At 38.7% G+C, this 135,655-nt stretch overlaps 7 protein-coding genes across 8 annotated transcripts; 4 read left to right on the top strand and 3 right to left on the bottom strand.

The window, feature by feature from the left end:
- Positions 1-620: 620 nt before the first annotated feature.
- On the bottom strand, positions 621-15,702 carry mtmr8 (myotubularin related protein 8). Its single transcript, XM_055198839.2, has 14 exons — positions 15,523-15,702; positions 13,770-13,892; positions 12,081-12,243; positions 9,306-9,463; positions 8,961-9,089; positions 8,637-8,771; positions 8,061-8,193; positions 7,640-7,749; positions 7,437-7,562; positions 5,606-5,655; positions 4,391-4,591; positions 2,953-3,081; positions 2,520-2,646; positions 621-2,439 (listed from the first exon to the last, which is right to left on the bottom strand). Exons 1-14 carry the CDS (start codon positions 15,544-15,546, stop codon positions 2,146-2,148), a joined length of 1,902 nt encoding a protein of 633 aa, XP_055054814.2. The 5' UTR covers positions 15,547-15,702; the 3' UTR covers positions 621-2,145.
- A 4,462-nt stretch (positions 15,703-20,164) lies between these two features.
- Positions 20,165-22,550, top strand: shisa2a (shisa family member 2a). The gene is made up of 2 exons (XM_055197962.2): positions 20,165-21,040; positions 21,785-22,550. Exons 1-2 carry the CDS (start codon positions 20,752-20,754, stop codon positions 22,261-22,263), a joined length of 768 nt encoding a protein of 255 aa, XP_055053937.2. The 5' UTR covers positions 20,165-20,751; the 3' UTR covers positions 22,264-22,550.
- A 3,328-nt stretch (positions 22,551-25,878) lies between these two features.
- Positions 25,879-29,776, bottom strand: zc4h2 (zinc finger, C4H2 domain containing). Its single transcript, XM_055198842.2, has 5 exons — positions 29,644-29,776; positions 28,922-29,093; positions 28,589-28,761; positions 28,212-28,374; positions 25,879-27,071 (listed from the first exon to the last, which is right to left on the bottom strand). Exons 1-5 carry the CDS (start codon positions 29,694-29,696, stop codon positions 26,958-26,960), a joined length of 675 nt encoding a protein of 224 aa, XP_055054817.1. The 5' UTR covers positions 29,697-29,776; the 3' UTR covers positions 25,879-26,957.
- Positions 29,777-30,450: 674 nt separating this feature from the next.
- Positions 30,451-46,042, top strand: zc3h12b (zinc finger CCCH-type containing 12B). Of its 2 annotated transcripts, none has more exons than XM_055198841.2 (6): positions 30,451-30,642; positions 37,268-38,169; positions 38,675-38,814; positions 39,727-39,961; positions 40,283-40,389; positions 40,615-46,042. In XM_055198841.2, exons 1-6 carry the CDS (start codon positions 30,451-30,453, stop codon positions 42,081-42,083), a joined length of 3,045 nt encoding a protein of 1,014 aa, XP_055054816.1. In that variant the 3' UTR covers positions 42,084-46,042. The 2 variants fall into 2 exon arrangements, with proteins under 2 accessions (XP_055054816.1, XP_055054815.1); XM_055198840.2 differs by having other exon boundaries at positions 40,283-40,404.
- A 1,904-nt stretch (positions 46,043-47,946) lies between these two features.
- las1l (LAS1 like ribosome biogenesis factor) lies at positions 47,947-57,424 on the bottom strand. Its single transcript, XM_073860953.1, has 12 exons — positions 57,084-57,424; positions 56,569-56,694; positions 56,393-56,462; positions 56,238-56,319; positions 54,368-54,535; positions 54,097-54,143; positions 52,168-52,277; positions 51,987-52,072; positions 51,607-51,810; positions 50,808-51,257; positions 50,152-50,302; positions 47,947-48,464 (listed from the first exon to the last, which is right to left on the bottom strand). The coding sequence occupies exons 1-12, from the start codon at positions 57,227-57,229 to the stop codon at positions 48,368-48,370; spliced, it is 1,737 nt and encodes a 578-aa protein (XP_073717054.1). The 5' UTR covers positions 57,230-57,424; the 3' UTR covers positions 47,947-48,367.
- Positions 57,425-58,053: 629 nt separating this feature from the next.
- Positions 58,054-87,419, top strand: msna (moesin a). Its single transcript, XM_073860952.1, has 14 exons — positions 58,054-58,438; positions 70,237-70,320; positions 73,911-74,006; positions 74,684-74,809; positions 76,949-77,097; positions 77,181-77,264; positions 77,394-77,540; positions 80,540-80,636; positions 81,325-81,488; positions 82,583-82,713; positions 82,794-82,954; positions 83,218-83,310; positions 85,593-85,823; positions 85,908-87,419. Exons 1-14 carry the CDS (start codon positions 58,427-58,429, stop codon positions 86,070-86,072), a joined length of 1,740 nt encoding a protein of 579 aa, XP_073717053.1. The 5' UTR covers positions 58,054-58,426; the 3' UTR covers positions 86,073-87,419.
- Positions 87,420-110,553: 23,134 nt separating this feature from the next.
- fdx1b (ferredoxin 1b) lies at positions 110,554-123,207 on the top strand. The gene is made up of 4 exons (XM_055198845.2): positions 110,554-110,824; positions 120,061-120,188; positions 121,846-121,975; positions 122,972-123,207. The coding sequence occupies exons 1-4, from the start codon at positions 110,691-110,693 to the stop codon at positions 123,084-123,086; spliced, it is 507 nt and encodes a 168-aa protein (XP_055054820.1). The 5' UTR covers positions 110,554-110,690; the 3' UTR covers positions 123,087-123,207.
- The last annotated feature ends 12,448 nt before the right edge of the window (positions 123,208-135,655 follow it).

The following is a 135,655-nucleotide window of genomic DNA, read 5'->3' as shown; positions in this document are numbered from 1 at the left end:
TATTTTTTTCAGATAACAGAATTATAATAAACTCGTCCAAACTATGGCATGCAACTGTGGGAATTATGTTGGTGACTAAAAGCATCCAAAATAAATCAAAACTCTGTTATATTTTATTATCTGAAGTGCAGTCACCCTTTGACTAGAAATTGCTAAACCGTATGAGTGTCATTTTTTCAAGAAGCTTCTTAAATGTTCTATTAAGGGTGAATTTTAAGAAGTATAGGAGTTTATAATTAATCAGGGCTCTTATTGGCTGCTTTTCTTCAATATTCAGTGTAAGAAATTTATTTCAAAAATATTATTTTAAAATAAAATTTAAGTTTTCTTATACCAAAATTAATCTTGTGTAATCTTTTGTCTACAAAAGTAATTTGAAGCATTTAACCATACACCTTCAGCTTAAATGATTTTTAAGATCATAGGTAACATTTTAGTCAAGTGTGTCCAAACTTTTGGCCTGTACTGTATATATATTAAATTTACACAGGTTTGTAACAATAAGAGTAATTAAATGATCATTTTTGGGTGAACTATCCCTTTAAGTTGTGTAATGACTGGGTTCAGTGTATTACACAAACAAATCAATAAAGCAAAAATGGAACCAACAATGCACAATGTTATAGAAAAGGTATATTTATTTATTTAAAGAAAACATCCATTTAAATTCAATGGTGAACGAATGAAAAAATATAAAACAGTGCAATAATCAAAACAAGCTTTTCCAAAATGATTTGACATTAAATCTTTTTAAACAGAGCAAAAGTCTTTGTTTGGTTAAACTTTAGAAAGGATAAATGTTTTGACAGCCTATCACAGAGTTTCTGTATCAGTGGTAACACATTTCACTTGGCTTATTTTTTTTATAAATTCCCTTTTAACTATTGCTGCCCTGTACTATACTATAGTACAGTCTCTGCTATTGCTTTCAACTTAATCGGTACAAAATAATGTAAACAAATTACAAGATTTGATAAACAAGTTCTCAATAAAGGAAGCATTTTCAAATATATTGAACACAACTTCAATTCTAGATCCTGGACTTACTCCATAGCAGCCAGAGATCTACAAATAAAGCTTTCAATCTTTTCCACATACAGAAGGCATACTTAAAAAAACACTTAAAAAATATATTGTTTTACAAAAGTATATGCATTGTATTCAAAAGGTTTGGTCAAACTGACATTCTGAATCTAAGTCTGCAAATTTCTGTACATCAGATCATTTATTTGGCAGTAAATCTAGGCTTAAACAATGCAAAAGCTTATTGCATTCAACCTCAAGCACTCAGTAAACACACAATTTCCCTTTTCCTCAAACTCTTAAAAGTTTCAGTTTGTGTCTTTTAGGCAAAAAGGCTGTAGAATGCCTCAGAAAACAAATACGTTTGTGCAAAACTGATAATTTAATAAAAAGTTTTATAGTGTGTTCCCTTTATCTACCTGAATCTTACAACAGCTGCTCGAATATCTGAATCAATCAGTATTATGGTTTAAACCTCACATTTGTACAAGTAAATAGTTTGTATGGCTTGATGATCTGACAGTCATTTTTATATCAAGCGTGAAATTAAAACAAAGACATTAAAACGTCTATCACATGATATATCAGATTTGATCATAATGGCAAATTTGATGAGTCCACTTGTCCTGACAAACTTGTTTATATTTAAAGTGTAACGCTCAGGATCTGTCTTAAAAGAATAGTTCACCCAAAAATTAAAATTCTGTCATAATTTACTCGCCATCATGTTGCCCTGTATTAGTTTCTTTATTCTGTTGAACACACACAAAAATATATATTTTTTTTGGATCATAGATGGGAAGCACACAGTTGATGGTACCCACTGACTTCCATAGTATTTGTTTTCCTACTATGGAAGTAAATGGGCACCATGAACGGTGTTCATACCATCATTTATCTAAATTACTTTGTTTGTGTTTATCAGAATAAAACACATACAGATTTAAAACAATTTTCATTTTTGGGTGAACCACCCCTTTAAAGACTCATAAACAGCTGTGTGAATGTGTTGTTGTATTAGCACAACATGTAGAGATTTCTGTGGCACTATACATATCTTACACACTTGACATTTGTTCTTTGGGGTTTCAGTCGAAATGTCTCTCCTGTTACTATGGAGACTCAAGAGGATTCTTGAACCTCCTCATTGGAATGCTCTGTTTCCACAGAAACAGGGTTTTCCTTTAAGGAGGTCAGAGCGTGTTGGGTGGCAGCTGGCTCCGCCCCTTCTTCCCCATTGCACTGTTTAGAGTCCGGCCTGGCCTCCTCCGCAGCACCGTTAATCAAAGGGCTGTGGCTACCGTTCGATTGGTTGACAGTAGCAGTAGGCGTCTTCTCGCTTTGACTGTCCCGTTTTACAGGTGTGCTGATTGGTCCAGATGGGTCAGGGAGAACTCCGTCTGCAACAGCCAGCTGCTGTATATGGAAGAGAGGGAGACAGCGTAACATTATTTAAACACCTCCTCAAGCTTACAAAAACTGCAACACCCACTTACCCTCTGTAGGTCAGTCATGGTTTTCTCTCCATCTACCTGCTTCTGCAAAAGAGACAGCAGCTGGCCTAGAACAGACTGTTTTGGGTGCATGCCTTTGTCATAGTGGTTATACATCCCACACCAGAACCTAGGAAAAACAGGCACATGTGCAGAAAAATTCACTTTGTTGACACTTTGTTGTGTATCACCTGTTGTTTTCTTTCTAGCTCTTGGTACAATTATTGAGCAAGACTTTAAAGAAAGTCAATCTAAGATTAATTATTAAATCTCAGTTCAATTATATGTAAAGTATATCATTAAGTATTTATGAAACTAATCTTTAAATTACAATTCCTCATGCAATATCTGGTTTGTGGTGAGCACAATTAAGTGTAAATTTAGCAAATCTGGTGCATGTAGTTATGTTTGTGTGTGTATGGGATCTTATTCGTACTTGAAGTGAAGGGGTAAAGTGCTGGGTCTGAGCACAGTGTTCTTTAATGAACGTCGATACAAGGGGTTCCGATACTGTTCGTAGTTTTTCAGAAGATGAGGCCACAGAGAAAACGTCTTCTCTTTCAACCTAAAATCACAGCCTTATAAATAAACATATAGGGGCGATTTCCCAGACAGGGTTTAGATTAATCCAGGACTAGGCCTTAGTTATATTAGGACATTAAAGTAATTTTACAAACATACTTTATAAAAAACATAACTGGTGTGCATCTTGAGACAAAACAATGGCACTGATAAAGTTTAAGTTAAGTCAGTGCAACCTTTTTTTAGTTTTAGACGATTCAAACATGCATCTTGGTATTGTACAAGACTTAAACCCTGTCTGGGGAAACCACCCTATATTTTTTATTGGGCACATACAATTAATGCTGACTTCAGCAGGTGGCTTATATTTGAAGAGTTTGGTTCAAAAATTGGAAATGGAAAAAAACTTGTTTTTTGATTGTGCATTCGAATTAATCTCAATCAAAGTGCAGTTGGTTTGTTTTTATTTAAAGGAACAGTATGTAAGAAATTTATATCAATTAATAATAAAATGGCCCTGATATATGTCACTAGACATTAAGAAATAATTTTCATTTTAAATACTTATATCACTCACAATAGTGGTCCGGCCAGGATATTGTCATTTAAAAAGTGGAGTTGCAGCCCTCAACTGATGTTTATGTTGTCATTTTGTGTATTGGCCACCAGTTGTGTGATTGCAGTACCGGTTTTAGCCACAAGTTTTGTGATTGCAATACCCGTTTTGGCCACAATCCTACATACTGTTCCTTTAAGCCTTCATACCTTAAAGAGCACCTATTTCATTGCTAAAAACAATGCTTTTTTGTGTATTTGGTAAGATTTGAAAAGCTCTGTGTCCCTGATTGGCCAGCTAATCTGTACATTGTGATTGGTCTGAATACCCCTGACGTCAGCCAAAAATGTGACGCTCCTTACCATGTTTTGAAAGATTCGCTCACAATGCAATGCTAACAGGAGTTTACTTACAGGCTGTGAGTCCAAGCGGGAGGAATAATGAATAATGTCGCTCTTGACTACATCACCAATCCCAGAAGGTAAACTGTTGCCTACAATCCGTGTGTTTGTTGTAGTCCAAGAAAAAAATTTATGTTGGAGACGGTATCTCGCGTTATCATTTACTTTGGGGTTTGTACCTTTTGCATATCGTTAGCATGTACTAATACACACCTACACACCAAATGAAATGTAAAATCGTGAATCGGACAATAGGTGCTCTTTAAAAAAAAATGGTAAAAAAGTAGCACAATAAAAACATGATAACATAATAATACACGTTTTGACAAAAAAAAATGGAGTTATCTCGTTTTGGAACCAAACTCTTATTGCAAATATGCAATTCGTTATTTCACCTCATTTCCTGTCGCTCTCTCTGACAGTTGCCGATGAAGTTTCCATACTGGCAGGCATAGACCTGGTTGTGGATTTCTATGAGATAGGATTCATTGAACTCAAACGCACAGGGAAACTGCTCTGACAGCTGCCATACGCACTCTAGGAACTGGGTCAACACAGGAGACACTTCCTTCGGGTCGCTATCCAAATGGCCACACCTACAGCAACAAATGAACACGCTGTCACAAAAAGCTCCAACAAAAGTAAAAATCTGCTTACGGCATTGGTGATACTGGCTATAGTGATTTTTATTTGTCTACCATTTTTAAGCATTTACTGTCTCATGACAAAAATGTGACCCTGCTTGTGAAAACACAGCTAAGGTCATTTTTTTTGTGATTTAGCATTTTCTACATAAAATCATCCTAAAATTATGCAAAGAACATTTTGTAAAAATATAACCTTGATATCTTTCATATTGACCGAGTAAGGTCATTGAGAGTTTGATGCTCCTAATCTCATAATTAGATTAGGAGACTTTAGCCTGGATTTCACAGTCAGGGTCACAAATGAGCATTTGATAACAGTTTGGCATTATTTGTCAATTTAAGACAAACATTTATGAGTTTAATCTTTTGGTTAGTTTAAAGTCCCTGTAAAGTCAGATATTAAATGTGTTCCGAGTTTGTCAAAACACATAAAAATGTGTTATTAACCAGCCAACCAAATTTGAATGACAGAAAAACAGCAAGTAAATAAAATAAGTTATCAAAATCTTGGAAAAATAGGCAGCATGTGGGGGAGTGTCAGCTGTTGGCACTGAAATCATACCCACTCGCGGGAAAGCTGCCGTCTCAACCTTCAAGAACTGTTACAACCTGAATGGATGCTTGTGATAGTGTGTTAGGGGTGGGGCCATTGAGTGGTGGCTCAAGTGTAGCATTTTTAGGCCCGCCTAAAAATCCTGAACTCAGAATTTAACAAACTGCAATTCAGTACTACATAGTTTATAGTTTTTGTGCCATGTTTTGTCAGCAATACATTTCTAACATTAATAATATGTTTAAACAATTTTAAAAAATTGACTTTACATGGACTTATCATAAAGGTAATCAATTGTTTAAATACCAAAGGTTATGTTACTAAAAGCTATGACATCAATATATACACATTATTAAAAGAGTATATTTGGTTGTTTTGTCACTTTATCAAATGACAGTGATGATTTTTACCTGTGATTGAATTTATGACCAAAAGAGATCCACTCTTTTTCTATCAGAACCTGTAAATAAAAAGCAATTTTAAGAAATATGGCTTCTATTATATTAAAGGTAACTCCATTCCAGGATTTTTCTCTATGAGTGGACTTTAGAGGACCTCATCAGTTTGCAGTTTCAGTGCAGTTTCAAAAAGGCTCTTAACAATCCCAACCTAGGCATAAGGGTCTTATCTAGCTATCTACCTAAACGACGTAATTTTCGCAAAAATAAAGGACTTTTAAACTTTTTGTCTTGCACTAGCCTTGTGATTTTACATAAACATGGCGAAAGGTCATGCATGATGTATGCAAAACTACCGCCGCAATGTTTACAAGTATGGAGAAAGAGTACCGTTCTGACACTGTTGTATGTGAAATGATACTAATTAATCTCTTCGTGTCAGTTTATTGTTTAAAACAGTGGTTTTCAAACTGGGGGCCGCGAGATGGTGCTGGGGGGCCCCAGTTTTATGACATTTTATAAAATACATTAATTTATCATGAATTCTGTGTAATTAAACCTAAAAAAAAATAAGGCTACTAACCAAAAGCACTACTTTTTTGTATAATTTAATGTTTTTTTTTTTTATTAAAATGTTGAGTTTTGGAACAGTTTTTTGTCACAAATTTTCTTTGGGGGGCCGCGAAGGAATGCGCCGTACACAAGGGGGGCCACACGCTGAAAAAGTTTGGGAACCACTGGTTTAAAATGATCCGTAAGTGTGTGTTTTACATATGTAACGCGTGACCTTTCGACATGATTATGTAATACGTAAGATCACGCTGGCACGTCACTTGGCTAGTGCAAGACGAGAAGTTGTGGTTTAAAAGTACATAGTTTTATTTCTTTCTTTTTTTTGCGAAAATGATGATTGTTTTACTAGATAAGACCCTTATGCTTCGGCTGGGTTTGTTTAGAGCCCTTTGAAGCTGAATTGAAATTGCAATTTTAAAGGGACACTCCACTACCGTTTTGAAATCCATTCAGCTGATCTACAGGTCTGGCGGTACCACTTTTAGCATAGCTTAGCATTATCCACTGAAACCGATTACACCATTAGCATCGCACTAAAAAATAACCAAGGAGTTTCTATATTTTTCTTATTTGAAGCTTGGCTCTTCTGTGGTTGCATCGTGTACTAAGAGCAACTCTCATTCTGGCGTAATAATCAAGGACTTTGCTGCTGTAACATGGCTGTTCCAGAATAGCAGGGGACTATTCTCAGGTGCTCCGTAATATCATTGCGCCTGGTGCAGCCATAATATATAAAAAATATATAACTCTTTGGTTATTTTTTAGCCCAATGCTAATGGTCTAATCGTATTCAATGGATTATGCTAAGCTATGCTAAAAGTGATACAGCCAGACCCGGAGATCAGCTGAATGGATTCCAAAACATTAAAAATCTAATTTTTAACACTAGGGGAGCTGGAAAATGAGCATATTTTCAAAAAAAGTGGAGTGTCCCTTTAAACTGCATTGAAACCGTTGAGGTCCACCAAAGTCCACCATACGGAGAAAAATCCTGGAACGCCTTCATAAAAAAAAAAGTATTTCTTCTCGACCGAACAAAGAAAGACACCAACATCCTAGATGACATGGGGCTGAGTAAACCATCAAGATTTTTTATGAAAATGAAGTAATCTTTTAACGCATTCATAGACAAATAAAGGAAAATCCCTTCATTTTTATAGCTAAAAGTCACGGTTATGAATATCTGGTAATGGCATGACCTCTTTGATGTAAAAGTTTGCATGCACTGTGAGTTATGTTAAGTGTAAGGGCTATGTTACCGGGTCATTACCATGAGCCCTTTTAGGGTTCTGTAGTATGGGTCCAGCAGTATGCAAGCCAAAGAGCAAACCTGGGCCGTTCTATCCCAACCATCTGAGCAATGTACTAACACACTTGCTTTCTCGTCACAGACAGCCTATAACACAAAAACAAAATGCTGAGTAAATCTGTACATGTGTTATCTAGTCTCTCTCTCTCGACCGAGGTCAATACCTTGGCGAGGAACACTCCGGCATCCATAACAGATTTGATGTGCCTCAGCCAGCCGGAGTTCTCCAGTCCTGTCAGATAGTCACTCATGGATGGGGACTTCATAGAGCACACTGTAAATACAAAGGAAAAAGGAAACATTACCTCACATACTCTGTTTTTATATTCGAATTTCAGTCTGTTCCTTGTAATATAGTGTATATATTAATTGTAATGTGTCTGTTATATACAGTTATTTGTTATTTTGATATATCATGTTTCAGTTTTTTGTGCGTAAATGTTTAAATATGCTTCTATATAAATAAAATTGAATTTAAATATTTTTAGTACAAACTACACTTACTTAACCACAAAAGTACAATGAATAATCATCTTACACAGGGCTCATATTGCACATCACTATTGCAACAGCGTGTTATCTTACCCTCCAGCAGTTTTTGCAAGCTGTTTCTCATGACATGGATGTTTTCAATCCCTTGGAAGTGGAATCTGATATTGGAATAGTTGTCCTCATTCTCGTAGCCTTTTCCTGCCGCGCGGTTTGCCATTGCGTTCAACTAACAAACACAAAAGACTTTTGTAAGTGTGCGCACACATATGGTTGCTGGATCTGCAGAAGGTCAGCTCAAGTCAAGGTTTATAGTCATTGTTTTTCAACAGAAATATAGTTTCTCCAGTTACATTGAAACAATAACTAGGACAGTACACACTCTTAATTAATTAAATATGAAACAGATATGAAATATAGCATACAATACACAGTGCATTATGTTGCATCAACTAAACAGACACAATAGTTTTGTGTTTACTACACAAATAGCATGACATTTGGGGTCAGCGGTCACAGAGTAAAAGATTTAGACATCACACCACTCCTACGTGCCTGCTGCATATATGACAGAGCAGTTGAGTTTAAAAGTTTAAAGATAAACATTTTCATGTCCCATCCTGGACTTGTGCACGCTTATGTATATAGAAAGGTTAAGGTTAAAGGTCGCACCTTAGGCCTTGTGTCAACTACGTATATAAAAGGGCAGTTGGGGTTTGCCTGGCAGATGGCCTGAAGCATCTGCTCGTCTTCCATGCAGCGAGAGTTCAGACCAGACAAAGGCTGACTGCAGCGACAGATCGCAGCCTGCAGCAGGAAATGCAAAAATAAAACATTAGCATGGTCATGCAATGTTTATACTTTGCTGTATTAAAAGATAGAAGTTGGTAACCTCACAACATAACTACAATACAAAAAGCGTACATATGAGGCCTTAAAATACTTTCGAGACAAAGCTATTGTGTGCATTTCTGCAGTCTGTGTGCATATGTATACCTTTGTATCTTTGTAATAGTAAGACAGAGCAGGCAGTCGGCCACGGCTCCTAAACTTGGCGCTGCCAGTTACTGTGGGAACACTGACATTTTTGGGTAGTCCTAGGACAGGCGGATAAGTGCTACAGATCTGTATAAGAGGAAAAAAAATACCCATGAGAGATCCATGGAAATTCCAGCAGCATACAAAACAACAATAATCCTATTTATAAGGAATGTGTCTCATAGATCAAGACAACTATGTTTAAGTTTTGAGTCTGTCAGGACAAACAGTTACTGGGTGTGGTGAAATTATCATAAACAGGAAGTATGTTTATAAGATTGTTGAGTCACAGGAAGATGCTACCTCAAAGGTCTCGTTAAGAAGGCTGATTTCCCAGTGATCATTGGGGAGGCTCATCCTCCTGAAGTCGTTTGAAACATCAATAAGTTCCCAACCCTGCTTTCTGTCGTCCTCATTTTGGCTCGGGTTATAGAGAAATGCATACAGCTCCTCCTCTTTGACTACAATAGCACAAAAGCACAAAATCACAGTAAGTTTAATCTGATTTAGGTGTTCAGTGGCATCTATATTCAAGACACAACCATTGCATGTTTTTAGTATAAAAATATATAGAAGCTAACTAGAGTGGACATATTAGAGGTCAACAATAATGATGGCCTAATGAATCTTGGGTAGAATTTTGGGACAGTAAAAGGAAGTGTTGTCGATCATGTACCTGTGTTTTTAGGCTAGCCTAAATTGTGAATTAATCAATACTGTTATATCTCAATTCTACTGATTTGATATAGATCATTTTACTTGAGATGGGCATACACAGATCTTGAAAGAACACTTCACTTTTTTTTGAAAATATGCTCATTTTCCAGCTCTCCTAGAGTTAAACGTGATTTTTACCGTATTGGAATCCATTCAGCTGATCTCCGGGTCTGGCAGTACCGCTTTTAGCATAGCTTAGCATAATCCATTTAATCTGATTAGACCATTAGCATCGCGCTCAAAAATAACCAAAGAGTTTCGATATTGTTCCTATTTAAAACTTGACTCTTCCGTAGTGATTTTACGTACTGCCCGAAAATAGTCTCCTTAGTTACTTTCAATAGCAGAGGACTATTTTCAGGCGCTGCGTAATCTCATTGCGCCTGCTACAGCCATGTTACGGCAGCAAAGTCCTTACGACAGAATGAAAGTATAGTTCCTTGCCATATCTGCCTAGAAAATCACAACTTTTAATTTTCCGTCGATCTTAGTACACGATGTAACTACAGAAGAGTCAAGTTTTAAATAGGAAAAATATTGAAACTCTTAGGTTATTTTTTGCGCGATGCTAATGGTCTAATCAGATTCAATGAATTATGATAAGCTATGCTAAAAATGGTACCGCCAGACCCGGAGATCAGCTGAATGGATTCCAAAACAGTAAAAATCAAGTGTTTAACTCTAGGGGAACTCTAAAATCCTCAGTAGCAATTGGTTGAAAAAGATAAACTAATCATATGTCTTTTACATTATACCATTTCTCAGCAAAAGTCTATTTATTTATGAATTTATAGCTGTCAAGGAGTTATACGCTGTATATTTAACATATACCAAAGTCCCTTTAGAGAAGTCACGCATTTGGGCAGCCATGTTTGCAAAGCATCCGGGCAGTTATTTAAGTAATGAAAGACTAAAGGACAAATGACACAGAATGCATTTATGGCAATGGTTTGCCACTTTTTTGAATGGCTTTCTATGGGCAGTGAGCATTAAGCGCCTCCCGCGCCACGCATTTTGCAGGAGCCTTCTGAGCAAAAAAGCACTTTTTTCATTGTCCAATCGCATTAGGGGTAAGTCGAGCAAGCGCCCTCTTTTCTGTTAATATGACAATTAACAGCAAAAGTGTGCTCATGCTTTAATATTTGATTGACAGGACAGCTGCCTCGGTGGTTGCCAAGAAATATAAAAAAAAAAACGCAGCGACCTGCTCTTTTCTGAAGTCACTTAAATAAAGGCAGTGTGTTTGGTGTGATCGGCCGTTAACGCTACGTCCGAAATACTACGTCTACTTCCATACTATATAGTAGGCGAAATGTCTGAAAAAAAAACAAGAGTCAAAATGTACCTGGATGACCTACTACTTCCGGCAAGATCCCGAAGTGTTCATTCGACAGACACTTCACTATCCTGTGAGCCCCCGGGAGAGAATTTATCCAACGAAAAAAAGGAGGAGAGGTGTTTTTTATTTAAAAATGTCCGAAAGCGGTAACATGGCTCTATTCAAATGCAATATATTAATATATTAAACAGTTGTCCCTTGTGGTTAAATTGTGGTTAACGACTGACTTGTTATGACGACCTATGTCACGTGATGTATCAACCGTATGGAATGTAGTAGGTCCAAAATAATTTATACTATCCATATTCATACTATATAGTACCTACTGTTTTAACGGTCAATGAGTAGAGTAGGTACTTCATATAACTCAGTACCTACTTTCACAGTATGCGATTTTAGACCCAAGGTAATATACTATCTACTTAAATAGGATAATACAGATATCTCTAAAATCGTGTGCTAAAATCCTATTTAAAACATATTTTTGACCAACACTTAAACCTAACATCAACTGTACCATAACTTTTGTTTCTTAAGCTTAAATTACACCTAAAACCATTGTTTAAGGTCGTTTTAGCTACTTGAGCATGCACACAGGTTGGCAAGCGCCCCACATGACTCTGACAAAGCCCCTCCCCCAAAGAATCATCAGTCTTTATCTATTAATGATTGGTTCTTCTTGACCTCCGTTGCCAGAGCGGCCATATTAAGCGCTGCATTGTTCCCAATTCATAGTTATAGAAGTGTTGAATCTTGTTATATGCAATATCTTTATTGTTATATGCATATACTACTGCATATTAAAGAGTTTGATTAAAGAGCTAGCACTCTTGAACCACTGGCCCAAGCATGCATACATTACAATATTTCACTTTGAAGCTCTTTCAATTTTAGTGCTAAAAGGCATAAGGCTTTTGCACAGGACAAATATCCATTCAATAAACATCATCTATCATAAAACTTTAATGATTCTCTTGAACATTATAATCTTGCCAGCACAGTAAAGCATTTTGTTTGCATACCTGGTTGAGACAGGCGCAGTAGTGACTGGTAGACGTCCTGACAATCTTTCTCTCTTTGGAAAACCAGGTGGAGCAGCTGAAAGGTTTTGCAGTGGATCAGGAGCGGACAGCCAGACGCACTTAATGGCAACTTCTCCACAGACGCGATGTGATGATGTAGCACCTACAAACACACACAAACACAAAGTTTAATACAGCCACTTCCGTCAGACTTATCTACATGCACTTCTTTAAAATTTAAGGTGCCAAATTTGTCAAATTCCGTCAGACTTATCTACATGCAGATGATGTTCTTTAAAATTAAAGGTGCCAAATTTGTCAAATTGTTGTCTATTATCTACATAGAAGGTATTGCAGAATTAAATGGTCTATTATTACCTTATTTGAAAGTAGTGTTGGGCGATAATTCGATAAAGATAATTCTTGTGATATAATTCAGGAACAATAAATGATTCAAGGATTGGAAATGAATGTTTCAGAGTGGTAAGTTTGTGTTTTTTTTTTAGTATGGACCTGCAAAAAGTAATAGTAGAACTTGGCAGCCTAAATGCTAGCATATAGCATAAACGCATTCCAACAGGTTTTATCGTAGTTTTTGTCCAACTCTATTGACTTGTATTAGATGTGCTGTGAGGTACGGTATTACTCCGCGCCGGAAACTTTGTTTGTATTCTTGCAATTGGCAAAGGCGGATTATCGCCACCAACTGGGCTGGAGTGTCTATTATTCAAGCTCTCAACGGAAGAATGTACGGCTATGAGCCGTTTGGAAAAATAGGTCCACCAGTTTACAACGAATGGTAAAACACCTGTTGGAAAGCATCTTTTGCAGCGATTTTTGTGTAAGCATATCAGTGAACACTCCTGACCACTCGGTGAGTTTCACGTCTTTGTGGATGAGGGTTTGGTGCATTTTGGGAAGGATTGTTCCAGTGCACCGGTGCAGCCATTGTGGAGGTGGGAGGTGGTGGAACGGTCACCCGAGAATTCTCGGGACAGCATCATATGTCCAGATTTCGGTCGGGATCTTTCTATTTCATCATAAACAATCTGAAAACAGGGATTTAAGTGTAAAATACTGAACTTGTCCTTTAATGTTGGGGCATACTTCTTGACTATAACATCACAGTCGGTGTTATGTTGAGATTGGCCTGTTTTTCAGCAGTCTCTTGCATGCACATGGTTTACATAATAGTGTTTGAGGCTTACGATATGTTATTACCATGCACAGAACTGTTATTATTCATCAATGCCTAGGTAAATACAGTTTTACATTCTACAACGTCTTTAAAACCTGTCTGGACTGAGACAAGTGGCATGTTTTGTTTAAGCGCTACAGAGCTAATCCAGACATTTTATTTAACTGGTGCATCTGAAATAATTTTACTTACAAATAGCCTATCATGTGTAATTATTATCTGCTATGGATACTTTATTAACTGTTATTTTTTTTATAAAACTTCTAACACTTGAAGTGTTTAGACAGATTCAAGTTGCTATGATGTGCAATAGTAACAGAGCAACAGACCCAACAGTTGATCTCTCTCTTTTGATGCCCAAAAAAAAAAAAAAACTCAGCAAATTACACGTAATGCATAACATCAGTAAAACATTAAAATTCTCTATGTGACTGCTTATTTATCTTTGCAGGTGCACGATCAAGTCACATATGTCCACTTGTCTACCTTACCCATGTTTCTTTACGCGTGTTGTTGGTTTGCTCCACGTAGATAAAGTGAGTAGGGGTCAGGTACAGAGTTCCCTGAGTGGACTTCTTGTCTGTGTACCTGTCCAGTAGTTTCACATTTTCCACCTGCATAAAAGCCAAAGAGAAATGTAATAAAAAGTCATTTTTGTGTGATGTACTGTTATCTATATAAAACCATCCTACATAATGTAAAGAACGTTCTGTATAAATATAACCTTGATATATTTAATATTGACTGAGCGAGGCCATATCAAAAAGTGAAAATAAAGTAAAAAAAATAGTGAAATCAAAATTTAATGCTCATAATCTCATAACTTGATTTTACAGGCAGGGTCACAAGTAACGTTGCAAAGTTCAGGAATTTTGGAAATATTCCAAGTTGGGAACTTAAAGGCAGGTTGCATGATTTTTGAAAAACACTTTGGAAAACGGAGTCGGGCCGAGTATCAAAACACACTTGTAGCCAATTAGCAGTAAGGGGCGTGTCTACTAACTGACATCATGGCCTGGGTTGCGTATGTGTGGGGCGGGTCTATCAAAAGAATGAGTCCAGATTCTATTGGGGTAGGGGCGTGTTTGTTTAGGTGATTTCAAATATCCACATTGGCTTTCAGAGATCATGCCCCCGACTTTAAGGAATTAAATTCAATTATTTCTGTAATTTTTACAAGCGGCGCATCACATACAAACATTAGCTTCCCATATATTCCAACTATACTAGAAAATGACTGTAGGGTTTAACCTGACACCATCAAACCTATGGATTTGAATGTGCAGAACCCAGTCTATGTTTAACACCATAGAGCAGAAATGCCAGAAAAACGTTGACTAACTTAACATACTGTCATCATGTCATTTTCTTCTGGTTACAGTGCAACCCATGTCCCAGGTTATTAAATAACAGGCAATGAAACATCATTATAGTAAAAGATGCCTCTTCAGCACTAGCGTCAAAGTCTGATTTGCTTGTTTATCAGTTTGAGATTTCTTTATTCCCACTCTTTGAAATTGAATTACAGATAACATAAGAAAACAGGTTATTCTGTCACTTGTGACTCGTGAGATGTGGTAAATCAGCACCTTGATCACCATAAATGGCAATGAAGGGTCTCTTCATAAAAAGGTTTGATACAGCATGATAGCCAGACCAAGCTCAACCAATAAAATATTTACAAAGATTTATTTTAGCTTGTGGTTGACTCTGGTCAAGGATCAAAAATATAACCCCCTGTGTGTTTTAGTGGGCATAAGATGGTGCAAACTGCTGATCAAGTTCCTGCAGAACTGCTGATTTAACATCCTGACTACTTTGAACTAACGCAAGGACTCACCTAAAATGAAAAGGCAACAGCATATACCAATTTATTTTGTCATATGATTTTATAATGTTATGTAACGGAGTAAGCTCAGTATTAATGTATTTCATATATTTTTAACAAACTGTCATGCATTGCCTACAGTTTCACTTCAAACCTTCAAACCTGCAACAACTTGATTTCGAGAGGTCTTTGCATTTCTCAAACTTGGAAACTCCTCTCTGTCCATTCACACTCACGTTTATTTACCAAACCAACACTAAACACTTTTGTAACAAGAGTCATTTAAAGTGAAACAGATTCGCTTTATCCGCTTAATCCAAAATCGCATCTAGAGAGAGTTTGAAATTGATATCAGAGCTTTCTATGAGAGTCTGTTATAAAAGCACGAGCTCGACCACCTGTTGGTTCTGTCATACCTTTGGCGTTATGATGTGCTCCATTTTTTTCTTTAGGTTATCATCGAACTGTCCACCAAGTAACACTTTCGCTGTTTGTGTGTTGTTTAGCAGGTATCATATTTTTCAGGAAATCGTACTCTGTCGCTGCGTTCCTCCCTGACACGAGAACTACAGTCATGTCAGCTGACAGAAATATCGCGAGAAGAAGAGCGACGAGACGTGACTTCGTCTTGTTCGTCTTTTTGTTTGGTAGTCTAGCTTCACTATGGCGAAAAATTAATTATTTTCTTTCCAGCCAACTAATTTGTTTTTTACATAAATGTTTAACCCTCCTGTTGTTCAAATTTTAGCAAAACTTCTAATGTTTGGGCTAAACTTGACCCGTTACTAAATAGTTTAATATATGCTTTATTTTTTTTAACATAAATTGTATTTAATAGATTCATTTCTATGAAAACTAATATTTTGTAGAACATAAATTGTGTGTATATTTAGTAAAAAATAAAAGTAGTAATGCAAATAATATATTTATTTGAGAACAGTTTTACAAGTTTTTCACATATTAATAGTAAAAAACACTCATTAGATCAGTTTTACATAAACACTGTGTGTACTGTATGTGCATTTATATACTTGTCAGACTCTTTTATCCAAAGTGACTAAAATTAACTTCAAGTCAACAAGTATAAAAAAAGTCAAAAGGTAGGTTTTAAGGTTTAAAAATACAATTAGCATATTTTTCAGTGATGTCAAAGTAGCATTGGTGTCAATTTACATAATAGTAGGGTTAACTAAAACTGTTTAGGTGAGTTCTTGTCATATCAAATAGTTTGTAGACAGTTCATCATGGAATAAAATACGTCTATGGTTTCTATGTAGCTACTAATCTTCTGCATTTAAGTTAGATTAATTTAGTGCAGGTCTTCAACTTTTTTGTGAGAAAGGGCTACCACAATGGATAAAAAATCTGGAGGGCTACTTTTTGATATAGTCTACTTAAAACATTTGTGTTTTACTTGTTGATTTTATTTCATTTTACTTGTTGATATGTTTAAGTATTGTTTAAAATGTTAACGTATGTAAACCAAGCCAAGCTAATATAAAAAATATGTACAATATGTACAATTGAGGCTATTAATATAATGTGCTTTTGGCACCACGTTGGAGACCCCTGATTTAGTAGATGCTGTTACCCAAAGCAATTTACAACTGATAAAATGAAACAAAGAGCAATAGAACTAAAATAAATATATATATTTTTGTCAATAAATTGCAGATATCCTTTGTAACGTTATAATAGTTGAAATGGGCATAACGTTTATCTCATGTCCTCTGAGACAAATATCCTGCAAAAAAAGGTGCTAAAGGTACATCATAGCGATGCTTTAGGAACCTTTATTTTCAAAAGTGTGTATAGATGGTTTCATTGGACGCACGTGCGCTGATGCGATACACGTCTGGATCCGAACTTTACTTCCGGTTTCTATTGTTTAAATGGTCTGACTTATTGCTAAACTGATCTCTTGAACAAATGCCTTGTTAAAAATAACAAATGTTTTGGTTAGGTAATCTATGTGTTGTTTTTTTGCGTGTTATGTAAATAAACTATGTTTAAAGAACTTTGTTGTTATTTATTCTTAGCGGAGTTTACCGGAAGTTACGTGCGGACCACAGCAGCCGCTTTTTTATGTTGTTACTGCTGAAACCGTCTATACAACAAAGATACACATACACCTCACACATTATTTGCATTTATGCATTTTGCAGATACTTTATTTCAATGTGACTTACACTGCATTTAAAGCGATAGTTCACCCAAAAATGAAAATTCTGTCATCATTTACTGACCCGTAAAAATCTCTTTGTTCTGATGAACACGAAGGAAGCTATTGAGATATTGAGGAATGTTTGTAACCAAACTGTTTGTCAGCCTTATTCACTTCCATAGTAGGAAAAAGAATACTATGAAAGTGAATTGGGCTCATGAACGGTTTAGATACCTACATACAGTCCTCAATCTATCTTTGTGTTAATCAGAACAAAGAAATGTATACATGTTTGTAACAACATGAGAGTGAGTAAATGATGACAGATTTTTCATTTTTGGGTCCCTTTAAGATGGGATTGAACCAATGCTAGCACAATGATCTACCAATAGAAATTATGAGTGCAGTGTAATGCCAGACAAAAAATGTACTATTTTTCTGTGACTTTAGATGTGCTTAAACAAATTTGGATATTTCATTAATCCCCATATGCATCCAGACACACACACGGGGCTTATTCCAGCAGGGTGGCCCAAATAGATTTACCTAATTGCTGGGGAGGACCCCCATCGCTCGACTCATTGTCACTGTAACGACCCCCGATCCTTAAGACTCAGTTATCTGATAACAGACATACTAATGAAACACATTAACATACAGCTCATTAAGCTTTAAACAAATTCCCTCTCAAATACCTGCCAATGTCCTGCACACACAAAAGCACAAAATACACATTTCACTGTAGAACCTGAATAATGGCAACAAATGAACTCAATTACATAACACATAACAATAACAACAGCGAAAATGACCTATTGCTACATTTATGCGATAGTCAGGCCTTCAGGTGCTAAATAAGCAAACAGGAATCTCTACCTGAAGCAGAGAATCAGATAAAGAAAACAGACCCTTCAAGATAATGACAGAATCTAAAGATGGATCTTGTAAACAGTATCTAAATGCTTAACTCAGCTATTTGACTAGTATCATGTCACATATCTCATACCTGCACTCGGTCAGTGTGAGCTCTGCCAGGTTTGGGCATGTCAAGAAAGTTGTACAAAATGACATAGACGTTTGCCTGATTCTACAGATACTTTATGCATTAGCTTGGATGGTTAAGGAAAGTGGTAATAGTGTGCATAAAAGTAAGTTTAATGCATGTGTACATTTTTAAATGGGTTTCAAAGTGTGAAATCATTTAAATATTTTGCATGATCATACCTGCAATATTACGTGAAAATTAGGTGTGAATGACGATGTTTCAGATGAAACCTGAAACTGGAACCCATTCCCTCTCGCTCTTACCTTTCCTCTCTTTCACTTTCAATCTCTATTTCCTTCTCTTTCATTAGTCTCTTTTTTTATTTCCATAATTCTACCACGAATTCCACCAAATGGTGTTACATACCAGTTATTTTGTTTTCAGATAATACATTTACCATCTGGAGCACATGCACACACACACACACAACGTTCCTCATGGTCACAGTCTCCGAGATGCATGTAATCCTAAAGTAGCTAGTTAAAGTTAATGACTCAGTCATATTCAATAAGCCCGCCATGTCACACCCTCAATGAGACAGGCTTTGTTGACCTCATGCTAATGTGTTAGTTCTCAGACAATAGCAATTTACTGTCTTTTGTATTAAGACTAATCTTTGTTAATAGCCTGACACAATCAGGTCTGCCCAGCTGCATCGGTTGAACAAGATTTCTGTGAACGACCGTGTGTGTTGTTTTTGGGGATAAAGCTAGAGAGAGGTAAAATCTGAATGGGGGTGAAATGTGTTTCAATAGAAGGAGCAAGGTAAAGGCCACAGACTGATGAGGAGAAGAACACACACTACAGACAAAGCTATTGTTATATACATAGCTCTTGTATAATCATACAAGAATTTAGGTGGAATACAGACATAATATAAATAGCTTTAAGGTTTAGCGAATAGTCAATAAGAATCACATTAATGTCACTAAAGACAATAAAATAAATGGTGGTGATGCATAAGGCAGAGCATCAGATATGTGCATTAAATGATTTGTTCCTAACAGCATGTGTCATAAAAATAGATCTTTTGGTTATTAACTCTTAACAGAAAAAAAACTTTTTTATACAAACTCTGGGTTTGACGTCAACAGGCTATGCAGTCCAATCCAGCAAGATAAACAACAAGGTAAAATACACAGGCTCCATTAAATTCAAGTCATACAGTGTTGCATGTTAACCATAATTTGTTTTGTGCTGACAAGAGCATAAAGTTTGTGATACATATACCAATATGCATGCAAATGATGCATGCAATTTTTTGTGCCTGGCCACAGTTCCTGATAATAACACACTTTAATTTTTTGGATGCAAACAAATAGTAATAGTAAATGAATGCAATAAAGAAAGTGTTTCATGAGTTGTAGTTGGTAACTAATGACCGTGTGTGCTTAGATGTCTTGATAATGAATTGACCTCCCCGTCACAGATAAAGTAAACAGAGACGGACAAGCAAAGTCTGTAACCTTTAACCTTTCTCTCTCACACACACTCACATGCACGGCTCCATCCGTCTCCAGACGTGAATAGGTGTGCTATTTGTATATCTTCAGCAATGTAGCCTACAAACTGTGTGTGGATGTATATTTTTATTAAAAATGTGGCATGCAATACCAACATAAAGACATGTGTCCAAAACCGCATACTGTAACAGTACATACAGTACATACTGCATTAAAAGAAGTATTTCCTTCTTGACCATTAAATGTACGAGTGTAGTATGCATGCATGTTAAACTATCTACAGTATGGAGCACCAATGACTAATCATGAAGGTGTTGTGAATCAAGTACCTTTTAACCATTTAGGAATACTTTTTTTGGTACACTTAAAAGGGTTTTTTTTCAGTATTTTTAATCTCTTAATTTACTTTGGCAGCTCTTCAGCTCCTCACTTTGTAGGATAGAAAGTGTCCATCTGATGCATCTGAGTATTTCTTGCATACTGAGGGTTTGGTGATACTTATTTTGCATACTAATTTGATTCCCAAATAAACACTTAATAAAATGTATTGCACTGTAAATCCCTTCATGTAAATCCAAAGATGTAGTGTAAATGTACTTTTCTTTATACAGTAAGTAAAGTTTTTTAGTTAATGTATCCACTTACTCTCACTTTAAAAACTGACAGAGTTTTTGATCTAATTAAAGTTTCACTGACTGACTTCATCACTGCTTGTCATATATCTTTTATAAAGTAATTAGCAGCGCAAACACACAAATAAACAACCCTGCCCATCACCAAACTCCTCTCCAACTTTACATACAGATAACAGTGCGTCGATAAGAGGAGGAGTCGTGAAGGGGGCCGGGGGGAGGGACAGGGGCCACACAGATAAATCGCGACTCCAAACAATAACCTCAGATCATATGCCTTCGAGTTGCACTACTCACCTCTAGGATCAATTTCTTACCAAAGGATTTAAACCAACGCAATTATGTATTCATTCGTGTTCCGCGCGCTCTTGCTGTGGGTCTCTGTTGTTTTTCCCTTCTCTTTTGCGCTATCGGGAGAATATTGTCACGGCTGGACGGATTCCTTCAACACTTGGCACCGGGGATTTCAGTGTCCAGAGCGCTTTGACGGCCAGGACGCGCGCTACTGCTGCGGTACCTGCGCGCTCAGGTATTGCTGCACCTATGCGGAGGCGCGCCTCGATCAGAGCACGTGCGAGACGGACTCCGAGTCTGAAAACACGAACGATATAAGGATGATGACAGAAAGTGGTGAGTATTTTTTTTTAAATATATCCATTTAATCAGTTTTATGCGAATTACTTTGAATACGGCATAATCCCATTGCATCCCTGCTGAAAAATCTTTTAAAGGGATAGTTCACCCAAAAATTCTGTCATAATTTTCTCACTCTCATGTTGTTACAAAATTGTATGATTTTCTTTTTTTCTGATTAACACGAATGAAGATATTTGGAGGAATGTTTGTGACCAAACCAATTATGAGCCCCATGCATTATAGGCTACTATGGAAATAAATGGGTCCCATGAACGCTTTGGTTACAAACATTCCTCAGAATATCTTCCTTTGTGTTCATGAAAATAAGATACAAATATACAGGTTTGTAACAACATGATGGTGAGTAAATAATAATACATTTCGTATTTGGGTGAACTATCCATTAATGGTTTCCAGTGCAAATAACGTTATTAACCATCAGCTGTTTACCATTTAATACAAAATTACTTTATATGTAGTTGTGTTTTGTTGGGGTAGCCTACTGGTTCCCATCTACCAGATTACATTTATCCAACAGAACCCAACACATTACCAGTACAGAGACCACAATAATAACCATTAAAACATCACATATTTCTGTATGTTTCTATTGTTATAGGAAATTATTGATGGATGTACTAAAACTTACAAAGACAAGTGAATATAAACTCTTGTAGTGTTATCTTAAATTGTATAGTTCTGTCTAATTTTAAATCTCTCATTTATCTTCCTTTCCAGTTCCAACCTATCTCCCTTTTGTGATTGTGGTGAGCGCGTTTCTGTCATTCGTACTGGTCGGGTCAGTCGTGTCTATCTGCTGCTGTCAGTGTGTTAAACCCAAAGCGAGTGATCGGCCGACCGGACCGTCTGCTGTTCAGACCAGCCTGTTGGAGTCGGGTGGACCTTCTGTGGACAGCTCGACCCCGTCCCGCACCTCCACTTCAGGCTCTTCCACTGCAAACGCTCGCCCTCCACCATCTGAGCTCAGCGTGAACGTCTATGGAAAGTCATTTCCCACTTCTCAGTCACAGCAGTATGGTCCTCCACTCCCCCAGGGGGCGCCACAGTTCTACCAGCCCTACATGAACTATGGTTTTCCTCCTGAACGCAGCATGTTGGTGGCCCCCGCGTTCCTGGACAGCCGTCAGGTTTTCGGGCAGCCTTTTCCTCAGGCCCCTATGCACACAGAACCCATATATCCAACAGTCACCATCTGATGATGCATATAACTTTTTACGAAATCAAATGGGATAATAGGGTGGTCGGGGGATGTCTCAGGGATATGTTGTTTGCTACCTTGGGTGGCTTTTACAGACAGTATGAATGTGCATTTAAAATGGAGAGTGCATAAAGAACTTTATATGATTTATATGTACTCGTGTACACGATTGACATCATGCGTTTTACTCATGGTGTATTACTGCTTCTCATAGGAGTGTATTTGCATGAACAGATTGTGATGTTATTTATAACAGATCAGAGAATAAATTTATTTTCTTAGGCACCTGTTGGTCTCACTTCTCATTCTTACAAAAATAATACGAGCTTTGTATGCCATATTACACATTCAGTTGAATAAAATAAGCAAAATACTTCCTCTTTATAGGTCTAACAAAAAACTCACTTAACACTGGTTTTAAGTTTTTTGAGTTTAAGGATGTCCTGACTCTTGAACAGTAAGTGCTGATCTGAATCTGAGAGCTTCTTTGTCCTGCAAAGCGCTTTGGGTTTTTCTTTACAGTACATTGTGATTGTAAAGCTCTCCAGCCGTTACAGCTGTTTGTGTGTGTGGCTGAGCAGGTTTTGTGCGTATGTGAATGGTTTTGTGATTGTGTGTGTGGAAGCAGCAGGAGGCGAGGGGACAATAGATGCAGATCTCCTCACGCCCCTGAGAGTGGGATTAGAGCAGGTAAAGAGGGGTGTGTGCAGAGATCAAACTTTGGATGGCCCAGCTGGAGTTTAAGCAGATGCATATGAGGTCATAAATGAGCTTCAGATGAACCAACTTTGTTTCGGCCCAAATCCTGTTATGATGTAAAAATGTCATTTGAAACACCAAAAGCCAATGTCTGTTTAAATTTCCTCAGGTACCTTGTTTTAAATACAATCGTTTTAAAGGGATAGTTCACTAAAAATGAAAATTAGCCCTTTTTTTTTACCTTAAAGCCGTAGATATATATGACTTTTTCTTTCGGCCAAACAGAGAGTTATATGAATTAATATCCTGCACTGTAAAAAAAACCTCTTTGCTGCCTTAAATATTTTTGTTTAATCAACTCAGATATACAAGTCATTTCAACTTACTATTATTTATCTTGACTTGAAATATGTCAACTTCATTTTATAAGTTGTAGAAACTCATCTCTTGTCAAGATAACTAATTAAACAAAAAATATTACAGTGTGGTTATTTTCAGCTTTATAATGGCATTGGATAGTGCCCCATTTTTAAAGCTCCAAAAAGTGCATCCATTCCAAAAAGTTTTTAAATGTTTCCTAAGGTGAAGCAATAGGTTTTTGTTATGTTGGGTCAGAGGTCACCAACTCTCTGGGGAACACGCATACTGGCGTAGTTAAAAAAGTTTGAAACATAAATGAAGAACTCAGATGCAAAACCCTCTAAGTGCATCTGACATGTTGTCTTGTAAATTAGTATTTTTTTATCAGACTCTTATGTTTAGGTTCAGTAATTTCACTTAAATACTATTACTGAATAATTCTGAATAAATGTAAAAGGCTTAAAAATTCAGTCAATATCCTAATATTTTCGGTAAACCTCTTTTAGGCAGATAAAAAACTTGCACATTAACACTCACTGTCGTACATCCAATTCTTCACTGAAAAAAACAAACTTTTTGGTTTAGTTAAATACTAGATATTTAGATAATAAATTTAATATTAGATTAAAGCAACACCAAAGATTTTTTTACCTTAAATTAACGTTTCCAAAAAAGTTTCAGTCGTTCATCCACTCGAAACAGGGTGAACGGCACTTTCACATTCGCTTTGCAGCCCTCTATCGGCCAAAACCGCACTAAAGAAGTTTCCAACCGTCGGGTCGCGGTTCTGTAGTTTGAGTGAAAACTACAAAAACTCGCTTTACGGCAAGTTACAATCCAATCAGAGCCAGCTTTGCTGCAGTAGGCTAAATTATTTACTACAGTGGTAATGGACAATTCCGCTTCCAACCTGTAGGGGGAGCAAAGAGCAAAAACTCTTTAGTGTTGCTTTAACCCTCATAATTTTTACATAGTTATATTAACATTTATTGAGAACTATAATAATTCAATTTTAATCAAAAACTTTAGCACGTTCAAGTCAAAAATCTAAGTTCAATCTTAAGCGTATAAAATGCATTAACCTAAAAAACATTCAAGTAAAATGAACTTAAATTTATTTGCACATGTTATAAGGAATATCCACAATCCTTTGCGCCTGCCTGGATATTTTGATTTAAGCTATTAAGAACTGATAAAAACTTTAACTTAAATATTTGTTAATAAAGGTTTAAGCTCTTATTATTGATTTTGTTTTGTTGTAAATGATAATTTTGACATTTTATTGCATTTCTCTCCACAGTGCTGACAATGGATGTCAAATACACAGTTGTGTGCATTTCTGTGTAGAATCAAGTTAATTCAATGACTGACTTATAGTCAGTCATGAATTTTGTTTTATAATGCCATTTATAACACTAAGAGTATAGGCATACTATGTTAATAGTTCAATGTCAAAATTCAAAAAGTAATAGACTTTTTCTAAACGATTAAAATAATTAAGTGACATTTACTTAATTATTTAACAAATCTCTTTCATGCAAAAAAGCAGTAAATTTTAATAAAAAAAATGTTGTGCAAATTGTTACGAAAAGTTAGTTTTTCTGTGTTTTTCAATGCATTTATTGCACTACACATTTCACTAGAAAGAAAAATTGTTGTGGTTATTAGCGGATTCTGTCCTGCGGCCAGGATTAAGCATATTTGAAGCGAAAGTATTTGAGGAATATGTACCGAGAGCATTTCATCCTCAAATGTTTGCTTTCAAGACATAATTGTATGAGAAAACTTATGGCTTAAGGGTAAGATATGTGGAAATTTTATTTATTATTATTTTGGGGTGAACTATACCTTTAACTTTCATAAAGACAGATAAAAGATCTGAAAGTAGTATTTTTTCTCAAATGTGCAATGTTTTATCTTAACATTTTTGTTTGTAGTTTTTTTTAATAATAAACGAGACAGAGACACTATTAAAAACTACATTATATGACCAAGTAATGTTTTACCAGAATCCTAATCATTATAGGCCTTAAAAAAGATATAATGTGCATAAACCGACTGTTTTGGGTTAAAAACAACTATACAGATATACAAATAAACTATACATACTGCACTGGAGATTTATTGATTACCATAAAAAATAATACATTTAACCTAAATTGTAAATGAAATGACTTCCAATTAAAGTCAAAGCTATCCCAGTCATTTTTATTTGGTGAATTTCTGCCAACATGCCCATTTTGAAAACTGAAGCAACTGAAAAAAAATACTCTTTGTGTTAAACAACACTGTAAACAGAGCACATTTAATCTAGATTACTTGAGGGTTTCTCTTGGAGTGTATATCGCCCCCTTTCAGTATGCAAAGCAAAACAATGTAAAACCACATACTGGTAAAGAGATTAGCAAAACCAGAATGATAATTGCATTGTTAGGGGTCATGGGTGAAAGGTCAGATAACACGTACATTTCAACCACTGACAACTAGTGACAGAAAATAATCAATCAGATCACATGACCAACTGAAAGACACTATTGTAAGAATGAATCATGACAAGAGTTCCACAGTTTATTAGTTTCACAGGTTTTAATTATATAAAAAAACTGAATCTCAGAAAAGATGAGACATAAACACAATGATTCAATACCAAAGAATCTAACATTAATGTTCCTTCACTCATATCTCAGGACTTTCAGCTTTGCCAAAATAACAGCTTACACAACTGAATGATGCTTTAACAAAAACTCTCAATCAACTTTTTGTACATCTAAAGGGCAGTTCACACAGAACATATTCTTGCGTTATTATTTTGTTTGCGAGTGCTATTTTCATAGTAAGGTAATGTAGTAGACACATGTTTTGGTCATGCATCGTTTCATCTTGCACCATTTGCAACATGCTTTTAAGACAAGCAAGTTAAAAACCCAAGCATCATTTTCCATTCCATTGCGAACGCAAGAAAACGTTACGCGTGAATGGTCCTTAAGACGATACAGAACACTGAGGTGGTCAGGAACAGGCCATGGTTACACAACACAAGAAAAACTATTTGCACTTTGATCATGAGAAACAACACTGAATAGCATTAAATCGTGAAAATCATACCATTATTAATAAAAAAATATTAAAGATCAGTTTAAGCATTAACTGAATACCGTACAAACTGCTCTATCGACTAAAGCCATCAGACAATTTAGTTCAAACTAATGCACTATAATTAAACCCCACAGAGAATGGTACGCTTCGATATTTCTAAACCAGCATCCATTTCAACTACGTACTAAATACAGACACAGTACAAACACAATACCAAAGTTTCACTTATATAAAAATGAAATGAAAAATTGAGATCCACTGAAGCAGGAAGACTAACTACAGGATGAGTATCACTATGAAAGGTCAAGTTATTAGACTGCAGATTGGTCTATTTGATCAGAACGTGTGTGTTTATTTGTTAATTTGCAGATACTGGCATCCAGTATTTTGGTGACTGGCCTCCTTTGAGCTTGTGTTTAGTAAAGTTCAAACGTGAATGTGTGTGTTTATGCAGATAAATATGCGAGTAAACTGCTCTCTGTTGGGGTCGCATGTATGTTATTCCTACATTGGGTTTTGGAGCTGCGCGTGTGTTTGTTACTCGTCTGGTTTTCTCTTGGGTTTTTTGGGATTGCGCGAGCGACTTTTGGCTTTGCACAGAGGACAGATCGGTGCATTCCGATGGATTTGTTGATGGCAGGACAGACAAGCCTGAAACATAGACAACCAATTACATCAATATACTGCCTCTTTAACATTATGCTGTATTTGTTCATTTGATTCAAAACACAACTACATAATTGTGCAGGAAACACTAGTACTGATGGAGGAAATGTGAAAAGCCCAGCTGAAGAAATTTATTTATGATTTACTATTTTCAACATAACACCATATATAACTTTGTATCTTTAAAGGGACACTCCACTTTTTTTAAAAATATGCTATTTTCCAGATCCCCTAAAGTTAAACATTTCATTTTTACCATTTTTGAATCCATTCAGCTGATCTCTGGGTCTGGCGGTACCCCTTTTAGCATAGCTTAGCATAATTCATTGAATCTAATTAGACTATAAGCATCTCGCTAAAAAATAACCAAAGAGTTTCCATATTTTTCCCATTCAAAACCCGACTCCTCTGTAGTTACACCGTGCACTAAGACAGACATAAATCCAAAAGCTGCAATTTTCTAGGCCGATATGGCCAGGACTGATATGGCTAGGACTATACTCTCATTCTGGCGCAACAATCAAGGACTTTGCTGCTGCAACATGGCTACAGCAGGCGCAGTGATACTCTGCACTGCCCGAAAATAGTCCCCTTGGTAACTTTCAATAGCAGGGGACTATTTTCAGGCGCTGCGTAATATCATTGCGCCTGCTGCAGCCATGTTACGGCAGCAAAGTCCTTGATTATTACACCAGAATAAGAGTATAGTTCCTAGCCATATCGGACTAGAAAATCACAACTTTTAATTTTCTGTCGGCCTTAGTACACGATGTAACCACAGAAGAGTCAAGTTTTAAATAGGAAAAATATCTAAACTCTTTGGTCATTTTTGAGCGCGATGCGAATGGTCTAATCAGAATCAATGAATTATGTTAAGCTATGCTAAAAGTGGTAACACCAGACCCGTAAATCAGCTGAATGGATTCCAAAACGGTAAAAATCAAATGTTAACTCTATGGGAGCTGGAAAATGAGCATATTTTCTAAAAAGGTGGAATGTCCCTTTAATATTGACTGAGTAAGATCATATTAAAGAGGTCTGAATTTGTACATGTGTGTAGAAGTGGAGTGAATCCAAATACAGACACACACAGATGAGTAATGTAAAAGTGTTAGTGTAAAGCACCTTCATAGGTGGAGGCTGCTGACGGAAGGTCGCTGTCTGCCTGGCGTCCTGTTTCCGTGCAGCCTGAAGCTGCTGGGCTGCAGCCGCCGCAGCTGCAAGGGATTCTGGGATGGGAGGCTCCTGGGGTTCCGTCTGCCACTCTGCCTTTTGCTTTTCAAAGTAGCTAAATAAGTAAAATAGAGTACACAGACAAACACGGTAAGCAATGAAACACCCACCAATGCACCGATACACAAACAAAAACACAATCTCGGTCTCTCTCACAACTCTCTGACTCAGCATTAAGAATTATTCGGCTGCAATCGCGCACTCCTACATTGCAATGACTCATTTTGAGGAGTTCCCCAAATTGAACACACAGTAACATTGTTACTAACTCCAAAGACAGCTTCTCTTCTTCCTGGCTGAGGTCAGGGAGTCTCTGTAAGCCGAGGGTCATCCTCAGGGCATCCACGTGTTCTTTTAGGGGTTTGTATTCATCGTGGAGACGTCTGGTTGACTCCAGCAGTTTGTTCAAGTCACTCTCAGACTGTTTGATTGTGTTTTCCATCTGGAGGAAGAAATAAAGAGTCTCCATAAATCACATTGGTGGTAACCTACTAGTTAAGGATCTGACCCAGTAACACTGCAGAATTCCTGTACTCTCTTATACGAATACTCAGATGGATTAATAGATGGACGGTGTTATGTTTGGTGGTTTATCTACATACCACGTTAATATCAGCATGTATGAGTCGCAGCTCCTCCACGTGAGCCATTTTCTCCTGCAGCAAAAGATCCATCTCCTGCTTGTACTCTCTGAGATGTTTCTCCTCCGATTCCAGAGCTTCAAACTCACTCCTGAGTCGAGATTTGATCTTCTCCATCTGAACAGTTTTATTTCTACACAAGCACACAATACATTTAGTCAGTGCATGAAAGATATGACAGCGTAATGCTTATGATCTGGTGCACGTGTTGCCAATGAATAACATATAGCGTGTGTGAACGTAAACGATTAAAACTATACAATGTTTTATGTTTGAGGGCTGTTTAAACGCTTTGTCACAGTGTTAACTGTTATGTGGGAAATGAAACGTTTGCTCTGCATCACAATAGGATGCTTTTGCACACTTTTCCGCAATAAAATGACGATGTGATCGTAGATTTGTCATAAGAACTGAAGTTAATGCAGATTTAGGTTGCCGTTTCGGTGGATATCTGCGCGGGTTTTTATTTTTATTAAATTATCCTTTTAAATTAGCAACACCACGGACACGATGTCAAACAATAATGTTTCCGCGCATCATTTTCAGATAAAATATATGTGGTAATCCTGGATGTTTAATGAAACGAATGATTAAAGTTACATCTACCGGTTTCCATTGTAAAAAATAACCAGATGTTTAGCACAGGCTAGCATCGCTTTCATATCAAGTACAGTTTTTCTTACCGTATTTCTTTGATGTTTTCCAGCTTGCACATTATTTCTTGCTCCTCCGACATGGTGGATTGTGAACCTGTAGGACTTTTGTGGGAAAAATAAGGAGAGTCGCGGATATCACTCTCATAAAAAAGACAATGGAAATGCTAAGCAGCTGTAGACAACAGCAACGCGCCGTAGACTACATTTCCCAAAAGCCACCGCGATCCTTAAAGGGCCAGTGACTGTAATAACGCGCGCGTCTGTTATATTCAGAGTTAACAGGTTGTTATAAATGATGTACAATATGATAACTACTCAGCACACAGACGTTATAACAGTGTAGTTATAATAGTCGGTTATTTTGTCCAGCGCGTTCATCTCTTCCCGTTAACGCCGATATATTTTTCACCCCCGGTTGCTGCATTACCGGAGTCCCGTCCACCCACGTGCTTCTGAAGCCCAACACAGCAAAAGCTGAGAGACCGAGGCGGTAAACACACGCACTTTCTGCGGATCGGATCGCAGCGACAGGGGGCGTCCGACGTGTTGCCGTAGCGCAGGCGGTGGGTGCAGTCGGGGCCGCTGTAGGGAGGGAGGAAGAAAAGGAAGGGAGGGAGGGCGAGAGGAGAGAGAGGGAGGGAGGGATGGAGATGGATGATAGATGCTTATGTAGCGCGTCCCGTACGTTTGCCGTTATGCTCGGCCGCGGACAAACTTTCATCCTCTCGTGACTTGCTTTCTTTTCCCGCCGCTCCATCCATGAAGCGGGACGCGGGGCGAATGCGTGCCAGTGTTCCGGAGCGCGTCGTGATCGCTTCTTTATTTGTCTGATAAATGGTTTTGGAGCTCGCCGCGCCCGCCGGTGCAGGCCCTGCGCTCCAGCGCTGCATCCCGCACATCCAGCGGGTTTTCCGAGTCAAAGTGAGCTGCAGCACCGCCGAGTCCAGCTGCGACAACCCCGACGCCAGCTCCAGTATTATTGTAAACATCGAGGACGGCAAGGAAGAAGATTGCACTAAAGCTAAAGTGAGTATGTGTGTGTGTCGCAGAGCAAACACGACTCACGGTGGCGTGATGCAAGCTGTTTATTTAACGGGACGTTTTCTCGCTATGGCGCGAAATAATTCCTTTCTTTATTATCAGCGTAACGATTTAAAAAACGCGGCGTGGAATTGTTTGCCCGCGGGGCGAATTGATCCCTAAATCACGGGGACAACAGATGCTCACGACTCACGTTTTACTCAGATATGCGAGTGGAGTTTGAACAAACAACATTTTTAAAGTTAGAGTATTTAAGGTTAGCGTTTAACTTGAAACTTTTGTCTGCTCTTTGTCCACTTGTTTCGCGAGCATCAGGTGGCTTTGCACGTGTAGAATTCTATGAGCACAAGTGGCCTTACTAGGGGACCAATCTATACAAAGAGTCAAGACGGTTGCATTGTTCAAACTCGCACACTTGTTTGCCATTCTCTTTTGAACGCTGGCATATCCAGTTACCGTACTGATGTTGGAGCATCTCACAGCGTTTAAGCTATTTTGCACTTTTGGGAATTAAAAATGTTTAAAAGTGTGTATCCCCAAAAACTTTGTTATAAGAAGCCTCCCTTTGTGTTTGCATCCCTTCACCTCCTGCTGGCTGTTTTTGTCATATCTGCACTACAAGATGCTGCCACCCACTGGGTCTCTGGTCTGAGGGCCTGAGCTCGGAGCTGCACCGTGGGCCTCAAATTGGCTTCATGAGCTCCATCGAAGAGACTAGCTCCACTTGTTGCTATGAGACAAACCAGCATAAACCTGCGTACGTGTGTGTGCTCGAGTGCATGGTGGCCTTGCTGATTGTAAGCCTGTGTTGTGGAGGAGGTGAGGAGAAGAGAAAGCAAAAAGAGAAGGAAAACAAGGCAGAAACGAAAGGGGAAGAGCGGCGAAAGAAAAGGAGAAGGAGGGAGATTCTTTAAAAGGAGGACAGATCATGTTGTTTGCGGTGTGTCATTTGAGCGTACTTCAGCTGTTTTGCTGCCGGCCGTTTGAGTCACAGTGTATTGTGCGATTCCTAGTACATTAGGTCTGAAACGCTGAGGTCCGGTTGTGTTCGGCTCCTGAAAGCTGCCCCCATATGACTGGCCTCTTGTTTGTCCATGAGGTGGGCATTATTGCTAGCTATGCAGCAGTTGTCTCTCCCTGCAGTGAGAAATGTGTTTGGCATGGACCCTCACGGTGTTTGTTCATTGACTTCTTTATGATTTATAGGGTTTATTTTCGCAAAGAAAAACCTCTGGTCTTTTTCAGAGGGGTGGACTCAAACCTTTCACCCAAAGAAGAACATTTTGGCTCTCTCCTTTATTGTTTTCATGTTCACCAGACCTTTCCCACCCACTCAGCAGCAGTTCCCAGATCTGTTCTAGATATGCCCAAGTAATTTACATAGAAAGCGTAAATTTACGTCAGATGTAATGAATATGGGTGTATTAATAAGCCGAGTTGAGATATTTCCTTATAATTTAAGACTTGGCGGAAGTCTTCATTGTTTTATCTTTTGTTTTTTAGATCAGTCCTTACATCATCTCATTGCCATTTGTATAATTATGTTTACTCTTTGTTTCAACTAAAAATATAAACCATTATCTACTCGCCCTTATCTTATGGGTTTGGAATGACATAGACATAAAATGAGTTTTTGATTTTGGGTGAACTATTCCTTTAACCCGAGGTTGTAAACATTTCATTTCTTAGCTTTATTGCTGGTCATTTCTGGATCTCGGTGTATCTTATCTCAAAACAGTTTCTCAATCTGCAGTGGTGGTGGACTCCTGACACTGTGATGCATCTGATCTGTTGTTAAAGATGTGATCCCAGGCCCGTGGCTTGCAAGTGCAGACGATGCGGTTCAGTGCCCAGGGGAACATGCTGCTGGAGTCAGCGTCACGACTCATAGCGGCAGCTATGTCACGTTGGGGAGGAAACTCTTCAATACGGCACATCTGCAGAGAGAGAGAGGGGAAGATTGTATACTTTGTCATTATAAAGTGATGTTATTTGACTTTAATGTCTTTAATGCAAACAAACACCAATAACAATCCGTCTGTTTGCTTCATCGCTATCTTTGTAGCATGTTTGAGGAAAGCTGTAGAGCTGCGTGTGTAGGTGTTTGCTAGTTAAGCATGCATGGTTGTTGGTACATGCATTGCAGCTTTGGAGATAAAGCACGGTATGGTTTCGAGCAGTTTGAATGTAATATGTGTGCTGTGCGTATGCATGCGTGTGCATGTTTTAGGCTTTCCCAGAGAACACTGCGTTGTGTTAGTCGTGACTGCTAAAAAGCAGTTAGCCGATGACAGGGCTGCGTTGCTAGGCAACCGGTGTCATGAGCGCAGAGGAGCCTCTCGTAGCTGGATGGTGCTATCGGTTTTCGCTCTACACACGCATACATGCGTACATACATACACAAACTCAACCTACACATGCACATCCCTCTTACCCTACATAAAACAAATTATATGTACATGCATGCATATTTACATAGTCTTTACTAAAGACTTACATACACATACTATATATGTACATACAATACTTAATTAGTTTACACAAACAAGTTTTATTGAAAAAAATAACAATATTATAGAAGATGTGTATTTATTCTCTTATAAAATGTTCTCAAATTTGATAGGCTAGATGTTAAAAAGCTAATAACGATCAGTTTTTCATACACGCTGGTACGAAAATGTTTGCGTAGGTGTTATCATAATTGAGTAAACTATTACAGTTAAACGTTTATTGGCACGGCTATTAGCGGTGATGTGAAATTCCAGGGTTATAAATGTCATTAGTGCGTGTTTGTGTTTGCTTCAAAACAAGTTCATTAGCCACAGTATCATTTCCCCTTGGGGATGTCCAGCCGTGGTCCCACCCAAAAGTAGGTTCTCTTTTTTGTCGTAATTACATTGTTACCATTACTGAAACTCATTGTTACCATTACTGAAACTTCTCTCTCGATTATTATATTCTAAATGCGATGGAATTGTGTGTGTGTCTTCTCTTTCAAATGTTACGTGTATACACCTTATACTTGGCATGACTCATAACGTGCGACAGTTTGGTGCATAAGGGCACTTGTGTCATGGCAATGATCAACTAAGAATATTCTCACCTCTGACGTTAGAATAGTGAAATACAAACATGAAAAAACTTGAATAGAGGTATCACAGATGAGCAGGTCCCTTTTAAAGCATTGGCATGTCTGGTATTGATGATATAAACATACTATTTTTAGAACTGTAATGTAACTATATTTACTATTACTATTCATGTAAACAATGCATTAAAAGTGTGGTAGTGCTGCACTATATACATTTGACACTTTTTATTAGAAAATAAGCAGTATTGGATCGTTAAACCATCTTTCTTGCATTCGACATAAGTCATTCATTCCATATGGAGAGTCGCACAAGGGTCATTTTGAGACCTGAGCTTTGGATGCATTAAAAATTTTTACTTTTGAGAACACTGTATGCGACCTGCTGACAGCAACTAATCACTTTATCAGTAACTTTATCAGTAACACCTGAATCCTTTAAAAATGATTGGTTACTGATATGTAACAAATTATTTATTTAAAATGTATATGTTATTTTTAATTTTGTTTCCATATGTTATCCCCAAAAACATTGGCTGTTTATCGTTGCGTTCATTTGCATTCAATTCATTGCACTATTGTGAATATTCTGAGAATGAAGGATCTTGCGCTGCTTTACTTGAAGGAGCTTCCCCCCATGTTATCGTGGATTTATGTTTAAACTAGGGCTGTCAAAAGATTAATCGCGATTAATCGCATCCAAAATAAAAGTTTGTGTTTACATAACATATGTGTGTGTAGTGTGTATAATTATTATTTATATATAAAAACACACACAGTCATGTATATATTTAAGAAAAATTGGTTATACTTATATATAAAATATTTATATTTCTATATAATATAAATTATTTAAATGTATATACAGTATATAAATGCAAATATTCATTAAATGTATACAGGAATGTGTGTGTATTTGTATATACATGATGTTTGCGCACAGTACACACACATATGTTATGTAAACACAAACTTTTATTTTGGATGTGATTAATCGCGATTAATCTTTTGACAGCCCTAGTTTAAACAAAGTTAATTACGAATGCCTCTAGTGGGCAAACTCTGCCAGTCATGTTCGCGTGAAGTAGAAAGGAGGCTTTAAGCCCGGAGTATAGTTTTATGTGTATGCAATTGTATGCGCACAGTCAAACGCACAACTTTGCAAAGCATCGTTTATGTAACTCGTACGTCTACGCAGACATTCAACGCTTTGCGCTTTGCGACAAAATGCAATGCATCTCCTGAGTTACATACTACATAACCCTTTACATGCATATTTGACCCACGCATGCAAAATATGTGCAGTAACAAAAATCCGTCAGTGTGCATACTATTCTGATGATGAAATTTGAGTTGCATGCAAAAACTAGGGATGCTCCAATAAGGATTTTTGCCACGATAACAAGTATCGATTTGTTGTCTTCGTGATCGGCCGATACCAGCTGATATGCAAGCTCTTAGATGACTGTAAGTGTTAAGGGACAAGTTTGGTATTTTGCACTTGAAGTCCTGTTTTCGGATTGTTTATGATGAAATAGAATGGTTTTGACTGAAATTTGGACATATGATGCTGACCCGAGAATTTCCGGGTGTTTGTTGTTTCACCTCCCACCTCTACAATGGTTGTATAGGTGCATTGGAACAATCCTTCCTAAAATGCATTAAACTTTTGTTTACAAAGACGTGAAACTCACCGAGTGGTTAGGGGTGTTCACTTATATGCTCACACAAAAATCGCTGCAAAAGATGCTTTGCTTTCCAACAGGTGTTTTACCATTCATTGTAAACTTGTGGACCTATTTTTCCAAACGCTTCACACCGATAATCCGCCTTTGCCAATTGCAAGAATACAAACAAAGTTCCCAGCGCGGAGTAATACCGTACCTCACAGCACATCTAATACAAGTCAATGGAGTTGGACAAAAACTAAGATAAAACCTGTTGGAAGGCGTCTTTTGAGGCGATTTTTGTGTGAGCATATCAGTGAACACCCCTGACCACTCAGTAAGTTTCACGTCTTTGTAAACGAAAGTTTAATGCATTTTAGGAAGGATTGTTCTAGTGAACCTATACATCCATTGTAGAGGTGAGGGCTGATACAAAAAACACCCGCAAATTCTCGGGACAGCATCATATGTCCAAATTTCAGTCAAAACCATTCTATTTCATCATAAACAATCTGAAAAAAGGCTTTAAGTGTAAAATACCGAACTTGTCCTTTCATTTTTTCTAGATAAATTAATACCACAGATGTTGCCTTTATTATATTACTTGCAGTAATTAGGTATATTTTAATAGAGAAACAAATAAATAAGCAAAACAAATATTTCTTCTGCAAAGAGTAATTTAATATGCATCCAAAAAGGCTTATGTCTGTTAAAAGTAATGAAAATAAAACACTTTACATTCTTTACTGTATGAATTGAATAAACACGCATTCGTATGAAGTACAACAGTTCTTCAGTGAAGAGCAGAGAGTGATTTAATTGAGAGATGAATTCGGTTACTGTAGCTTTAAGACGTGAGAGAGATCGCTCTGTTCACGTGCACTGATGACAGGCTGCTGTGTGTGCGCACGTCGGGTGTACGCCGACAAGAGCAGCTGTAAGGAAAATGAAAGTTTAAAATGTTAAAACTTTAAAAAGCATGCAAATAATTAGGGCTGGGTATCGATTCAGATGTTCCAAATCGTTTCGATTTCGATTCTCGATTCGATTTTCAATTCCGGTTCTCGGGTCGGTTTTTATACTGGATTCAAGCATCAACGTCGATGAAGCACCTGAAACTGACATTTTAAGCACTGAATGAATGAATGACAGTCTTGCCTCTCGCTTCTTGGTAACATCGCGCAAGGCAAAAAAGAGGGTGATATCTAGTGAAGAAGACTAACGAAGATTAACGTTAATCTTATGTTTAATGTTTGCAGAAATAAATATGAAAGAAAAAAAATCTATTCTGCTCTTTGAGAATCGATTTTGAATTGACCACATTTAAAAAACGATTAATCGAATTTTTGCCCAGCCCTACAAATAATACACTTTCGGCATGATGATGCAATTGTCCGCAATAGATATGTGTTGTATATGCTGTTTTATGGGGATGTGAAGACGCGTCACGCTGTTAGGACAGGAGAAATCCAAATCTGCATGTCGCACATGAGCAACGGGTTATAAAAATGCTTGCACTGCGTAAAAATGGTCTCTAATTGCAGTCGCAGTCTGGAGCCCTATGATGACAAAGGTAAACAGAAAGATCGGTTCATGAGATTGGCAAATTTAGCAAGTACCGATCAAGTCATGCCCTTATCGGATGATACATAGGAGCATCCCTAGCAAAAACTATACTTTTAGCTTTAGTGTGGTTTTGCTACTCTATTTGTCACCACCAATCAGGTCCAAGTTAATAGGCCAGACTGTTTTATTCAGCCAGTTACATTGTGAGGACAGTGAGGTAACCCAGTATCCATTGGATCAAGAATGATCTGAGATCATTATCTGACACTATTTTTTCTCTTTCTCTCAGGACTACATTGTGTCCCTGATCAGTCCTGTACATAAGCACAGAGAGCGTTTGACGCTTTGGCTTCAGCGGCGTCTACATTCCCTACGTGCAGCTATTGAGTATGAAAGTTGCGCCGTGGTGCAGGTGAGGGACCATGCACTGGAGCTTCAGGGAGGTCATGCGCAGGTAACGGCTGCATGCGCTATGCTGCAGCGCCTCAAGATGGAGCACCGCGGCTGCCGCGACCCCCAGCCCTCGCCTGCCGTTGCCGGTCACGACACTCCAGAAGAAGAGGAAGAGGAGGACGAAGAAGCTGGAGAAGAGGGAAGCAGTTCGGAGAGTGAAGGAGAAGCAAGGCAACAGAGTGGGGATTCGAGCGGAGGGTTCGGCACAGCAGGGTCAGGAGAAGGAGGAACAGGAAGGAGACGAGATCCGCTCATCGCAACCAAACCTCACCGACAGCTATGTCGCTCACCCTGTTTGGACCGCCCTAGCTTCAGCCAGAGCAGCACCTTCCAGGAGTTACGCTCGGATGACACGCGCAGCGAACCCTCGCAGAAGGCGCCCTCACTCGCACCATTTACATCTGCAGCCCCGCCATCTTCACGACAAACCAGCGATCGAGACTACCAAACCAAAATGGACTTTGCTCTGAAACTGGGCTACTCTGGAGATCAGGTAGAGTCTGTGCTGGGTAAACTGGGGTCCAGTGCATTAATCAATGATGTGTTGGCCGAACTGGTGCGGCTGGGGAATAAAGGAGAACCAGAGAGCCAGGGAGGAGCGGGCACTGCCAGTTTAGTACCGCGGTCAACGGGAGCCAAAGAAGCGGTGAGCCCTGAGGCATCGCTGGAGGAGGACACACCCGACACGTATGACAACCTCAGACCAATTGTGATTGATGGATCCAATGTTGCCATGAGGTAAGAGCTAATGAGAATTAAACTCGTATTACATCTAATGTTTGCTTACATACAATTTCTGTACCTGCTAACAATGCTTGTGTATATCTGTACAGTTTATCTAGACATGCTTACATCTCACTTTTGCAAGTTAAACAGGACATTTAACACAGAAAATGCATTTGTGACAGAAAAAGAATATGGCTTTAGAGCCGAAGCAACTTAAATCGCAAGATTACCGATTATGAAGACAATTTTTTTTGCAGTAACGCAATGATGAATTGTGCACTGTAAACACCAAGAATGTGCATTAAGAAAGTAAACAGGGTCAAATTGTTTTTATGTTGACTTTGAGACTCTGGACAGTTACAGGCAGTTTCAGTGATGTAAATGCTGAATTTCAATTGTCGCAAGAAGTCTTTTGTGAAATGGGTAAAGTTCCTCTTTTAAAATGCTCTCAGTGTGCTCTCAATATCCAATCAGTGTGTGTGTGTGTGTGTGTGCAAATTGATAATATATTTTGTAGCCATGGAAACAAAGAGGTGTTCTCATGCCTGGGCATCCAACTGGCTGTTGATTGGTTCCTGGAGAAGGGCCACAAAGACATCACAGTCTTCGTCCCAGCATGGCGGAAAGAACAGTCAAGACCTGACGCACCTATCAAAGGTACCGTGTGAAATAAACTGTAGAAAATGACGCACATGCGACATGTTTCTCTTTCCCAAATGTAAGATGGTGTGTGTTTGCTTATACATTGGGACATTAGAGCCTGAGACCACTAGTTAAAATGATTATATTTTACTTTCTTTAGTAGTAGTATTATTTCATTAATTCAACTGGAACAATTTACAAAAATTTGGGTAACACTTTACAATCAGGTTGTATTTGTTATCAGTTAATCCATAAGTTAACATTAATTATCAATAAACAATACATCAACAGCATTTATTAATTTTAGTTCATGTTATTTTTGATTAACATTAGCTAATGCACCGTGAACTAACATGTATGGGCATTAACAAACATGAATAAAGATGAATAAATTGGTTATTGTTACTTCATGTTGGCTAATGTTAAAAATACAAACCTAAATTTCTAAAACTTGCGCATTTAAGCAAAAATTTGGTAGTCCTTTCACTTTAATGCATAGTCTCCATGAAAATCTGATTATTTATTTTATCTCTGCATAATGTGATAACGTTTCAAAAAGCATTTTTATTAAATTAACTAATGACTTCGAAATAGCTTTCACATTCATAAAAATAAAGATTATGATATAAACTGATTAGGACCAAACAGATTTTCTAGATTTCCAAGATTTTGTAAGGGCCTCATTATGGATCTTGATATGTCAGATTCTGTTAAATAAGGCGCACGGCTTCGAAACCTATTCACTCTCTTACAGATAACAAAGCATGTGTTACCATAAAGAGCTGTTTTTATTTGCCAGTATGAACTGTTGTGAGGAGCCGCCATGTGTCCAGTGAGATCGTCCGTCTGTGCTGCGATGTTTATACAAGTTTGCGTATGTCTGTGCGTGAGGTCACAGGAAGTGATGATGTGTGATGTCACCCTCAGATCAGGAGATCCTACGGAAGTTAGAGAAGGAAAAGATCCTGGTATTCACTCCGTCTCGCAGAGTCCAGGGCCGACGAGTGGTTTGCTACGACGACCGCTTCATTGTTAAGCTAGCCTGCGATTCGGATGGCATCATTGTGTCCAATGATAACTACAGAGACCTGCAGAATGAAAAGCCGGAGTGGAAGAAATTTATAGAGGAGCGACTTCTTATGTACAGCTTCGTCAACGACAAGTATGCTTGCTCACAGTTACCGTGGTGACAGGGTTTTCTCTCTTCACTCATTCGTGTCTTCTGCTCTCCACCCTCGCACCCTTATGGCATTGCTCTCTCTCTTTTTCACTCCTTCTTGCTGTCTCATATGTGTCAACTCTTAAGTCACTGGTTGTATTTTGTAAATAAGCCTTAATTTATTTCTTGTTTTGTTTGTGTATGTTTGGTTTCTGGTGATAAAGAATGAGAACCCTATAATATAGTTTTGAAACTGGATTTTTAACCTCTGCTTATCAAATGAACTCAGTTATCCTTGTATTAACTGTTGGCATTGTTTTACAGGTTCATGCCTCCTGACGATCCTTTAGGCAGACACGGACCCAGTCTGGAAAATTTCCTTCGCAAGCGACCAGTCGTTCCAGAACATAAGAAGCAGCCGTGTCCTTATGGTCAGTACAGCAAAAGTAGGATACTATTTATGTTTTTCAGAACCACACAGCATATTACAATAATCCAATATTACTGCAACTAATATTGTAATATAAACATTGTATAACCTCATTGACTTTTTGAATTTTGAAGTGAATTATAATAAACAATTCACCTACTAAATTTTTTTAAAGTACTAAGGGGAACACTTTTATCTCAACCGACCATTATTGTTTTCCTCACAGGTAAAAAGTGCACATATGGTCACAAGTGTAAGTACTACCATCCTGAGAGAGCCAATCAACCACAACGGGCAGTCGCAGACGAGCTTCGAGCCTTCGCCAAACTCTCTGCTGTAAAGACAATGAGCGAAGGAGCGCTTGTGAAATGTGGCACCTTGGGTGCAGCTTCCAAGGGTGACACTAGTTCGGAAGCGAAGCGAGTGGCACCCAAACGCCAGTCTGACCCCAGTATTCGGTCCGTCGCATGTGAACAGGAAGAGAGACTCTGCCCTGCGCGGAAGGCCGAGGCAAACTCGGTTCCGTCTTTGGTGTCAGCGCTTAGCGTTCCGACCATGCAACCGACAAAAAGTCATGCGGCGGGAGCTCTGAACACACGTTCGGCAAGCAGCCCTGTTCCAGGGTCTCTGCACTTTACCCACAGCTCACTGGAGCATGCGGGCAGTGTCCAGTACCCCCCCATCCTGGTCACCAATAGCCAGGGTGCCTCAGTTGCATACGGTGAGCCTTTCCCCAAGTATGATTCTGTGGTAAGTGACCACGGCTACTATTCCATGCTCAGTGACTTTTCCACCATCAGCCTCCAAGACAGTTTCTGCAGTCTGGAGCAGCCAGAACCCGTAGGGGTCAGCGGGGGCTATCCCGGCAGAGCCCCCAGCATGTGCCCGGAACCCAGCCGAAGCCATTCGTCAGATTCCTTCTCGTCTTACAGCGGAGAGATGTACCTCAACTCAATGGAGGGGAGCCTGGATGACAGCATGAAAGGGCCACAGACGCAACCTTCTGCGCAAACGCGCCTTCAAGCCTTTGCTCACGGTTTCCATCACGAGGGCTTGACGCGTGTGCAGAGCTACGGTACGGATGAACCCAAACCAGGACCTCGCAAACAGACGTCGGCTCACCTGGCACCCCACTCCCAGCATCCAGTTGTCGGAGCCCGATCTAGCTGCCCTGGAGACTACCCTCCGCTTTCTCAGAACGTGTTGCCTTCAGCCAGCCCTGCACAACCGGGACGCTCTTTAGGCATGACGCGCATGGACAGCATCTCGGACTCACGACTCTACGAGAGCAACCCGCTGCGGCAACGCAGACCACCTCTTTGCAGAGAGCAGCATGCTAGCTGGGACCCTCTGCCATACAGTAACGAACCGTACGGTTACGGAGGTTACGGTTTAACAGGAGGCCTTATGCCTTGCTGCGAGAGGGTGATGGTCCGCAGCATGCCAGAGAAGATGGAACAGATATGGAGGTCCCCATGGGATAGCTTGCCACCTTTTACGTCCGCCTCTCGTGGGCTAATGGGGGACCCCCAAGAGCGGCACCCTATTCCAGAACACCAGTTTCAAACGTACCGAAATCTCTGTAACATCTTCCCTGCATATGTGGTCCATTCAGTCATGGAGAAGAACCCTCACATGACCGATCCCCAGCAGCTGGCTGCCGTCATAGTCACTAAACTACGTTCGTGCCACTAAGCACATCACGAAAGGCTGCTAACGAAAACACAGAATATACTTATAGATAGGTGAATGAGAAATGCTTTGAATGCCTTGGGTCGTATGGTTTAGGTCTGAACAACCAGCTATCTCCAATACTTAAAGGAGTAGTTCACCAAAATAATTTATTCGTAATACTGTCATCACTTTGAAAATGTAAAGAACGTGTTGACCTCAAGTACTGAGGGTTTTAACTTTCCAAACAGGTAATTTGGTACTAAATTGTGTTCTTTTTGAAGCTTAAGTACCTCAATCCATATGCATTCTAATTGCATAAAAAATATGTTCAGGACAAATCATTTATTTGGTTTTCCCACTGGAGACAGACAGTCTTATAGGACATGAGTAAACTAATTTAAATGTTCAAATTTAGGTAATTTATTAACTATTTTAACTTTTGGGTTAGACTTGGAACCGCTGCTTGTACCCCGATTCTGAGCATTAGCAAGTTGACCAGCATGATAGCATTGATGCTACATTGGCTGTAATCTTATTTGTTAAGCCATATAAGAGCCGGAATCTTGTATGAAAAACAGAATTTGGGAGAGGAGAGATGAGATGAGCCAGAATGGCGAAAACATTGTTTATGTCAGGCCAATGAAATCCTTGTGCATAAATCTACCAAAAAAAATTTAGATTTTTTTGGGGGTGATGATAACATTTATCTTTGGAAAAGGAGTTCCATTAGAGTAATGTTTTTGGTTAAACTATCCTGCACAATATGAACAGTATTGTGTCTGTATATGTGTATTCACTTTCGTGTAAATACGACGTGACGCTGTTAAGCGTGTTTTATTTTATGTGTGTGTGATGAAAGGATCGAATGGTTGCGACCTCAAAGCATGAACTTTGAACTTTAATGGCCTTACATCGGAGTGACCTCACCTCTTATATTATAGTTATATTATAATGTGAATAGTGCTTAATAGTGGAGGTCACTGTTTTGCATTTATTTTATAAGATAACAGAACTGGGACTGGAAGGTTTAGGTTCGCCAGAGCAACGGTTTAACTTAAAACTGAGATGAATCAAGCCTGCTCGTTGTAACGTGACGTCTGCTCGCTTTCAAAGTATTTTACGTAAAAGGTGGAGCCATTTTAAAAGAATCGACAATGAGCCAAAAAGATAATGTAGGTTATTTTCTATTTAGAAAGCACTAGGTTGTACCTAGTTGGAGATTTGAATGTATTTCTTAGATGTAGATGTTGTTGTGTAGAATAAAGATTTTAAGAGAGATTTTTCAAGAGCTTAGTAAGCATGGGCTTTGGTATATCCAAGACAGCATGTTAGCACTATGCTCGACAGAGAGCAACACTTAACGTTTGGCTCATTAGTCAGTCACTTCGGTATTTACAAACTGGGGAGAAGAATGCGTCTCTACAGCAAAATGCTCACACGCGGCATCTATTTCCTGATTGATGCTGAGAGACCACACCCCGTTTCATCTGCTCCGCCCTGTAAATTAGCATCTATCTCGAGGAGAGTGTGAATGTTTCTAGTCCAGAGATGCTCTGGGTGTTTTCAAAAAAAATTGCTCCTCCATTTTTTTCACGAGCACAGGTGTGGCCCTGTAGGGCCTCTGTTACTGCTCGTGGGAAGGTGTGACACACTGCCTATCTGTCTCTTCCTGTGCGACACACATGGAACACCAGGCTGTCGTTGGGTTGTTTCTGACATTTGGTTGACAGTTCGCTTGCTGCCTTTCCACCCCTCGACCACCACCCAAACCGAACCTCTTCGCTCTCTAATACAAACATCACAGTTCACATTTCCCTTACAACAGGCCAGCATTGATTTAACTTTTATAGTATGACCGTCTTGTTTATAGCACATAAATTAATATTTTTTTAACTGTGTTAGGAAGAAAACGTAGTCTATGCAAGTATGCAAATTCACATGCGAATGAGCAAAGCTTGTGGGTCCGTGAGGCAATGCTGTAAATGGAATTCATACTTGTATTCGGGCTGTGCTCCCTATGCTAGGTTCAGACTCCCTTACAAGCAGTTGAGCAGCAAGCAACCACACATCAAATGTCCAGAAACGACCTTTTGCTTGTTGATACAAATTGTATCTATTTCTTGATTGTAAAATATATTTCTGAGCTGTACAGTATCACTTATGAGTATAATATATATATCTATATATATTTAAAAAAAGCTTAGTTTTGTTTAAAAAAGGATAAAGAAATATAATGCCATAATGTCAGTGATACCGTGTGTCACTTGAGTAGCCCATAGAGATGGCTTATTTCCTGCCGGGCAGACCACTACAGACAGGGATCTCTCTTTCGTTTCTTTATATTTTCTCATATATGCTCTACTTTCCCACACTATATGACCTGTAATGTGCATCACTACAAATGCAGATTACAAGCATCCGTAGATTATTTTGTAGATTATCTATAATGTTCATCTCAGTGGAAGATTTTAGGGTGTGCTAAATATATCATAATTTACTCTCTTTTAGCATCTCTGTTAAAGGTATAGATTCAGGGGAGATGCACTTATCAGTGCGCTCCTAATATTTTTCCTCTTTGTAAATATTGAAAATTAATGTCAAACCTCTTATATTTGCACAGTGTAAGTGCATTTCACATACATACAGACCAGCTTATCTGAGCAGGAGCTCTTTTACACACACACACACAAACACACATGCGCTCACTTTGACTCGGTGGGTTGCATTGACAACCACAGTCATCTTAAGTGATCACATGCTATCGTTATTGATATAACTAATGTAATAATGTTGACTATCGTGTGTGCACTAGTGTGAATTTACAGTAATTCACAAATGTTTCACCTGTAACATAGTTTACCTGCTACAGTAAAGCTACAGTCATGGAAATTGGAAACTTTCGTTTGATGAAATTTGCACAATGATGTTAAAAAATTATTTCGCAAATAGGCAAGTTTGATCAACTGGATTTGACTGATCTCACACACGCACACATATCTCACGAGTAATATGTTAGCTTTTTCAGACTTGTACTGAAAGATGTCTACAAAACCACACCCAGCATACCCGTGTCGTACATGCCTTACAATTGTACTACTTTTTGATTGTGAGAGTCAAGCATATTTTTCAGACTGTACAGGACTGAGAACCGCTTTTCTTTTCTATCAGAATGCTAAAAGGTGTTAATCGAAAAAAAGAGATGATTTTGTTTTTGCTGTCCAGCAAAATAACATGAAAGTGTTTTGCTGTCCAGCACAATTGGTGTTGTTTTAAAACCAGTAAAATGAACACTGAACCTGATTTTGAAATTGATACACTTGCACGGGCTGCCTGGTTTTGAAATGAAAGTGCGCAAAGGACAATAAACAATTTCGACTGGAAACGACTAGATCCCTGTGCATGGTCTGAGAAGAGATGGTTTTTCACATCACTGCTTACAGAGCTGATGTAATCTGTACATTTAAATGTGCGTTTTCAATATTAAATACACCAGCTATAACTCACACAAACACACTTTCACAGATTGATTCTCAGGAATTAACAGATGTATTATTATTTCCTTTATGAAAGACAGTATCCTTGATGTTTGCTCTTATAAAATGCTAATTGCGGCGATTTGTGAAGTAGTGTGGATGATCTTGAAAATGTGTTTATAAATTCAAGTTTTGCTGTTCAGTTAACATTTTACCCCCTCGTATTGTGGGTCTTTGGCGCCTTTGCGGGTCGACCGAGTGGTCACTTTTGAGTCTCGTGCTGTGATGACGACATACATTAGTATGTTTTACTCTACTGAATGAAACATGTTGCTTATAAACTTGTTTTAAATATGACAAAAACATGAACCAAAAAAGAAAGAAAAAGCAAGTGAAAAGGGTGGTAATACTTTATAATGCTTTGGGTCTCTGGACTCAAACAAAATGTAAGTGTAAATGACAATAGGTGTTTGTTTCTCTTAATAAAGCCAGACTCTATTTGGTTAACTGTTATGATGCCTGTGTTTCTGTTGGATGTTTGCATGTGTGTCTGCTTCTTTTAAGTAAAATATGGGTTATGAAACTTTTTGGCATGTTTGTGAGGGAGAAGGGACTGTTTAATCTCTTCTGATGAAACATGTTTTGTGATAAGTAGATTACAGTGTAGATATGATCAATGAATTATAAAGCCAGCCATAATTCGAGTCATAAAAATTGTCATATTATTTGTTATATTAATTGTCATATTTTTGTGGAAATTTACAACTTTTCTAAAATCAGAGTCAAACGGGAAAGAATGACTAAGCGTTTTGTGGTGTTGGTAACCAACCCAGCTGTGGGGTTAAATAAACCCAGAAAATTTTTATATTTGACCCAACAATTGGTTAAAACATCCCAGCAATGGGTTGGGTTTGTTCCTTTTTGACCCAACGCTGGGTTGAAAATAACCCCAGTGAAAATGTTTAATTACAACTTTATTAAAATTAACAGTAAATTTGCAGTAAAACCAGAGTAACGACAAACTTACTATTACCTCACTACAGAAACCATACCTTAATATTTGTAATAAAACTATAGTGATAATCAATAAGCAAAAATCCGTCAACTATTTACAATAAATCATGGTTAATTTTCAAAAAGGATGCACAAATTATTGTTAATTTATTGTAGCCTACACTAAATTAACAAACTGGATTATCGAGAAATTAGGTAAACCAGAGCAAAAGTGACTTATTTACAAGCAACTCACTTATTTTTGGTCATCATCTTCACCGTTATTTAAATTCATATCTTTTTCAACGGTTGAACAGTTTTTATCGTTACTGTACTGATTCTGAACTGTTGCTTTTTCTTGAGTTTTATGAAGAAACATCGTTATATTTTGTTATTGAAAGAGATTCCTTATTTTTAATGTACTTACCTAATGTATTGTTTGTGTGAAAACCACCTGAGCCTGTTGAGCCATTCCCGCGAACCAATAGTAGAGGAAGGTGGGTGCGTTCAAAATGGTATATTTTCCCTAGTCTCCGGAGGACACTACGGAGTGAAAACAATCATGGTCGCGAAATTGAAGGGTCGTTCTCAAAATTGGCAACTTCAAAGGGCCCTTTGGAATGACGAAGAGTACAATTCATAGTAGGGTTGTCGACTGTGGCTCTGCAAAAACCGACAGGTGGATGACATCAAAATACCGCGAGAGCGATTCGAGAAATCATACGAAGAGTCTGCTGTCGAGTCGCTCTCGCGGTACTGTGATGTTATCCGCAAGGATTTTGTAAAAGCTCAACTAAAGTCTTTATTTTGTGATTTACTTTTTTTCAACGTATCATCCTCCTATATATATATATAAAAAAAACATTGTATGTAAACATAACATTTATATCCTAAATATTGACTAAGGCCATGTTAAAGATTCAAATTGAAGACAGTCAGAGAAATCAAACTTTTATGCTTCAAATCTCATAATCAGATTGAAATTTTAGCCTGGATTTTACAGGCTGGGTCACTTAAGACATGCCCCCCCACACACTTTGGTGTTTATCAATTCATTATATTAAAAATGTAGTATAAACATTATACTTAAAACACCAGCACACTGTAATTTCATGAATAATGAAGCAAAATGTGGAGGAAAGCTGTGGTTGCTTAGTGTTTTCACCTAGCTGAAGTTTGCCTTTTCATACAAAACACCTTAAAAAGTACTTTTTGGAAGATCTGTGGTCATGTCAGTTCAATTTTAAGTTTGTGTGGAATGTAAGCATTTGTTTACTGAAACTGCAGGCTTTCCAAAGAAGAGGCTCTCAAGTTGTTTAGAGTTTCAGGGCTTAGGGTAAAAACCTCAACCACATGAAAATCTGCATCAACAAAACTAGAACTTGTCACAGACATTTTTACAATCAAAAACTGGAAACCACAATATAAAATTAACTTTATTTTGGCATGTTTTAAAGTTCAAAAACATTTTTTGAAGATTTATGCTAGTTGTTTAACATGCTCAAACAGCACCAACTTTAGAAACACCAGTACTTGCAAATATTAAATGTTATGAATGCAAGCAAGAGATTCAGTTTTTGCTTTTGAGAGGCAGCGTGGATTGAAGGGGGGACAGACAGCTGATATTCTTCTCAGTAACAAATGGACATGAATTATAAAACGAGCATGTTTTAAACTGAAGCACACAACAGCATCATATCCAAGAAAAGAGACGGGAGAAAGAGGGATGTGTGTATATTTAGAAGAGCATCAGTCCAGCTTAGCCCCCGGAGGTTTTTAGGATATGGTTCATGGTAGGCCGTAATTTCAGACATCCACACATCTGAGCTAAATCAAGTGTTAGAATAGTTGGAGTCCTGCTTTAAGTTTGCCGAGGTCACTGTGAGTCCAAAGCAGTCCCTCTGATCCAGTCGAACCTCTGCTCTGAAGTGAAACACTGTGGATAAAGATGCAATTTTATGACACCTTTGTGAAAACACTTATTACAGTTTAAAAAAAAATATTTATGGGACATGATGCAACTAACTGTAATACACCAGCACAAATAACAATTTTACTAAATTATTAAAAATACCAGCTTCACATTACTGCTTTTAAAGACCCCATGAAATTAATAAGGGCGTCACTATTTTGATTTTAAATCAAAATCGATCTAAATTAAATCACAACCTCAAACTTCGAATTAAAAAAATGAAATCGTCGATGCTGCCACACACCCATGTCACGTCTGGCTTGCCAAGCGGGAAAAAACGCGTGTTTTGAATGCTGCAAGTCAACCTCCTCAAACTTAGCTAGCTACAGCCAATCAAAAGATAACATGGCAGGTGCAGGATACACCACACAAGCTGCTCTTTACATAGTAAACAAAAAAACAGCAATCGCCTCCTGCCTTTAGCTGAAGTTGATCAGAACAGAGCAGAACGGCGTCTGTGCCAGGACCGGTCGTTTCTCTGAACTGAGATCTGTTTAAGTTTAACAACAACTTATTTCAGTTGCTTAAGAGTTATTAAAACAGCATTTAAACATGACTTATTTGGGTATAGTCTCACGGTCTCGTCTGACGGTAATAAAAGTGCATTTTTAAGGTGCATAGTACTGACAGGAATGTTCATCTGACAGGAAGTTTCATTTTACCAGGTATGTGCGTGTACCATATTTTTCTAACATGGCAGGGCATCTCCGGGTTCAAGGTCAGATATTATATTTCATAAAAGTCTAGTCTAAAAATGGTATAGCATCTTTTTGTGCTTTAAAAAAACGAGAATTGAATCAAACCGTGACCTTAGAATCGAAAATGTAAACCGAATCGAGGATTTGGAGAATCGGTATAAATATGCTAGGCTTAAAGCAACACTATGCAGTTTCCATGTAAAAATGACTTACAGTTCCCCCATGTGGTTGAAAAGCGCAACAGTGCCTGGTATCAGACACTCTTCTGCAGGCAGGGGGAGGGGCGGGGCTGTGTGCTCTACCCTCCACCGCCACTTTCAGAGTGTGCTTGTAGCAGCTAGGAGGCTGCTCAAATTGCAGCAACAGTACAATTTGGCCAGTTAAAAGTTGTTCTATCACTGAAATAATTTTAGAGACATTATTTAAAGGTAAAAAAACTACATAGTGTTGCTTTAAGAATAAATATAAACGGGTATGGTCCAAAACACAGACACATTTTTTATGGAAAATATGTAAGCATTAAAAACGTACAGTTTGCACATGCACTAAAAAACGTCTAAAATTTTCACCTAACACTTCTACTTCATCTCCAATCAAATGCTCTTCAGATGCTGATGCGTCCCACCCCTACATCTTTGCTGCACAGTGCCATAAATAGATGCTATTGGTTGTTTTAAAATAGGGGGAGGGTCTTCTCAATAGTTTCATTGTTACAGTTAAACAAACATCACCACATCAAATAATGCTGCCCATTCCAAGGCTACATTGCTAGGTTTACATTCTAAGTCAGTGCCGCCTGTGAGCTTTTAACTGCTGTACAGATGTTATTTTGAACAAACTGAGGGATACGCCTGTACACTTTTCAGTGTTTAACGAAAGCAGACCACGGCTAAAATGGCATTTAACCAGAAGTGTTACTTTAACTACTGTACATGAAGGCATACACCTCTCACCTCCTGTTGCCATGGTGCTGGGAAAGTTGATCTAGCTCCACCTGCTGGTCGAACACATTTAATGTCGAATAGGACTCCACCATGAAATAGGATGTATCCTCTGATTGTCCTGGAACCTTCCCTAAAGGATACTGTTTCCAGGGGACCTTATCTGGTTGGAAACAAAAACGTAAGTCACCACCATGTCAAGTAATGAAAATGTCACACAATAAAAAAAGGGATTCTGGTCAAATGCTAAAACACAACACACAATATTCTAGTACTATATGGCTCCGTATAACTTTTTTACTGTATGCATTTTCTATTAATTTAACATAATTTAAAAGTGATGCATGTAATTTGTTTAAATGTTAAAAGTTATAACAAATAATCAGAGCCATTCATAGGATGACTTAAACATTATATCCATGTGGTGCATTGAACATCTTTCTGTTTGTTTTAAAGGGTCGAACACAGCAACATTTTTGTTTGGACCACCCGCCTAAACAATTGCAGACGAAGGGAGTTTTGTGGGAAGCTTTTTGGACACTAGCATCATTTCTGCAGTTCAATTCAATAGTGGTTCAAAATGTCATGCTGCACCTTTAAGAAGACCTGAGACACCGAACACTATCATTATGCACGTTTTTCCCATTCTGTGCGTTTTTGTGTGTTACCTGTGCACACGCTCCATGCTGATCCTCGCAATGCAGAGTTTCTCTCCTGTACATCATCTGCGCTCAATTTTTCCTGGAGCTCTTCCGTGGGCGGAGCTTGCATGGATCCAGGGGTGTGGTTAGACGAGTGCGTGTCCCTGTTTTGTGATGCGTTGAGTCTTTCCTGAAGGCTCTGTAGGGTGTATACTGGCTGAGCATGGTCTGAGGGTTCGGGAGAGGAGTTTCCATGGTAACCCTGCGTGTAGATGCTGCAGAGCTGAAGCAGGTTTTCCTGCGTGTCTGGTGGGAGGGGCTTATCCATGTCACTGAAAATCTGTTTAAGTAAGAACGGTGTAGCAGGACATGGTGCATCTACACAAGCAGAGATGAGAGTCTGCCACGGAAATTGTAATCTCTTCACGAAGATCCTGTCCTTTGATGTTTTTAGACGCTTGTGGGCTTTCACTTCACCTGACATACAAAATTTTACGCTTTCAAACTCACAGAAAGTATGTAATTTGCTTCTTTAAAATGCATTAAAGTTATTATTTTTTTATTTAGCACACGTTTTAAGCATTTCAGAAACTAATGTCAGGTTCAAAGTGATAAAACAATAGATTAACTATTAAAACAAAACTATTTAGACACTTTCTGATTTGTTCTTCTGTGAACAGGAGGAGAACTGACATGGAGACATCTGCATCATTAAATTGCTTTTTGTAATGTACTGCTGTTATTTGCACATTCGTAGGTACTAAATACTTAATATAACCACTATATATATGCAACTATAGACATAAAGGACATTATAGGTTCTTACTTGTTCTGTTGCAGAGTAATATCTCTGATATCCAGGAGGCAATGTAGTACATTCTGTTACTGGACGGCTCATTCGAGAGCTCTGTGAACAGTTTGTCCAGAATGAGAATAATAAAGTCGAACGAATTCAGGACCTTCAACAAAGGCAACCAGAACTGGAAAAACACTCGAGGAAGGCACGGTGCAGAGATATCAACAGAGTCCTCTGTAGAGAGACAAGAGTTTCAATTTGTGTGACCAATTCCTTTGGAATTTGCTGCTTTTTGTGTGAAAGTAAAATTATAGACAATATATCCATATCCATCTCGATTGTGTGTCTACATTTAAATGCATATAAAAAACTTTAGCCCATCATAGTATAGCTTATGCAAACGTGCGTACCTGAAGCATCAATATCTAGAGACTCTAGTTGTTCTGCAGTGGGAATAAGGAATCCATCCTGCACTAAAACATCAACGAGGATCTCACTAAACCAAATATAAACACAGCAGATGTTCATAACAGTTTGACATGTGCTTTAACATACTGATAATAAATACCTGCTTCAGAAAAAGACACCCACCTGGAGTCTGCTGCAAAGTGTTTGATTTGTGTCAGCATCCAGCTTAGATCAGCGCTAGCATCCGGCCACACCCCACGCTGCTCTCCTTGCTTTGCCAGCTCTTCATAAGTCTAACATTATTACATCAAAACAATAAGCGCAATGTTAACCATATCTCATGTTGCCTATTTAAACAGAAAATGTCTTCCTTTGCATTTTAAAACATTTCACATACACACGACAGTGGTGTCAAAAAGATATGCATTTACACAGATTCGTGAAAACCACTTATATACTGTATTACGTGTCCCAGGGTGGTATGATGGGAATGAAACTTCATAAAGAATTTGCACGCATTCGTCTACGGATGATGAGGTTGGTTTATTACAACACGTTTTTTTTCCAACTTAAAAAGTAAGTGTTCGTTCTGCCAAATTTTTTTGTTAAATCAACTTAAAAAAATTAAACTTACTTTTTAGGTTGAAACAACATATAATTTTTTTAATCCAGTATACACTGGATTATAAAGCACAAAAATGTTGTAACCCTTGTTGATGAACTCAGCAGCACAAACACAGTTCCACAGGCCACCATTGTTGTTTTTGTTATACCCTATCGACTGCATTAAAGGAAAACACCATTGTTTTTCAATATTTTACTATGTTCGTATCTTAACATAGACGAATGAAAACATACCCATCTTTTTTCAATGCGTGCACTTAATCTTTGTACAGCACGTTGTGAATGTGTTAGCATTTAGCCTTGCTCCATTAATTACTTAGGATCCAAACGAATGAATTTAGAAGCCACCAAACACTTCCATGTTTTCCCTTTTTAAAGACTGTTACCTGAGTAGTTACATGAGTAAGTATGGTGGCACAAAATAAAACATGGCGATTTTTAAGTGGATGAAAAATGAGAACTATATTGTATGGCAGAAGAGCACTTAGTTTGCAGCACTTCGATTAAATAGGGAAAACATGGAAGTGTTTGGTGGCCTCCAAACTCATCCCTGTTTGGACCCTAAGGGGGCGTGCACACCAACGCTTTTACGCCCGGTACATGTTTTCATTTGATTCCAATGGAAACTCAGCATTTTTCAAATAAGCCAGCAGCTAGCGTTTTTTTTTTCGCGCTGAAAACCGGCGCTCTGCGTTTTTCGTGCGCTCGGCACTGAGCGTCAAGAGTTGAAAGAGATTCAACTTTGAGTGAAAAGCTCCGCTTGTCAATGTCAGTTCTCACACGGCCATCATATCACAATGGAGGAGGGGCGGGACATTACCACAGCAACCAACCGGCTCACAGCTCAAGTATCAGAGCTACCAAAGCGCTCGGCTGAAAAACAGCTTGCTTTCGGTGTCCTCAAGGCGTTTTCAGCCGCGTTTAAAAGTTTTGCTGTGTCCAGCCCCTTAGGAATGAATGGGGCTAGGCTAAATGCTAATATATTCACGACGCGCTGTACAAAGATTAAGTGCACGCATTAAATAAAGATAGGTATGTATTAATTTGTCCAAGTTGAGGTAAGAACATAGTAAAATATTGAAAAACGGTGGTGTTTTCCTTTAACACATGCACATGATGTCACAGTTATCACAGATTCACGTTTATGTAGTTCACCTGGAGATAATGAGTTGTTATCAAAAACCGGCACTATGTAACCCATATTCAAAAGTTTGCGCATTCAGGAGCCCACGATGTTGTTGTTGTGTAAATGAACAGAAAAACCGCATAAAACGTATCCCAGTTTTGGTTAAAGCATTATCATGTAAACATCCCTTCAATCACAAATCATCCAATTTCTGAGATCTAAATCATGGAAGAGTGTAACAGCTTGCGTCTCACAAAAACAGGCTTATAGTGATCTCTGGTGGTCAGAGTTGGGAAAGTACACATAACTTTAAAGTGCACAGGAATGCAAGAAGATTTCATCAGTGCTTATGGAAAACTTACCTGAAACTGTTCTCTTTCATAAGAGATGAGCAGTTCTCTGACTTTCTCTGAAAAAAATTGACATGAAATATATAACTAGTCTACTACTGCTGCTTACAACATCATGAAATACAATTTAAACTAAGAACAAAGCTAATGCAGTTTTAAGTAATATGAAATACATTTTATACGTTTTAAATGTTATGTCTTAAACATATGACCCCACTGCATTTTAATATTTGTATACAATTGTGCCATCATGTTTTTCTGGCTTGATCTCACTCGTACTCACTGTGTCCCTCGATCTCTCTCTGTCTGTTGATCAGGATTTCCTCATGTCTTTTAGCACACGCCTCTTCATCCTCCTCTTCTGATGAAGATTTCCAGTCCTCTGCCAGCTGACTGCCCAGCTGTTGAGACCAATACTTCTGATGCAACCATTCAAGCACAAACGCACAACCTGAGGAAAACAAATATACACAAAGTGACCTACCAGGTTGCTGCTGGTAGTGGTGTTAGTGAGACCAGCAGGGGGTGCTCACCCTGTGGTCTGTGTGGGTCCTAACACCCCAGTATAGTGATGGGGACACTATACTGTCAAAAAAGCACCGTCCTTCGGATGAGACGTTAAACCGAGGTCCTGACTCTCTGTGGTCATTAAAAATCCCAGGATGTCCTTCGAAAAGAGTAGGGGTGTGCCCCGGCATCCTGGCCAAACTTGCCCATTGGCCTACTAATCATCCCTCATACCAATTGGCTATATCACTCAGTCTCCTCTCCACTAATAAGCTGGTGTGTGGTAAGCGGTCTGGTGCAATATGGCTGCCGTCGCATCATCCAGGTGGATGCTGCACATTGGTGGTGGTTGAGGAGATTCCCCCGTTCATATGTAAAGCGCTTTGAGTACTGAGAAAAGCGCTATATAAATGTAAGGTATTATTATTATTATTACGTACAAACAGATTTAAATACAGACAGCTGAGTTTTAACCACCTGCAGCTTATGAAACTTAACACATGCACGTCTGATGATCTAAACTTACACATATTCATGTTAATTTTGTCTAGTTGCAGACAGGCCGCCCACAATCCATTGACTTATCATATGAACGATATTGATAAAATTTGAAAGCTGTAATCTGACTATCATACTTAATGCACTTAAAGGGGACATTCGACTTTTTTTTTTATTGCCACTTTGTAGGTGTGAGCAAAAATGTGTCCTTTTTTGGATGTGTTCTTTTAAAATGCAAATGAGCTGATGAAATGCAAACACTGATCGCCATGATAATGGTTTGATGGAATTGAAACTCAATTGTGGTCAATTATTTTTTCTCTCCCTTTCTCGGTCTTTGCACTAAATGGCAGTGCCGTGGTTGGATATTGCATATTAAAGAGATAGTTCACCCCAAAATAAAAATTCTGTCATCACTTATTTCATCCTCATATTGTTCTAAACCTGTAAGAATTTATTTTTTTCTGATGAACACAAAGAAGATATTTTGATAAATGATGGTAAACACACAGCTGATCGTAACCATTGACTTCCATAGTATGAAAATAAATAATATGAAGTATTGTGATAAATGATGAAGAAGATATTTTGATAAATAAACGGTAAGCACACAGTTGATGGTTCCCATTGAATTCCATCCTATTTGTTTTTCTGTACGCTGTGTGCTTACCATAATTTATCAAAATGTATTTTGTGTTCATCAGAAAAAAGAAATTCATACAGGTTTAGAACAACATGAGGATGAGAAAATTGTGACAAAGTTTTCATTTTTGGGAGAACTATCCCTTCAAGGGGCGGTATTATAATAAGATCCCCTTTTGATAGCACAATGTTTTTTTCACATGCTTGCAGAGAATGGTTTACCAAAACTAAGTTACTGGGTTGTTCTTTTTCACATTTTCTAGGTTGACAGCACTTAAACATGAAAAAAGTCAGATTTTCATGATATGTCCCCTTCAAAAAGAGTAAGGGTGGACACCGATTTTAAAGAACTTGGGGGTGGAGTAACAGGTGACAAATATTTCATTTCTGGGTGAAATGTAGAGCAAACCGTCTGGTCATAAATCAGGCTACACAAAACATATAATTTAATCAGATTAGACATGATTTTGTGTGATGTAAGAGTTGTCTACAGGTTTGTCTCTCACCTTTTCTGCACCACTTTAAAGAAGGGAGTCTATGGTGTGTAAACTCATGTCTAAGGTTTACCACCCACTCTGGGATATTTAACTGCCAGAAAAAAAATACTGTAGTCAGAACAGTTAATCGGACATCAATATCTGTGAATTGATCTGTAACTTACATTTCTGGCTAAGAATCGCAGAGGTCTGGCGATTTTGGTCTGTTTTCGTTCTGTGATAAGATTTACAAACCTGAAACACACAATCACACTTATTTAAAGATGTGACCTTCAGTAAAGTCAAATGCATTGATTTTAAAATAAAGTGCACTTGAGAAAATTGGGGATGGGAAACATACCGGACCAGTGCCATGCCATAGAGCAGCACCAGATCACTGGCCTCCAGCTGACCTGTGCTATCCAATACCTGACACCGGACGAGATCTGCTGTGGCCTCCACGGCCACTGGAGTGTTTTGTCCAAACCTATGCAGTAGACAGAGAGCTAATTTAATTCAATTATATTTGCAATTACTTTTAACCAACTGGTCTCAAGTGGACATGACTCAGACACAGGTGACCTAGAAGAGTAAACTATCTTTTTTTTATGAAATTTGACAAAATTTAAATACTTTTGTAGTCATGTTAACAATATTTTGTATTCATTTATTAAACACAACAAACATTTGGTTGTAAAACGTTTTTAAAAGCTGCACTTTTTACATGTCACATACTGTTATTGGCAGTGACATTACAGCTTAAGTGTATATACTTTATGTATAAGTTAACTTTATATCCACCACGCTTTCGCAGCATCAACAAAGTTTTACTCAAGAAATCAACGTCACAGTAAATCAACCCAGGACCCCGTATACCTGCCCTTCCACGCAGAGATCCTATGCAGTGCGTGTTTCTGCAGCACAGGGTCTCTGGAGTACAGATGCTCCAACACATGATCGTACTCCGCTTTGTTCAACCAGGCCACGACGTGACGCGACTTTCCCGCCGATCTCCTCCTCATCTTCTGACACTAGCCTGTCTGTTTACTACTAACGAGTATTTAGACAGCGTTACTGTTAAATAATACTATTCAATCGATTCGGAAAAATAATAAAATATACGTTTCACATGCATATATTTTCTCTAAACACGCCCCGCCGGCGGTGTTGCAACCTAAACTGTCCCCCTTGAACTTTGCATTATTGCAGTGGTTCCGGATGGGACGTTTTATCCGTTTTCTTTATTTCAAAAGATGAAATAATTATTAATATACTTGGACCAAGTTTTCATGGTCACATTATAGGTTTTAGGGTGCCATGAGTTTATTCATACATTAAAATAACCAAAGTAAAATCACAAAAGCGGCACGCCAACGCAAAACATAACTAAGTAACGTTATATTTTCCTATTCTTATCGAAATCCAATTCCTTTGCCTAATTATATTTGCACATATTATTACATTTATTATATTAATAATTACATGTTATCAATAATTAGTATTAATATCTACAATTGTTTAGATTTTGACTATAAAATGGATATTTATTGTTGAGGAGTTTTTAATTTTAAGTATTTCTTCTTTAACCATTTTTTTTATTTTTAAATATTAATAACTACAAACCTTTAATGTTGATGATAGTGCTATCTTATCACGTTTACCTATTTTTTCCAAAAAATATCCTCGGGACATCCCTCGAGTAAAACGTTTCCCGTATCCAACGTAAGCCAATCGCTCTGGGAAGTCAAGAAAAGCTTGGAATTTCTGCTAGTGGTACTGGGGAAAATTACGTCACTGCTGGAATTGTGTGGGATACCCCCTCCTCACATTCTCAGAGCGCGCGCAGTGGAGCTGCGTGTGTGTGGGACACAAAGCAGCACATAACGGGGCCTGTGCAGTTCGGGCGGAGTTTAGCAAAACGCGCTTTGCTGTGCCTCCATCGGCAGGGCTGGGTGTGGTTTTCAAAACTCAGTTCCGTTAGCAGGAAATCGACTCAAGGACCGCTAGTACTTCTGTGAGTGACAAAGACACACAGAAAAGTGAAATTTGTTCGGAATCTAGGAGAAATCCGAGGAGAAGCTTTTTCCAGAAGGCCTGTGACGGTGGTTCGCTCTCTAGCGTGGACATCAGCCGATGGGAAAAAGTTTGTCTGTCTGTTAACTTCATTGTATCAGCTCAGTTTGTGACATCCGCGAGAGAAGAGAACAAATACAGTCAAAATGCCGAAAACGGTGAGTACCCGTAGGTTACCTAAACAATCGACTTGAGTTTATGGTATAGCAAGCAAAACCAGCAAATTACACGATACTTTTAAACGCTGCGCATTTGGGGTGAAATAGGAGACGATAGCGACGCGTCGGCGCTCAGAAGGGGCGAGGATGGTCTTTCACTTGCTGGAAACCAATTGGCATGTTTGCCAACCAATTCCCGCGGGTGTACGGTAGGCCGTACGCTATGCGCTATTTAGGGCAATAATTCTTTAAATTAACAGTAACGTTAACGAACTTTCATCTGAACTCACTAAAGAATAACTTGTTGCTTGCCAAATATAAGAGACAGTTACTTAAATATTATCGCTGTATGTTGCATTTTGTACGTAACTGTATAGCATTACAAATATGCTAAATGTTTTTGTATTGTTTGATCAAAAAAGACAAGCAGTTATTTATTGCCCGTTAGCCAGTTTTGTTTGGCAATGTCGTTTTGTGTTGTATATGGGTTGAACCGTTACTCGGTGACAACATGTTAACCCCCCACCATCGCCACATCTGATTGGCCTCCCGTCAAGCTGCAGTGAATAATCTGCGTCCAGTTCATTTTAGCGCCTCTGTGCTGCCGGTAATGGCGCGGTTTCGATCGGCCTGATAACGGATTCGGGACTGGAAAGTATGAGACTCGTCGGAGGCGTTGGGTCCAGTTTGCCGTCACTATGGGAGGACCCGGACGAGCTCATGGCGCAATCTTACAATTTTCCATACCGAGGCGTGGTGTCCACTTAAATAGCTACACAACTGCTAATTTTTTTGGTGCACGAGAATTTTCTTTTTTCGGTTACGCCTCGCAATTAATGAATCATTTTAAGTAGATTATATTTAAAACCACAGACAAACAGGATGGACCGACACGTCTTTTCTGATCACGTGGGGCACATGTAGCACGTCACGTTCTTAACTTTATCAGTGACGTGCCAGTGTTTAAACAAAACCATTTAAATTCGCTTTTGATGTTTTATCTCAAGGTTGTCATACTTTCAAAATCTGTAGTTTGTGTCAGACACACTAGTGTTATAGAAGTCATGTATTAACATTTTTCAAGCAACAACTACTACATTGAGTACCAAGAGGTACCATGGCATACTTTAAACTAAATCATGTTGTAAATAATAAAACTTTGTTTGTTTTTTGTAAGGGACTTGCATAAGTTCAACACTTTTGTTCTTGCACATCCCTTAAAGGGACAGTTCACCCAAAAATGAAAATTCTGTCATCATTTTCTCACTCTCATGTTGTTACAAACCTCCATACATTTCTTTGTTTTGATGTACACAAAGAAAGATATTTTGAGGAATGTTTGCAGCCAAACAAAACTGATCATGAGCCCCATTCATTTCCGTAGTAGAAAAATATACTATTAAAGTGAATGAGTTTATGAACGTTTGGTTACAAGCATTCCTCAAAATATCTTCCTTTGTGTATATCAGAACAAATACATTTATAAAGGTTTGTAACTACATGAGAGTGAGAAAATGATGACAGAATTTTCATTTTTGGGTGAACTGTCCCTTTAAGATTATTATTTAGAGTATCCTAAATACATTCATACTTAATCAATGTATGTGGTGTGTTAAGCATCATTAAGTAAGAGACACATAGATATGAAATGTAACACAACTGTCTTATGATACACATGACAGGCTGATTCTACATAGTAGCAATTTTAGGAATTAAGTGCTGATAACAAGGTTCAAGTGTAATTTTAATGTAACATAACTTGTTAACTGTTTTTCTCTCAAAATAGCTTAAACTCACGCATACATACGCAATAGCTTACACATGGCATTTAGTTTTTGTATGGTAGACTCAAATGCTACAGTAAGACCTTTACTAGACCACACATGTTGCAGAGTAAAGACAAGTTTAGCTCAAGGCCAGACTTAGAATGGATATAAATTTGTTTGCTTACTATGATGTCAGAGGTGCAAAATCACACTTGGCACATTATGCTATACAATGAAGAGTGCCAGTGAAAGTTGTGTGGTTGACTTCCAGGTGGCATCTGCACACTAGATAGTGTAGACTTTTTAGATGGAACGGATGAAACGCATATTGCTCTTTGCATGTGTCTTAGGGATGTAATGCTTTTGGAGGTTCCTTGAATCGTATTGGACTGCAAACTTTTTGTCTCAATGAAGACTTGCAAGTCTCTTTCCGATAATTACTCACGGTTTCTGTGCTTCGACTGTGCTTACATCACTTCCTGTTTGAACGTTTCCTGTTCGGGGCCAGCTAGGCTTGACGCTGCCACTCAGTACCATATTTGGAGTTTCACAGAAGTGCAGCGTGCACACGTACACATACAGCTTTGTGTAGTGAGCTCGGGCCCCTCTTCCGGCTGCAGATTTCGGTTGCTCAGAATGCAGCTGTTTATCAGAGCTAATGTACTAAAATGGCCTCTTTTAGTCTCAACACACTCCTTTCTCGCTCTCTCTCAAACTCGCCCTTTTCTCACACACGTTCATTTATCTCTAGTCATCAGTTCCTCTCAGTGTAACAAGTGGGAGTTACGTGACCTCTGTAGGTTGAGGTCAGTAGAAATGAGCAGGCGAGAAAGTGAGCGACTTATAAAGGTCGCATTGACACTGTAATTTTTGTGATAATTTTATCTTTTTTTTAATTTAGAGTTTATTTATATTATTTAGTCTTTGTCATATATCTCTAACAACACTGTACAGTTCAGTACATGGCTCTCTGCTGGACATCCCAAATGTGCAATGGTGTAGGTCTTGGAGTCTAGGCTTTATTTGTATATTAGTATGTATATTTGACATATTTATTTGACATAAACACGATAATGCTACGTACATCAGTGCTGTAGTGTTATACATCAAACCATTGTGAGAGATTGGAGATCTTTGGTATGTGTGAGGTAGATGGATTAACTATGAACACACATACACCCAGGGAAAGATTAAGATCTTTAATAAGGTAAAACTCCAGGGGGTTTGAAGGAAAGTTCTTGAGTTGGTTCAACACTTCAGATCTTGATGGAGGAAAACAGCAGAATTGAACTACATCTCGCCTCAAAACTCGTGAGTCCAGTTTGTGCATAAAGTGATGAGAATAGATTTAAAAAGGGTGTTTTTCTTGAACTGGTGTGTTCTTTTTTCATTTTACTGAAGAATTAGTTATAGAATTGGCTATAGCTGTTTAATGGCAGAAGCCTTTGGTTTAACTTTGATATTGTTGATTATTTAACCAACTGAAGGCATCTTCTATTCAAATGTGTTTTTGTAAGCGCAGCTCATGCAAACAGAAACCCAGTTCTGCATTTGCATTTGAAGTTCACATTTGATTGCGTTGTTGTGGCTCATGGTATATTTTGACAAAACTTATAGGATTTTAAGTTCTCCAAGACATTTGTGTGAATGTATAGCATTGTGTCTGTAAATAGGATTTCAAGGAGGGAGATTTGGCCCTGAAGGAATGCATTGGTCAAGTAATTCATGCAAATCCTTTTGTTTTCTACAAGATGGATTTTCTGAACAATTCTTGTCGAAATGAAAGCTTGTACTGACCATAAATATTGCTTTATAGTTTATTTACTCTCTAAATAATAATATATGCTTATATACACTGGAATTTATATTTAATGTACTGTGTATATAGAGTTAAATATTTGTATAATAGTCTCTTGGGAGACAACATTGTTTTCTCATTACAATGTAGGGGAGAAATGACAATAATCCCATTTTGATTATGCAATAGTAATGTTTCAATGAACTTGCATGTCATGCATACTTTGCATGTCTATGTTTCTGTTGCACACATAAAAACATGTTTTTTTAACAGCAATGAAAGAAATGCAATACAGAATGTTGCTGATATCTTGGTTAATCATTTTTCTGAAGATCGCTATTGTTAGAGGATTAGCCACAAATGCAGTCAGATTCTGCTGTTACAGTCATTTTTTCAAGGGGAAGTATAGTGTCAATGTTCTAAGTAAGTTAACCAAAGGATGAATAGAGAAATAGATTGTGGTTGAGGTTAACTGATGTTACCAGTAAAATAAACGTAAATATACAGTTGCTAGCTGTAGCTTTATGCACTCTAAAAATGTTGGGTTACAGTTGGGTTATAAAAAACTATGCTGGGTTGTTTCAACCCATGATTGGGCTACAACAACCCAACATAGGTTAATATACTGTAAAACCCAACAGTTAGGTTTGTCCATCTTTGACCCAGCCATGGGTTAAAACAACCCAACATTTGTTAAAGTGTATCTTCCGTAGTTTAACTCTGACCAATAGGAATTGGTTGCCATTCTGTGTGACAATGAGGTTTAAAATAACCCTGAATTTCGAGGTTAGTTTGTAGTCTCTACATTGTTTTGAGTCTTAGAATAAGAGAGTTTTGCCATATAAGCTCTTATTAGTTTGTTTCTAATTAGTTTTCATGGAATGGTCTGGTTTCAAGTGCGAAAGTTTTGTGGGTGAGAGTAGGAGGTGTGTAGGCTTGGTAATTGGTTTTTGTGCGTTTTGCTTACAGAATGAATAAGGTATTAGTTGAAAGCATGCTTGCCGAATCGTAGTCTCATGTAACTAGTGCTGCCACTAACGACTAATTTTCTAACGACTAATCTTTCGACTAATTTTTCGAATAGTCGACTATTCTAAACGACTAATTAAAAAAAACTCAAGTGTTTTGTTATTTCATTGTGTCCATTTTATTTTGAACCCACCGGTGTCATAAACAATATGAATAACTTAAATGTTACCAAATAAAAAATTACAATGTAAACAATAATAAATAATAAACTTCCAGTGCAAAGTAGATGCTTAACAGAAATATGAAATGTTTCACTTCTACTCTTTGATCTTATATTGCATTTTAACACAACTGAATGCTATTTTACATATTATCTGTTCTGTTGTAGCCTATAAAATAGTGACTAAACATGACCCATCACCTCGTTTTTATCCAACCAGCTGTTCCTTTAACTGCTGCTAAAATCCTGATTTAGATATGCAAAAATCACCATACATTTACATTGTAGCTTTACTGCTGTTGCTCTTCTCATAATTGTTGTTGTGTTTTTGAGCCATTTCTTGATTTTAAATGCGAGTGATATAGCGCAGGACAATTCGGTGCAAATTCAGAAATATAAGAGAATACACTGTTGTTGTTACATAGACTACAGAACACGGCATACAGCATCATAGGGGAGAAAGAAAGCTCGCACACAGACTCACACTACTGCTAATCTTTCTTTAAGTCATGTTAACTCGATCAGTCGTCTTTGTCAGAGACATCTGTGAATGTTGACGTTTACGCAAAAAAGAAAGTACATTAAAAACACTGCCACCTTTTCACTGTCACGTAAATTAGAGAGAGAGAGAGGCGCGCGCGGTCGAGGCGCTGCAAGCAACATGAGTGATAGAGAGAGAGAGAGAGAGAGAGAGAGAGAGAGAGAGAGAGAGAGAGAGAGAGACGCGCTGAACACTCGCAACAATGAATTGAGCCGTTTAAAATAGTAAAATAAAAATGTAAATGGGAATCATGAAAAATCTATTTGTTGCGTCCAGTGTTGATTCCGTGGCGGAATCATGAGCAAACACTGATAGCCTTTAACATCCAAAGACAGAGTTGTACTTCTCAAAAGAGTTAATAAAACAGTACTGACTAGCTCGCCGTTTCATTAATAATCATATAACAGTTACTTACGTTGTCCTATTCTCTGTGGGTGTATCGTCAATAACTCCCGAGTGTTTTCGTTTGAGATGCTCGTGCATTGTCGTTGTGCTCCCGTGATAAGCCTGCGACGTTTGGCACGGTGTAACAGACCACTCTTTTATCACAACTTGGCTTAAAATACTTTCATACTTCGGAAGCTTTCCGACTTATAATTCCATAGACTCACCTGCCACCGCCAATTTTTCAAAATTAAAGCAGTGAAGGCAGGGGGAGAGGGAAGAAAGATGATAGCGTAGCAGATTTAACCAGCAGGGCGCGCACAGCGCACAGACTGGTGTGGAGGTGAATTACATTGAGTCATTTGAGACATGAGACAGAATTACAGTGGGCCGTTTGAGACGGAAAAAAATAAATATGCGACTCCTCGACTAAAAAAATTGCCGTCGACAAATTTTCATCGTCGATTACGTCGACTACGTCGACTATTCGCGGCAGCACTACATGTAATCCAGACCTTTAGACTGACGGCAAAATGTTTGGACTCAATAGCAGCTTTCATTGGCCAATGACTGCAAAAGAACCCCGTTCTGACTGACACGTAAAGCAGTTCTTTTTGGTCAGTGGCATGTTTGAGAGGTGAAAATGTAAAGTTGATGTCCCATGACCAATCAGATTCCAGTTTGCTTATTTGAATATACTTATTTTTGGCCCTTGTTGATGGCAAAATTTGGAATGCTCTCTTATTTAAAGTCGCATTGGATATAAGCTTAAAGGGATTTATGTAAATGCCAACTATGACTTCCAGGGTTTCCCGCAGAAAATTTGGTAGTTAAGGTGGTAGGGTTGTGCAGGTGGGCGGGCCGGGGGCGTGGCAATCAAAGGGGCGTACGCGTCATGATGAAAATATTTTTATTTAAAACACTCAAATTAAACTCAATTTGGAAGAAACTATGACAGAAAAATGAACACATACTAGATTATTAATGAATTAAATGTTTTATCAACAGGCTAGTTATCCTCCAGACAGTGACGGACCATGTCTTTTCTCTCATTTCGGCCATGTGCACGTGCCCACTCGCGGTGTGAATCTCTCCGAGATGCACTTGACGGCCTTTTGTGCAGCGAATTTTTCTTTTTTGGACGACCTAGTTAAGGTGGTAGGGTTTCCCAGCTAAGGTGGGCCGCCCGAACTGAAAAGTGCTGCGGGAAACCCTGAGTTCTTCATATACAAGTAGAGTTGATAACAACTAATCGCAACTAATCGTTTCAGAATAAAAGTTTTTGTTTACATCATATATGTGTGTGTATTGTGTATAATAATTATGTATATATAAATACACACACATATGCATGTATATATTTAAAAAATATTTACATGTGTCGGTATATATTTATGTATATAATTACAATAATGGAACATATTTGTTTCTTAAAATATTTTTATTATTCTTAAAAAAAAATCTACATGTGTATGTATTTATATATACATAATTATTATACAAAATACACAAACATATGATATAAACAAAAACTTTTATTCTCCAAACGATTAGTTGCGATTAGTTGTTATGCAGCCCTACATTCAAGTTTAATTACTTGGTTAGTTTTTGTGGGAACATGGATAACAACAAATGGATTTTTCTTAATATTATTTAGCGAAATCTTTAAAGTTCATCCTAGCTACAATAAAAGCCAAACAGAAACGAGAAGCTAAATATTATTGTTCATTGTATGAACTGCGGCCATTCTGCCTTTTTTTACATTGCGTCACAACGATTGATCAAGTGGTCGAAGTTTGTTTTTACATGATGTCACAAAGATCGAGTGGCTGAAGTTTGACTTGTTATAATTATGAGTTTTAAGAGTTGTTACTAGTAGGAATCACATAATTACGGTAATTCTGACTCATACCGTTAAATCCAGCATTCATCCTCGAGTTATTGATTTATGTAGAAATAACCGTTTTTACACAATATGTATACATTATAAGGACAGCATTTAATAGAAAAAAGTATAAATACTATCTTTAGCCTATTCTTTACTGGTTGTATGTGTCATTGTGTAAGTGTCATTGTTCTGGGTGTGTGTGTGAACATGTAAGTGCGTCTGAGTAAAGCCAGGGCGATTGTTCTAAGAATAGCGGCAGAGAAACTCTAGAATGGCGGGTCCACTGCGAAGACCACACCCATATCACACACACCCTGACCAGGCAGAATTACAAATTCTTGGTTCCTGTTTCATGAAGCCATGAACTATTTTTACCCTGTGAAACATCCAGGAGTCAAGAGAGTCCATTAACCTACCGATACTGTTCCACACTTCCACCCAAACTTGCCATTACAGAGAGAGAAAGGGGTGTATTATATTGGCACTTTCGCACATGAAATGAACTCTTCCAGACTCGGAGTGGAAAAAGAAAGTGCAGTAAAACGGTACAGTTGAGAAAGTTCGGCTTGTTCTCTTTCTGTTCCAACTGGCTGATGTAAGCTTCTGAAACAGCAGATCTAGGGCTTGCACACACTCATCCAACGAAGAAAGACTATAACTAAATGAATCACCCCTATGTTAAAGTCATGCCCAGAGTGCATAAGAGTTACCAACCGTGAACACACACACACGGGTTTTCGATAGCTATTTGAATATCATTAATCACATCGCTAAATTTTTAAACATCTCACATTCTTATATGTGTGAATGTGGAGGAATCAAGGCAGATATGAGGTGATGTGCTGGCACAAGGCAGTAGGGTGGTTTTAAGGTAGATCGATTTTTAATTTGGGACACTACTTATGTAAGTGAAGTAAGTAGATGTAGTTAAAAGCGTTTAGCAGAGTGATACATCTGCACTTTTACTTACCCTGAAAGCTCAAGCATCGTAAAGACCTCTGAAGCCATATGACAACTTGGTGTGAGGTTCTTCAGGAGCCAAGTTTGAATATATGCAAACAGATTAAACTGTAAAACGTCTGAGCACATGGCGGTGATCTACTTCACAGCTGCTAGTTAAAGCAGAGCATTATGGGTACAGCTGAGGGTGGAAGTACAGGCCTAAACTGAGTTGTTTATCTCGAGCGCACATGGGTTTGTTTTATTACACTCTCAACAACGGTACAAAGCTGTCACTGTGGTTCCAGGGTGCATATTACTACCTCAAACATACATATTGGTACCACAAAGGTAGATATCTGTACCTAAATGGTACATATAAGGACCTTTTAAAGGGATAGTTCACCCCAAAATGACAGTTTTTAATCATAAATCACTTTTTTCCCTGTGAGTGACTTTATGAATTTACACATTATAAATTGTCATTTTTTTAACATAATTGCTATATGGGGCTATTGTGTATCTTTAAAGAACAGTGCCATTGTATATGCACTGACTGTATATGTAAATATGCATGCCTTGTTTCTTGTAAATGGTTAAAAGTAATTTGCATACATAATGACATTGAACAAATATGACAAAAATAAAATTGCAGAACATAGGAAGCTGATTAAGAAAAAAACCCAGGTTATATCATCTGCTGAATAATCTGTTATTAATATGAACTGTGCTCTGATTGGTTGTAATTGTACAGCTAAGAGGAAGTGGGCATTGCTCACGGATTCTCTGTGGTTACTGGAGGTGCAGTCATCCGTATCCTGTGGATTTTCAGGCAGGGATATGATTGGAAAAGAGAGAAGTGGGATCTTTTCCATTCTTCCCGCTTGCTGTTTCCTTCTATTGTTTTTATCTTATCCAGACTTCCAGAGTGTGATCAATCATGTTAAAATAGCAAGCCACGCTTAAGAGCTCAGATCGACACAGAGACATTGTGCGTATCAATGGGAATGCTCATGCACAATTAAACGCACACACATACACACAATGACTCTTGTATTGTGATCTCTGTTATGATCCTGATAGTTGAAGGTGCTAAGCTATCTATCGCAACAACTAAATTTAGCTGTTTCCATTGCACACTCAGTCTTGTTAAATGAACAGTTCACACAAATACATTTTTTTATGATTTGCTTACCCACAAACCATAGATGTATGTGACTTCCTTTAGCTGAACACACATGAATGAATGATGATTTTCTTTTAAAATACAGTCATACTTCTTGCGCGTCACATGACGAAATTCATATGACAACTAATTAAGAGACATGCAAGTTTACCAATGAACCAATGAGATTACAATTTTCCTAGAATATTATACCCTTATTTCACCATCTAGACCCGATATAATCCAGCTATGAATAAAACCCATAAATACTAGGGGTGTGACGAGGACACTCTATTCACGAGAGGAGACACAAGATTGCGTTTCACGAGAACGAGACGAGAACAATATTTTTACCCCGGATTTCCACTGACTGCGAAACGGCTGCGGAATGGCGGCGGAGTCAATCGGTTTCCATTCAAGTCAATGTGTGTATTTCCACTGACTGCGTTCCGAATCCGTCACAGCTCCGGCCATCCGCAGCCCTCCGGAACAAATACGCTCAGAGCTTCTATTTTTGACGTATGCCGGACAGCTCCTCAGGGCGGAGCCAATGACTATATCGCGTAATCATACCTGAATTCGCAAGATCTCGTGTTGTGATCTGGGTTGGTCCAGCAAAACATCATAATTTAACGTCATAATGGGCCGGAGACAGAACTAGATATCGCGCGATCATCACCTGAATTTGCGAGACCTCATGGGTCCTCTTCACTTCAGCACGCAGCCGCTCTGCAACAAATACGGAACTGGTGGGTATTGGCGGACGGCGGAGTGCGGAGCCGATCTGCAGCCGCTCCGCAGTTGGTGGAAATACGGGGTTTACACTTTTTTAAAAATCCTCAATGATTAAATAAATGAATAAGAAACTGAAATCATGTTATTTTTAAATGTTTTAACTAATCAAGGACTGGCCCTAACAATTATTTTTCTAACTTATAATGAAGTAATTTGTTATTTTTGGGTAATAAAAATAGACCTAAGTGAGGAGTAGCCTTTAAAATTACATAATAACGAAGATGCAATAATAATTGGTTCAAATAAAGTATTAATTCCAAGTTACATTAAACAACATTAACAAACACATTACATTTGTGGCCTATAAATGAAAAGCATTATGTATGTATTATAGCAAATGCCTGCAGGGGGCGATAGTGGACTCGTCTCGCGGACTCTATCTTCACTTTCACTTTAGAAGGAGAGAAATGCTTATTTTTAGCCAAACAATGTTTAAATCCATTTAAATATTTAATATTAACCATTTCTTTACACTAGAAATGATACAGCTACTGTCATTTGAGCAAGAACATGCAGACATTAAATCATGTAAACTCTGAGTGAGGGTTTTAATCTGCTGAGACCCATCTAACACTGATCAACAGACAAACAAAACGCGTCTCAGACTTCACACGAGTTCCCAAACAAACATTATTGGAAATCCCAACAAAAAAGCAAACGCAGTAAAAGACAAATATATTGCATGCACTGTAAAAGTGTCAAACAGACCATCCTCCGGAGGTCGCATATGCAGGCTGCATACGTCATCAAGGTTTATTTCAGATCATTAACTGAGCATTACGTTCGCAAGTCGTGAGCATATTACAAAATTTTGCGATTAACTAAATAATTAGTAAACTTTATAATTGTCAATAGTCTCTAAGTCAGTCTTTATGAAGTAAATGCAGTTAAAAAATGCGAACTTCGTAGGATGCAGTCTTTTATTTGTGAAACGGCCAGCATTTCGCCTCCACAAGAAATCTCACGAGATCGCACGAGATCTCGTCACACCCCTAATAAATACACAAACATATCGATCATGCATGAATTATGAAGTGTGTGTGTGTCCTTTAATTTCGTTATTTTGCCTTGCCTTAATGACAACATGTAACTGAGATGGCATGTTATCTCACCATCATTTTGAGAATATCTTGAGAATAAATAATTCTGACCTGCGTGTTGTTTAATTTTACATAGTTGCTTATTTGATTAGGGACCCCGAAAGAGCGCTAAAATGTGTTACTTTGTTTAACATGTTGCAAAAACTTCCACCTTATTTCTGGTTTTAAATTAGATTCTTATTCTTCCACGTGTTATACTTGTGGGTTATAATATATTTAAAAATTTTTTACAGATCAGCGTTCGCGTGACTACGATGGATGCGGAGTTGGAGTTTGCCATCCAGCCCAGCACCACTGGGAAACAGTTATTTGATCAGGTGTGTGTACCCTTTGCTTTTGCTACAATTTTATAACATTTTCTTTTTGCTTTCCTTCACTTTTTTTAATGCTGACTCTCAGAAAAGCTTTTTGTGTGTGTGTGTGTGTGTGTTTGGTGTTTGTTGTGTACGGCAAGTCTAATTTCAAGGGGAAATCCCCCTCCGCTCTCTTTTACTTTCTCTTTTTGTCTCTTACAGTTTCATCCTCAGGCTGTAGTCCCTTTATAGTCCTGTCGTCCTTGCTTTTACTCATTGTGTTAAGGAAGACACGCTTTTTTCTTTTTTTAAAGACTTTTAAAAAAGAAAGAAAAAAAGCTTTATTCCTTTTGAGCAACCTTTACTTTCTCATGCAAACACACAGGGCATGCTTCAGGCAGTTGTGTAGGTTGCTGAGTCCAATATTTTCATCAGTTCGACTTCAGTTTATTCTGAGCTTTTAAGATCAGTTATGGTGCTTCAGAATGGGTCTTTTTTTAACAGTAGTTCACCAAAACATTTAGAAATTTGCACATGTATGCTACAGACACTGAAGTAATGTGATGATAAAAAATATGCAACTCTTGCTGTACAATGACAGTAAATGTCACAATTGAATAAAAAAAAGAAAAAGAAAATAAATTAAAATAAAATGTAACTTTATTTATGTAGCACTTTCAAAGCAACACATGTGTTTTAAATAACTTAATTGCAATATATGATATACAGGAAGTACAGGATACACCAAATCACTTAAGCAGTTAGTCACTGGTTAAAGGTCCCATTTTTTCCTGATCCCATTTTTCAAACTTAAGTTAGTGTTTAGTTTTGCTGTTAGAGTATAAATAATACCTGCAAAATGATAAAGCTCAAAGTTCAATGCCAAGCGATATAATTTTCTTTAATAGAATTCCCCTTTCCAAAACTATGGAAAACGGCTGATTTGGACTCTGCTTCCCAGAAAAATGGCATCAATATAAGAGTTTTTGACAAACCTCCACCCATAGCATACCTGCAAACTAGTCGCTTTTCGGCGAAAATCGCACGTGTTCAATTGAAAAAGGTCATCCACAGTGAATCATGTAGATCCGAAGATTTTTTTTTTTTTTGTGGGGGGGGTCTCAACTTCCCATAAACGGGAGTTTTCAAAAACCTACTGCGGTCTGCTTCACAAAAACAATAAAAGCTCTTTGGTTATCACGCAAGGACATCACAGCGTGGTTAAGGTTAGGATAGCCGATTGGTCAATGGATGGGACCTGAACAAATGGGGTTACGTGAAGGGTGGGTCTTTGGCGTTGCCAGCAGCTTCTCTAAAAAGGCTGTGGCTGCATCAGCTTTTCCCGCAGATAAATTAAACTTTTCATGCTACCGCTACCCACCAGAGGCCGTTTAAGGAGGATAAATTCTGTGGCGAAACTTTAATGCACACTGACGTTAGTTTTGCTCATAGTTTTGAGGCACTTTTGCTTGTCCGATTGCTGCAGGTTTTTGAAAATATAAGCCATTCTTGCTGCTCATAAAGGGTTTAAACATTGACGTTGCGGGCGCGTATACAATGTGTCACCTTTTTCAGCCCTTCTGAGTTTGCAGGTATGCATAGGAATAGGTCAGTTGCCAGCTAAACTCAAATGGCTCTGGCTAAGCTGCTGTCGAATCACAACACACTTAAACAAATAACACAATCAGAACTTGTGACGTATTTCTCAAGGAGGGACTTCCTAGAACAAGTAAGACATCAGCCTAGTTTTTAGGAAAGTGAAACAGTGATATAGAGATAAGTACATTGTGTGAAAAATAGAGCTTTTTTTACAAACCAAACATGAGCATGTTATATTGCACACCGTCCACACAATCATGTCTTCAAAACCCAGGCAAAAAGCCATACTTAAAGCAACACTATGTAGTTTCCATGTAAAAATGACTTACAGCTCCCCCATGTGGTTGAAAAGCGCAACAGTGCCTGGTATCAGACACTCTTCTGCAGGCAGGGGGAGGGGCGGTGGCTGTGTTTCCTACCCTCCACCTCGACTTTCAGAGTGTGCTTGTAGCAGCTAGGAGGCTGCTCAGGTTGCAGCAACAGTACAATTTGTCCAGTTAAAAGTTGTTCTATCACTGAAATAATTTTAGAGACATTATTTAAAGGTAAAAAAACTACACAGTGTTGCTTTAACAAATACGTTTTAAGATGTGAAGCTATATAACAATTCTTTGAAAATGTCTATTGAAAATCAAATAAAATCAATATATGAATTTACCATGTCATGAGGGTAAATAATGATGTAAATGGTGTACTGTCCCTTTAATAAAATATAGTTTGTGTCAGTTTCTGTTAACAAATCATATATGAACACAGCTGTTCCCCTCTCCTCCCCGTTATCTGTCACTTTTTTTCTTTTCAATTGCTTATCATTCTCTTACTTCCTCTGTCAAACTGCCTTGCCTAATATTAAGGCACACCACTGTCTAGTTGGTCCAGTTGCAAGTTAGGGTATCAAAACAACTCTTATTTTTAACATCTCAAATGCACAAACACACACACACCCTCTTGAATGATTCTGCTATGAAGCTAAATCGCCAATAATGGGTTGGGTAGAGAGGGAAAAAACCGAATATGAATATGTTTCAAGCCTTATTCAACATGAGGAGCTCAGATGCAAAAGTCGCATTTGAGATGTCATAAATTAGATAATGATATTGACCGAATGCTCTTATCGAATATTAGGATATTGACCAAACTTTTTAGAATTGGAGAATTTTGCGTGTACTTAGAGGGTTTTTGCAGCAAAAGCTAGTCAAATTGGTGAAATAACAATGAAATGACTTAAAGTGGACATTTGTGAAAGTTAAAGGTGCAGTGTGTAACTTTTAGGAGGATCTCTTGATAGAAATGACATACAGTATACATATCTATAATATCAGTGGTGTATAAAGACCTTTCATAATGAACCGTTATGTTTTTATTACCTTAGAATGAGACGTTTTTATCTACATACACAGAAGGTCCCCTTACATGGAAGTCACTATTTTTAGCAGACAAACTTTTTTTACTAAGTTGTCTCCGACTGTGACATGTTTGTCCTGTGGCGGCTACCGTAGCTTCTCTATGCTTTTCAAAAGCGAGGAGTGAGCCGTGGACTGAGGCATTGGTTGCAATTCCCAACCTCACCACTAAATGCTGCTAGAATTTACACACTGCACACTGCAGGCATTTTAATTATTGACTATTAACATTTTCATTGTCATTCAGGTGAAATTATTGAACCTACACATAAGAGCCTAATAAAAAATGATAATTTACAAGAACGTCAGATTTGCTCAACATTTAAGAAAACTTCATTACAACCACACACAAAAGTGAAAATCATTGACTATTTTATTGTTAGCGGAAAGCCATACTCATCCACCAGCAGGACCAGCGCCAAACCAGTCCGGATCATCATAGATATTCATAATGGGCTGTGCTGCTTTTCCAGATTGCAAGTTTCTTTCAGCATCATACAAACTTATAAAATCTTGTATGAGTCTTCTATGGGTGTGCTTTTGTTTTTTTAAAGTGCTCATATTGTTTAAAGATGTGCTAATTTCATGATGGTGTAATGCGTGTGTTTATAGGTTGTGAAAACCATCGGTTTGAGGGAGGTTTGGTTCTTTGGGCTGCAGTACCAGGACACCAAAGGCTTTTCCACTTGGCTTAAACTCAACAAGAAGGTATGTATGTATATCAGCAAGTGAATGCCTATTAATACTTTTGTAGGTCTTTAAGTAAACTCCAATTAGAATTAGAATTAGAAACAAGCATAACATTGATTAAACCAAATATCTCTGTCTTAAAGGAATAGTCTACCCCTTCGCCATATTAAACTATGTTATTACCTCAACTTAGACAAATTAATACATATCTATCTTTTTTAAATGCGTGCACTGTACAGCGCGTCGCAAATGTGTTAGCATTTAGCCTAGACCCATTCATTCCTATGGTACCAAACAGGGAAGCCACCAAACACTTCCGTGTTTTTCCTATTTAAAGACTGTTACATGAGGAGTTTATACCAGTAAGTATGGTGCCACAAAATAAAACTTTTTTTGGTACCATAGGAATGAATGGGGCTAAGCTAAATGCTAACGCATTCACAACGCGCTGTACAGTGCACGCATTGAAAAAAGATGTATTAAGGTATGTATTAATTCGTCTAGGTTGAGGTAATAACATAGTTTAATATGGCAAAAGGGTAGACTATTCCTTTTAGAGAGTGTAAACCTAATGGAGAGTATGGATGAAAGATCTGTTTATTTATACTGTAGATGATGGAAGATGGTAGGCAGGTGAAATGAATGGCTTTGTGAAACCCTGGTGACCAAATCTGTTTCATTTTCTTGTTGCCTAGGTTACAGCTCAGGATGTTCGTAAGGAAAGTCCTCTGCTGTTTAAGTTCCGGGCAAAGTTTTATCCCGAAGATGTTTCAGAGGAGCTGATTCAAGAGGCCACTCAAAGACTTTTCTTCCTTCAGGTGTGTGGGTTGGTATATGTGGTTTACAGGCACATGAATAGTGTATAATAAAATGTTGATTATGCTATAAACATGGGTTACGGAGACACAGGAATTTTCCCCCTAAACTGGACGGCTTAAAAACATACTAAATTGTACTTTTTTTGTAGATTAAAGACTGCTAACAGGTTTTTTATGACTGTTGGAGGTTAGCGACTGGGTTTCAATAAAGTAAATCCAAATTTAGTCCGAAGTTTAAACAAAGAAAAAAATTATCTTTGTTTTGTTTAAAAATAACAATAAAAGCTATTGAAGCTGGGATGACATTAAAAAGGGAAAGATACAGCTAAGTATTTTCAATAAAGGTGAGTAAAAGACAGTAATATATTACTATCACTAACTTCGATTAATCCATAGGTCCGAAAAAGAGTACTCCATTAACTGTGGGCAGGCCAATCAAAGGGGGCGTGAAAATAAAATATTTTTATATAAAAAAACTCATATTAAACTTAATTTTAAAGAAATTATGACAGAAAAATGAACAAAATACTAGATTATTAATGAATTAAATGTTTTTTAACAGAAACCTCTGACAGGAAAAGCTGCGTGATGAAGTGAAACTAAAGGGTTAATAAACACAAACTGAAGCGCTCTTTATATGACACACTGACTCTACATAATATTAAGCCTTGATACAACATAAACGTATTATACAACATGCATGATCTATCTGCACAAATGCAAGACTTAAACAGTTTAACTCTTGTTGTGTATGTGCACCATAACTGCGCGCTTTTAACATGTCCAGTCAAAGCACACGCCTTATAACATTAAGCAGCTTTAAATCTTTTGTTATCATTTTTAGCCATTAGCTGTGTCGTGTTGTCCTCTCATCTGTTTCTCAGTCAAGATGTAATGCTCGTATGGCTCTCTGGTATCTTTTGACATTTGATTATTTATATAAGAAAACTTGTGACGGCGCTGTACGTTTTGCACTTGACTGTATTTTTGAATACACCTGCGAAGTGAATCCAAAAATTACTGCATCCTTTTAAAACCATAGTGCCTCGATATGAGGTGTGGCTTCACAGCGTTGCGCGGATCTGCGGGGTTTGCAGCGGCATGAGTGCGTACAGGAAGCTTTTTAATCATGCATTGTACCGTTGTCATACGTCGGTCTGCACAGCTTATGCCGACGTCCAGTGTTAGGGGTAACGCATTACGTAATATAAGTTATCAGAAGTAACGAGTAATCTTACGCATTACTTTTAAAATGTACACAATGTACACAATAATGCAAGTTACTGTTTTTAGTTTAATTAATTCGATAAAAAAAATTATGTACCGTAGTAAACTAAACGTAGTCACATTATGCACACTATGCGTACACGCCTGTGTGGGAACGGCTGGGGGATGGCAGGCCAGAGCTCGACATTTTTGTGATGAAATATGCAATTTCTGAATGCAGAACTTTTCAGTCATAAAAACACCTGCAAGGCCTGAAAGAGATCAAGCCTCAGCCAAGAAAAAGTAACGCAAAAGTAACTAAAAAGTAACGTAAGCTATACTTTTCATGAAAAGTAACCCAAGTAACGCAATTGGTTACTTTTTGGGAGTAACTTAATATTGTAATACATTACTTTTAAAAGTAACTTTCCCCAACACTGTCGACGTCAAACACGCACACAGTCTTTACTACCACAGGCGCTTGTACCGCTAAACGGATATCCAAATGCCACCATAACCACAAAAAAAAAAAAAAAAATAAACCCACATGGTCATGACATCGATTACTCTTGCCCATCACTACTACACGCTAAGTATTAAAAACGACAACATATTTGTGTCACATGACCCAGATATCAATATAATGCTGTCTCACACAATCCCTGCTCATTTCCACACTGTTATAGTACACTTCATGCTGTTTTGTATCCTACTGAGATCCAGATAATGCACATCACTGCATGTCCAAGGCCGAACATGCAGTTGTGGTCTCACTCTCAGATGTATTTACAGGGAACATACAGTATATCAAATAGAAATGACTCAAATGAATGCTGAGTCCTGTAGATAAAAATCAGTTATAGCAAAATCTGGCGGTCAGCTGGGAAATTACACTGAATACCTCATTTACAAGGTCATGGTTTGTGTTTCAGGGTGAAAGAGGGGATTCTCAACGACGACATTTACTGTCCCCCTGAGACCGCAGTGCTGTTGGCATCTTACGCAGTTCAAGCCAAATATACTGACTACAACAAAGACGCTCACACGCCAGGATACCTGTCCAGTGAGAAACTGCTCCCGCAGAGGTGTGTATGTAAATATCTCAATTACGTGACAATGCTCTGGTTTAAAAGTGTCTGAGAACACCCTACAATCTTTCCTTCTGCAGGGTTCTTGAGCAACACAAGCTGAGTAAAGAGCAGTGGGAGGAAAGAATTCAGGTCTGGCACGAGGAGCACAAGGGCATGTTGAGGTACACGCACATATACACAAGGCAGATGGAATGTGTTCTTGCCCTTTTGTGGCGGGTTATCGCTGATTGCAGTGACCCTGTCGGTCAAACACGACCGGTGGGGTGATAACACGTATCTGTGTGTTTCAGAGAGGACTCGATGATGGAATATCTGAAGATAGCGCAAGATCTGGAGATGTACGGGGTGAATTATTTCAGTATTAAGAATAAGAAAGGCTCAGAGCTCTGGCTGGGAGTCGATGCACTGGGACTCAACATCTATGAGCAGAACGACAAGTACGTTTATATGCAAAGTTATGGGTTTGAAATGTCTCATGACGTATTTAGTAGGGATCAACAATGCAGAAATATGTCCCAAACATTAAAGGTCACATGTCATGCCCATTTTTATAAGATGCTATATAAGTCTCGAGTGTACCTAGAATGTGTCTGTGAAGTATTACAGTGGGGCAAAAAAGTATCTAGTCAGCTACCAATTGTTCAAGTTCTCACACTTAAAAAGATGAGAGAGGCCTGTAATTTTTGTCAAAGGTACACGTCAACTATGAGAGACAAAATGAGAAAAAAAAATCCAGAAAATCACATTGTCTGATTTTTTAAGAATTTATTTGTAAATTATGGTGAAAAAATAAGTATTTGGTCAATAACAAAAGTTTATGTCAATACTTTGTTATATACCCGTTGTTGGCAATGACGGAGATCAAAATGTTTTCTGTAAGTCTCCACAAGGTTTTTTACACACTGTTGCTGGTAGTTTGGCCCCATTCCTCCATGCAGATCTCCTCTAGAGCAGTGATGTTTTAGGGCTGTCGCTGGGCAACTCAGATTTTCAACTCCCTCCAAAGATTTTCAATGGGGTTGAGATCTGGAGACTGGCTAGGCCACTCCAGGACCTTGAAATTATTCTTACGAAAACACTCCTTCTTTGCCCCGGGCGGTATGTTTGGGATCACTGCCATACTGAAAGACCCAGCCACGTTTCATCTTCAATGCCCTTGCTGACGAAAGGAGGCTTTGAGTCAAAATCTCACGATACATGGCCCCATTCATTCTTTCCTTAACTCGGATCAGTCGTCCTGGTCCCCTTTGCAGAAAAACAGCCCCATAGCATGAGGGTTTCCACCCCCATGCTGCACAGTAGGTATGGTGTTCTTTGGATGCAACTCAGCATCTTTCTCCTCCAAACACAAGAAGTTGAGATTCTACCAAAAAGTTATGTTTTGGTTTCATCTGACCATATGACATTCTCCCACTCTTCTTCTGGATCATCCAAATGCTCTCTAGCAAACTTCAGACGGGTCCGGACATGTACTGGCTTAAGCAGGTGGACACATCTGGCACTGCAGGAATTGAGTCCCTGGCTGCATAGTGTGTTACTGATTGGTAGCCTTTGTTACTTTGGTCCCAGCTCTCTGCAGGTTATTCACTAGGTCCCCCCCATGTGGTTCTGGGATTTTTGCTCACCATTCTGGTGATAATTTTTACCCTACGGGATGAGATCTTGCGTGGAGCCTCAGATCGAGGGAGATTATCAGTGTTCTTGTATGTCTTACATTTTCTAATAATTGCTCTCACAGTTGATTTCTTCACACCAAGCTGCTTACCTATTGCAGATTCAGTCTTCCCAGCCTGGTGCAGGTCTACAATTTTGTTTTCTGGTGTCCTTTGACAGCTCTTTGGTCTTGGCCATAGTTGAGTTTGCATTCTGACTGTTTTAGGTTGTGGACAGGTGTCTTTTATACTGCTAACAAGTTCAAACAGGTGCCATTAATACAGGTAACAAGTGGAGGGACAGAGGATCCTCTTAAAGAAGAAGTTACAGGTCTGTGAGAGAAAGAAATCTTGCTTTTTTGTTATTGACCAAATACTTATTTTCCACCATAAATTGCAAATAAATTCTTAAAAAATCAGACAATGTGATTTTCTGGATTTTTTTCCTCATTTAGTCTCTCATAGTTGAAAGTGTACCTATGATGAAAATTACAGGCCCCTCTCATCTTTTTAAGTGGGAGAACTTGCACAATTGGTGGTTGACTAAATACTCTTTTTGCCCCCACTGTAGCTCAAAATACCCCACAGGTCATTTGTTATAGCATCTCCCACATGCCCCTTTTTGGGTGGGAGCAAAAAGCGCTTTTAATGTAAATGATCTACTGCTCCTCATTCTCTTAACAGCAGACAATGAGCGCTTTTAGTTAGACCTGATTCCTGTGAATACTGAGACAATAGTATATTTAGCCACATTAGTGCTACAATGCGCTTACAAACACATTTAGAAAAGCTTTTGAGTAAAATTAAGCAGTCAGTCGGTGGCTGTGGGGGGGCCTTTGTTTTTGTGATGTCACTAACAAGAGAATCAAAACGGCATCTCTAATTAAACTGCTTTGGTGTGATGGGGATTAAGAAAGAAGTAGAGGATGGATTTTCTTCATTTCTTCCCACACTGCCAACACGCATTTATGTCCATAAAAGTGGATCAGGGTTCCCACGAGTCCTTGAAATCCTTGAAAGTTTGTGAATCTGGGGAAAAACTTTTAAGGCCCTTGGAAGTTGAAAATTGACATGCATATATACAGGTCATTGAAATTGCTTGAATAAATTTTTTGCAAGAATTTTTCTGGAAAAAATCCATATTATTCCCTGTAGTGTAGGATAATATCATACAATTCTAGACTTTAAGCAAACGTGCTAAACTGTTCGCTTTAAATGTTTATATCTTCTGTAATGCAAATGTTGATTCATACCAAAATGCTTTTTTGCATAGTTGTGTTTGACACGTGAAAACGTCTCTGGTTACGTATGTATGTCAGGGAACTGTTGTTCCCTGAGAAGGGAACGAGACGCTGTGTCTCCCTGCCATACTTCCTGCGTCCCTGTAATGCCGTCTTTGGCAATATTTCAGATAGCGATATACTTCCTGGCTCCTGCGCCATTGGTTGAATTTGATATACACATTCAGACGCACTTACCCCTGAAAGGTCCCCAAAGTGTCACCGCAGTGACGCAGCACGAGTTCCCTCGAAAGGAAACTGTAACAATGTATCTTAAAATGTAACACAATGTAACCTTGCTCTCACTTAAAATGTGTCCCAACATTTAGTCCTTGAATTTGAGGGTATTTGACCTGAAAGGTCCTTGAATTTGAAGTTAACTAAGGTGTGGGAACCCTGGTGGATTTTGCATAATATGTGCCCTTTAATGAATATTTATCTAAACTGGCATTTTTACGGTGCTAAAACAGAGGTCTTATTCTCCTTCTTTCTTTTTTCTTTCAGGATGACACCAAAAATTGGTTTCCCCTGGAGTGAGATCAGAAACATTTCTTTCAATGATAAGAAATTTGTCATCAAACCCATTGATAAAAAAGCCCCGGTAGGTGATGCAAAGACTTTCTTTCTGTTTCTTAACAAAAAACAGCTTTGAACCGCACATAAGCTAGTTTGCTTGGATGGTCTCCTAGGCTGGTCTTGTTGTTGTTGTTTTAGAACGTTTTTTCTGCGCTTCGCAGTTGGTTTGGTTGGGAGACCATCTGGCCAACCAGCTAAACCTGCTAAACATCATCTTGACCAGACTGGCAGGCTAGCAAGACCGGTTTAAACCAGTTAGGAACGGATTAAGCTTTTTGCAGTGATCAGGTTTCCAGTCTTATTCCTGTGTCCAGAGTCCAGACAAAAGCCATTTCTAGACAAGAAATACTTTTGTGTGTGTATACAGTAGAAAAATGAATAATGTTTGATTTGAGAATGTTTTACAGCATACCAGCACACTTGTCTGTGTAAGTCTTTATCAAAGACACACATAAGAGTCTTGATGTGAATGTTTGTCTCATATCAGTGGTCTAACTGCAGGCATTCAGCACTCACGTTCACGATTGTTTCCTATTATGTCTGTGAACTTGAATGTTGTCTGTGAACTTGAAAGTCTGTGTCTAATTCAGTGGAAGTAAAACTAAAACTTCATCCCATTCCAGGACCTTAAAAGTAGCAAATTTTCCATAATTTGTGTGGCCGCTCTATAATTTTGTGCTTAGCAACTCATTTTTCCCTCTTTGTCCCTGCAGGACTTTGTTTTCTATGCCCAGCGTTTGCGCATTAATAAGCGAATTCTGGCCCTGTGCATGGGCAATCATGAGCTTTACATGAGACGCCGTAAACCAGACACCATTGAGGTCCAGCAGATGAAGGCACAGGCCAAAGAAGAGAAGAACCACAAGAAGATGGAAAGGTAACAGGACGAGCAAGAGAGAGAGAGAGAACAATTCCATGCAAATGTCAATCTTACCATTAACGTATCAAGTTTTTACCAAATGTCTCCGTTTAAGTTTTCAAGCATTTTTTCCTCATTATTTTTCATAGTTTTGTAGGTGAAGCTTCAATAACATCCATAACGTTGTTTTTTCTCATAAATTCGCTAACGAAAATTAAGATCAATATTATTTGTATTTTGAAGAACCGTCCCTTCTCCAGTTGTTGGGTTTTATTGCTTCTGTTTTGTGCACTTTAGGATTTACAAAAGTATGTTGCCTCCCAAAAACTTATTTTTTCTTGTTCTTTTTTTGTCACATTCATAACACTCGTATACACGCATTTAGACAGATATTTTTCTGATGTCTGGACTCTATCATCAAGGATTTAGGAAAATATAAACAGATGGTTTAATATATTGGTAATACGGGTCACCAGTGTATTTTTTATTTTTTTTTGCTGGTATGCCCACTAGTGATGGGAGAAACAAAGCTTTTTGAATCGTCGAATCAATTGAACCAAATTGATTCAGTTTTTCGAAGTGTTCGAAACACGACACACGCTGGGGACACCTGCTGGTAAAAATAGTGTAAAAGCAGATCTGTCTAAACATTTTACACTTTTTTACAACTCCCTAAGTGGGAAATCCTTTGATTTTTCAAATGTTTTGAAACGTTTATAAAGTAATGAAGCCTGGTTTGCTAAACCAATGATTTGAAACAAAAGATTCGTAAAAGTTTCAAAGCCTCATGAAGCAGTGCTTTGAAAGCGACCATAACTAATACCCACCATGCGTCTTTACTAGCTTTACCAGCAATAGCTGTCATTGTTGGTGAACAGGATGGTTTTGCTGGTGCGGCATCAAACTGTCTAACTATCATAAAACCAGTCTGAACCAGTAAGAAAAATCCTACTGGTCTAAGCTAAGTTTTAAGCAGGTAACACTGGGTGCTAGGCAACCGATTAGGTGTGTATGGAGATACAAATGTTTATATACAAGTTTTACTTGTAAGTTTTAGTTAAATTTTTTATTTATTGCGTGTTTAACTTAACATACACATGTTTATGTCATAGGGCTATGCTGGAAGATGAACGGAAAAAGAGGGAACAAGCAGAAAAGGAGAAGGAAAAGATTGAAAAAGAAAAAGAGGAGCTAATGGAGAGACTCAAACAGATAGAGGAACAGACCAGAAAAGCTCAGCAAGGTAAAGTGGATGGAGTGAGTGTTGCTGCTTTTATTCTTAATTTATGATTTATTAATATGTGTATGTGTGTGTGTGCGCAGAGCTGGAGGAGCAGACCCGCAGAGCACTGGAGCTGGATCAGGAGCGTAAACGTGCTCAAGAGGAGGCGGAGCGTTTGGAGCGGGAGCGCCGCCTGGCGGAGGAGGCCAAAACGACTCTGCTGCAGCAATCCGAGAACCAGATGAAGAACCAGGAGCACCTGGTCAGTTACCATGACAACCACGTTATACACTGTCCCATCACCATAACAGCCTCACAAAAACACCTATACAATGTGTCAACATGCAGTTAAGATTGCTGTGGTAACCCCACAGAGCGAAATTGGCAGTAACCATAGTAACAAAAATAAATTTTTGAAGTTTCCATTGAAAGCAAACATCAGCCAACCACAGAATGTAAGACAACCACAATTACATGCGTTCCCCCTGCAAGTCTGAGAATGTGTGTGTTTATGTGTTCGGACAGGCCACTGAACTGGCAGAGTTAACCTCGAAGATCTCATTGCTTGAGGACGCCAAAAAGAAGAAAGAGGAAGAAGCATCAGAATGGCAGATGAAGGTAAATACGGTTACTTGCCATTCAAGACAGATACTCCAAAACTTCACCCTTATTTTTCGATTTCTTCACTGAAAGAAAATGTTAAAATTACATAATGCTTGATTTCTTAGAGCTGCAATCCGTACAATTTTTGAGAGGTAAAAATACATGAAAATCAGTACATAATCAAAGAGCTCACAGCGGTTGCACTTTTACACAATATGTTGCTTTAAAAGGTTTTTTTTTACTTTACTTTTTCTTCTCTTTTACTTTCCAATCAAAAAGCTTTTCAGCTACAGAGGCATTGTTGATTGAAGTGCACAGTAGTTAGTTTGCAAACTATGCATTTATATTTCATCAAATAAATCAAAGGACTTTGTTCATATTCATACACACTTCTATATAACAAAACAGCAATTTTTGACTACATATTAGAGGTCGTCTCGGGTCCAAAGAAATGTATCTGACCCAAAATGACCCGAATCACTTTATACCCGAACTCGACATATCGCATATATAATTTTTTAAAAAGAAAGACCCCACTCGAGACAAACCCCAAAAAATTAGACCCGAGTCCGACCCGAACTAGTGGCAATTTTTTTTAACCCGACTGGACACCGAAAGAAACTCCGGCGGCCTCACAACCAATTTGGCGAGCTGCTCCATTTGTTTTACTTTGTTATATCACTATGACACCAAGGTAACTACTAAAATGTACATTTAAAATTGACTGACATGTCTGTCTCAACAAAAATTGAGACACAATACCGCTATTATTGTACCCGACCCGTGTCCGAGGCACATGTGAAACGATTTGGTCTCGGGTCGGACCTCTGGTTTTCGGATTTAAGTGGACCCGTGAAGACCTCTACTACATATACATGTAAAATGCCATACAGGCTCTTATTGGCCAAAGGTTTAAAGCTGTTTCAAAAATTACTTTGTATTGCATTAAAGGTGTCATAGTTTTTTTTAGTTGATGGATTACAAGGGAAACAAACCCAGGTGTTTTTTGGGAACCACCATAGATATGTACACTAGATGTCGCCTTGGCTACGGCAGTTCATTGGACCGAATGTGTCATCTGGAAATAAAATCACCATAAATCGTCATGAATGCGATTTTCTTGTTTTTTTTTTTTTGGTTAGTTTCAAAAGTCTGACATGTATTTATCATTGAGTCCAGAAAAAAATTTAAGTTTTGATATTATGAAATCTACTTTTTCTAACTATAATGCGTAGTGCTGGTAGGCCTAACATCAACACGCAGCACAAAAGTCCGGCATCATCCATGAATTCAAAGTACAGGTGAAGATAGCAGCTTTACCTAGCTACTTCCTATGACAAGACCCCTGTTCCAAGATGGCGGCGGTTTTGACGCATGCTTAGAACCCCAGGGCGACATCTAGTGTATATATCTATGGCGAACCACCAGGGGCTTTGCAGGTGGTTCATAAGTTAATAAAAAAAAAATTATCAATTCAAATTAAATAATTAAAAAAACATCATAATAAACACTTGCTAATAAAAACATATTTTGTAAATATATTAACTTGTGCAAAATGGACAGGTACGTTTTATACAGGTACTAATAATAGAAAATTATCAAACGAAGGTCCTATAACGGGTAATAATTATAATCATGTAAAATACTACTGATAAAAACTTTAAAGGGGACATTTTACAAGACTTTTTTAAGATATAAAATAAGTTTTTGGTGTCCCCAGAGTACACGTGTGAAGTTTAAGCTGAAAATACCATATAGATAACTTTTTTCGCATGTTCAAATTGGCACTTTGTAGGTGTGAGCAAAAAATGTGTTGTTTTTGGGTGTGTCCCTTTAAAATGCAAATGAGCTGATGAAATGCATCTCTCTCTGTGCACTACCGCAGTGCCATTGTTGGATAGTGCATATTAAGGGCCGGTATTATAATAAGATCCCCTTTTGACATCAAATGTCAATTTTTTTCAAGTGCTTGCAGAGAATGGTTTACTAAAACTAAGTTACTGGTTTGTTCTTTTTAACATTTTCAATGTTGATAGAAGCACTGGGGACCAAATTATAGCACTTAAAAATGGAAAAAGTCAGACTTTTATTATATGTCCCATTTAAGTGAAACATTTACTTTAAATCTTAAATAAGTAATTTAGATCAAGTGGGTTCGGCTGACAAAAAAGTTTGAAAACCCCTGCTCTACAGGAACGCTGTAATACCAAATGTCATATATTGTATAAATATAACGCTGTATTAGGTGATAATCTTGTGATTTCATGTGTTGATACAATTTTGTTCGTCTCCTGCAGGCCATGGTAGTGCAGGAGGACCTGGAGAAGACTAAAGAGGAGCTGAGAAATAAAGTGATCGCGACCCACGTGCAAGAACCCGTGCACGGTGAAAACGACAATGATGAGGGTGACGAGAGTAGCGCAGAGGCCAGCGCTGAACTGACCACCGCGGCGGATTATAAAGACAGGAGCGAGGAGGAACGCATGACGGAAGCCGAGAAGAACGAACGAGTGCAGAAACATCTGCTGGTGAGAGTGCAATCTGATTCGCTCATTCACAATCACAAAGATTGAACTCTCAGAAGTAGTCAACGCTCGCTCTCTCTTTCACAGGCTCTGACTTCTGAGCTCGCCAACGCTCGGGACGAGACCAAGAAGACCCAGAACGACATGATCCACGCAGAGAATGTACGAGCGGGACGCGACAAGTACAAGACGCTTCGTCAGATCCGCTCCGGAAACACCAAACAGCGAATCGATGAGTTTGAGTGCATGTAATGTACCACAGTAGGCCAGCAGGGGGCACTGCAGCCTGCCTTATGCATCATATCTGCAGAGAAACTACAGTACCCACAATGCATCACTCCATCAGCCAAACAGGCAAACAAAATAAAGCCAAATATATAGATTAATCCTGCACAATTCACAATCCCTTTAATTTAGGAGTATTGTTTGGGTTACTGCATTATAATAGGGGAGATTTATTTTTTGCTTCTTGTTTTCACCTAGGTGTAGCTCTTTTAATAGTAAACACATTAACGGTTTACTGGTTAGTTGAACTAAAGGGTTTTAATTTCGGAAGAGCAAGACGGGATTTCAGAAGAATTCAAAGTATAAAGACATTCCAGTGTTGGGAATAAACGAAAGCACACTCCAGAGAGAAAGGACCAATCGTATGCCAGCGTGCCAAGATCGTAATTCAACGTAGCTGATAGTTTATCAGACTACACAGTGCCATTGTGATGGTGTAATAGCCTAGCTTTGATAAGTCGCATTAACATTGCATCTCCCTTACTTTTCGAATTGGATGACTATAGTACCGATTAAACACATGCTTAAGACCTGCTACCTGCTGCCAGTCAACCAGCCTGCCAAAACAGGTGGCCCATGAGAGCAAAAAATGTGTGTGTGCGCGAATGAGAGAGAGTATGTGTGTCATCCCTGTTGAAAATAACTAATTTAGTTAGTTATAGTTTCTCACTGCTGCAGGTTTGTGGCTGCTCCCTGTTTGAGCCTTTTCACTGAAGTAAAAAGACCGAAAATATCAAACTGTATTTTTAGTTTAGTTTTTAATCATTATTCTTATTTTAAGCTTTTTTCTTTTTTTGAAGGACAAGAGACTGTTTTGTTGTTTTTGATGCATTCGAATCCTTTTTGCAGTATTATTTGAAGATTTCTTTAGTAGACACTTGGAAGCATCTTCTGGGATTAAATTTCTTCCCTTATGTCTGAGCAGTATTTACCCAGAGTGTACACAGTTTTGAGTAGCCCCGCACCTGTAGGCAGTGCCTTAGTTGTTTTTGTAATCTATACTCATTTTTATTTCATGTAGCAGTATGCTGCACTGAAGCAATACGACGTCCCCGGCTGCTTTTGAAGAGTTTATTCTTTATTTGGATCTTACACTTGAATAATCTGAGCTGTTTTGATACATAAGAACATAGATCTCTTTTACGCTTGTTCTTATTATATATATAACTTTCTTGCTACCTGGGTGACGTGACCGTTCAGAATTCGGCGTTTCCTGCACTTGGGCCGCAGGTGGCTTTTTGTCAGCCAATCACAGAACAGATTGCTGCTTAAAATGTTTCCATTGCAACTGTCAATAAAATATTAAAATCATTACATCCATGGACGTTGTTGTTTTCTCATGCATTTTGATGCCGCTGTGTTTTCACATCTCAAATATGATGCTAATCTATTGTAATAACTTTTTGTGCAAGAGAAATCAATCAAATAAAATCCAGAGTTTACAGAAAGCAATAAGACACTGATGCATGTGAATTAGATTGTTGCAGATTTATATTGACTTCAGGTTTGCTCAATCATTAGATAAGCAGATGCTGTTTGTATGGGCAGTTTTCCAGAGAGGGTTTAGATTAATCCAGTATTAGGTCGTAGTTTTATTAGGATATTTAAATAGTTTCTACAAACATACCTTACAAAAAAAAACTACTGGCGTGCATACTGAGAAAAAAACGATGGCACTGATATATGTTAAGATATGTCAGTGCAATATGTTTTAATCTGGGACTAGGATAAGCCTTTGCCTGGGAATCCACCCCATTAAATATTATATTATGTGGGGTGTGCATCTGTACATTGTTCATTTTTGCATGCATAGAATGCCACAAAATGTACAGTAGACAATTGTATCCCACAATCCATTGTTCCTGACTTGATGTTTCATTCTCAGTGTGACAAATCTTTTTTTGTACTGCCAACAGTTGAGACATTTTAGGAAACATTAGGTTAAAAAAATCCATTTAACTTTTATTTATGGATAAGCAGATGATACTTGATTATAAAATGATGTTCAAGATAATAAGTGCTATACGGGCCATTAAAAAAAAAAAAACATACTTTTTAAGTATTAAAATGTTAGATGTTTCCCAAGATCTTTCTATTATTTTTGAAACGTGTATTAATATTTAAAATATCAGTAGTAGCTTAATGTAATGGAAAAATATAATTTATGGTGCACTTTTATTCTGATGTGATTCTGAGGTCTCGAACCCTAACCCCTAAATTTCTACTTTTAATTTTTTTTGCATTTTATTTCATTGTTGTCTTTAAAAAAAAATATCTGTTTGATTAAAAAAAAATTAAGTAAAAATATATTTTTCTTTGTGAATTGTATGCCGTATTTGTATGTCACTACCGAAACAGTACGGGGCGGTTTGCACCGACATATCTTAAATAATTTTTTGGTATATTTGTAAAAACTCCTTAAATGTCTAATATAATAAGGCAAAGTCCTGAGTGACTTAATCTAATCCCTGTTTGAGAAAGCACCCCATTTCTTTTTTCAGGTAAAAAGTAGTACACTTCCATAATGTACTTATAGTACTTTATTTTTCCACACTAATTTTGTACTTAATATAATAAAAATCTTTTTTTAGGACTTTTTTAAGATAATCTTAAGAACATCTGTACTTATCTTTGCTATTTTATGACGACATGAATATGAACTAAAATGTGCTTTCATACAACGATGGGTCTACTATATCTGTATAAAAAAAGTGTTAAGTTACAACTTGCATTAAACTTGAACCAATCTTTGATACAAAGATGGGTTTAAATATACTGGTGGTACCTAAATGAATTTTTAAATTTTTTTAGCACATTGTAGTTCATATTCATGTTGTCACAAATAGCACAGCTGAGTAAAGAATTAAGTATTAATTAATTAAGGATATTAAAGACAAAATTAGTATGTGAAAATAAAGCACTTTAAGTACATTATGGAAGTATAGGCTACTTTTTTCAACCGTGTTTTAGTCGATCTGCTAAGACTGATTTTAACCACACCCTACATTTTTGATCAGGAAATACAACTGTGTCCCTCCCTCACTCTCATAGCTACATGCTGGATAAGCAACATTGAGGTTAATAAATGTTTCAAAAATGATGTAAAACTGTTCCCTAGACCTAATGAATGTCACAAACAAACACTTTTTTGTGTGTAATTTAATCAAATGTAGTTTTTATGTGTTTGCAACTCTTGTGCTACCTAACCATGTGTTGATAAGCATCTTTGAGGCTAATCGAAAATTGTCACGAGTCACGACTAAAATGTGTTGAAGCAGTGTCGTGACATTGTTTCGGTAGTGACAATTTTAGTGGGACAGCAGTTTGTCCTAATTCTGTATAATGGCATGTATATAAGGCTGCTATATAATTTCAGCTTGATTTTGTCTGAGACCTTATGCTTCAAACTTGCACCCTCAAAAGACAAGTCAGCAAACCACTTGATGATTAACAGGAAGATAGTGTTTCTGAAGTGTTCTGGTTTCAACACCAGAGGGAGATATTTAGCATTTTTCATCAGATCTGATATCAAGAACAAATGGGTGGTCTGTCTGCATTTAGGAATGCTGTGAAGGAAAGAGTATAGGCCTTATGCTTTTGTCAAATCTACAGAAAACAAATAACAAAAAAGTGTGTTCATTTCATGTATAGATTTGGCACACTTTAGCAACTAGTCAGACCATTAAAAAAATTAAACCGGAAGCAAGGTTCGGATCCAGACGTGTATCACGTGCATCCGATTAAACCGTCTATACACTCACCTAAAGGATTATTAGGGACACCATACTAATATTGTGTTTGACCCCCTTTCGCCTTCAAAACTGCCTTAATTCTACGTGGCATTGATTCAACAAGGTGCTGAAAGCATTCTTTAGAAATGTTGGCCCATATTGATAGGATAGCATCTTGCAATTGATGGAGATTTGTGGGATACACATCAAGGGCACAGATCTGGTGACTGTGGGGGCCATTTTAGTACAGTGAACTCATTGTCATGTTCAAGAAACCAATTTGAAATGATTCAAGCTTTGTGACATGGTGCATTATCCTGCTGGAAGTAGCCATCAGAGGATGGGTACATGGTGGTCATAAAGGGATGGACATGATCAGAAACAATGCTCAGGTAGGCGGTGGCATTTAAACGATGCCCAATTGGCACTAAGGGGCCTAAAGTGTGCCAAGAAAACATCCCCCACACTATTACACCACCACCATCAGCCTGCACAGTGGTAACAAGGCATGATGGCTCCATGTTCTCATTCTGTTTACTCCAAACTCTTACTCTTCCATCTGAATGTCTGAACAGAAATTGAGACTCATCAGACCAGGCAACATTTTTCCAGTCTTCAACTGTCCAATTTTGGTGAGCTTGTGCAAAAACTCTTTTTCCTATTTGTAGTGGAGATGAGTGGTACCCGGTGGGTTCCCATCCACCTTAAGGTTGTGTGTGTTGTGGCTTCACAAATGCTTTGCTGCATACCTCGGTTGGACCGAGTGGCTATTTCAATCAAAGTTGCTCTTCTATCAGCTTGAATCAGTCGGCTCATTCTCCTCTGACCTCTAGCTTTAACAAGGCATTTTCGCCCACATGACTGCCGCATACCAGATGTTTTTCCCTTTTCAAATTCTTTGTAAACCCTTGAAATGCTAGTGCATGAAAATCCCAGTAAATGAGCAGATTCTGAAATAATCAGACCGGTCCGTCTGGCACCAACAACTATGCCACCCTCAAAATAGCTTAAATCACCTTTCTTTCCCATTCTGACATTCAGTTTGGAGTTCAGGAGATTGTCTTGGCCAGGACCACACCCCTAAATGCATTGAAGCAACTGGTTGATTAGATAATTGCATTAATGAGAAATTGAACAGGTGTTCCTAATAATCCTTTAGGTGAGTGTATAAACAATATCCACCTTTAGTATATAGACCGAATTTTATTACATTGTTTGTGTTTAAACCAATTTTCTAGCAAGTGTTACAGCAAACCCTCTGTTTGTTATAATTAATGGGGTAACTTCTGTAATATATTTATTATTTATAACGAAATATATTCATTTAGATTTATTAATAATATTATATATGGTAAAACATTTGTATATCTTTGATCTATCTTTTTTTACTTTATTTTTATTTAACATTGTACAACATCATAGCAGTTAACACAGCTCCATGCACGGTTTCACATGTGTTTCAAAATACTGAAGAGAGAAAAAAATTGGGGGTTGACAGTTTACATTATTATTATTATTTGTTCACATAAATACATACAGACATTAACACAGTTACACTAAAGATGATTCTTTTTTAATTATATTTTTCCTTCCCTCTGTTTTGATAGATATATTGTCCATTTCTTCCCTGACGACGACTCTTGTAATCTCATTCCATGTTATATATCCTCTGATTTCTCATTGTGACAGGCTGTTGAAGCCAAAGATGAGTTGTTGTTTTTCCCTGCAGCTAGTATAGTATCCTCAGTACATTTATTGCTGTGGTTAATTGAAGAATCAAGAATGTTGCCAAGATTGAATATAAGGTTTTCTCACTATGCACTTGAGTGTATTTCTGCCAAAGCAATTTTAGAATTGGCCCAGAAAATATGTGTATGAACAGCTAATGATGTCACACATTGCTTTTTAACAAGTGCCATGATTTGTTCCTCCAGTGTAGTTGGCCTTCATCTTGGTTGTGATAAAAAGTGACTTTTCTAGAAGAATTCCTTTAAAGACCTTTTTGACCATTTTGTAAATGCCAGTCATCATTGAATATTAATCTTTTCATTTTCTTTTCATGCATGTATGGCCTTGTACACACGGCTGAATAAAAAGTTCAAATATTGGGAAAAAATAGCTACTTTAATGTAATGGTATAGCTGATATACTTTCTGTGTCAGGTGGTACAGCCAGTTTAAAACTAGAAAAAAATGAATTTGATATCACAGCCAAAAAGCATCCAAGTAGAAGTCGGTGAAATGTAAATTCATTGCAGAGGTCAGGTGGTGCAACCAGAAAGTCAAAGGGTGCTATGAATGCCCCTAAGAAATAAAATAACTTTAACATTGTTAGTATACTTTATTAAAAAAATATTGTATAGCTCTCAAATGTTAAGTTTATGGAAAAAGTTGTTCTACACTTTCAAACTATTTTCAGGATGATTATTTTAAATGCCACTTTCAAATAAACAAACAATCATCATGACACAGGGAGCGCATTAAAACTTATCTGGCAAATAGACAGCCTGATATGTTTTTGAATATGGATAAAAAATATTGTGATTCAAATTATTTTTAATGTTTTAGGACCTTGTTTTGTCATTGACCCATTTATAATCTTTTTAATGGGCACATAATTGCTTTCATAGATTGAAGAAGTGTCACTTAATTAATGAGTACTTTGATTTGAGAGTCCCAATTAATATGAAATATCTTATTTAGAATTTGAGTGGGTAAAAAATTAAGTCATGATTTGTGTTCATCTTGCTACTATATTCAGGTTTGCTCAAATGAACAAGAATATCATCAGCGTAAAGACTTTTCTCCCCTTTCTCGCCTTTATTTTTTATAATTTATTCTGATTGTTTGAGCCGAGGTTTGATGAATAGCTCAAATAAAGATTGGCATAATGGGCAACACTGTCGAGCTCCCTGCTACAATATTATGGTCAGCTAACCATTCATTTTTAATCTAGTGATTTAATACATTTAAGAAATTCTTTGAAGCCAAATCTGTGAAGTATTCTATACAGGTAAATCAAATGATTTCTCTAGGCTTAACAAGGTTATACTTGAAGTACACGGGTCAAAATTTGAAGTGTAGGCCTATGTCTAACGTCTACTACCATGAGCTTGACCATTTTAAACAAAACCTTTTTGATGTAAATCTCAGTTCAGGAAAAAGTGCTGTTTCTGTGTGTGTCTCTTTAAATGCAAATGAGTCGCTGCTACCCTCCTGTTATCTGAAAACATACACTGCTATCGTAAACGTAAAAGAAAAATAACTTCATATTAATGCAATTTCGTCTCTTGAAAACATCTTACCTGATTATAACCAACCTTGACAACCTGTTATTTCCACAGAGAACAAGTAAACGTATTTGTCAAAAAAACTGTCATTTTGAAAAATGTTCTGGTGGTGACATTTTAACAAGTAATCCGATCTGGGAAAAAGATCAGCAGGACTTTACTTCAAAAGCATTGTTTCGTGTCAAAGTGATTTCAGCCACTTATATACAAAATCTTTTTTCCTCCCCATTTGACAGTGACTGTTTTAAGGAGAAAGGTCTAAACTGAAGCTGAGTGTTTTTCTCCTTCATACCAAGAAAATTGCCTTGCTCAGATGTGCTTTCAAAGCTCACACTTTATTTAATTCAGTCTCAGATCAATTCTTCCAACATTCTTTAATGAGACATAAGAATAGACACAAATACGACAACAGTTTACACACAGCAAGACCATAGCTTTAAGATTCTGGTAGAGATGTGGGATTGGGCTTGCTCTTTTAGTCCCGTTTCAAGTGATTATCTGGCGTGTCATGTTTTTTTTCTGGATTGGCTAAAGTCTCTGTTTTTTGACATTTTCTAAAGGAACACAATGCTTTTGCACAGTGTTTATTTGCGCTAATTTTTTAAAGTTGTATAGCCTATTATATATCATGTATAACCTTTAGCTTAAATATATCCAAATACTTTTGATTGTTCGGTGTTTTAAATGTTCATAAATGTTTGACTAAAGCAGTCGTTGTCAAAGTGGGGGTTGCCAGATTGTGGCCACAATTTTATGACATTTTATAAAATAAAAGGGGTGGTTCAATGATATTTCATGCATTCTGACTTATTAAGAGTTGTTTCCTCATGCTAAACATATAGGCAAAGTAGGAGTTGGGCTTGTTACAGAGTATTTCTGTGTCGAATGCACTTCGCCAGGGGTCGTACAAGTTTCAGAATGTTTTTTTCGGTTACGGGTCCAGCTGATGTTTCAGGGGTTTCTATACGTTTCACTTCTTTTTATGGGCACTTCCCTGGAAAACCCCACCCACCTGTCAATCAGCGGGAGACGCTAGAACTTACAAACATCTTATCACGCGACAGCTTCGTTTAATTTCAAAACTCAACAATGGCATGAATGAAGAAGTGTGTTTTTGCGTGTAAGGAGAAGAAAGCCAGCCTTCTGAAAACAATGGATATAGTTTATTAACCAGGGTAGCAGCGGAGTTTTGTGTGTGTGTTTGATGTGCTGAATTTCATTGAAAAGTCCCAACCGGGTCATGGGTTGCATGCGGTAAGACTTCTGTCTTATGTTGGAAATAGGCATGTGCATATTATATAAATGACACGAACATGTAGTGAATCATAAGTTAAACAGTGTAAAGTGTTGCATGACTCGTACTCGCTGCACCCGCCGTTCGTAACTCCTCCTTCTTAATTTTTTCGTACGTTATCTGTAAAGCTAATCTTTCTTTTATAAATCTGTTTAAACTAAAGACTCTTTGGAAATATAAAGGATATAATACTACTCTATAGGTACTCCAGATTAACATCAGAAATGCAGAAACAGCTTGTGTTAAGTCAGCTTTAATTTATTATTAATTGTGTAATGAAACCTCAGCAAAATAAGGCTACGTAACTAACCAACAGCACTACATTGTATAATTTAAAGGAATATTCCACTTAAATTTTATTTTGAGGAAAACATTTCAGGATTTTTCTCCATATAGTGGACCTCAACATATTTCAGTTTCAATGCAGTTATAAATAGCAGTTTCACTGCAGCTTCAAAGGGCTCTAAAAGATCCCCAACGAGGTATAAAGGTGTAATCTAGCGAAACGATCATCATTTTTGCCTATTTAAAAAAAAAAAATTTTAAACCCCAACTTCTCGTCTTGCACTAGCCTTGTAATGCACCAGCGTGACCTTATGTTTTACGTAATCACATTGAAAGTTCGCGCATGATGTTTGCAAAACTACCGCTTAAGGGGGCGTGCACACCAAAGCTTTTACGTCTGCGCCGGCGCATGTTTTCAATTGTTTCCAATGGAAGCGCGACATTTTTCCGTGCTCAGCGTTGAACTCCGAGAGTTGAAAAGCCTTGCTCGTCAATAGTCCCTTTCACACATACAGTCTTTACTGGTAATTTACTGGTAAATTGCAGTTAACAGATCATGTGTGAACAGAACCTTTCCGGTAAATCAGTGCTCCCAATTTACCAGTAAGTTGTAAGATTACCAGTAATTTACCGGTAAGCGCTATGTGTGAACGAAAATTATAGGATTACCGGCATTTAGAACGGATGACGTCAGACCGTGCTGACAGCTTCGGGCCAATCATAGCGTTTTAATAGAGATGACGCGTTTACCCCCACACTGTTTACGGACGTTTCCACACACATGCTGCTTGAAAGTTGAGCACACCTGAAGTTTACGTCCACATTTCTTCACCAAAGTTGTTTAAAACAGCTTACCGCCGAATTGCCGACGTCCTTAGCACGCCCTCTGTGAAGCCTAACGTGCAAACAGTAGTGTTGTTAAAAACGCATTTTCGGTTTGACGTCGTCTCATTCAATGTTGTTTGGTCATGAGCAACTTCGCGACTGTTTACCACAGACGTGAAAACAGCAAAATACGGACCGTGGATATGAACGACGTGGATTGTTAACAAATACAACACTGAGCTCGCCGCGTGCTACAGGTACTTCCGCTTTCTTAACGAATTTACCGGTATTTTGATACTGATGTGTGAATGATGTCTTACTGGTAAAATAACGGAACGCCACTGCGTGTGTGAACAGCACATTTTTGTATTTACTGGTACATTCATTCTGGTAAATTCATTGTAATTTACCAGAATTACTAATGTCAGTTCTCACGCGGCCATCCAATCAAAGTGGAGGAGGGGCGGGACAAGCATCACTGCAACCAACCGTCTCACAGCTGACGTATCAGAGCTACCAAAGCGCTTAGCTAAAGAAAGCTGGCACTCAGCGTTGTCCAGGTGTTTTCAGCCGCGTTTAAAAGTTTTTGTGTGCACAACCCCTTAGTGTTAACCAGTGTGATGAAAGAAGATTGTGGAGTGATATTAATTAATGCCTCAGTTTATTGTTTAAAATGGTCCGTGTGACCTTTCAATGTGATTACATTAGTAAATTATCTGAATTTTTTTCAAAAGAAAGTTGAGTATTTCTGTAATGTTTTGTTGTAAATTGTTTTATCTCATAATTTTCTTTTGGGGGGGGGCACAAAGGGATGCACCGTACACAAGGGGAAAACAACTAAAGAACAGCTGTGGTTTCTCTAGACTGAAGGCCACTGTTATCAGCTGAAGGCTAAAGTGATTTCTATTGGCCTTCAAAAAGCTTCTAGGACCTACAAACACACATTTCGTCTCACAGCTTTTATGCTGGAGATGGAGCAGTACCTAACCCTTTGATTGAACAGTTTCCTTTAGAGCAGCTTTCCCAATCCTGGTCCTCCCAGAATGTTTTAGATGTCTTCTTATTTAACAGACCTGATTTATCTCATCAGCTTGTTAGTGAGAAATGGGCTACGTCCGAACGCTCCAAAATGTTGCCTTCGGAGCCAGCATTCCAAGACGTTAGGCATGTCCGAATCCAATGTTAGGTTTACTTCCTGTCTCCTGAGATACCTCCATTGTCTTTTCTCACAATTCTATGCGTGGCCGTGCACAGAGAATGTGATTGGTCAAGCCTGGTCAAGTTCGAAAAAATAAAACGACAGACAAGTATGTAGCTGGTGCACAAATTTAGTGTAAATAAAGTTAGGTTTCACTTTTTACACATTTAAATTGCATTTCTAGCGAGAAATTAGTATTGTAGTTTTCAAATATGTATTAGTTATCACAAAGGCACTCTCTGTTTATATTTCAAACAAGCTGCCTATGAAGCCTGTACAAAAGCATTTCTGTGAGCTGCCTCCAAAGTCATTGGCTCATGAGGCAGCCATGTTAACTATTCTGGAAGGAGGCTGATGAGTTGAGACATCTAAAACAAGGACCAAGACTGGGAATTGTGTTTGTTGCCAAGGTGTGCATGCCAAAAAATACAGATATGCAGTACATGTTCTTTTGAAGTTTCTTATTTCTCTCACAGCTATTCGAGGTTCTTGCTTTTGAAAAGTATGAATTATTATAGAAAAGCTAAAAAAAGGAAACGATGTAATTATACCCACGAGAAGCTTATAAGTGCTGCATTTCACATGAACATTTCAAAGATTTGTTTCCTACTGAGAGCAGATTGACATGAGCTTGTTTGGTTTCCATAGCAGCACTTGTAACATCAATTGTAATTACATTTTGAAAAAAAAATCTACAAAACTACATTTCAATCATTTTTGTAATGTGCTGTTCAAAGCAAGGCTTTGAACCGGTTCATGGAACTAAAACGAAAACCAGAAACTTTTGATGTTTTGCAAGGAGCAGAAATGAAACCAGAAACTTTCAAAAAAGATATGTTTAGGAACAGAATCGTTTATTTCAAATAATGGTAACGGTTAATAACGTTATTTTTTCGTTCTTTGACAAGATTTCTGTGTAATACTCGATGAAGTTCACTTCCGGTCGTTGTTGACTCATCGGACTCACCGGTACAACTCCAATCAAACGTGATTATCCCTGTGCCCTTTAAAGATCAGAACTCTTGATGTATAAACTTGATAGAGAGTTGCGCCACTGTGTCTCATACTGGCGAATAAAGCACTGAAAAATAACGTAATTTTCACTTTATGTGGAGTGACTTTATCCTGCATCTTCTTCTTGAAGGGCTTTTTTAAAATCCGTTCTCCATCTGTGTGTGTGCGCGTGTTTAAAGGTGCAGTGTGTAAATTTGAGCGGCATCTAGTGGTGAGGTTGCGAATTGCAACCAACGGCTTAGTCCACTGCTTACCTCTCGCTTTTGAAACACATAGAGAAGCTATGGTAGCTGAACAAACATGTCATCGTCAGAGACAACTTAGTAAAAAAATGTGTCCATTTAAGAGCTTCTGTAGAAAAATGGCGGCACAAAATGGCGACTTCCATGTAAAGGGACCCTCAGTGTATGTAGATAAAAAGGTCTCGTTCTAAGGTAATAAACACATAAGGGTTCATTATGAAAGGTTTTTTAACACCCCTGATAATATAGTTTTGTATATTATTTTGCATTTCTGTCAAGAAATCCTTATAAAAATTACACACTGCACCTTTAAGTGCACTCAACAAATGCAGAGACTCCCTCGTGTCTGAAACACAGGCCAGATGTCCATCCAACTCTTTGCTGGCTTCATGTGTTGTTGGTTTCAAAGAAGCGAAAAAATGGTCATCATCAGATGAACTGTTGGCCAATTCCTTAGAATGGTCCAAAGGCTCCAGAATAAATAACATTTAAAACTGGCTATCAGCGCAATTCAATTAGTTTGGTAAGAGAAAGGGAAAATAGAATGAAGCGATCTCTTAAAAAGAAGTACTTTTAACTAAAAAAATGAAATTGTATGGAGTAAAAAGTACTTTTTTTCTTAAAAAATGTAATTAAGTAAAAGTATTGATTTTTAATTGTACTCAAGTAAAACCACCCCAAAATAGCCTAATACTTAAAGGAACAGTATGTAGGATTGTGGCCAAAACTGGTATTGCAATCACAAAAGTTGTGGCTAAAACTGGTACTGCAAACACAAAACTGGTTGCCAATACACAAAATGACAACATAAACATCAGTTGAGGGCTGCAACTTCACTTTTTGAATGACAATATCCTGGCCAGACCATTGTTTTCAGTAATATAAGTATTTGAAATGAAAATGATTTCTTAATGTCTAGTGATATATCAGGGCCATTTTATGATTAATTGATATACATTTCTCACATACTGCTCCTTTAAGTACAGTAATCAAGTAAAATTACTCAAGTACTTTACACCTCTGCCCTAAATTTACACAAGCTCCAGATGAGGCTGTTCTCCAAAAATGACATCCTTATTGGTTGTTTGTGCAAGTAGCTTATATCTGTCAGATATTATTACTCAGTAAGTTTCACTTGCTGCCAGTAGCAGCGCTAATTTATTAAACGCATCTGTGTGTGATATTTTGAGGAATAGAAAAACAACCTAAACAGTTGTGTGCGTTGGAGGATAGGTTGCTAATGTAGAAATGTTTGTCATAAATTGCAGCCCAGGAAATATTTTTGAAGAAATATGATCAAGAAGTGACCTGTGGTATGAATGTTACATGTGAATTAAGCAAGCATTCGAGAGGCTGTGCTCTATTGTGGAATAAGTCAGTGCTAAAGGGTGTTGTTAGGCACAACACGAAGCCTTGAGTCATGACTGAAGGCTGAAGCGGGTCCTGCGCATGACAAAATGTTCCTTGAACATAAAAGAGTGCTTGAATCTATTGTATTCAAGAAGTTTCCTGGAAAAAAATCTGTATTATTCCCTGACTTTTTAAGCACACGTGCTAAACTGTTCGCTTTAAATGCTTATATATTCTGAATGCAAATATTGATTCATACCAAAATGCTTTTTTGCATAGTTGTGTTTGACAAATGAAAACGTCTCGGGTTACGTATGTAACTGTTGTTCCCTGAGAAGGGAACGAGGCGCTGCGTCTCCCTTGGCATACTTCCTGCGTCCCATAACGCCGTCTTTGGCAATATTTTAGATAGCAATATACTTCCTGGCTCCTGCATCACGCTGTCTTTGTTGTTAAGCCCCACCATTGGTTGAATTTGATATACACATTCAGACAATCTTACCCCTGGAGTAAGTTTCACCAGAGTGACGCAGCACGAGTTCCCTCGAAAGGGAACTGTAACAATGTATCTTAAAATGTAATACGATGTAATCTTGCTCTCGCTTGAAATCTGTCCCCACATTAAAGGTACATTCACATTATAAGCGACTTTGTTGCTGTGTGTCGCTCGTTTCTTTCGAGGTGTTTCTATATCTGGTTGTCATAAACAAATGAGTAACGTCCACTGCAGTAACTGACAAGAGACGGATGACGTGAACTTCCCTGCTTCGTTCTCATTGGTAGTCGCTCCCGAATGTCGCTCATAATTTGCATAAAGTTAAACATTTCTCAAATTTTTGCACGATTGGACACGCCCATCCAGCGTCAACGGTCACTGTCGCTCCTGTTGCTGGATGCCGCCGAGCTTCCATTGAAATCAATGAGATTGCGTCACTCTGCTACTGCTAGTCGCTTATAATGTGAATGTACTTTTAGTCTTTGAATTTAAGGGTATTGGACCTGGAAAGTTCTTGTTAGGTCCTTGAATTTGAAGTTAAAAGGTGTTGGAACCATGAATACAGCACTAGTCCATAAAGTACCATATTGCTTCACTAAAAAACAATGTGATTGGATGGCTGTGTGAAAAGTGACATTGACAAGCTGAGCGTTTCACACAAAGTTGAATTTTTTTTAAACTCTGGGCGCTCAGTGTTAAACACAGAAAAACAGAGCATGAAAAAACACGGAAAACATGTTTTTTTTAAACATGCCGCTTCCACAAAAAAAATACATACATCGGTGTAAAGGCCTTGGTGTACACATCCCCTTAGAATGGGTCGGCCCAACTGTGGAAAAGCTCTAATGTATTTATTTACCCAACTAAAGGATGCGGTGCAGTGATACACATAATCCTTGCATCAGCCATAGCTGTGTTGTAAAGAAAACTCAGCTATTGACCAACCAGAATAAAGAACCGGAACTAACCTTTTTGTAATGAGAGATAACACTTGCAGGAGCATCTCATCTGTTGAGTGTGTGATAAATTTAAGCAATTATTTTCAGGCCACGAACTGACATATATCTTCAAAGACTTCATGAGTTGTCCATGACCTTTAAAAACAAGGCCTTTTACCAAGCCCGACTTCAGCATAACTTTAAATGTGAAATGAAGTAAATGCTGTTTTCTGTTCTTAATAAAAGAAAACCTTTGGATTGACCAAATATTTATCTGAGTTTTCAATTACCAGTGAATTTCTGAGCCACTAGTACTGAATTAGCTCACTACTGTTTTGACTAAAACGTTGTAGTAGTTTTCTAGGGAAAAATAAGCATTTCATGTGTTTACAGACCCCTGGGTGATTGGTGTCATAACCATTATGTGCTCCTGAAACCCTAAAACATACAAACAATGGTGAAATTTTGTAAAGTAGCACCAAAGTTGACATATTTTATTATAGATGTTTGATCTAATGAAGGTGAATAGCAATTTTCTTTTCAATTATGCACTAATGTTATAACAATTCCGCTAACTTCTTTAACTCTGCGGACCATGTACAGGGTCCAAAATAACTTAATATAAAATATTCCTGCAATTTATAATGGTCTGTCATGGACCCAGTACCCCATATTAGATACAGTTTGAAAGCTTAGAATCTCTACTTTCTGCAGATATGCATCACTTTGACATATATTTTACCATAAAAAAGTTATTTACACTTAATTAGCCCCCCAAAATGTTGTACATTATTTAATATTCACATATTTCGTATTTTTCAAATATGACAAACATGGGCAAGTTTTATATCAAATGAAAGCTCTCACTCTCAGGAATAGGGTTACATCATTATTTTTGTTCTGTTGTCATCACATATCCAACAATCGTTGAATGAATAATGAGGTAAAAATGGTCTTTTGAAAACTTGCCCCAGATAGCACAGATAGCCTCAAATGTCACTTCATCTTTTACTTTAGGTTCTCCTATACAAGATTAACCCATTTACAACATTTGGTTGTGTGTATGAATAATCTCTTGCTATTTATTGTAAGTGCAAAACACAACAAAGTACTTTTATAATATTCAAACAAAAAAAGTATTTCCCACCCTTCCATTGAATTAGAATAACTCTGGCATACACCAAACGAAAGAGACCATTCTTTTTTGAGTGATTACTGCCATTTGCTGGTATCAACCAGAACTGTCTGCATTCTGCTAGAGCACAGGGGGCCTGAGATATTCATATTCAAACACATTGTTAAGAACACAATAATAATATTTGTTACAAACAGCAGCTTTTCCAGTAGCGCCTCACTGCAGAACATGACATCCAGGGGGCGGGGTTGGATCCAGATCCAGAGATCTCTTCCCACTGCATTTTGATTGGTCGGCAGTTTTACCACAAGACACGTCATACACGTGTTGTTGCATTACCATTTCCGCATTAAGTAGTAACTAAATAAAAAAAAGACATAAAAACAAACTTTACTTATGACTACAATAAAAGTAGTGCCTTTAAGGTGAAATGTAATTTTTTTGTTATAATGTTTTGGAGTAAAACATTTCGGGTAAGATTACTATGAGTAGGCTAATCTTACCACATGCAGTTTAAGACCTATGAATGGATACAGTATAAATATGCATAATTATAGACATATATATGGCATGTTATTTAGAAATTAATAAATTGAATGTTTATCTTGTATGGACTTTAAACTTGTTTAAACGCGTCTTTGCTTACAGCCAGGAAACAGATTTCCCTCTGTTGATTTTTTAAAATTGTGCTAATAAAAGATATCAAATAGTGTCAATTTGTGTTTTTATATTTACTCATATAGGAATAGCTGTGTAATAAGTGGGATAATGTACAGATAAATCCCTTCAGTGATATCACACTGTCGGGAACATCTCCCTTACCTCCCATTACACTAACTGTGATCATTAGCCTACTTACTAAATTATGAATCTTATTACTATATTATTAATCAAACGTAGACTTAAACTGATAAGAGCAAACGTTGGCGACCACAAGTTGCAACTAATTGCGGGCTGCAACAATGCAAATATTCTGGTTCATTTGGCGGAACAAAGTATAGAAAGTGGGAGGAGTTGGATCTAGATCCAACCCCGCCCCCTGGATGTTGTGAATACAAAAATCATCCCTTCAGTTGGAATAGAATTATGAATAGATTATGATAGAGATAAAAAAATTCTTCTACAAACTGACATTAGCTGGAATCAAACAAAACTCTCAGCAAGTTTCGGGACTACTCAGGGCCAGAGTTATACACTTTCTAACAGGCCTACAGACTTTTGAAAAAAAAAACGCCTAATTATTTTTGTGTTTATTAGAAGACTGACAACACATACAACCATGTTCTGCACTTTCAACAGTGTTTTATAAAATTTTTAGGGGTTTCCTGTAAAACAACATCAAAATTTTACATTTACTCCACTGTATGTGGTTATGAGGGGCTTTCAAATTGGGCATGCCACATTCATGCGGAAATTTTAATAATCTTATATTGTAATATAATTTCTATGTTACCGAAATTGCTTTTCCAGCCTTAGATCCCCTTTGAAGGCACAGCAGAAAAATTGTTACGTGTGTGTGTAATTATGGGTCATTTACAGACTTGTGTAAAGCAGCTAATGGCTGAAAGGAGTGACGTGCATCTAGAGATAACAGCATGCAGAGACAAAAACGTCTGTCTGTAATGCTCTGTTACTTATCCAGACGCTATGAAGCTCCTCCTCCTGAAATGCTTTAAGTGGTCAAGCTTGCCCGGTCTTTTGTCACTCACATGTCATCGTAAAGCAGATTTCATCAGAGCTCTGAGTGCTGAAGAGAGACTTACAAACCTAAAAAATGAGCCCACAGCCACAAACAATATCAACAATCATCCATCTTAGAAAGGCAGAACGCGGGGTAGGGGTGTTAGATTAACCAGTCTCTCATCAAGATTGATGCCAAGTCGCCAACAACACATTACTAACCTCATTACAAACCTTGTGTCTCAAATGCCATGGGTGCAAATAATCTGTGGATATATGATGTCACAATTTCTAGAATTGCTGTTGTTGTATTTCCCAATGAGTTTGTTGCAGTTGATAAAAAGTGTTTTCTGTTCGAGAGAATATCTGTCTGTAGAGTGAACATTGGTACTTTGCTGTTTTTTATGTTTAAGTAAGCAATAAGGTACGAGAGGCTGTGCTGTATCGTGAACAGCACTTGCTTCAAGTACCTTATTGCTTTTATAAAACGGTTACCACATAATATTAAAGTAAAAAAAAGTATTAGTGCAACTTTCATGAAGTTAAATCAATAAAAGAATAAAAACAACAAACACAGCTATTGACCAATTAGAATCAAGGATTGGAACTAACCGTTTTACACAATAACTGAAGTTACAAAATATATATATTTTAAACTATTTTAAGTTTTATAGTGTAGTTTGTGCTGCAAAACTTCTTGGTTATGTATGTAACCACGGTTGCCTGATGGAGGGATCGAGACGTTGTGTTGATGAAGACAGAAAGAGAACTTAGGTTTATTAAAAAAAACTGGAGACTGCCAAAAATGATAAGGACATTTGTGTGTAGGCAGGTGCATCAGCTTCTTCCTAGTTTCATGTTCTCTCCATATGTTCTCTCTCTCTCTTTATTCTTGTTATTATTCTGAATACCAAGAATGAATATTTTTTCTATTGGCTTGTTATTTCCGGCCGGGATATGATTCATCAAACCATGGTCGCTAAGACATGGGCAGCCTAAAAACAGAATTTTGCACTAGAAAAGAACTAGAAAGCATGTGCTTTACATTTCTACCCGACTGGTTTATTTTCTGTAAAATGACCATGACCTATAAGATCAAGGCAGGAGCACCACTAGCAATTTTAGGCCTTATAAAAGAATATGTGGTTAGACCCCTACCATACATGCTAGCTATCCAAAATATTTGTCTGCAATTTAATAACACAGACCTTTTTCTTTTGCTATTGTTTTGACCACAATTATCAGTATTCATAGACAGTGGTGTCATGCACCAATTTTTTTTTAAAAGGGCTCAGCTCAGACATTTGTGCATACACAGAGATCAAACAAAATATCATAGAGCTTTCAGTCTTTTCCATGGCACTTATATTTCTTACAATCTGAACACCCCTGTTTTCATGCAAAAACCTCCAAAATAAAAGTGTTGATTAACTTTCATATCAAATACTATTCAATCGAAATAATGACATACTTGTATCATATTTACATCTGAAATGGCATGTTTTATTTATTTAAGTTTTAATAAATGACTTGTTTAAATATGAAATTAATGCATTTTGCACAACAACTGCATTATCCTAAAAAATTATGTAATTTTAAATCCAGTAAGTATATAAACATCAAAAAAGAAATAAGCTATAGCCAGCCACGTGATTGATTTTAACGTTTAATAATGATTTAAATTTGTAGAAAAAATTATCAGAGGAACACATTATTGAATCAAATTTTACCTCTTATGTGAGCATGTGTGATTCCGTGCCTCCGTGAACTCTGGCGAACTTCGGCGTTGTGCCAAGATGAATCTAGAAATCTAAATTTTCTACACAGAGAAGGTTAACTGCACATTACCGTACTGGGGTTTGGAAATGTTGTGAGAGTTTCTCAAACGTTAACCCTAAAAATTTGCTGTAATTTTGCAGCTGGTTGCCAGTAACTTACTGTAGAAGATAAAGTCAAAAAATGTTTCATGTTTATTTAACTTTGAACAAAATGTTGCCAGTAAATAACATAAAATCTACAGTAAGTTACTGGCAGCTAGTTGCCAGTAACACCCATTAATACTGTAATTTCTACAGACATTTTTTAAAGTGTTTAATTCCTCAGATAGCAAAATGAAGCAGCAACAGCAAAGAGCCTGTGAGCGCACAGACGCTAATGACGTCTGCGACTGCGCCAGAATCAAAGTAATGTAACACGATAAGGAAAATGATTTGATTAATATGTTACTTTTGTTGGCAAAGTTTAGTATACATAAATGTAAATATGGAGATTATAAATCATTATTCCGTATTTTCTAGAAGTTAAGCAATACTTAAATTATATTTATAATCTGATAAACAAGAAAGTGGCGATGGATAGGCCACAATTTAAGGAAGCCGCCTGCATCCATTACGAGAGCCGCTCTGGAGTGGAACCCTCAAGGGAAGAGAAGGAGGGGAAGACCACGGCTGTCTTGGAGGAGAGGGGTCATCAAAGACCTGACTAGAGCCAACACCTCATGGCAGGAGGTGAAGAAGACCACACATGACCGGAAACGGTGGAGACACACAGAGGCCCTATGCTCCCGAAGGGGCGAAGAGGATTAAGTCAAACAAGAAAGCTGCTAAATGTATTAATGTATGTCAGCATTTCCATGATTTTATTTAATTATTTTTTCTCTTTCATCCCTGGCTAATGTAAAAACTAGGGTTGGGTACCGTTCACATTTTTACCGGTACCGGTTCCGATACCGATACCTGGAATTCGATACCGGTACCCAGCGGTTCCTTTTTCGGTACTATACTCTGACTTAAAGGTGCAGTGTGTACATTTTAGCGGCATCTAGTGGTGAGGTTGCGAAATGCAACCAACGGCTTAGTCCATGTCTCACCCCTCACTTTTGAAACACATAAAAAAGCTACGGTAGCCGCCACCGGACAAACATTTCATTGTTGGAGACAACTTAGTAAAAGAAATTGTCCTTTAAGGGCTTCTGTAGAAAACTGGCAGCACAAAATTGTGACTTCCATGTAAGGGGACCCTCAGAATATGTAGATAAAAAGATCTCGTTTTAAGGTAATAAACACATAACGGTTCATTATGTAAGGTCTTAATACACCCCTGATTATATAGTTTTGTAAATTATTTTGCATTTCTGTCAAAAGATCCTTCTAAAAATTACACACTGCACCTTTAAGGGACTTTCAGTGGACATAATAAGCCCAAACCTCTCATTTTCAACATTTTGTTATTTATTTCAAAATGTTTAATAATACACACAATCTTTACAAAAAAAATCCCTATAACATCCAGGGCATATGTCTTACATATAAATAAATAAATAAATAAAACATATAAGTAAGATAAATGATCAATGAACATAAACGTCATAAAAGCAACATAAAAGTAAACTTTTATGTAGAAAACAATACAGAGCGAGTGTTCTCTACAGCAAGGGATACAGTGAGGATGTAGAAAAGGACTGGACACAGATACTTTTTTGCCCAGCTGGCCAGCATTGGCATTTGGTCCGCATGTGGTTTTGTGTTCGAACAGTCACACAGACCGCCTTCTCTCCGTCCATTTATCTAATCTGAGGTATTGAGCACAAAGTTTTACGTCATTTCTGACTTTTAGCGTGAACACACAGTCTTTAGGCTTTCATTGATAAAACTAAAAGCGGCTGATCTCCGCAGTTTCATTTTGCGAGCGCATGAAAGTTGCGCGATCTTATTTCATTAATTGCGCTGAAAAATCCGAAAGCGGCAACATATTCATGTACAAAACACTGTGCAGCATGTTTACTTAAAACACAAGCAGCGCCAAATTAGTTCGCGTCCATTTAAACAGTCATTACTCCAGCTCGCGCTAAAAGGAAAGCAGATCGAGGGACTTCCCCGCAGTCTCCACGGACCACCACTCAAAGTAATCAGGACAGAAGCGGTCGAAAGTGGACAAAAGAGACGGACTGGTGTTGATAAATACCAGGTGTTTACAGAATTTGTCTCTCTCGTCCACTTGTGATCCGATCGACGAAAACGCATTTTAATAAGCCCTCTTGTGCTTTTAAATACACATTGTGTAAGTGCTTCCTCAGGTTGGATGTATTACACTGCCTGCCTTGCACTTACTGCACTTATATTGCAGGTAGCATTGTCTGCATCATCCTTTGTGAAATTTAACCACACGTTAGATTGCTTTTTGTTAGCCATTAAGCAAGTTGCAAAGGGGTGTCACCAAGTTCCCACACGGTCTCTCTCTCTCTCTCTCGCGCGCGCGTAACAGACGCGGCACGCGGACATGTTCTCTCAGGTACCGAAATTGAGCACCGATTGATTTTATGTGAATCGATACTGGGTAGTACCGACGCAATTCGGTCGGTGCCTATAAAAGTACCGGATTCGGTGCCCATCCCTAGTAAAAACATTGTTGAATATGTTTGATTCAATAAAAAAAGTAATATAACACGATCAAAGCGGAGAAAATCTCCGAAAAAGTGACAAGGATGCAGCACAGAATTGATAATATTGTACATATTAAACAGATTATAAGACAAATAACAGATTAATGGACGCTTCTTTGATTTTGAGGCTGCATGCAAAATCCATTCGGCTAAAAAAAAAAACAAGGGGGCACGTGCCCCCTCAGTTTGAATGGGCATGGCGCCTCTGTTCATAGAGACCTACAATGTCTGCAGAGATAATTTATTGTGCAAATGTAAATTTAATTGAAAAATACAGTACAGTAATCAAATATACAGAGAATATGCAACAGTCTTAAACAAAGATAATTGTGATCATGCCTGTGAAAACCCAGCTAAAGTATTTATTTGTGATTTACATAAAATCATCCCAGATAAGATCATTTTGTGAAAATATAAACTTAATATCTTTAATATTGACTGGATAATGTCATGCACTGTAAAAAATATTTTGCTGCCTGTTAAATCAACCCAGATTTACAAGTCATGTCAACAGAGATAACTATATTTTAACTTATAAAACATAGTTGAGAAAAGTCGACTTAGTTTTATAAGTTATAACAACTCGCCTGTAGTTATAACAACTCATCTCTAGTCAAAATAAATAATAGTAAGTTGAAATTACTTGTAAATCTGAGTTGATTCAAAACATTTTTTTTAAGGCAGCAAAGTATTTTTTACAGTGTGTTGTTACGGTTGAACCGGGGCAAGGTGAGGATCCAAATGCAGTTTTTTCCAATTTATTGTATAGACACAAAACAAGAAAGCCAGGAAGGCAAAACAAAGCGAAAAGAGAAGTAGCATACAGGTAATATTTAACAATGACTAGCAAACACAAAGTGAACAAGCAGTGTATATATAAGAGAAGAGAACCAATGACTAAACAGAGACAATCGGTAACCATGACGACAAACAAGAAGGAATGAATGTCCAAGGCAACATACAAGGGGATCGGAGCAAGTAATCAACAGGATGGCAAAACAACAGAAACACAAGGCAAACAGACAAGACTCCTTACACATGTTAGCGATTGAATAGTGAAATGAATGCTTGAAATCGAACTGTGATGCTCTTTATCTAATAAGATTGGAGACTTTAGTCTGAAACATACTGTGAGATTAATATGGCGTGCCATTGACCCACGATCCAGCAGCCAACGCACAAGTCTAGTTATTTCTTTATGTCCATGTTCTTTGCCTCCACAGTGCGATTGTCCCGTTGTGATTTATTGTGCTGCATTACGTCTTTTTCCTCACCGTGTCCGGTCCATAAAATCAGTGCTACAAAGCGTGGGAATTGCCGATGTTTTTCACAGTAAGAAGGAAATGAAACTCCTCCATCCAGCTGTTGCAGCTATATTTAGTTTTTTTTCGCCGTAGTACCACCTGAGCTTTCTAATGCCATTTTTAAAAGTGATGCTTGATTCAACTTCCCCCGTTTGCCTGCGCAGAAATAAACAGCGCAACCGAGTTGTAGGTTGCGATCAAAAATGGATTTAAATTTGTATGATGTTTTCATTGTGTGAGTAGGAAGCGTTTCATACAAGATCTGGCAACTAAACATATTTATGTGATTATTTATATAACGAGGTAGGGCCTGTTCAAATACAGGAGTTTTCTGGGAGAAATAACAAAACGGGAGGGGGATGGGAAATAGGTGTGAAATACGGGAGACTCCCGGGAAAAATGGGAATGCTGACAGATGGTTTATGTTAATTAGCTTATATGGGCTATTTTATTGAAAACAGCTTATAAGGGCTGACTTCGCATCAGAATCACAACACAAAACAGGGAACGTAAATCACCTTGTTTTTTTTTAACTGAGGTGAACAGAGCGAAGACTTTACAGTGGAAAGAAAACTTTTGCTTCAGCAACACATTATGTAAACTGCATTTATAGTAAGGAAGTGCACATATGCAGATGTCATAGCAAATAGCAGTAAATACTAGTGCTGGGCAAAGATTAATCGCGATTAATCGCATACAAAATAAAAGTGGTTTTTGGCATATTATATGAGTATGTGCTGTGTGTAATTATTATGTATAAATAAATACACACACATTCATGTATGTATTTAAGAAACATTTACATGTTTATATATATTTATTTATATTTTTATATATTCTATATTAAAAATAAATAAAAAAAAAATTATATATAAGTAAAACAATTCTGAAATGAATATATGAATGTGTGTGTGGTTAAATATACACAATAATTAGACACAGTACACGCACATATATTATGCAAAAAAATCACGTTTATTTTGTATGCGATTAATCGCGATTAATCTTTGCCCAGCACTAGTAAATACAGATACCTTGTTCTGAAGTTCACTGCGCACTGTGAGATCGTGCATTGAAGGCGGCGCTAATAACGCAGAGTAATGACTGGGTGGAGCTAAGAGGGCCCAGCTTAAAGGGGTTGCGCTATTGGCACAGTCCTTGGCTGGGGCCCTCAAAAGTTCATGGGCCCTTAGAATCGTACTAATCTTTCACCCCCTTACAGTGCCTCTGGATCAAGGTTTCTTTCTCTCCTTTTCTCTGTGTGTTTACAACCTTGACAGCCTCATGTCACTGTCTCCTTAAAAAAAGAACATGCTGAAATGAGTTCAGAGTCACAGGCAGGCACAGACACAGACTGCACAGTATGGCCTATCGTGTGCGAATGTGGAGCTCCTTCCGTTCAGGTTTGGTTCTCATGTGCCACCCGGGAGCCACAAGGATGCATCCGAAGAGTCTTCACACACTTTCTAAACTCTGCAGTCAATCCCAGCAACACGGGTAAGCCCTTTAATAGTTGTCAAGTGCACCAGTTTGGGTTTTTGTTTATATTATTATTTTGATTAAATTTACTCAAAGCTGGAAACACAATGCACAGATAGTTATTGCATCATAAACGCTATAGGATAATGTTATTTGACCTACACTGTCAGATAAAAATGTACAAAAATGGTACAAAACTAAACCTTTTCTGTCGCTGGGGTGGTACCCCCAAATGTTCAAGTTTGAACATTCATAATTCTTCATTTTTAAGAGTATGGCTAAGTTTTATATGAACCAGGAATGTGAATGTTGAAAAAGAAAGTTCACTAAAATGGTTTGATGAAAAGTTTTTTTTTAACAGGGATGTGGTGTGTGTGTGTGTGTGTTCAGATATGTCAAGTTCCACATGAGTGAAAATGAAACACTTTTTTGTCAGAATGTCTTCTTGCCTGTTTCCAACTTTCTGGTTTTCCCCTTAGGATTTCCAGTATAGTCTGCTTCTAGCTTTTCATCTTGCTTTTCCTTTCCACAACATTATATAATAAAGCAATAAGCCCCAAGAAGCAGTGGGTTACCAGTGCATTTTATAACAGCTAAGGGGCGTTGTTAGGCATGAAGCGAAGCGGAGTTCTTTAAATAAACATAAAATATCAAATGAAAGAACAGACCCTCAGCTGTAAAAAAACCTGTTTCATCCTACCTTCATTTGTTCTCTTATCACCTCTCAAATTTTCAGCTGAAAATGGAGATAATTAAATTTTTGTGAATAACTTTTGTAAGAGATCAGATTCAGAGTCTGATAAAAACGTACACAGTGTTTTTAGTGTTGAGTGAATGCATCAGTGTTTAAGTTGGGTAAGATTGACACCCAGTGGATAGCGGAAATATGAATTTAAAGGACAAGTTTGGTATTTTACACTTAAAGCCCTGTTTTCAGATTGTTTATGGTGAAATAGAACGGTTTTGACTGAAATTTCGACATATGAGGCTGCCCTGTGAATTTTCGGGTGTTTGTGTTTTACCTCACACCTCTACAATGGGTTTAATGGTGCACTGGAACAATCCTTCCTAAAATGCATTAAACTTTCGTTTACAAAGACGTGAAACTCACTGAGTGGTCAGGGGTGTTCACTGATATGCTCACACAAAAATCGCTGCAGGAGATGCTTTCCAACAGCTGTTTTATCATTCGTTGTTAACTTGTGGACCTATTTTTCCAAACACCTCACACCAGTACATTCTTCCGCTTAGAGCTTGTATAATAGACACTCCAGCCCAGGTGGTGGCGCTAATCCACCATTGCCCATTGCAATAATAGAAACAAAGTTCCCGGCGCGTAGTAATACCGTACCTCACAGCACATCTAATACAAGTCAATGGAGTCGGCAAAAACTACGATAAAACCTGTTGGAATGCGTATTTTGCAGCGATTTTTGTGTGAGCATATCAGTGAACACAGCTGACCACTCGGTGAGTTTCACGTCTTTGTAAACGAAAGTTTAATGCATTTTAGGAAGGATTGTTCTAGTGCACCATTAAACCCATTGTAGAGGTAGGAGGTGAAACACAAACACCCAAAAATTCTCGAGGCAGCCGCGTATGTCGAGATTTCGGTCAGGGCCGTTCTGTTTCATCATGAACGGTCTGAAAACAGGGCTTTCAGTGTAAAATACCGAACTTGTCCTTTAAGGTAGAAACTCCTCAGGGACTGTTTTCTCTTTATTGACTAGATGACTCAACAATATTTATTGACATTTATCTGGATATCGCCATTAATTGTGCAATTGTAGACAAATTAAAAATATGATTAAAACCGTGGTGTTTATTTTCATAAATCAGTACGCAGCAACAGTGACGCAGTGATACTTATGTAATGCGGTCTGAACCGTGGGTTAACGGGGGTATTTTAGTGTTTGTTGTTTCAACCAATCAGAATGAAGAAACAGAACTGCCCGTTTTATAAGATTCATGTAACCACCAATATTAACAGGATAATAATCACGTCACAAAAATGTTCAATGTTCCACGGACTGTTTGGAGTTGTTGCAGTAGGTGTTCGATGACGTCATAGTACCGCGAGAGCGATTCGAAATTTGACCTCTATGTGTGATTTCTCAACTCGGTCTCACGGTACGTTGATGTCATCCGTCTGTCAGTTTTTGCAGGGCCACATAAAGTCGAACGCGGGTAAAATTGCTGATCTCCGAGCACTCGTCTCTGCTCCTCGACATAATGGAGCAGCTGTATTTGCAAATACAAACACACAAAACAAGTTTGCACGAACATAAATTTGATCTTGAAAGCATTCAGAGTAGCAGTCACATGTAAACATAGGTCGCACTTTTGACGTAGCTGCGAGCTCTGGCGCATACTCTGTGACGTTGCCTGCTTAAACATCCGTTTGTCTCAGTGTACATGCAAGCGTGCAAACGAAGATTTTCAAAATATCCACTTTGGCCGGAATTTTTAGAAAGATTTGTTTCAGAGGCGAAATCTACGTTTACGTGTAAACGAGGGGCACAAAAAAACATGTACGTGTAAACGTAGCCTTACATTGGCATTTAAGGGAACAATCAAGCGATTTGCCATAGGGAATCAATAATACAAGAAGTGCTTATACCGTGTTACAAGTTTTCACAAATCCAAGACTCTAACTGTTGAGAGTGAGAGAGTTTGTTAAATAAAAAAAGAAGCCTTCAGACAGGCAGTCAGCAGCCATGTTCCTCAACAGTTTTCAGCATCCCTCCACCACCCAGTCCCTCAAATTCGCCAGGTTACCTTCCTTAACAAAAATACGTGAGTATTCTGGATTCGCGCCTAATGCCTTAGCCCTCTCCTCGGACAGCACACCTAATATACATATCGCTAATTCTCTAATGCTTTAACATCCACAGTACCTTTCTGTTTCACAAAATATTCTTCGCAGTCGATAAAAGGTTCCTCAAACTATAAAAAGGTTAGAGAGAAATGGATGTTTTAAGAACTTTTAATGGTTCTTTGCGTAACCAAAAAATACTTTTTAGGTCTAGGAGTAAAGGACCCTTTATTTTTAAGGGTGTACTGTAAATGCTTTTCTGATGTTCTGAAGGTCTTGGACCACCTACTAAACTGTCAATCAACCATTGTGATGCCACAGGTTTGTAATGCCATTAAATGAATACAACCATTCAACAGTCAAACTGAAATAATTAGAATGTGACGGACGAACACAAAGCAAGATCTTTCTGATGAAGCAGTGGACTCCCCACCAAACCCCAATTATTAGGCCAAGATCATGTAACAGCTCCCTTCAACTTGACAGGTACATGCTGTATTTTTCTCATTTGAAATACACTTTTGTTCTCTGTTTGTCCAGCAGCATTTTATGGTACTGAATGTGCACAAGGCTATTCAAGTGGTTCTAAAACTGTTCAGTGTGTGTGTGTGTGTCCTTGTAGTCTAAAGTCTAAAGTCAATGGGGCAATATTGTTTTTGTTATTTAAAGAGCGTGTGAGTAATATGCGCCTATAAACGGGCAGCACATAAACGTTTTAAAATATGAAAAATCAAAGGATTAAAATGTAACATATTATTATTGAGTCTCTTGGACATAAATGAGGATCGATTATGAGACGTTAGAAGGCATAAAGAGCAGCTTCGCCTGTAACCTGGTAAGTAATTAAATGTTTGCTTTAAACAGATGCAAAAATTGCATATATTTTTAAATGTTTTTTTCAAATGCTACCCCACGGATTTATTGTATATGATGACTTCATTTACAGCAATAAAAGCCTGCTAATTTTACTTCCAGGATTAAAAGAAAACGACTTTTAAAGGTTTTAATACAAAAAACTTTAAAATACAAATGAAAACAACACATTTTTTTAATATCAATCTTAAACTGGTGGTCTTCTTCCTCCGCTTAGTTTTTCAGTTTAAAATTCAGGCATGGCGCAAGGCCCAACTTGCTTTTAAAGGGGATGAGAGCTGAGACTCTCACTGGTTTACTGTGCGTTATGCCCAAAACACACCCTTTACTCATTACGAGAACAGGAACAACACATTTAGGCTGTGCGCTTGGTGAATAAAATATTTTTCCCGTCGTTAAATTAGCAAAAGTGAAATCGAACACGTCCGTTTAGACAATGCGCTTAGTTCGTTAAAATGGGGCCTTGATTTTTACAGTTTTGGAATCCATTCAGTTGATCTCCGGGTCTGGCACTACCACTTTTAGCATAGCTTAGCATAATTCATTGAATCTGATTAGACCAGGGGTGTCAAACTCATTTTAGGCTGAGGGCCGGATGGTAAATAACGCCACAAAGTGAGGGCCGGATAATTTTTTTAAACCTTAGTGTGCTGATAATTGTCTTAAAATTAACTAAACAAACCAATTAATTAATTTGTTTGGCAAGAAAACCAGAGAAACACACAGCTCTGTGAAAACTACATTTCATAAGTCACACTCATTCTGTACATATTATACACACAAATTTACATCTGTACAAAACCCACTGGCCTTAGGTTGAAAAGCTTTAATTTAACTTCTTTTGCCTTAATGCCAAAATTATTTATAAACCATTCACTTTTCTTTGTAAGGAGAACAGTCATTTAGAAAATGAAAATGCTAGATGGGGCAGTGGCCCAAAAGCAAAAAGGGCACTATGGGGGGTGGTACTATTATTATGGTTTTAATGAAGTGTTATAAATATGATGTGTTATATTACTAGCATCAACTTAGACAAGTGATTATAATGGGAAATATAATAACAAGAATTAAAGTCTGCTAAACATTAAATATGATTTACCTGTTGGCTTGATGGAGCTTTGAATCCATGTTTGCAATGTTGAACTGCCTTTAGCAGCCTCTCTTTCCGTTCTCTGTCGTTATTTTGTGAAGGCATTGGTGTTTTTTGTATTTTTTTTCTACAAAGTGTGCCAACAACAGCAAATTTAGTGTTTATATTTACTTAGATCTGATCGGGAACATTAAATCGATTAGACAAGCATTGTAACGTTAAAGGCGGAGTCCACGATGTTTGAAAAACGCGTTGGAAAAGGAGACGGGCCGACTACCAAAACACACTTATAGCCAATCAAATCAAATCAAATGCCGGGTTGCGTATGTGTGGGGCGGGTCTATCAACAGAAGGTCCAGATTCTATTGGGGTAGGGGCGTGTTTGTTTAGGTGATTTCAAATATCAACATTGGCTTTTAAACATCGTGGACTCCGCCTTTAATACTAAGAATGTGGATATTTTGTTGTTGTTTGCTTGCTAACTTGTTAGCACTTTTAGAACACCGACAGCAAATAATTACCGGAAGAAATACATAAACAAACGTACAAATTACCAATTCTGCGGTTTAACAACTGATATAATGATATAATGAATCTACCTGTTAATGCAACGAACTTCGGAAACTGTCGTCTTCGCTCTCCAGGCAGAGAGTGGACACAGAGATGCTGCGGGGCGGTCGGGAAAACACGAAGTGGATCGCCGGAATCAGTGAATCTTTAGCGGAGCGGTAACAATAAAACGGCAAGATTTTTGGGCACTGTGTTTAGTCTATGTTCCGCGTTTTCCTGCTTTCCGCAAGTCTCTCATATTAAAAACGAACTAGACACCCGTCTGAAAGGGTTTTTAAAATATGTATTTAATATTTAATAAAACTGTATAAATCATCATGCGGGCCGGATTGGACACCCCTGGATTAGACCAATGATATTACGCACTGCCCGAAAATAGTCCCCTGCCATTGAAAGTAACCAAGGGGACTATATTCGGGCACTGCGTAATATCACTATGCCTGCTGCAGTCATGTTACATTATCAAAGTCACTTGGGGGGGGGGGGGGTGCAGTGTGAAAATTGATGGTAAGTGGACTGCATTTATATAGCACTTTTAACAGACTTATGGCCATCCAAAGCACTTTACAATTTTGCCTCACATTTACCCATTCACACACTGATGGCGGTGTCAGCCATGCAAGGTGCCATCCAGCTGGTCAGGAGCAGCTATGGTTAGGTGTCGTGCTCAAGGACACCTCAAGACTTGGTCAGATGGAACCGGGGATTGAACCACCTACCTTCCGATTTGTAAACAACCTACATGAACCACTGCCGCACCAATTTAGCCCCATCATAGACCATGCCTTGCTGAGTTTTAGTCCCTAGACCACATATAATAGTGGTTTATTCTGTTAACATACAGTACTTTCAAATGCTGACACAAGTAGACCCATCACATGTCTTCATAAATACTTATTATCAACATTTCAAAGGTTTTGGGCCATTGATTAAAGGCCTTCATTCTCAGCACAGAATTCTCGGTGGGCCGGTCTGTTTTTTTGGCCATGAGAGCTGTTGTTGTCATGTAATCGGGTTGAAGGTTGCTGTCTCTATGCTGCCAGCACTCACAGCAGCCCACTCGTGTAATTTGTGCTTGCTTTTGCTTTTCAATACCCTACTGAAAAATCCAGCTAAGACCAGCATAAGCTGGTAGCTGGTTTCAGCTGGTTTAAAGTGGTTTACGCTGGTCCTGCCAGCCTGACAAAGCTGGTCATGCTGGTGGGCCAGCTGGTCTTCCAGCATGACCAGCTAAGTCCAGCTAGACCAGCTTAAAAAAGTGACCAAAACACAGCTAGACCAGCTTGCTACACCAGCAAAACCAGCTAAAACCAAGCTGGAGACCAGCTAAAACCAGCTCACCAGCTTATGCTGGTCTTAGCTGGATATTTCTGTAGGGTATATACCAACTAAAGTGGGCTGGTCAAAGGCATGAAACTCCAGGGCTAAAATTGAGTCCCATTCTGGCCCTGGGTGAAGGCATACATGCAGGAGAACACTTAAGGCTCAGCATGGTATAAGTTTACTGTGTAAAGTGTTTCATTATTTTTTGGCAATTCACGCTCACCGCAGGGTACCACAGAAATTTGGGACTCATTTTCTTTCACCTATCAGATTGCTTAAAATGATCAACCAATCAGGTGGTGTTTCTTGTCACCACTGCACTCATTCCTAACACATCTCTGCATGTCAGCGATCTTCATAATTATAGGACTGTAGCGATACACAAATCTCAAGATACAATCCGATATCATGATTGTATATATATCTCGCGATATGATATGTATTGCTCTGTTCACCTGTCAATACAATTCGATGCTATTCGATATAATTTACCCTTACATCATTTTTTGAAAGATTTAAAGGAGACAAAGTGATGTTGGTGACATCTTGTTTGATTGAATTAATTGAACTGAAAACTAAAAACATCAATTACACAATATATGTGTTTTTGCAGAGATTAGCACTGTTAATCAATATTCTGGCAAATAAAGTAAAAACCTAAACTGGGTGTAAAACTTAAACTTGAGTTACAACATTGACACTTGGGTACAACAGATTTACACGGGGGCAAGTGCAACAGTAAAAGGGGTCTAGATGTCGGAGGCGATGGTGTAGTAGGCAGCGCTCTGACCTGTGGTGCTTTCCCACTTTCGGCGACCCGAGTTCGATTCCCAGCTCGTAGTCATTTGCAGATCCCATACCCCTCTCTCCTCCCTGTACTTTCCTGTCTTCTCCTAACACACTGTCAAAACGGCCAGAAAAATATAACTTTAAAAAGGGATCTAGACGCCCCTGGTTGGCAGGCTTATAAAAATGGATGCAATTCCTACAGCCCATTTACCTTTATAACCATCCTCCCTTGTAATACAAGTCACAGCATGAAGATGGAGCGAGATGAAAAACAATTTCGTTATTTTCGTTAGTCTTGCTATTCGTTTTGACGGCTCCCCGCTCTCTGCTTTGAAGAGTTTAAAATTAGCCCAATGATTGGTCAAAGTTTTCTTTTTCAACTGCTTCCCTTACAACCCTAGAGGAGTTGTTGCCTAGTGTGCAAATGTACAGACAGTTGAACTTAAAGCCATCAATGCTTCCACGTATTTTGAAGTCACAAATTGTAGCAGCGTAATTTGAAATGCGTATCTGCTACGCAAAATGCGTAAAGATTGGCAGGTCTGCTAGCGGCTGGCTGACCAAATCTCTCTTCTTGCAATGCGAACGGGGGTAAACATATGGGATTTGAATGGGACTTGAGACTATATATATATATATATATATATATATATATATATATATATATCCCTACTCATAATAAACCTGATAGTTATTGATGACGACAACATTCACAGTACATACAGAAGTACAATGCTTTAATTCAACAAATTCATCCTTTTCTTTTTGGGGGCAAGTGTAACCTAGTGGTTAGAAAGCCAGTGACCCGAGAGTTGTCAGTTCGAGTCTTCAAGTGGGTTGTGACTGTGGTGCCCTTGAGCAAAGGCATCTTACCCTAATTGCTTTCTGGGCACTGGGATAGCTGCCCACTGCTTGGGGTGTGTTTACTACTAGGATGAGTTAAATGCAGAGGTCACATTTCGAGTATGCGTTACTTTCTTGTCATTTTCACTTTTTCAAAATTCAATGTAACAAATACTACACTATTTGCATATTACTTATGAATTTAAATGAAGCGAACAACTACTCAATTTCTCATCAAGGCCCTGATTATCCAGACTACTTGAAATCTTTAAATTTTCCCTGAAGTACATTTAAATGGTTTACCCTTCAGAAATTCTTTTATACTCATTTAATTCACATGCTGTCGCTGTCTGTTAAAATTCAGTGTAGGACACGGGTCTACTGCTGGATCTTTAAGTGCTAGGCTATTAAAATCAGCCACTTCTTCTTGTCTGTCCATTTTGTATTTGCACATGGGTCCTTCATCCTTGCCACTTATTGACAGTTCAAAGTTCCAATTATCTTCGGATCAGGCGACCTTCCGGCTATACCTCAAGCCATTGCAAGATGTCCCTTTTCTGGATCACAAGAAAAAATCAATCACAGTTGTACTTTTGCTATAAATGTCAAAAAGATGAGAACTAGAAATGTCAAAAAGATGAGAACAATGCTTTCTTAATACACTTTTACGTTTCTGACATTTTCTGACCTTCTCTTACAAAATGACAAAATGACCTTTAAAACATTTAAATTTATTCAGATTCCTACTCAGTTAAAAACATTTATGAACTAAACTTGTTTTTTTTTTTTTCATTTCGGTAACTGTTTTGTTTTTCTCTTTAAATGCTTGACTCATCAGCTTAACCTACCTTCAATTTTTTTGCCATTTGAGGTTTTATTTAAACTTGTTGTTTATTACTAAGAAACTAAGAACGTCAGTTTAATGAAAAGCCATTGTTTGTGTCTTCTCAGCTCCTCAGGCTCTAAAGTGTTAGTTCACTTCGTAAATCAGTCTGGAATGAAAAGCAGCGTCTTTGTCACTGAGGGAGAGAGTCTTCTAGACGCTGTCATCAAGAAAAATCTTGACATCAGTGGATTTGGTAATGAAACCACACTTTCTTTTTAAGTGTACGTGTGTATTTATCTTTTAAACTTAATTTTTAAATGGATAGTTCATCATTTACTCACTCTCAAGTTGTTCCAAACCTTTATACATTTCTTTGTTCTGCTGAACACAAGGGAAGAAATTTGTAATTAAGCAAGAGCAGGAGCACCATTGACGTCCACAGCTGGAAAACAAAATAATAAGTCAGTGGTGCTTAAAAACGGTTTGGTTACAAGAATTGCTCAAAATATCTTTCTTTTTGTTTAGCAGAACAAAGAAATGTATTACGGTTTGTAACAACTTGAGGGTAAATGCAGTGTTCGAATTGTGAGAAAAATAATGGGGGTCCCCTTCGGCCAAGCTTCCCGTCATTATAGGGTCGCCATTAATTCACAGTATAAGATGTGATCCTGAATCATTATTTTAATCAAAGAAATTAAAGCCCTAATCATTTTCACCCCTCAAGTTAATATAAAATAATAGTTTGAGAAGAAATTTTTAAAAGGCTATAACCCAGTGGTGTGCCCCCCTTGCGTACATAAAAAAATCTAACACTTAAATTTTAACGAAACAAACCATATTAAATGATACAATGTAGTGATGTTGGTTAATAGCCTAATATTCTTGAGGTTTTATTACACCAAATTTGATAAATTAATGTATTTTATAAAATGTCATAAAACTGGGGGCCATGATGCATAGTTTGAGAACCACTGCCCTAACCCAATCCTAAATCTAAATCTGTCAATTCCTCCAGAAAACAGCATGAGGCGCACTTGAGAGTTTACATTTATTTCAGACAGAAATCTTTGGGATTAGTTTATTCCAAAATTGGGAAAAATAATGGACAGTATTGCTTTGTGGCAGCATAACACATGAATTTTAAATTCATGTAGTATATATATATATATATATATATATATATATATATATATATATATATATATATATATATATATATATATATATATATATATATATATATATATATAAAACAGGACCACCCTCATTTATATTTTTGTGCTTTATAGGGGGTCCCTCAAAGCTTATAGGAGGCCCGGGACCATCCCAGACCCCCATTTCAAACACTATTTTATTTTTGGGTGAACTATCCCTTTAATCTATTTTGCTATGGTGTACATGAACAAATTGATTTTACTTTATCAAGAAATATCAACTGTCCTAATTTGAATATGCAAATGGGTACAGATTATAAATACCCTGAACATAAAACCAGTCATAAGGGTCTTATACATAATCTGAAATCTGAATAAATAAGCTTTCCATGGATATATGGTTTGTTTAGGACAATATTTGGCCAAGATACAAGGATTAAAAAAAACCTGGAATCCGAGGGTGCAGAAAAAATATATTGGGGAAATCGAATTTAAAGTTTAACAAATAAGGTCCTTAGCATTGTATCCACTCAGAAAACTAAAAGTTTTTTTTATATATTTACAGGAAATGTACAAAATATTTCTTTTACATAATATCCTAATGATTTTTGACATAATTTTGACCCATAGAGTGTATTGCTGGCTATTGCAACTTGAGGTGGGTTTTGTGGTCCAGGGTCACATATATATTATATAATATATATAAAAATTGTATTCAAAGTTGAAATAATAGTACACTGTGTGTGTGTGTCTCAGGAGCATGTGAAGGTACTCTGGCTTGTTCCACGTGTCATTTGATATTTGAGGAAAGCGTGTATGACAAACTGGAGCCAACGGTGGATGAAGAGATTGACATGCTGGATTTAGCTTACGGACTTACAAAGACGTAAGGACACTGAAATACTTAAATATTATAGAATATTTAACATACTACATGTGACCCCATGACCACTGTTATCTATCTTGAAATCAAACTGAAATCAAACTTTCATGCTGTTGTTCAGATTATGAGACTTTAGCCTGGATTTAACAGACAGGTAGCCTGACGTTGCCATACTCAATTCTAGTCAGAATTTGAGTCTGATACCGCTCCATTGAGCTATAATTATGAGGCGTGTCTCAACCGAAAAATGCCTCTGCACTCAATTGGATAGACCTTCGACCAATCAGAGCAACGGAGTGTGTGACGTATGTTGAAATTACATCTTTGCAGCCTGACCAAACTGCTAGTTATTTCGCTACAATGACACTAACATTGTGATTATACTGAGTTAGCGAAGGTACATCAACACCTATTATGAGCCTAGCATGTCCCTCCTCTTATTCAGCAACCACGATTCCGGGCTTCCCGAAAAGAAGCTGGCAACGACCGCTAATTATATCCATCTCGTCGTGCATGCTGAGTTGCATCGCCGTGATAACGTTAGCCATTTCAGTTGCGACCAACTTTTGCCGAATAGGAAGGACGGCAAAAACATCAACAAATGCCCTGCTCGCGTTTCTCTGTTCCTCTTTTAAAATCAATGCTCTGTCGATATCTTTTAGAACAGACTCAATGTCAGAATCCACACATCTGAACTCTACAGCGGCAGCCATTCAACACACGCGCTCTTTGGTGACGTGGTTCATTACGTTACTGTTGATTATCTGTCCATCATCGTATAAAGCCCGCCCTGACAATTTGATTGGTTCGACCAGCATTTGTTCTAAAATAGTAGCTCCTCAACAGAAACCCCAGACCCATCTTCCCGTTTACAAAATCTTGTGGGCGGGGCTAAGATCGGCTGGCACCCAGGCTAACAAACAGGGTCAAAAATGGTCTGAATGATATATAGAGTTTATTTTGCCATTGAGTTCTGATGCTGCTCTGTTATTGGTTCAGATCACGCTTGGGGTGTCAGGTGATTGTGGACCGCTGGATGGATGGAATGACCGTTCGTGTTCCTCAAGAGATCAAAGATCAACGTGCAAAACAGGACGCACAGGGCAGCAAATGATATAAAAAGACACATATGCATAATTGTTGTAACTTAATATATAAGTCTCTTTATATTAGTGGTTCAAATATAACTTTTTGGCATGCGCCTTGTGTTTTTCGCATCCCTTAATGGCCCCCCCCCCCAAAAAAAATGTATGACATAAAGTTTGAATAAAATACATATTTACCCTTATAAGTCCCGGGTCAATCTGATCCCCAATCCACTTTTCTCTAGTTTAAAAAAATGGTTCCCTGTCGAGAACGTTCTCTCGACATTGCGTCAGTTAGCTGACGCTATGGGATTGATCCTTCAATCACGATTACCCTGAAGCCTTATTGCACAACGCCAGTGCAGTTGAAACTCGCGCTGGCCAATGACGCTCAAGACGGCAAAGGAGGCGTGGCCTTCTTACTATAATAGCAGCCGTCTTGAGCGAATATCTTCAGTATTTTCTCCTTCACGAGCAAGTTTTACCCTGCAACGAAGATATCTGTTGAGTACGCGGATAAGACGGACGTCCCTCTTAGCGATCCAGATGTCGCGAATGTGCTCTCGGTGCGGAGGTCCTATCGACCCGCCCGATTCGCACAAAGTGTGTATTATATGTCTGGGGCTTCTCCACGCAGAGACGGCGTTGGTTGGGTCTGAGTGCCCTCATTGTGATGATCTTCCAATGAGGGTGCTCAGGACTCGGCTCAACATCGCTCTCGAAAGCTCCTCGCTGCAGCCTCCCACTGCCGCCAAGGTGCCGCTGGTGGGGGCTCAGCCACCGACGGAGACCGAGCGCGTGCCGGAGCGCCGCGCTTCCCCTCCCCGTTGCTCTCCGGTTCAGTTCGTCGCCGAGAGCCTGCGTCCTGAACCCGGAGCTGCCGAGTCTGTCTCCTTTGGGGTCCCCGCAGAGGAGGATGAGATGTCGCTGACGGCGTCTGACGGAGATTGGGACCAATCTCCGCCTGCCGCGTCGGAGGCTGACGCCCACCCCCCCCTCCTTTCACGAAGAGCTGGTGCGCATTCTCTCTAAGGCCGTGCAGGATCTAGAGATCGAGTGGAGTTCCCCACAAGAACCCCAAAGGAGCAAACTCGATTCATGGTACTTTGACTCGGGCCGCCGCGCCGCCGCTCCGAGGAAAAGTGCCCCTTTCCTCCCAGACCTGCACGATGAGGTCACCAAAGCGTGGGCGACCCCCCAGGGCGTCCGCGCTCGCGCCGGCGGGTCTGAGCTATTTTCTAAAGTGGACGGGGCGGAAGCCCGTGGATACCTGCACATCCCCCCCGTCGAGGAAGCCGTGGCGGCCCATCTCTGCCCGTCGTCCTCCTCCTTGGGTGGTGAGGCTTCACTACCCTCTAAGGCATGCCGCACGACGGCGCACCTGGCTGATAAAGCCTACGCCGCGTCAGGAGAGGCTCTGTCTTCACTGCACACCATGGCAGTCCTCCAGATTTTCCAGGCGAGGGCTCTAAAGGCGCTGGACGAGGGCAGCACGAACCTGAATACCTTCAGGGATCTGAGGGCGGCAACGGATTTCGCGCTGAAAGCCACCAAAAAGTCGGCGCAAGCCATCGGACGCAGCATGGGCTTCATGGTGGTGATGCAGCGCCAGCTGTGGTTAAATCTCACGGGTCTCAAGGAAGCCGACAGGAAGACGCTGCTTAACGCTCCCGTTTCCCCATCTGGCTTGTTCGGTGACGCCGTGGGCACCATCACGGAGCGATTCTCGGAGGCGGTGAAGAGTTCCAAAGCCATGAGTCACTTTCTTCCTCGCCGCCCTATGTCTCATGCGCCGGCGGGACCGCCGCCGCCGAGACACCGCTCCGAGTCTGCGCCACGCCGGCCGGCAGCGCAACCCCCCGCAGCACCGCCCCCGACTGTGAGACCTGAACCGGTGGTGCGTCATAAGAGCCCCTGGCACGAATCCACCAGGAAGCGTCGCAAGAAACCGGGTCCAGGGGGACCGCAGTCCGGGGCAAAGCCGCGTTCCTGACGTGAGTGGTGTGAGAGAGAGAACGCCGAGCGGCGAGCCCGCCGCCAAGAGAACGAAAGTCTCGTCGAGCGTCCCCCTGGCTGTTGCGGGCGACGCAGAGACTGCTTCTTTAAATGTTGTTGTGTTAAATGCAATAAAAAATGTTACTTTTTCACAAAAAGAGCGTTTTCCTCCTCATCTGGTTTCGGTTTCGGGTCGCTCGCCCCAGGGCAGCTCCCACCCTCATATAAACGCGCACAGCGCACCCTCCCCGCTTTCGAACCCCCCCGCGACGCGGGGGTCGCAGAGAAAGCGGGGACGGGAAGGGTTAATGCACGGTCTCAACGAGCCGCACAGAAGCCCGTTGTCTATCGCGGTGTCAGCCGCCCCCCGGCCATCCTCTCTTGTGCCCGTAACACAAACGCTGCACAGAGCGGAGAGGTCTCCATTAGTCCCGCTGGGTCCCTCGCCCCCGAGCAGCGATCCGACGAGCAACGCGCAGCCCCAGAGAACCGAGCTACTCGTCACGCACGAGACGCTCGGCGGCACCGAGCGGTCCGATCATTCTGTCATTCAACCGCTATCACTGCGCTTAGATGCATGGCGTGCCATTCCCAACATATCGGAATGGATGCTGAACATTATTCAGAAAGGATATTCTCTACAGTTTCGACGCAGACCTCCCCGTTTCAACGGCGTGATAGCGTCAACGGTCCGGGCTCAAGACGAGTCGATATTGTATCAGGAAAACTGCAATCTCCTCGCCAAACGAGCAATAGAGTCAGTTCCGATGCAAGAGAGAGAGAGCGGTTTTTACAGCCGGTACTTTGTCGTCCCGAAAAAAGACGGCGGTCTCAGACCGATCTTGGATTTGAGACTAATCAACAAAGCATTACACAAACGTGCTTTCAAAATGACTACACTGAAACAGATCCTCGCCCACATTCGGCCCGGGGACTGGTTTATTTCAGTGGACTTAAAGGATGCTTATTTTCACATTCAGATCGCCCCGCACCACAGGCGCTTTCTGAGATTTGCATTCAAGGATGCTGCATACCAGTTCACGGTCCTCCCGTTCGGTCTAGCGCTCGCCCCGCGCACATTCACGAAATGTATAGACATGGCGCTGTCCCCGCTGAGAGCGAACGGCATTCGCATCCTGAATTATCTGGAAGATTGGCTGATCTTAGCACAATCCAGAGAGGTGCTCATCAGCCACAGGGACGCAGTACTTTCGCATTTAGACAGCCTCGGTCTACGTGTGAATTTGCAGAAGAGCGCTCTATCTCCAACGCAGGAGATCGCGTTTCTAGGCGTACGTCTCGACTCGGTCTCAATGAAGGCTTTCTTATCAGAGGAGCGCAAACGAGATCTGACGTCTGCTCTGAATGTATTCAGCCACGGATGCACTGTGCCACTGAAACGGTTTCAGAGACTTTTAGGCTTGATGGCGGCAGCCTCCCCGGTTTGCCCGCTCGGTCTGCTGTATATGCGCCCGTTACAGCTGTGGTTACGATCCAGAGTGCCCAACAGGGCGTGGATATCGGGACGAGCGCGCATTACAGTTACGAACGGATGTATGCGAGCGCTGAGACCCTGGTTCAATCCCAACCTGTTCAGCGGGGGTGCTCCACTCGGGCTGGTTACGAGACGGAAAGTAGTCACGACGGACGCGTCGTTAACGGGCTGGGGAGCCCTGTGCGATGGCGTCCCGGCTTCGGGCTCCTGGTCGGAGACGGAGCGGTTATGGCATATAAACCGTCTAGAGCTCAAAGCCGTTCTTTTAGCACTGCAGAGCTTTGCGACGCTGATCGGGGGCCATCACGTTCTCGTCCGGACGGACAACACTACGGTGGTTTCATACATAAATCGCCAGGGAGGAGTGCGCTCCAGGCCGCTGTTCAGACAGGCAGAAACGATACTGTTGTGGGCAGATCGTCATCTCCTTTCAATAAAAGCGACGCATGTACCGGGCAGCATGAACTGCGGAGCGGATATGCTGTCGAGGAACGGCATTCCCCAAGGGGAATGGAGATTGAACCCCCTATCTATCGAGCTGATCTGGAGTCAGTTCGGGAAAGCAGAAGTGGATCTGTTTGCGTCCGAGGAAAACACACACTGCCCGCTGTTCTTCTCGTTGACGAGCTCGCCTCTGGGCGGAGAAGCGCTGTCGTTGCCGTGGCCGAGAGCCAGCAAATATGCGTTTCCCCCCATAAAACTGCTGCCGTCAGTTTTACACAAGATCAGAGAGGAAAGAGCATCAGTGACACTAATCGCCCCGTACTGGCCGAACCAGCCGTGGTTTCCCGACCTGTTGGAACTGTCAACGGCTCCCCCGTGGCCGATCCCGTTGAGACGAGACCTGCTCTCTCAGGCGAACGGATCAATCTGGCACCCCAGCCCCGAGAAGTGGAAACTTCACGCGTGGAAGGTGTGTGGGAACCGCTAACAGACGCGGCGCTGCCGCAGAGTGTGCTCGATACGCTGATGCAATCGCGTGCCCCCGCTACAAGACGGTTATATGCCCTTAAGTGGTCGGTATTCGCGGTGTGGTGTAAAGAAAAAGAGTTTGACCCGGTGAACTGCTCCGTGTCAGCTATTCTATCCTTTCTACAGCACAGAATGGATACGGGAAGCATGCCCTCCACCCTTAAAGTATATGTTGCTGCCATCGCAGCTTTTCATACTGAGATTGGGGGGGCTCGGTGGGCAAACACGAGCTCATAACGAAGTTTTTACAGGGTGCACGGCGCCTCAGACCTTCTCGCCCACCCACCGTACCGTCTTGGGACCTGGCCTTGGTCCTGAAAGCACTAACTCTTCCTCCGTTTGAGCCTATTCTAACAGTAGGTTTGAAGGAGCTCTCTCTAAAAACTGTGCTTCTGCTGGCTTTGGCTTCAGCTAAGCGCATAGGAGATCTGCATGCACTCTCTGTGAATGCTGAATGCTTACAATTTGGACCAGGGGACTGTAATGTCACGTTAAAACCCAAAGCGGGTTATGTGCCTAAATCGCTATCCACGCCATTTAGAGCGCAGGTTATTTCTATCCCCGCCTTCTCCTCGGATGACGCGGCGACTACTAACACGATCGTCCAGAGTGAGCTTTGCCCGGTAAGAGCGCTAAAAGCTTATATTGATCGCTCGGCGCCGTTCCGGACAGCGGAACAGCTGTTTGTTTGTTTTGGAGGCAGCGCCAAAGGACGCCCAGTTTCCAAGCAAAGACTGTCGCACTGGGTGGTTGATGCTATTTCACTGGCATACTCTAGCCAAGGAGTGCGTTGCCCTTTGGATATTAAAGCCCATTCTACGAGAGCTATTGCATCGTCATGGGCTTGGTATAAAGGCGCATCTATTCAGGATTTATGCTTGGCAGCTGGCTGGTCGTCTCAGAACACCTTTGCTAGGTTTTACAATCTGGATGTCTCCTCATTGGCTTCCCGAGTGCTCTCGGTAAACACGCCCTCTACCTCCAGTGTCTGACATACCTGATGGTTTCTATCAGGTCGTGTGTGAGGGGCGGCGCTACGGCGACGCCGACTTGAGAATACCTTAGTGCCGGGCGCTGCTCGCCCGCTGAGTATTCGATTTATTCACTACGAGAATTCCACCATGTATTGGTTTTTGTGGATTATCACTTGCATTTCTGACGCCGGGAATCACCCGCTCCCTGGATGCTGAGTCTTATGAATACTGCATGTGGATTATATTTTACAAACTTCAACGCCGGATCTCGTCCGCCCGTTGGACAAGTCAACATATGACTGCAAGAGTGCTGTGTTCACTGCCGCCAGTCCAATGATCTAAACTCTTCTACAACTTGTGCGCCGGACGCCGTCCGCTCGCTAGGTATGTTGTTTAATTCTTTAGCGTTTACTTCTTACCCGCTTAATGTGGTGTTATGCTAGTACGCTACTGGCTCTGTTATGGTTTTTGGCTGGTGCTTAGTACGATATGCCGCTATCGGCTGGTCATTTGAGATTGTTGCATGCTGTTTGCTTCGTTATGCTTGGCCTATCTTGCCGTATGCACGGCGCGGTTCTATACAATCTCCCATAGCGTCAGCTAACTGACGCAATGTCGAGAGAACGTTCTCGACAGGGAACGTCTCGGTTACTATCGTAACCTCGGTTCCCTGAGAGAACGTGAACGAGACATTGCGTTAGCTGCCGTGCTCACGGCTTCGTAGGCTGTACGCTCGTTCAGTCGTTTTTACTGAAGATATTCGCTCAAGACGGCTGCTATTATAGTAAGAAGGCCACGCCTCCTTTGCCGTCTTGAGCGTCATTGGCCAGCGCGAGTTTCAACTGCACTGGCGTTGTGCAATAAGGCTTCAGGGTAATCGTGATTGAAGGATCAATCCCATAGCGTCAGCTAACTGACGCAATGTCTCGTTCACGTTCTCTCAGGGAACCGAGGTTACGATAGTAACCGAGACGTTCACTTCATCTCAGTGGAGTAAGATTTTGTGACTTTTCAAGACTATTTGTAAATATTCATATAAAAACTGGGCTTGATTCTGTCATTTTGAAGATGTGTAAAAAACTTTACCAAAAGGGGCCATTGGGGGTAAAAATGACCCCAATTGAAAATGAATGGGAAATGCAAAAAATCTCTTTTTTTTTCTTTTTCTTTGTCAAAAAAAATCAATGTATCCAGAATAAATCTGGAAATTTCAACACAGAAAAGAAGGCCTGGTATTAAAGCACATATGCAATATAAAAAAGACACGCTCAATCACTCACACGCACGCATGCACGCATGCACGCACACACACACACACACACACACACACACACACACACACACACACACACACACACACACACAAACACTATTTGAAATAATATTTAATTTTTAATGTCCTTTCTAATATTAATGTATAACATAAATTCACAAAATGTATCACTAAAGTAGTGATGTGAGCAGTTGACAACATCCAATGAAATGAATGAGTCTCTATGGGCCTCTGCTGGTCGATTCTTTTTTTCTAAACACCAGATGGCCAAAATCAATATATAAAAACAATTTAAAGGAGCGGTGAATCAAAAACTCAATTTTAACTTGATAATTTGTTATATAAGAGGTCATCATACTTAAATGAACATCCTGCAAGTTTCAGAACTGAAAACGTCCGTGCTACTGAAATATAACCGACTTTGGCACCAAGCCAGCTAAAAACTCCAGTCTACAATTCGGAAATCTATGACGTCAAAGTAGAATTGAAACACCTCCCCATAACCAAAAGGACAAGTCTACTTTTGTAGCCCCGCCCACAGCTTCGCGTGACACGTGTGTTTCAGTAAGTAAACATGTCTTTAAAGATTGACAAATTTAACCAAAATGACTTTTTAAATAAATTTTTTCTGAGAGACTTTTATTTTGACGCGGTGATCTGTTATGATACCATGGAAACGCTTTTTCGGTTGTGAAAGAACCGCGTGGGAACAACCATGGGAACAACACAGAAGCTAAATACTTCAATTCGGAGGCTTGGAACTTAACATTAGCAATATGCTTGGATAAAGTTTGCTTTTGAAGTTCCAGCTCGTGTGAAAACGTTTGTTAACGTTGTGGACATGGATTCATTTGTAAAGAAGTCGATGCTGGATTTGCAGAGAGACTCAGTCAGAAGCACCACTTATATTGGATCTGACAACAATGACACAGCAGTATAATTCACAGTAAGACATTTTACTTTATTTAAGTTACTGCGTTTCACTATTGCTTTGTTAAAAGAGATTGCTTGATGTGTCCTGTTGTAACATCCGTGTCTAAATACGTTTGTTGACTGTTTTAATTTACTAAAAACATTAAACGATTAATAAAGGTACAACACTTAACAATACGACTGTAATTTAAAGGTAGAAATATACAAAGTTAGTTATAAGGAAGGATTTATCAACCGCAGTTTAGATTCTGATGCCCGTTTACTGTGTTGTATACGGTAATTTAGGCAAGTTGCGTTTGAAAGGTCAAACACTCAACAAAACTTATTTTTTATCATATAACTGTGGTATTTAACATTACGTGAATGTAAAAGCAACCTCACAAGCACAATATAAATATACAAAGTTATTGATAAGGATTTATTAGACGCAGTTTAGATTCGGATGCACACTTACTGTGTTTTATACGGTAATTTAGTCACGTCGAGTTTTGTTTCTACTCTAATATATACGTATTGTCATTTATGTGTATCATGTTTAGCACCCAGAATCTTTTGTGTCTCAAACATATTTGTGTTCGGCTGCTATTTTTATCACATTAATGTTTTTAAAACATTTCCCTACTCTAAGGTAAACAGGAAATTCGAGATGGTCCTCACTGCAAGGGTAAGACAGATCGTTCGTCTAAAAAATTGGACACCACTCGATTACCGTTTGCGTCACCTTCCCTTGCCGCTAACTGGCTGCTACGTAAACAGACAAGCGTTGACAAACAAAGAAGATGCTGTTGTCACAGGTTGTGGTATCGATTGCCTGAGCGGAGCTCAACAAATAGCGCATAACTTAGCTGCTAGCTAGTGGCTTAACTATTGATTCAAAACAAAAACATTACAATTAAAACCGCTTGAACATTTTATTAAAAGTATCATAAAACATGAGTGTCATAATATAATCTCAACTAAACTGCAGAAAATAACGTTACTTTCATTTGTGCGACTCCTTGACAGTTCGACGTTCATCAATAAAACATTTTGATGCCGGCTCTCCTGAGATAGTCCTACGTTAACGTTTACCCCTCTCTTTTAAGTGTGGTCCTTATCACACTTCGTTTCAAGGGCTATGTATCCCTACGCCTTGGCCCTAGCCCTTGATCAAACTAAGAATTAAGACACCACTTCGCCTCACATGAACGCACAAAACCGAGGTGAAGGGGTAAGGGGAAGGGGTAAGACAGAGAAATGAGACGCACCCATAGTGTTGCTTTAAAAAACAAGTTCAATATAAACATTCAATTTAATAATTTCTAAATAACTTGCCAAATATATGTTAATAATTATGCATATTTATACTGTATACATTCATAGGTATTAAACTGCATGTGGTAAGATCACTCGTAGTGCCCGAAATGTTTTACTCCAAAACATTACAGCAAAAACACATTTCACCTTAAAGTCACTACTATTATTGTAGTCATAAGTAAAGTTTGTTTTTCTGTCAAAAGAATAACTTAATTTAGTCACGAATCAATGCGGAAATGGTAATGCAACAACACGTGTATGTCGTGTCTTGTAGTAAAACTGCCGAAATCAAATCAAATCAAAATGCAGTGGGAAGAGATCTCTGGATTTGGATCCAGCTCCACCCCTGGATCTGAATCCAACCCCGCCCCCATGGATGTCGTGTTCTGCCATGAGGCGCTACTGAGAAATTCGGGACTTATGAGGGTTAAATTTTACCATGCAGTGCTGTTGGTCAGTAGCCTTTTTTTGTCTGAGCTTTAATTACACAGAATTCTTATAAATTTATATATTTCATAAAATGTCATTAAACTGGGACCATCTCAGCATGGTAAACAGTTTGAGAACCACTGCTCTATATGACAGTATATAAAAACGTGACCATGCATGTGAAATTCTAATCATGATCTAGTTATGAGATTAGGAGCATCTCGGTTTGATTAAACCCAGTGACTTCACATTGATTACAAAATGTGAAGTCTTAGTAAATATTAAAGGTAGCAAGGTTATATTTTCACAGAATGTTCTACATTATCTCTGCATCACAAAATCATGACTTTAGCTGGATTTTCAAAGACTGAGTCATAAATGTTACTTTACATTCACAATATAACAAACTCAATTTAACCCACATACACAAACATATTCAAGAAGAGCGAACAGATTCAATCCTACCTGCATATTTGGGAATTGTGACCCACATAAATGTGTATGTCACAACACGGATTACACCATTAAATCAATATTGGATATAACTTGGTGCTAGTGAGCCAAAGGTCTTGCATTTAAAACCCCATAGGTGGTCAACCTGAGAACTGCTATATCGCCTATGTGCCCTTGAGCAACCAATCAACTTTCTGTGCAACCAATACAGAGCATTCAAGGTAGCCATATATTGATTTTTCTCAGACTTTTTTCTTTTTCTTCTTCCATGAATTTCTGCCAGTAGTATAGCTCATACCACATCTAATGAAGCATTTTACATTTTTTCGGAATAAAACCAATTAATCAAGATTAAATATATGTTTAGTTTACACTTTCAAGTACACTGTAATTTTTTTTAAATGTTCTTTCAACAAAGATAATAAAGTAGCTTGAACAAAGAAAGGTTCGAGATTTTTTATTTTGTGTTTACTGAATGAAATAAGCATAATCATCCTGCTAACAAATATTATTTTTTAATAATTTAAGTGTTTGTCCAAAACATTTACCCAACTTTCCACAAACTTTAAACAAACAATCCATACATACAAAGAAACCAAAACAAATAAGTTCAGAAATTATGTTGTGTGTAATAGGGTGACCATACGTGCCATTCTTCCCGGACGCATCCCGTCCAGGATTTCGGTGCGTCTTCCGGAAGTCGTTTTTGTTGACCCCATACACCATTCAGTTAAAAACATAAGATATACAATCGTAGTTTCATTCTTACCTTAAAATGTAACGGTTGCTTTTCTGTAATAATAATAATAATCCTCTATGATGTATGCGGTCGACAAATACGACTTCCGGAAGACGAACACAAAATCCTGGATGGGATGCGTCCGGGAAGAATGGCACGTATGGTCACCCTATCTGTAATAATGTAAAATGACCCAGGGAACGAGTATTGAACACATGAAAAGGTGATAAAAGCCATGGAAAGCCAAAAAAACAGCTGATAACTATCAGTAATTATCCAGCCCCCTGTCAGTGCAAATTAATATCAGCTGGTGCAGTCCCAACTGATGGCACATCTATTAAGACCTTCACAATAATTGTTGCCATTTCTAAGCTTTTAAAATGTTCCAGTGAGCACTGTTGGGGCCTTAATACAGAAGTGGAAATACAATCATTTTACCATAAATTTGCCCATTCATTCTTCCTTCAATTATGTGATGTTTGCTAGTACCATTTGCTGAAAAGCAGCCCCTCATCATATATTTAGTTGGGCTAGGCAGACATTTCGTCAGACTAAAGCTTATCTAAAGGGCTACTGTATTTGAGATTACATGCTTATATTATACAAACTGTGCAACCTGTATTCATACTCACCGGTACACTATCACTGTCTGGGTCCAGGAGAAAGCTGTGTCTTGCTGAGAGCAGCGCAGACCGACAATGGTGATGTTTGTGGGGATAAACGCAGAGACTTTAGCTATATTTTTGTGTGAATCCTCTTTTCTGCTTCACGGATGTAGATACGTTTCACTGTTAGTTTATTTCCTTGCAGCCTCGCTCTTTTGTTAATGTACCACACTTACTCACGGCAGCTCTGCTTGCTAAAACTTTCAGTGTTGAGCTATGGGCGCATATGCGGTAATGCCTGAAATCATCCAATTTAAACTATAATTAGGGGTGCATTTGTGCAGATGTAATAATAAAGTTAAAACACGTATTTAAGCACTGCAGTTTTAAAACAAGTTATTTTAAGCCATTGAAACACAGCCAACAGTGGCCGGTTGCATAAACATAGCCGTGACTGCGTCTTAAGTATGATTCTGACTAACTAGCAATTAGTTAGGGCTAATCAGTCTTATTATTTGGATTTAAATTAGACCAATCTACCTTTCTATGTAACATACTTAAAACAGTTATGATCAGTCTTGAAGAAAAAAATTCATGACTAACTTTTAAAGCTAGTCTTAAAGTTTTATGCAACCGGCCACAGATCTGTATGCGTGCGTTCTTTCTGTGTGTGAGGACCGCGCAAGTCGCGCGACCGCTGCTCTGCTCATTAAGCTCGTGAGCATTTTTCCGCTTTATTGGCCTTAAATACACATATGCGGCAAAATTCCCGTCTTTGCAAGCATCTCCATTAACACGACCAGTTAGGTCTTAAGAGAAAGTAAACAGCTAAAAGAGAAAGCGCATGTTTAATAGTGTATTGGATCTGGACTTTGGTCTTAAAGGGGAAGTTACATAATTTTGCTCCTGTCTGTCACTCGTGTTAATCAAACAGCATTGAGAGAGAAAATCTTTCACTGCACCGGATTAAATCACTTTTCTACCTTAAATAAAAATATATATAGGCTTATATACATGCATAATTATTTATTATCATTCTTATGTCATTGACTGTTTATCTTCAGTGAGCTTGAGTTTTGTTTGTTTTTATCTTCTTTCTATGCTTGTATATGTTTTTTGTGAGAATTATGAACATTTCTATGGTATTAAAGATTTAAACCTTTATTATAAACTCTGCCGTGATACATATCGTTATATAAAATTAATCCTATCGTGATAGAAGATTTTGGTCATATCGCCCACCCCTATTAAATAGAATACCAAAGTAAACAAAATGTATTCAGGCTTCTGGAAATTTTAATGATTACAAGTGGCAGCTCACCAAGTACACCCCTGCGTTTTGAGGCCCCTTGGTAGCTCGGGGCTCAAGGCAATTGCCGACCTTTGCCAAATGGGCAAGTCAACCCCAGCCAAAAGTTGATTAAACAAACAAAC

Source organism: Misgurnus anguillicaudatus, chromosome 22, assembly GCF_027580225.2.
Source record: "Misgurnus anguillicaudatus chromosome 22, ASM2758022v2, whole genome shotgun sequence".
Lineage (NCBI taxonomy): Eukaryota > Metazoa > Chordata > Actinopteri > Cypriniformes > Cobitidae > Misgurnus > Misgurnus anguillicaudatus.
Note: the sequence above shows the minus strand (reverse complement) of the source record. Positions and strands in the feature narration are given on the sequence as shown.

Bases quoted from the DNA above. Each gene is read 5' to 3' on its own strand.
- mtmr8 (XM_055198839.2), bottom strand. From the start codon at position 15,546: ATGGAGCACATCATAACGCCAAAG. The intron at 8,772-8,960 runs GTATACATATGC...TTCCTGCTGCAG, and splicing joins ACTATTACAAAGATACAAAG to GCTGCGATCTGTCGCTGCAG. The intron at 2,440-2,519 runs GTAAGTGGGTGT...TTCCATATACAG, and splicing joins CCATGACTGACCTACAGAGG to CAGCTGGCTGTTGCAGACGG.
- zc4h2 (XM_055198842.2), bottom strand. From the start codon at position 29,696: ATGTCGGAGGAGCAAGAAATAATGTGCAAGCTGGAAAACATCAAAGAA. The intron at 28,375-28,588 runs GTTAGTAACAAT...TTACTTATTTAG, and splicing joins GAAGAGAAGCTGTCTTTGGA to CTACTTTGAAAAGCAAAAGG. The intron at 27,072-28,211 runs GTGCTTTACACT...TCTATGTTTCAG, and splicing joins AGCAGCCTCCACCTATGAAG to GCTTGTCTGTCCTGCCATCA.
- zc3h12b (XM_055198840.2), top strand. From the start codon at position 30,451: ATGGTTTTGGAGCTCGCCGCGCCCGCCGGTGCAGGCCCTGCGCTCCAG. The intron at 30,643-37,267 runs GTGAGTATGTGT...TCTTTCTCTCAG, and splicing joins AAGATTGCACTAAAGCTAAA to GACTACATTGTGTCCCTGAT. The intron at 38,815-39,726 runs GTACCGTGTGAA...TGTCACCCTCAG, and splicing joins ACCTGACGCACCTATCAAAG to ATCAGGAGATCCTACGGAAG.
- fdx1b (XM_055198845.2), top strand. From the start codon at position 110,691: ATGGCCTATCGTGTGCGAATGTGGAGCTCCTTCCGTTCAGGTTTGGTT. The intron at 120,189-121,845 runs GTAATGAAACCA...TGTGTGTCTCAG, and splicing joins TCTTGACATCAGTGGATTTG to GAGCATGTGAAGGTACTCTG. The intron at 121,976-122,971 runs GTAAGGACACTG...TTATTGGTTCAG, and splicing joins GCTTACGGACTTACAAAGAC to ATCACGCTTGGGGTGTCAGG.
- shisa2a (XM_055197962.2), top strand. From the start codon at position 20,752: ATGTATTCATTCGTGTTCCGCGCGCTCTTGCTGTGGGTCTCTGTTGTT. The intron at 21,041-21,784 runs GTGAGTATTTTT...CTTCCTTTCCAG, and splicing joins AAGGATGATGACAGAAAGTG to TTCCAACCTATCTCCCTTTT.
- msna (XM_073860952.1), top strand. The intron at 82,714-82,793 runs GTAAAGTGGATG...GTGTGTGCGCAG, and splicing joins GACCAGAAAAGCTCAGCAAG to AGCTGGAGGAGCAGACCCGC. The intron at 82,955-83,217 runs GTCAGTTACCAT...GTGTTCGGACAG, and splicing joins TGAAGAACCAGGAGCACCTG to GCCACTGAACTGGCAGAGTT.
- las1l (XM_073860953.1), bottom strand. From the start codon at position 57,229: ATGAGGAGGAGATCGGCGGGAAAGTCGCGTCACGTCGTGGCCTGGTTG. The intron at 54,536-56,237 runs GTGAGAGACAAA...TGTTTTCCTCAG, and splicing joins TTTAAAGTGGTGCAGAAAAG to GTTGTGCGTTTGTGCTTGAA. The intron at 54,144-54,367 runs GTGAGTACGAGT...AATTTTTTTCAG, and splicing joins GAGAGAGATCGAGGGACACA to AGAAAGTCAGAGAACTGCTC.